Below are 121,896 nucleotides of genomic sequence, written 5' to 3' on the forward strand. Positions count from 1 at the left end.
TCCTCGTCGTCATCCTCTTCTTCCTCCCCCTGCCTTTGGGACCCAGCCTCTAGGTTATGAAAAAGTTCAGGCCTCGTTGGAGGACACACGTGGGCTCCAGCCAACCATGGAGTGAGGAGCCTCCCAGGACTCCATCCTCAGCCTCGGGCCTACCCCAGCTGTCAAGAGAAAATGGCAGATCATCCCCTTGAGTCCTTTGGAAACTTCATTTGACTGAGGCATGAGCTATCTGTGCCACATGACAAATACCCCATAAGTTAGTGGCTAAGACAAAGTGAGTTTTCTTACAGCCTTTGTAGGTGAGGGCCATGTGTAAGATAGCTGGAGTTGGTCTGGGTCAGGGCCTTTCGAGGCTGAGCATATTGACTTGGTATCTCGCCTTCTCAAGGCACATCGAAGGGCTGTCTTCCCAATCTCTCATTAATAGCTGCTGAGAGGCCCCTTTCCCTGCTGAGTTCTAGCCTCCAGCTCCTTGTCACTTGGGCGTCTTTCCCAGGACAGCCTGCAACAGGACGGTGAAGTAAGCAGTCCTGAGGCAGGGATATGGAAAGCTTAGCTTAGGGCCCCGTTAGGTTTGGGTTCGTCACGTACACCCTTTGTAATGATGTACGTGGCAGCCTAGCTTCTTCACCGGAATATACTACAAACATCCACGACTCTCCAGTGACCCTGGCCACTGCAGAGCTCCAAGTCCCAATCAGTCCCGAGCTAGACAGACTCTTATCTTTGAATGATGGTATGAGTTTCCCCATCTCTAGCAACAATCAAATTTCGACAATTTATATTCAGGTATGCTTCCCATGTGTCTCAACATGGGAAATAGAAGGGCCAGGCCAGCCTGAACCAGTTTTGGGTGCAGGCATAGTAGGGCAAACTGTATCTTCTAGGAACCTGTTAGGAGACACTGCTGCTTACTTACCATCATATGCTTCTGCATGAATAACTAATGCATTCAGTTAAAAATCAGGTGCATTGTAGGAAAGGAGAAATCTGTCAACCAAAGTAGGGAACAGGCTGCACCACACAGCTTGATAACCAATCCCTGCTCTTGAATCCCATAAAAGACAGTCCTACATGCTAGTGCGGAGGTGCTCTCCTGTGGCCTGCTATCAACAATGTCTCCCTCTGCACCCCGAACTCTTGTTTTGACCTAAATGAAGCTGTCTTGCCTCTTCAGCAAATCTGTGTGTGTCCTTATTTTCAATCACTTGGATAAGAGGCTAAGGACCTGGAAACATCCAGCCCAGACCCCAAGCACCAGCGACGGGAGTGACACCAAAAGCCCAATCTCTGATAAAGTCACTGAAAGATAATCCCCTGGCTGTCTTGCTTTCCATTCCTTGGAAGCAGGTGGTGAAGCGCAGCCCCACATGGGGGAGGGGAATCCGGGTGGTGAAGTGCAGCCCCACACGGAGGAGGGGAGCTCGGGAGATGAGAACAGTACTGGGCACAGCAGAAGCCCTGGTGCAGAATGACCGTCTGTCGTCTCCCTTCAGAGGTTTGGGGATGGCTTGTAAGGTGGTATCAGACAGACAGCGAGTTGGAGAAGAGCTAGGGAGGAAAACTGTCTCTGTAGCATATTTGCTATGTGCCAGGATCGTTTTACAGATAATAAAATGGAGGCTTAGAAAGAGGGGGTCGCCGCAGCTGAGACAAATGGGGGTCAACAGCCGTTTCAGGCTCTGTGACCCATGACCTTTGCACTTTTCCACTCTCCTTCCTGGGCTCTGCAAACACAAAGACTCTGTCAAGCCTCTGAACACCGAAGAGTATTTTAAGTGTAGGCGTGACTGCCTACATGTGAGCCTGTGTATCACATGTGTGCTGGTGCCTCGGGAAGCCAGAAGAGGGTCAGTGCCCTGGAACTGGAGTTACAGACAGCTGTGAGCCACTGTGTGGGTGCTGGGAACCGAACCCAGGTCCTCTGCAAAAGCAGCAAGTGCTTTAATCACAGAGCCGCCTCTCCAGTCCCTCAAATCGTGTTTTAGAGATGACTTCATCTCCCACCCCTAAATTTAAGCAGCCAGAGGCTATTTCAAGGCACTTTCCCTACACACAGCCCTCAGGTCTGAGCTGTGAAAGACCTTCCTCTTAATGCAGTTTTGTATTTTATGAAGCTGGCAGGACCAGTGGACCAGGTTTAGCTGGATTTTCCTCCATAAAAACAAGCTTTCGGGAAGACTATCGCTTGCCCATAGTGAGGACATAGATTCCAGGAGGCTGGTTTCAAATGCTAAAAAAAGCATATGAGGCAGCCATCTGCTGGAGTAGAGAGGGAAGCTGAGAGCCAACTGAGCCTGCTGCTGCTTCAAGATCCCTCCCCTCAGAGGAAACTGAGACTGGACATGGACACACACATACACACAAACACACACATACACACAAACACACACACATACACACACAAACACACACACATACACACACACAAACACACACACACACAGACACAGAAACACACCCATACACACACACATACATACAAACACACACATATACACAAACACATACACATACACACAAACACACACACATACACACACAAACACACACACATACACACACACAAACACACACATACATACACACAAACACACACACATACATACACACAAACACATGCATCCATACAAACACATATATACACACAAACACACACACACAAACACACACACACACACAGACACACACACACACAGACACACAAACACACTTATACACACAAATACATATACACACACAAACACACATATACACACACACACAAACACACACACACACACACACAAAGTCCTATGTCTGTTTTGTGTTTGTCAACTATTCCTGGGCCTGCCTTGCACTGTGGCTGATGTACCATGTACCCAGCAATGATTTCTCCATTGGACAAAACTGATTTTTCCTCTCCCAACAGGTATCCATTGCAAATAACTTCTTGGTTAGGGCTGGGGTTTTGTGCCCCCCTTCCCTTCTCTGTGCTGGGATCTTTGTCTGACTTGAACCTGTGTAATCCCTGTGCACGCTGCCACAGTCTCTGAGTTCACACGTATATCAGCTCTGTTGTGTCTGAAGATGATGTTCTGGAATCACCCACCATCTCTGGCTCTTACAGCCCCTCCTCCTCCTCCTCTTCCTCCTCTTCCTCCTTTTCCTCCTCCTTCTCTTCCTCCTCCTTTTCTACATAGACCCCTGAGCCTTGAAGGGGGGAATGTGATAATCTTAGACATCACATTTAGAACTGAGTGTTCCAAAGTCTCTCACTCTCCACACACTGTCCAGAAATAGCAACTTCTTAATTGGGCTGAATGATATATTCCTATTTAATTATTAATATGATTGGAAGTAGGTCTACCATTTCATCATTTGGCCTCCATCTGACAATTCCAACTTTGCTGTTGTTCTGGTTTGATCCAGTGTGGAGATGTCCTCCCCCCCCACCCCCATCTCATTTGTCTTCCCCCTTTGCACAGTTTGAGCACATTTTAGAATCCCATTTTAAGGCATCTGGTGCCTTTTCAACTTGAACTATCTGCATTATTTTTACAGGCTGACCCAGGGATCCCAGTAGACACTGGTTTCTCTGGGTGTTACTAGCACAGCCTTAGTATGTAACATAAACATTTACTCCCTTCTGCTTGCCACCGTGGCTGTGAGTACGGCATTCTTCTGGTTTTGATGGATACAAAACCCGCCTTAGCAAACACCCTCATGGAAGCCTCGCTTTTGGCCTCCGTGGTTTTGCAAAGCAGTGTTTTGACTCGATCCCGTGAGACCAATTTCATAAAAAAGAGTATTATGCTTTCGTTTGATGGATTTATTTCCCTATAGAGAGGATGATTACACTGAAAATATTTCATGCTCAACACTAGAGTTGAACAAATACGTTATAGAGGAGAGTCAAATTTCTTACAGCTGGAGACAGAAGTTACAAATAGACCTGGGTAAGGGAGAGTGAAAGGCAGTGCTGACTTGGGAGTTAGGAGAAAGGGCTGCTCTTCCAAAGGACCTAGATTCAGTTCCCAGCACCCACAAGACAGCTCACAGTCATCTGTAACTCCAGTTTCTGGAGATCTGTACTGCCTGGTTTTGTGTGTCAACTTAACACAAGCTGGAGTTATCACAGAGAAAGGAGCCTCCCTTGAGGAAATGCCTCCAGGAGATCCTGCTGTAAGGCATTTTCTCAATTAGTGATCAAGGGTAAGAGGGCCCAGTCCATTGTGGGTGGGGCTATCCCTGGGCTGGTTTGTCCTGGCTTCTATAAGGAAGCGAGCTGAGTAAGCCAGGGTAAGCAGTTTAGTAGGTTTAGTAGGCAGCATTCCTCCATGGCCTCTGATCAGCTCCTGACTCCAAGTTCCTGTCCTGTGTGAGTTCCTGCCCTGACTTTGGTGATGAACAGCAATGTGGAAGTGTAAGCTGAATAAACCCTTTCCTCCCCAACTTGCTTCTTGGTCATGATGTTTTGTGCAGGAATAGAAACCCTGACTAAGGCAGGATCTAATATCCTTTCTGGCTTTCTTGGATAACACATGATGTGGTGCAGAGACATACATGCAGGCAAATCATCAATACAAATAAAATAAAAATAAATAAGTCTTCAAAAACATTAAGCAAGCAGAAGGCTGGGACCACCCTCTGTTGGTTGGATTAGCACTACAGATATCAGGATAAACTCATTTTTATCATAATGGGGACAAGCCAAAGCAGCGATACGGGTTCACATGAATAAATACACATGCCTACATCTTTCCACCCTTAGTTCTGACTGCTGAGAGGATTTGGATCAGTGATGGCCCAGCATGTTCCACCAGTGGCTGGTTCTCAGTTTCTAAGTATCAGTCTCCAATAAAAAGAAACAAGGTCCCTTGGAGAAATGGCTGGATACAATTAGAAAATAAAGGAGCAAGCTCTCTCTCTCTCTCTCTCTCTCTCTCTCTCTCTCTCTCTGTGTGTGTGTGTGTGTGTGTGTATCAAAGGTTATGTACCACTCTGAAAGTGATCCTAGAAAAATTGTATTGAATTATAGCCCAAGGAATAAAATAAATGACTATTTGTCCTTTCTGATACAAATAAACAATTGATTAAATAAAATAAGGGTTAATAATAGAAATATTAGGAGAGAAATATCAGGGAATTATGTTGCATAATAATATTGTCTTAGTTAGGATTTTACTGCTGTGAACAGACATCATGACCAAGGCAACTTTTATAAGAACAGCATTTAATTCGGGCTGGCTTACAGATTCAGAGATTCAGTCCATTATCATCAAAATGGAAACATGGCAGCATCCAGGCAGGCATGGTGCAGGAGGAGCTGAGAGTCCTACATCTTCATCTGAAGGCTTCTAGCAGAAGACTGGCTTAGAGACAGCCTGACATGCACAATGACACACCTAATCCAACAGGGCCACACTTTCTGATAGTGCCACTTTCTGGGCTGAATATATACAAACCGTGACAAGTATCCTCTGAATTGAAATGTTTTCATCCTGGCAAGGGGCTCGTTAAAACTCCAGAATCTCCAACTTGAGGCATTCCATGCAAAAAAGAGGCCCCTTTAAGAATCAGGAGATAAACAATACACAAATCTCAGGGATCCCCTGAAACCTAAAAGAGTCACAAGACCCTTCACTCTCAAAGTTATACAAGCAGTAAAGGCTACTAAGAGACAGGACACTCTCCATCATTCCCAACTGTCTGCAAGTCATGCACATCTGTCTGTAAGTCATGTACATCTGTCTGTAAGTCATACACATCTGTCTGTAAGTCATGCAGACAGCCCCAGGGCTTCAACTTTCTTGAATCATTGCCCACGACAGAGCGGACTCTTGTAACACATCTGCCTTTGACTCATACATACTCTTTCACCCATAATCCTATAAGTAACCACGATTAGCTCATTGATTCACCAAGTTTGACTCTGATAGAATATGGATTTTCGGGAGGTCGGTTGGTAATGCCCTATCTAGGGTAACTAAATGTTTGTTTACATTTCCCCCCCCCCAGCAAAAGTCAACCAGCAGTGTGCATTGCTCCCAGTGTTCTCAGCAAAGCTGTATTGAATTATTGTGCCTCATTAGAGAGTCCCCAAAAAGACCACCAAAGAGCCAACTCTGATGCAATTACACTAGGGTCTCTTTACTTCAAGCTCAAGCTTGAACCACACCCGACAGTGTCTCTGACACAGCAGAATGGGAGTGTGAAGCCCAAGCTCTCAGTGGAACAAGGTTTTATAGGAAATAATAAGCAAACAAGGGAGTTTCTAGCCTGGTACACATCTGGTTGGGGGGCCGTTATGGAATTTTGTTGCCCTTTAACGTAATTGGCTGGGGCTGGGAGCTAAACCATAAACTTAACTTCTGCTTTCCTCCTGATTGGTGGTTGTTAGGCAGTGAAGTGCCAGGGGCAGGCTTGTAACCTGGAGGTGCAGATTTGTTGGGGGAATAACCTGGAAACTGGTGCTAGAGAGGTCAACCTTGGGTCAGGTTCTCTAAGATGGAGTCTGAACCAAAGATGTGGTCTTTTCATCCCAAAGAATAAAATAAACGTACAAGAGTCCACACTGATGTAGCCAAATGATTGAATAAATACCTGGGAAAGACAGAGCATTCTTCCTTTCTAAGTCCTTTATAAGAAATCCAACTAACCAAAGCAGAACAAATGAAGGAACTGAGTCACCTTTATGTCATCACAACTGCAAAATGCTTTGGTGGGACAGCAATAAATGCTAAAATTAGTGACAAAGGTTTAAGGAGAAACAGGCAGTAGTTTCAAAACATCTTCCTCAAAATATTTACTAATTTCCATGGCAAGTCACATTCACAGTCCCTGACACATCCCTTTCCAGGGGGTGTATGTCCACTCCCCTTCCTTTGAATGTGTGTTAGATTCAGAGAACCTCTTCTAACGATAGCATTCAAAGGTAAATATACTGATGGAGTACAGGAGAAACTTAACTGACACCATCTTCAGCAAGTGGTGGAAGATAAGATCACCAGGATTAAGATATAATGACGTCATGTGCCCTTTGATGAGAACAACACCTCAGTTCTCTACCCTCCTTCCCCAAAGCCTGTAATCTTGGTCTAATCGTGGGGAAGCATCAGAAAAACCCAAATTGTAGATCATCCTACAAAATAGCCAAACAAGATGTGATGGTTAATTGTGGCTGTCAGCATGGCTAGACTTATGAGACATTCCTCTGGGCATATCTGTGAGGTATTGCCAAAGCAATGAAGAGAAGACAGGGGGAGGCCAAGGAACATCACAGTTTGGAAGGGACCAAGGAAAACACAAAGATCCGTGCAGCATGGGGCCCTGGATTAGATCCTGGACACAAAGCAAATGTTGGCATGAGGTGGGCGGCCATCTAGGGGATCTGTTAACTTCGTTCATGAAACAGACCAGGGATTGGATGTCAGGGAGAGGCACTAAAGTAACAAAGGGAGACACTCTACGCGCTGCAAGCACAGCACACAAAAGGGCAGGAACAGGGAAAGTGCGTGTGACTGGATGAGGATGTAGGGGCTGAGAAGCAGGGAACAGAGAGGCATCTGTCAGAGAAAGAGAGAGGAGAAAGAAAAAGACACGTGATTATGGCAGATAAACAGCTCCCATCTGGATGGGAAGAACCTCAGGGCTGGGAACTTCCCCATGGCCGTTGCACTGGACATGTTATAGGATCCCAGAGCCTTCCTCTTCCAGACTCCCTTATTGGTCCCACCTAGGGTATCCTCCTTGGGCATACCATTTCCATCCAACTGAGAGCTTTTCTTCCAGCTAGCCATTAACAATTGGAACACTCAGGCAGGGCACAAGAAGTAGGCCCTCTTAAAGAGGACTTCCTTGCTTTTTGAATCTGTCTGAGGTCCCTTGACCCTCCTTTTAAGCTTACTAGTACAAAACCTGGAAAATCTAAATTAGGTCTTTGCCATTGTTAATCCATATTGGGTTTGGTTAGATTATTAGCTAGTATCTCTCCATAGCATGGTGCCATGATACAAGTTACTGGTCTTCAGAGAAGCCAGGTTAAGGATGTAAACAAACTCTCTGTACTCCATAGTAACTCCTCCATAGAGAGAAATTATTTCAGAGTAAAAAATTGTTCTCATCTCCCACGAAGAGTAGATAAGAATGTCTGTCTCTGTCTCCTCACCAACACTAGAGATTGTTAGCCTTTGAATCTCTACTAGTTTAATGGGTAACATATATCTGGCTCTTTGACACCTACTTCATCATTGTGGGAGAGCCTAAGCATTTTTCATGTGCACTGTATCCATTTGCCTTGTCTGTCTGTGTGTTCACATGCGCATGTGTGAGTGTATCCTATTCAATATATTATCCTTCGTTTCTTCAACATCTCTATTCAATAATTATTATCCTACTCATTTCACGGTTGTAAAAACTGAGGTTGAGTAGAGTAAGAAACTAACCCTCCAACACCCTAGCAGCACATAATTCAGGGAGCTTGAGTCAGGATCCACTCAACTCCAAGGCTCACGCCCCTCCAGTATCCTGGGTAACTTGGAACCGAGCTAGACATCATACTCCCCTGCTTCGCACTGCCTCCTGGGATGAAGCTCACCTAAATGCTAAAGGTCCCTGAGGCATTCTGGTGGGTCTGATGTGAAATGAGAAAGCAGGCCGAAGCTACAGTTAGTTAGCAGGCAAGGACTAGAATCCATATCTATTGGCTCCCAGCCGTGGAAGCGCTGGCAGTCAGGAGTCTAGGCCAGAGAGGTCACATGTCTGTCCTCACATGCTCAGTGATGGAAAGTCTTAGCTGTGATATTCCCAACCTCCCATTACCTCATCCAACAGCATTGGGACCATGTTCTTTATTTTGTTTCTCTACAATAAAAGTTTTCCATTTCAGGTCAAGTGTTGAATTGAAAGTTTTAACAAAGACCTTCATTAAACCCTAATTGTATGGAAAGAGATGGCACGGTGGCTGGAGAGGTGGCTCTGTGGATGCTCTTCCAAGTTCAATCCCCAGCACCCTTGTGGCAGCTCACAACTGGCTGTAACTCCAGTTCCAGGGGATCTGATGCCCCTCTTGGGTACCAGACACACACTGGTGCACAAGCAACACATCCATTCACATAGAATGAAATAAAAACAAATTTAAAAAATATTTTATGAAAGAGCATGGATGCCATAGATCCCTTCTGTTCGTGGTCATCTGATACCTCCCATCTTGGGATCCAAAGGTCACCTGATATGGGAGAGTTTCCATCTTCAATGTGCTGGCTCTTGCCAACACCTTCCACAGCCTCTGTTCTTGCATTGCCACACTAAGTGTGGTATCTGTCTTTGTACTGAAGGAGACTCTTCTTCTCACTAAGACCTGCAACTTTCTAATCAACAAAACAGTGACTTCACTCCAAATATTTAACAGGTTACTCTCAACATCACCTTACCGGTGTGTTCTGGCCACACTCACAAGAATCACAAGGGCCAGCATTTAGTGCACACTTAATGCATACCAGTCACTACCTGGCACTTTCTATACGCTTCGCCACTGAACATCATCAGCTCCATATTGCAGATGGTTTGCTGAGCACAGGCAGGTATGTTCGTTTGCCCAACATCACACAACTGGAAATTGGAAGAGCCAGGGAGTCTGCTTCAGAGCCCACATGCTCTATGATGCTTGATCTGTAGGGATCCTTATTGAATTACTGCTCTGAGATGCTAGGAAAACCCATTCTAAGAATACTGTGAATCATCGAAAACGAGAACCATAAACATCACAGGAAGCAATCTCGAGAAGAGAGTCTCTGCCACAGACCACTCTAGAGCCTTGGTTCCCAGACTTCTGTCATCCACCAGCCGCTCCTCAGCCTTGTTATATCGTCTCGGATAAAGCCTATTCTCTTAGCCACTTAAATATCCTTTAAATGGACTCAATTGTGTCTGCTTAAGCAAATTATTTAAAAAGGAAAGTGACCCTCATGTCACTATTGTAAATGGAAAGGCAGAATCATTTACTTTAAGTAAATGGTAACCTAAAAATAAATACTATGGAAATGAAACAATGCCAATAAATTATCGTCAGATGCCCTTGCCTGCCAAAGCACTGAGGTCTGCTAAATCCAAGTCTCTCTTTGCTAAAATGGGAGATGTAGCAAGCCTTTAGAGAGGTAGCTGTGACAGACTTAATAAAGATAATCAAACGTGCCAGAATGTGGGAGAAACGAGTTCCTGTGCATTTAAGCTTTGGGGACAGAAATGCCCACGCCCTTGGCCATCACTGAAGGAAGTCAGGGCGGGAACTCAAGGCAGAGCCTGGAGGCAGGAGCCAATGCAGAGGCCGTGAGGGGTGCTGCTTACTGGCTTGCTCCTTGTGGCTCCCTCTGCCTGCTTTCTTATTGAACCCAGAACCACCAGCCCAGGGGTGTCCTCACCCACAATAGGCTAGGTTCCCCCCACATCAATCATTAATCAAGGAAATGTCCCACAGACTTCTCTAGAGGCCAATCTGATGGAGGCAGCGCCTCTGTGAATATTCTCTCTTCCCGAATGACTCTATCTTGTGTCAAGTTGACATAAAACTACCCAACAAAACAAATAAAAGAAGAAAAAGTGTTGCCGGAATCACTAGAGACGAGGGAAATGGCTAGATGAAAGTGATCTGTGGTTTGAAGGTTTCCTTCACTACACCCCGGTGTTCCACAATTACCTTAGCTATTACATAGGCCTACCTGAGCCTGAGCCTGGGTCTTCAGTAGTTCCTAGCCCCTACCTCGAAGTCTGCTTAACCCCAGGGCTGGCCTGGACACCGTTCCTTTAGACCCGAGGAAAGTCTTTCTCTTTCCCATTACAGGTACATTTAATTCTCATGTTCCTGAAGGGCTGCCTGCTGGGTTCGATGGTTTACAAGCTCTCTAGCCAAGGGGGCTGTGGTGCAGCATGGTACCAGGATGGGAGAAAGCACTGCTTCTGGGCTCATTTTTCTGCCCTGCAGCAGGGGTTTAACAGTCCACTCTCAGTGCCTTTTCCTTGTGGAACCTGATGCTGCAACCCAAGTATCTCCAGCCACAAGCTGGACAAACCCACAGCCCAGATTCCGGATGACTGCGACTATGAGCATCCTGATGTTTCAGGAACTTAAGATCTCAACAGGAAGGTGTGCCACGTCCTTATGAAGGCATACAAAAGCCATTTCGGCAGCCAAGGAAGGCCCTGGCAAGGGTCAGCAAGTTGGAGACGGAATCTCCCAGGCCACGTGACCTTGCAGTACAGTCTGCAGCAAGAAGACCTGTGTATTTCTTCCTCCAATATTATGGCTCCTGCTTTTAATAATTCAAAGTAGTTTTAATTTGTTTTTTAATTTTTAAATGATTTATATTTATGTGCATTGTTATTTGGCCTGCCGAGGGGAGTCTGTGTGAAGGTGTCAGATCGGCTGTCAGTTACAGCCAGTCGTGAGCTGCCATGTGAGTGCTGGGAGTTGAACCTGTGTCCCTCTGGAAGAGCAGCCAGTGCGCTTAACCCGTGAGCCATCTCTCCAGCCCCTAGAGGCACAGGCTTGACAACTCAAAGATCAGTCACAGATGGTGGACCCCTTCTACCGAGGTCACAGTTTGATTGTGAAAACTTCCCCATAGCTTCTCCTACTTGGGTTTAAGTTGCCAGATAAGCTTTGGGGAAAAGACTGGATGCTGAGGGCTTGATCTGTATGTGAACAAATTCCTTGATAGGCATTATTAAGGTGGTGAGGAGTAGGAGGTTGAAGGATGCAGGTCACTGGGGCCACGTCGGTGGGGCTCTATGCCTCCATCCCTTCCTGTGTACCCCTAGCTCTGCTCCCAGCCCTTCGTATGTGAGCTGCTGTGCTTCAGCATGCTATTCCTAACCACGACGGACTAAGCGCCCCGAAACCACGAGTAGTTCTCATTGAGTTGTTCTCTGGGTGTTCTGGTCACAGCGATGCAAAAGTAGTTCCATCACTGACACGGGGAGCAGAGGGTGGGGGAGGCTTTGATGGGAGACCTGGCCAAGGAGATGTACTTTTTAAAATCAAAAACATCCTTTTAAAAGAGTTCCAAGGTGGGGGGGTGGGTGCTGGAGAGATAGCTCAGTGGTTAAGAGCACTAAATACTCTTCCAGCAGTCCTGAGTTCAATTCCCAGCAACCACATGGTGGCTCACAACCATCTGTAATGGGATCTGATGCCCTCCCTCTTCTGGTGTGACTGAGGACAGCTACAGTCTCTATAAACATAAAATAATTAAATAAATATTTTTTTTTAATTTCCAATTTTGAATACCTCCTTTTTAAAAGTTCTATATCCGTTAAATTATACAAGTTTGGGTTTTGGGGGGTTTGTTTTTTTTTTTTTAGAATCTACATACATTGCTTATGTTTCCTTTTAAGACACAGATCTGGACAAAGGTCTAATGAGCCTGATCTGAGGGCTGCCGGCATCCACAGCCTGCTCAGACACACGCAGAAGGAAACCCAGCACTGAAGTTAGGCTCTCATTTTTTTTTTGGGGGGGGGGTTAATTCATTTGTTTCTCAGCCTTGGATGTCAGAGGTCAACTTGCAGGACTTGGTTCTTTCCCTCTATCATGTGGTTCAAGGGATCAAACTTGGGTTGTTGGGCTGGAGAGTGAGTGCCTGTACCAACCTGAACTACCTTGCCAGACCTACTTGTGTTTTTTACAAACCCCGAAAGTGTGGATGAAGTCATGCGCTACCTTTGCCATCTTTTGCCATCTTGCTGACCTCTGATCTTCTTCTGGACTGCATCACAAGTTCCCAGAGGAAGGCATTCAGGACCACCCACACCCAAAGAAAGAAAGGGACTCCAGGGTCAGAAGGCCAAAACCGTGCCGTAAGTGCCAGAAGCTAAGCAGTCAAACATGCCCGACTTGTTCTAATTACCCAGAAGACGGCAGTCTGAAGGCTGCAGGCTGTGTGGTGGGGTCACCGCCTGAGTCCATCTCGCTACATGATCTCTGAGGAGTGATAAGTGGGTTGTTTCTCCCAAACACGATCTAGATAAAGTTTAGGGTTAAACCACCCAGAAGGTGCCTGTGTCTCCTCACACTTCCCAGGAATTTGGGAGGCTGAGGCAGGATAACTACAAATCCAAAGCCAGCCTGCTCTACATAGAGAAAGTCTGAAGGAAGGGATGGAGGGAAAGAGAGAATGGACAGGGAGAAGGAAAGAGAAGGAAAGAATGTCTTGGTTTCAATGTTGTTTTTTTTTAAGTTTATTTGTTTCATGTATATGAGTACACTTGTCTCTGTCTTCAGACACACAAGAGGGCATCGGATCCCATTACAGACGGCCGTGAGCCACCATGTGGGTGCTGGGAATTGAACTCAGGACCTCTGGAAGAGCAGTCAGTGCTCTTAAATGCTGAACTATCCCTCCAGCCCCCAGTTTCAATATTTGAATTTACCTCCTGCTGAAGGCTGACATAGCCCCTGACTGGCTGACCCTTCCCAAGCTGGCTTTACCTAGAGAAGCAAAGAGTGGAATCTAAACCAGCAGGCTGCTCCCAAACCCAAGGCTCGCCCCTAGGCCAACCTGAGCTGCACACCAGGGCTTCACACCAGGGCTTCACACCAGGGCTTCACACCAGGCTCCTATCATTGAGGCTGACATACCAAGTGGCATTTTTTTAAAAAGATATTTTCTTTTAAATCCTCATTTAATAGAAGAAGCGGGAGCCAGGGCAATGCAGTTAGCAGAGATTACTCAACCTTGAGAAAGGCAAGTGCATTACTCCCCATGGCTCCTGGGTCAGAGCTCCATGGAGGGGCTGGATCTGGGGCCACAGGAGTGTCCACTCGCCCGAGGGCTTACAGCACCACCCTCTCCTTGGTCCTCTCCATGCTTAAGGCACTGCTAGAGGACAGAATGGGCTCTCTTCTTCCTGCAGGCACACAGCACTCGCTCAGAGAGATGTGGGCGCACACCGGAGCACACCAGGGCTGCCAGGCCGCCCCTCATCAGTTGTGCTCAGGCCAAAACAGAATTTGGCTTTGACCAAGCCCAAGCCCTAAGCGGGAGAGCCAAGGCAAGCAAATAGCGGGGACCCCTGCCCCGCCCAGGCCCTCCCTACCTACCTGGTGACTCCCTGGAGAGCTCTCCTGCAGGAAATGGCCTCAGAGCACAAAGGAAAAGCTGTGTGTGGATGAGTCTCAGGAAGGCCCTGGTCTCCAGGAAGGAAAAACAGAGACTGGATTTAAATCACAACGTTTGACAACAGGGAGTCTCCACGGTGAGTGACATGCAGGAAGTATGTGGGGGAGGGGACCTGTGCTTGGCTGGATCCAGTCCACAGTTCCCTCACCATGCTGGGTGGGATGCTGTCTCAGGCCTGGTAGCAGGAACGAAGCCAGAATTGGACCCAAGAGTCTTGTCTTCTACAAAACACGAGCTTGTGCCTGATTTGCCCTTTCTGATGCCCTCTACCCCAGGCTCAGGACCACCAATCCCAATCCCACGGCCAGAGGCTAGCTTTTAAAAACTTTTTTATTTGTATGCTGAATTTTCATTATCTCCTCCCCACGCCCACTCCCCTCCAGCCCCTCCCATGTCCCTCCTCTTCCCCTCCTGGCCCCTTTCTTGTTAACTATTATTGTTACATATATAAATAAATATAACAAATGTAAATACAACCTGCTGAGTCCACTTAATATTGCTTAAATGCGGAAGGTTTTTTGGCGCTGATTGCTTGGATAATGAGGATATTGAATGAGGGGCTCACCTCTGGAGAGGACTGGCTGTCGCTCCCTCAGCAGCTGTTAAATTGCCTACTTTACTTAGGGGGTCTGACCACAAGGCTAGCATCTTTTTTTTTAAACTTTTTTACTGATTCTTTGTGAATTTCACATCATCCACCCCAATCGCACTCATCTTCCCCTCCCCCGAACCCACCCTCTGCTCTTGCAACCCCTCCCCCATAGGGGAAAAAATCTCATGGTGGAAGCTGTAGTGTGTCACTGGTGCGCCCCACACTTTTTGCTTGCAAGGAGTCATTGGTAGGTTCGCAGCCTCTGGCTCCTGCTGCATTATCAATCCTGGATCCTCACCGGGATTTCTCTCAGATCCCCTGTTGCCCTGTGCCGTGGAGAGCCAGCAGCTTGGATCTGCAGGGCAGGCTCCTAGACTTCATAGATGATGTAGATGAGGCCTGCTCAAAACCCTGGATCTGGACTTCGGAGGTATCTGAGCTGGTCGGCCTGCCGGCTCCTCTGCACCCACACCACCAGGGCGAGCTCTTCAGCATTGCCCTCCCGCCCCAACTCATCCAATACCACATCCTGGCAAGGAGCAGAGTCAGCTCTCCTGCTCTCATGCCCTCTGGGCTAGCTCACGCCTGCCCACCAGGGCCAACTCTACTGTGCTGTTCAGGCAAGGTGCAGGGCCCTCTCTCCCAAGTTAGGCTACCATCTTTTAAAATGTATAGTTTAGACTTCTTAAGAATAGGGGCCATCTTTGCAGGAAGCCACAGATACTGAGAAAACCTAATGAAACAATGTCGATTTTCAATTGCAAGGCCTGCACACCTGCCCCAAGTTCTCAAAACTCTTAACTAGAGCCACACAGCTCAGGCAATCTGGAAAGGATGCTAACCTAAGGGTGTCAGGTACCAGGGCTTCCAGCTGGTGAGGGGAGAGTCCAGGGCAGGATCTCTGTCCTTCCCACAGTGACCCTCACTCCAGGGCTGAGCACCAACCTTGCCAAGCACTGTGCTGGAGGAACACTAAGCTACAGAGGAAAGTCTCTGTCTCCAAGACCATGGTGACATGCTGTGTGAGAAAGACCATGGTGATGTGCTGTGTGAGAAAGACCATGGTGACAGTGCTGTGAGAAGAAGACCATGGTGACAGTGCTGTGAGAGGAAGACCATGGTGACATGCTGTGTGAGAAAGACCATGGTGATGTGCTGTGTCAGAAAGACCATGGTGGGCTGGAGGGATGGCTCAGCGGGTAAGAGCACTGACTGCTTTTCCTAAGGACCTGAGTTCAAATCCCAGTGCCCACATGGTGGCTCACAACCATCTGTAATGGGATCTGACACCCTCTTCTGGTGTGTCTGAAGACAGCTCCAGTGTACTTACATATAATAAATAAATATTTTAAAAAAAAAAGAAAGACCATGGTGACATGCTGTGAGAGGAAGACCATGGCGACATGCTGTGTGAGGAAGACCATGATGACATGCTGTGAGAGAAAGACCATGGTGACAGTACTGTGTGAAGAAGACCATGGTGACAGTGCTGTGTGAAGAAGACCAGGGTGACATGCTGTGAGAGGAAGACCATGGTGATGTTCTGTGTGAGGAAGACCATGGTGACATGCTGTGAGAGGAAGACCATGGTGACAGTGCTGTGTGAGGAAGACCATGGTGACAGTGCTGTGAGAGGAAGACCATGGTGACATGCTGTGTGAGGAAGACCATGGTGACGTGCTGTGTGAGGAAGACCATGGTGATGTGCTGTGTGAGGAAGACCATGGTGACATGCTATGAGAGGAAGACCATGGTGACATGCTATGAGAGGAAGACCATGGTGACATGCTGTGTGAGGAAGACCATGGTGACGTGCTATGAGAGGAAGACCATGGTGACATGCTGTGTGAGGAAGACCATGGTGACGTGCTATGAGAGGAAGACCATGGTGACATGCTATGAGAGGAAGACCATGGTGACGTGCTGTGTGAGGAAGACCATGGTGACAGTGCTGTGAGAGGAAGACCATGGTGACATGCTGTGAGAGAAAGACCATGGTGACATGCTGTGTGAGGAAGACCATGGTGACATGCTGTGTGAGGAAGACCATGGTGACGTGCTGTGTGAGGAAGACCATGGTGACATGCTGTGAGAGGAAGACCATGGTGACATGCTATGAGAGGAAGACCATGGTGACGTGCTGTGAGAGGAAGACCATGGTGACATGCTATGAGAGGAAGACCATGGTGACATGCTGTGTGAGAAAGACCATGGTGACAGTGCTGTATGAAGAAGACCAGGGTGACATGCTGTGAGAGGAAGACCATGGTGACATGCTGTGTGTGGAAGACGATGGTGACAGTGCTGTGAGAGGAAGACCATGGTGATGTGCTGTGTGAGGAAGACCATGGTGATGTGCTATGTGAGGAAGACCATGGTGACGTGCTGTGTGAGGAAGACCATGGTGATGTGCTGTGTGAGGAAGACCATGGTGATGTGCTGTGTGAGGAAGACCATGGTGACGTGCTATGTGAGGAAGACCATGGTGACGTGCTGTGAGAGGAAGACCATGGTGATGTGCTGTGTGAGGAAGACCATGGTGACGTGCTGTGTGAGGAAGACCATGGTGATATGCTGTGTGAGGAAGACCATGGTGACATGCTGTGTGAGGAAGACCATGGTGACAGTGCTGTGTGAGGAAGACCATGGTGATGTGCTGTGTGAGGAAGACCATGGTGACGTGCTGTGTGAGGAAGACCATGGTGACATGCTGTGAGAGGAAGACCATGGTGACAGTGCTGTGAGAGGAAGACCATGGTGACAGTGCTGTGAGAGGAAGACCATGGTGACATGCTGTGTGAGGAAGACCATGGTGACATGCTGTGTGAGGAAGCTTCTAGAGAGTGAGGAGGATGAGTGAAGGTTTAGAGAGAGTTCAGACCACGTGTGCAGGCCTGATAATTTTCCTGGGAGAAGCCCTATACAGGAGACCAAAGACAGAAGCTGACCTGAGCTCACTCAACAGAGCAGAGCGGACATAAGGAACAAGCAAGGCCCCAAGAGCCAACCCCTCCCTCCACACCCTCTGCCCTACCCCACTGGGAAACTTGCTTAGCCAAGGCCCCATCTCTCACCCATTTAGGACCCACCCTGCCTCCTTTCCCACCCCACCGAGACCAGCCTTGAGGGTTCTCTGCCCCCCTCCAGCCTCAGCCATCTCAAGGTCAGAATGCTCTTTAAACCCAACTCTGTCCTGACCCCTCCGTAACCCTGCACCCAGGCCAGTCCCACTGCAGAGGGAAGGCATTTCCCTCCGGTTCAGTGGAGCCAATGGAGGAGGGGACACAGGGCTGGCTCTCTTATTTTTCTACTCCATCAGCAGTGTGACCGTCTCCTTCCCACCCGCACAGAAGAAAAGGACCAGATTCACCCTAGCCCAGGACTTCCCCTCAGGACCCACCAAGGAGCTAACGGCAGGCACCAGGATGCAGAAGAACACAAGAAAGCCCAAAGCCAGGACCTTCCCCAGGAGCGCCTCCGTCCTATTTGGGGTTACCAGAGTTACACTGCGCACACAGCCCAGAACAGTGTCCGTTAGAGCTCCAAAGTCCTCTTTGATAGAAAGATATAGAATGTATGGGTGTAGGACTCCATATGTTGATATAAACTGTCTGGGAAGCCAGACCCCATTTCCCCCATTTTCACATGCATTATCACCGGGGTCTTTAGAGATAAAGAGAGGCTGGGATTGTCAGCCCCCTGCCTCAGGAGCTGACTGTGGGAGGGCTGAGAGGAGCCGGGGTGCACGGGCCTGCCCCAACGTACCATGTCAGATTGATTAACTTCATCATGGTCCTGAGCTCCCTAATGTTTTTCCTCTGAAATGTCTCAGCTCTAAACGATCGTGACCCAAGGCAATTTACGGTTACTTCCATTTTTTTTAATGAAGTCTGATTTAATAGTCGGAATGGTTAATGGCCTCGTCTGTCACACATAATAAAACAGAGCCTAATTGTGTTTTAAAAAGGCCCTTTTGGTATGAACAGAAGCAACTTGATTGAATTGTGAGAGGGCTTTGGCGTGCACTAAGATGGCTTCCCAAGGGTTCCAGGCGAGCTCTTGCTCAGCTGCCCTTCCATTCTCCCCTCACCCGCCATCATCCCTTCTTCAACAGGAATTTCAAAACTCCCCAAACCGGTTCCACGCCATGCTGTCTACTGCCTTCCTCAGGATGCCCCATCCAGGTGCTCACAGAGGTTAGCACAGCCTCCTGTAATTATAGCCCTCCAGACCCTCCCACAGCAGCAAATGGCCTTGCACCCATTTCATACCTGGGAAAAACAAGCCTGGCTTGTGACCAGGTCTCCAGGGTGCTGGTGAGTCAGGGCCTCAGCAGCTGGCCCTCCTGCCCAGCCAGATCCTGAAAAGCCTTCTTCCCCTGTGGCTGGAGGAGGTGCACAACCAGGCAAGTGCAGGCAAGTGTGCTGGTCTCTCAGAGCCACTGTGGTGAGCCATAGACTCTAAAACCCATGTGGAGACTGGCTTCTACAAAATGTACATGGTGCCTCCGGTAGGAGAGACTAGAGAGTCACAGAGGCAGGATACGACTGTTTCTCTACCCTGCTGCTACCCCTGATGTCCAGGAACCTTGGCCAGGCACAGTGGTTTGTAAAGGCCAGTGGCTCAAGAGAGGCTTGCTGAGATGCTCTCCCCGGGATAAGCACACTGTGCTCCCAGTGAAAAGCTCACGGGGCTCCAGATCCTAGGACAGGAATAGTCCCAGGTTGTTCCTTTCACCGACCCGCCTTGCGTCCTCTGGTGAGTACCCTTCTCAGAGGACCAGCCCTGCCTGTAAACATGCCCTGGTCCTTTCTGCATGACTTTGTAAGGGTCACTTACACATACCCCAGAAGACCACGGGAGCATGAAACAGCATTTGGAAATTAGGATAGCCCCTCCTCACCCAGTAGCTGTGGAGTTACCTCAGACCTACTACCTCCAACTTCAGCAAATCTGACTGAGGGTAAACAAGGGGCTGGGCATTCACAGTCCCAGCCTAGGGCTCTATTCTACAGTATCTGAAGGACAAAGGAACCTGTAGGCCTTTGACCAGAGGGGCTGGTGGCTGGGAGAGGAAACCAGGAATGACAGCACACTCCCTCTGCACCTGGCTGGGCCAGAGACAGTGTCCAGCTGGGCAAGGCCCCCTCGCTTCCCTAATGTGGTGATAAGGGTTGGGCAGAAGGGAGCCTTGTGGTGCCAGGCAGCTACAAGACATTGATGCAGTGTAAGAGTAGAGCTGCAGTCAATCAGAGCGGGCTGCAGTCAGTCAGAGTGGGGCTACAGTCAGTCAGAGTGGGGCTGCAGTCAGTCAGAGCAGGGCTGCAGTCAGTCAGAGTGGGGCTGCAGTCAGTCAGAGTGGGGCTACAGTCAGTCAGAGCAGGGCTGCAGTCAGTCAGAGTAGAGCTGTAGTCAGTCAGAGTGGGGCTGCAGTCAGTCAGAGTGAAGCTGCAGTCAGAGTGAAACTGTAGGCTGTCAGAGTGGGGCTGCAGTCAGTCAGAGTGGGGCCACAGTCAGTCAGAGTGAGGCTGCAGTCAGTCAGAGTGAGGCTATAGTCAGAGTGTGACTGCAGTCAGAGTGAGGCTCTAGTCAGTCAGAGTGAGGCTCTAGTCAGAGTGGGGCTACAGTCAGTCAAAGTAGAGCTATAGACAGAATGGGACTGTAGACAGAGTAGAGTTGTAGTCAGACATAGTGGAGCTGTAGACAAACAGTAGAACTGTAGACAGAGAAGGGGTTGTAGACAGAGGGGGCTATAGTCAGAAAGAGTGGGACCTGGACAACACAGCTTCCATGATGTGACTTGATCCCTGTTTCTTGTTGGAAGGTGAATGACCCTATAGGACTATCTTCCCCCAAGAATATGGGTACTGTGTAAAATCCATCAACACAGAGGGTGATTATTTTTCCCTCTTTCTCTCCCTCATCCAAGACACCTTGGACAACTGGAACAAAGGCTTTGCTGGAAGGATAACAGACCTAAGGTCTGACAGGGCTCCAGCCGTGGCTCAGTTGGGTAAGAGTGTGAGGTACTGAGTCTGAATCCCTAGCTGTACAGGGGCCCTTAGGGGAGTGAGTTCCTATTACCCCAGCACTTAGGAGGCAGAGAATCACTGGTGCTTGCTGCCAACCAGCCTAGCCCTAGGTTCACTGAGAGACTTTGGACGTCCCTTAAAGGAATAAAGTAGAGAAAGATAGATCAGATCACCCAGTAGCATCCTCCAGTCTCCACACATGCGTGCCTGTGCATCACGAGACACACATGCATGCACACATGCACACACACACATGCACACACACATATATATGCACATACATACATACATACATATACACACATGCACACACACATACACACACACATATCCCAAAGGGGAGAGCTATGTCCTAGTGTGTACCTGTAGTCTCAGCTATTCAGGAAGTTGAGGCAGGAGAACTATTTGAGTCTAGAAGTCCAAGACCAGCCAGAGACACCACTTCAAGGCTCCAACACAAAAATGAAACAAAATGTTTTTTTAAAAAAAAGAAAGCCTGAAGCTTTGTCTTTTGATGCCAAAAGTTCTGGCTGGACACAAGAACATGTTCTCCTTGGGGACCTGAGCAGGGAAATGTTTTGTTTCTGCTTGTCTCTGGCACCATCTTGTAAACATAAAGGAGTGTCTCTCAAGGTGAACCTGGCCTTCACTTGCTTTCTGTTCCCTTGCTTAGCCTCTGGTAAACATGCCCTGATGTCAGTGTCTTGTTTTCCCTGCTCCCAGAACCCCCCACTGTTGTTATTACAAGGGGTCCACCACCATCATACTGTATACAGACAGAGAAAGATGGCTGAAAGACTTCCGGACAGGCAGACAGGGGATCTTTGCAGTCAGCACTGAGCCAACAGCTTCAGAGCTCAGGGCTGCCCACTCTTGGGGATGGCTTGTCCCTCCCACCGTGCCCAGAATACTGGGCTGAGGCTCACACCGATTGTCTTCACTCCAGTACCCAGGCTGACGGAGAGGGGACACGGAAGTCTCAAGCACAGGCTCCTCTGGGGAGGGGACATGGCAACGTCATCGGCTCACACTCAGGGTTGTTGTCATCGGGCAGGTAGCACAGGTTTTCCAGAGAAGGACTGCAAAATATTTTCACCCAAGAGTTGGACTTTGGAGGGGCCAGCGATGGATGTTCTCCACTTGTCTAGTTCTCTCTCTCTCTCTCTCTCTCTCTCTCTCTCTCTCTCTCTCTCTCTCTCTCTCTCACACACACACACACACACACACACACCAGCCAGTTAGTGAGTCTTTTTACCCAGCCTCAGTAGAACTTTACTTACTATTTACTAACTATTGTCTGCCCTCAGTAGCAGTTCCCCCAAGCAGGCACACACAACTGTTCTGCCCACACTGGGACCTCATGCTCCACGATTCTCCCCTTGCCCTCACCCCTCAGAGCAGCCTCCTGTTACCTAGCATGGCAGGCACACCCACTGCTTTCCACGGTCTGCTGAGTCCTCTGAGAAACAGATGTGCTTCCTCAACGCCCATCTCCAGAAACCCTCACCATCCACCTAGTCACTCTGTACTTACTATTGGCAAATCTCCTTGGATGTTGTTTCTGTCTCAGTTAGGGGTCCTAGTGCTGGGATGAAACAACTTGCAGGGGAAGGGCCTTTAATCCACATTGCTCTTCATCGCTGAAGTAAGTCAGGACAGGAACTCAGGCAGGGCAGGAATCTGGAGGCAGGAGCTGATGCAGAGGCCATGGAGGGATGTCATTGGCTTGCTTCCCCTGGCTTGCTCAGCCTGCTTTCTTATAGAATTCAGGACCACCAGCCCAGGGATGGCACCATCCACAATGAGCAAATCCTCCCCAGTCAATCACTGATTAAGAAAATGCCCTACAGTCTTGCCTGTAGCCCAATCTCATGTGGACATTTTCTCAATCGAAGCTCCCTCCTCTCTGACACTAGTTAGCATGTGCAAAGTTGGCATAAAATTAACCAGCATAATGAATATCTTTTAAAAAACTTTGTATTGATTCTTTGGGAAATTCACATCATGCACCCCAACCCCACTCATCTCCACAAACACTCTCTGCCCTTACCATCCCCCCCTCGAACAAAACAAACAAGCAAGAACATCAAAATAATAATAAGATTTTTTTTAAAGTAAAAAATAAACCATCTCGCCCTGGAAGCTGCAGTGTGTCATGGTGTCTTTCACAAGGTACGCCCTTTTACCCAAACAGCTTTACTCGCAAATGCTCATTGCAATGAGTCATTCATCTGGTCCACGGCCTCTGACTTCTGCTCCGCAGTCAATATTAAATCCTCTTGGATATCCTGTTGTTGTCCAGTGTCATGGAAATCCTGCAGGTTTGATTTTGCAGGACCTGCCCCTTCACTAGCTCCAGCGGTTCATAGGTGGGGTAGATGTTGGACTGAGCCAACTCGAAACCCTGGATCTGGGCCTGGGTGGTAACTGAGTTGGTCAGCCCCCCAGTGCTCCCAGATCATGTTGCCAGGGCGAGAGCTCCAGCACTGCCCAGGGCAAACGCAGGGCTGCTCTCCCTGTGCTGTAGCTGGCTAGGGGTAGGTCCAGCTCTCTACCTCTCCTGATCTCAGGGCCAGCTCTCCAAAGCTGCCCAGGCAAGGGGTGGGGTCAGATCTCCCCGCCTACCGAAGGCTGTGAGGGAAGGGAGTAGAGGGGAGGGTCTGGGGATGGAGGAGTAATCTCTCCCCTGCCCATGCCCCCACAGCAGATGAGAGGGTAGGGCCAGCTGTCCCACGCTCGTGCCTAGGGGCAGGCTCACTGAATACTCCTGCCACCAGCCCGGAGTATGTACTGCCCTGGCCAGATGCAGGATCTACACTCCTAAGCGCTGCAAGGGTCAGGGCCAGCTCTGCGCAGTCCTGGGACATGAACATGGTCCTAAGCAACATCACAGACCTGGAACATCCCCATGGCCTCTGATGATAATATGGTCACAGACATCAGCTCAGATCCCCGCTCCTTCTGGGCCGTGGACCCAGACATGGCTGGCAGAAGCATGAGCCTGGCCTCACCATGGCGTCTGCACAAGCTAATCACATCAGGCTGCTCCTCACCACCTTCGTGTCTCCAGTTCTGCCTCTCTTCATCGTGCACACACTATTCCACGTTTCTTTCTCTCCCATCTCTCCAGCACTGACTTGCTCATTTCAGTGGGGCCGGAGCTCTGGGTGTCCTCCGCCCCACCTACATCCGGGCACAATATCTTTTTCTGTTTGTTTGTTTTTGTTTTGGGTTTTTTGAAACAGCGTTTCTCCATGTAGGCCTGGCTGTCCTAGAACTCTCTCTGTAGACCAGCCTGGCCTCAAACTCTCAGAGAGCCATCCGCCTCTGCCTCCTGAGCTCTGGGATTAAAGGCATGCACCGCTGCAGCCGCTGCAGCCTCTGCAGCCACTGCAGCCACTGCTGCTACCATCACTATAGCCACTGCCTCCACACCCAGCACAATAACTTCTCTGTGGACATTTTATTGCATACCCTACATCTTTCAATTCCAAATTTTGACTGAGGTCTTCTAGTCTCCACATGTCTTCATTAATCAGTTATTCCTGTGGGCGCCTCAAAACAGTGATCAAGCTGGGCATGATGGTTTACACCTTTAATCCCAGTACTCTGGAGTCAAAAGAAGGCTCCAGGAGTCAAACTCTGCAAGTGTGAAGACAGTCTGGTCTACATAGTGAGTTCTGGGACAGCTAGGGCTATGTAGAGAGATTCTGTTTCAAAAAGCAAGCAAGCACACAAAAAGAGTGATCAAAACTGCCTAATGTTCTTGTCTGTTAATTCTGCTATTTTAAGACTTTTGCTTGTCACCGTTTCCTTTCTCTCTGTATTTCTTGTGACTTTAGATTGGACGCTATGGGGGACTTATTGCAGAAATGCTGGATTCTGTTGTCTTCTTCCAAGGAGGGTTGTTTTAGTTAGCTATTAAACACCAACAGGTCATGTCGGTCCTCTGATAGCTGGACTTCGTATTCTATGATGATAAGTCGGTTTCAATTTGGACTTAGCTCATGGACAGGGGCATATCTTCGGCTCTTCAGATATGGGCTGTCTGTCATGTAGTAGAGTCTGGGGTCCTTCCTGAGAGTAGTTACAGTGGAAAGATGAAATCCTGCGCATTTTCCTTCAGCCTTTCTGGTGTCACTTTCCCCAGGAAACCTTGGGGTTTTGAGTCCTCAGCTTCAGATCACGCTAAGGAACCAGATGAAGGTATGGAGAGACCCATGCTATCAGAATCCTCCTTTCCTCATTCCTTCTCTAGAAGCTTCTACACAAGACTGCTACTTTCTGCGCGAGTTTTATTCATCCACTGTGCACTGCAAGAGCCAGAGGGTACTCTGGCTAGAGGAGTTAAAGGCTCTCTGTCTCCAAAGCTCTACCTAGTGTGGTCCCTTTCTCTCAAGGGTTGGCCTCCTTCAGTGTATCTGCTGGCAGTCACTCCACCACACCCCTGGAGATCACATAGTCAGTGTGAGCAGAAAGTTTAGTCCGCTGTGAGATGCTCTGTGATTACCAGAGCATGGGGCTTAATTATTTGCTTTTAGATACTACTTATAAGCTGACACCTCCCCAGTGTATATGCACAGTCCTAAATTCCCTGATATATAGACTTGAATATCCCAGGAGTTCCTGGAGTTTTGGGTAAGCATTACAAACTTGGGTACGGACAGATGTAACCTATTCTGTCATCGGTTCTACAAAATCATTCCACTTAAAGTCTCCCCCATCCAAAAGACCAGTATCTCTATCTTTCACAGTAAACTTTAAGGACATCCTCCACTTCTCCCTTGGAGCCTGTACTGGCTGGTTTTGTGTATCAACTTGACACAGGCTGGAGTTATCACAGACAAAGGAGCTTCAGTTGGGGAAGTGCTTCCATGAGATCCAGCTGTGGGGCATTTTCTCAATTAGTGATCAAGTGGTGAGGGCACCTTGTGGGTGGTTCCACCTTTGGGCTGGTGCTCTTGGGTTCTATAAGAGAGCAGGCTGAGCAAGCCAGGGGAAGCAAGCCAGTAAGAAACATCCCTCCATGGCCTCTGCATCAGCTCCTGCTCCCAATCCTGCTTGAGTTCCAGTCCTGACTTCCTTTAGTGATGAACTGCAACGTGGAAGTGTAAGCTCAATAAACACTTTCCTCCCCAACTTACTTCTTGGTCATGATGTTTGTGCAGGAATAGAAACCCTGACTAAGACAAATTGGTACCAGGAGTGGGGTATTCATGTGACAACCTAACCATATTTTGGGGAGGACTGTGGAAGGACTTTGAACTTTGAGCTAGAGAAACCATTAGAATATTAAGAGCTCGGTGGAAAGTTCTGTAGGAGCTTGGAAGAAAATGTTAAGAACAGTGCAAAAGATGGAGGCCTGGCTTGTGAAATTTCAGAGGGAAGATTAAAGACTCTTACAGTGGCCATGTTTTGATTGTGAAGATTCTGGGTTTTGGTTAGCTGGGGCTGAAGAATCAGCTGTGAGTAACAAGATACCAGAACCACTAAAGCAAACCTTTGTGTTACTAGGACTATTGATGCTAGTTAGCTGGAGCTAAGAAATTAGCGGTGATTAAGAAGAGACCAGCATCACTAAGATGAAATCTTCTCGGAAGTGTTTTCTAAGAGCACAGAGTGTGTTCCAGAGATAGCCACAGTTGTATTTTGTGCTGTGGATGGACTTGGTACTGTGTAAGAGTCACCCAGATGGTACTTGTTTTGAAGGCATGAAGGGGTCATGAAGAGCAGCTGAGGCTCTTGGCACAGTGAGAGGCCATGGAAGGCCATTGGTGAAGGTGCAGCCTCAGTTGCAATTGATGGCCCAGGACAAGGGGTCATGCATAGGAGCAGAGGCTTGTCACCCTGAAGAGAGCCTATGAGAGGCTATTGGTGAAGCCTAATTACAGTGGAAGATAGCAGCGTTTTGGAGATGCCAGTACCATGCGATGACCACCAAGAACAGCAGCAGCAGTGGAGTACAGCCAGCTGGAGCCTAGAAGACAAGCTGTGTGCTACAAAGGGCAGAGCTGGAGAAGTGACACACGCCCTTGGAGGAACCCGGAAGATTGTGAGTTGGATCCCAGACATTGAACCATTGGAGTTTGAGTTTTGCTTTTGGTTGTGACTGTGCCCTGATATGTTTCCCTTTTGAAGGAAGAAAGTATTTTAGTGGAGCCCACAGTTAAGAGACTTTGAATTTTTAAAAGACTGAATTTTAAAGATATTGGACATTTTAAGGTGATTGAACTTTAAATGTGTAAAGACTGTGGGACTTTTAAAGTAATTTAGATCTTGGGGATGAATAAGAAAGTAAGGGTTGAGGTTTAATAGTGATGTGTTTGTGTGTCAAGTTGACAAGGGGTCAATTGTACTAGCTAGATTTGTGTGTCAGCTTGACACAGGCTGGAGTTATCACAGACAAAGGAGCTTCAGTTGGGGAAGTGCCTCCATGAGATCCAGTTGTGGGGCATTTTCTCAATTAGTGATCAAGTGGTGAGGGCCCCTTGTGGGTGGTACCACCTTTGGGCTGGTATTCTTGGGTTCTATAAGAGAGCAGGCTGAGCAAGCCAGTAAGAAACATCCCTCCATGGCCTCTGCATCAACTTCTGCGTCCTGACCTGCTTGAGTTCCAGTCCTGACTTCCTTTAGTGATGAACTGCAACATGGAAGTGTAAGCTCAATAAACCCTTTCCTCCCCAACTTGCTTCTTGGTCATGATGTTGTGCAGGAATAGAAACCCTGACTAAGACAGAGCCTACATCCAACTCACCAGCATACTCTGAAAGCATCATTCAAAATGCAGATGTGCATGTGAGAGCTGCATGAACATTAAATGGTAGGAGAAAATGGATAGGAATATACACGGAATAGTATGTCTGGAGCTGGTCACCATTACAGCCACACAGTGACTCCATGGCTGTGTTAGTTCATCTTATCTTTATTCCTGAAATAAATTATATGTATCTCCTATTCGTGTGCTTTCATATGTATATCAGATCATTTCTTTCCACGCTGCTCCTAGTCAGGCATCTTGCCTGAATCATTTCAGTAGTCTCCCAACAGGGCACACGGCTTCTTCATTGTCTTTCTTATATAGGTTATTCTCCAACCAGCCACCAGGTCAAAGCAATCATTTTAAGATGAAGTCATATTATGTCACTCTCAGCTATGAACCAACTGGTGACTTTCTAGTTTATTTTATAGTATTTTCACCTTATATACGGGGAGTGGGAAGCTTGGTATGGTGGCTATAAAACCCTCATCCTAGCTGCCTGGAAGCCAGTATTCTGCTAGCAGCCTTCAGATGAAGATGTAGAATTCTCAGCTCCTTCTGCCCCATGCCTGCCTGGATGCTGCCATATTCCCGCCTTGAGGATAATGGACTGAACCTCTGAACCTGTAACAGAGCTCCAGTTAAATGTTGTCCTTTATATGAGTTGTTTTGGTCATGGTGTCTGTTCACAGCAGTTAAACCCCAAGACAGGCCTAGCACACCGTGGGTGGTACCATCCTAAGCAGGTGGTTTCTAGTTGTATAAGAAAGCAGGCTGAGTAAGCCATGAGGATTAAGTCATAAGGAGCACCCCCGGCCCCCATGGCCTCTACACTTGTTCTTGCCTCCAGGTTGCGGCCCTGCTTGAGTTCCTACCTTGGCTTCCCTCAGTGATGGACTGTGATCAGGACATGTAAGCCAAAATAATTTCTCCCCAAATTGCCTGTGGTCATAGTGTTTTATCACAGCAATAGAAACTTAACCAAGACACTGAGCAGAGTGACATAAGTATTTTTAAAAGCCAAAGAGACAAATAACAACAAAACACCCACAAGTTTTATAATAGTTTCTAAAGTTTATTGTTGCTATTTTGCTTATAATTATTTCATAGTCTTCCAGAATTTAAGATTTGTTTTAATGTTCTGCCATGATTATAATGGGGTTCTGTGTTTTGAAGCAGGGTACCTGAAGTGGTATCTCTTTCATATTTCATAGCAGAAAGGTCATACTGCTACATTGTGCATTGGATTGCCATATCCTTTTATGATGTCTATTTTCCTCCCCTTAATTCACAATTTATTTGTTCAGTTATCAAGATCCCCAACCATGTCTTCCCTACTGGTTTTGGTATTCACTGATGGTTCCAGTCTGAATCAATTATCACAATGGCAGTTAAGTCATGATGATTACCACAGATTTATCAGCAGGCATCCTTTGTGAGAACATGCTCTCTTTTCTCCTGGTGGAGACCATTCTGGGGTTTAGCATCAATGTCAACTTCTCTGCCACCTGAAGTTACAAAGTTTGGATAGAGATCAATACAATATGGGAGACACTAAGCTCAAATCTGATGATGGAGGACGCAGTAAATCCAAAACCTTGAAGATGGGACAAAGTTGGTGCATTCAAGGGCAAACAAGAAAGTCAGGGAAGCTGGTACACAGCAATGTATCCAAGGGGGACTATGAGGAGTGAGGCCAGAGAAGAGGGTTGTCTAGGTCATGGGGAGCTTGTGGGCCAGGCTGAGGGCCACTGGCTTCATCCTCAGAGCACCAGGAAAAGAAGGAAGGACATGAGATTATCTAATTTGCTTCTTTGAAAGATTACACTTCTCTTCCTAGGAGGAGAAAACTTGGTCGAAGTAGTTTTCTAATGCCCTGGGTTAAAGAGGGCATATGCCCTTAATCATAGCATACAGTGGCATAGCTTTATGGAAGGCAATTCTGTAGTAACTCAAAATTGCAAACAATTTGGTCCAGCAATTCTACCACGGAGAATTTCTTATTTGCATATGCAAAATGACACAAGTATATTGTTACTCAATGAAACGTAATTTATAATAGTAAAATACTGGCAACAATATGTGTTCGACAGCAGGGGACTAATTGAATATGTTATAATGCACCCATACAGTGGAGTATTATGCAGTTGGCAAAAGAAATGAGTGCATTCCTCACCCACTAACATGGAATGCTTTCTGACAAATGATAAATGACATGGGCCACAGAACAATCAGAGCACTGGGGGCGGGGGGGGCGGGGGATGAGTCACACAACGGCTTCTTTGGTCATAAGCTACATCTTGGGAGGAGATGACATAAACTAATCATAGTGATTGTCTTCCGGGAGACAATAAGAAAGACTTCAGTGGCTACTTTCTTACAGATTGTTCCCATTTTTTTTCCTGTAAGTTTATTCCTATTAAAAAGTAGGATGAGCATTAGAAGGTCTTCTGTCACACAGGTGGGAAGCAGTAAAAACTAGAGATGGTTCGAGGTCCATGTCACCTGGCACAGCTGATGGAGTCAGAGGGATAATGTCCTGCCCTCTATGGACATCGGGGCCCCAGAGAAGCCATCTCCATCAGATTGCCTTGTGATCCCGAAGGGCTTGTCAAGGTGGGCAGGCAGTGATGAGTGGGTGGGCAGGAAGTCTTCAGTCTCTGAGTGCTGACCCAGTTCTTGTTATCGTCGAGTCAAATCTACCCGCCCCAACTTCCCAGACTCTTTTCTGTACTCCAGGGTCTGCAGCCTAGAATCTTCTCCCTCCAGACCCCCTTCTTGCCTCCTGCCTAGCTTTGCTTTAGAACAAGTTAACCTACCCATCCATTCTCTGATCTCTCTCTCTCTCTCTCTCTCTCTCTCTCTCTCTCTCTCTCTCTCACACACACACACACACACACACACACACACACACAAATCCATGGGCAGGCATGCACAACTCAGTTTTCTCAAGGAGTACCACTATAGTGTTTGCTCCTACACTGACGCTTTGACCCTGGTGATATCCTTACAATTACGAAGACCTCTAGAAACCACAGACCCTCGAGGTGAAAGTTACTTCCCACATGCCCACAGAGGCATGGGCTCTCTCAGACGCTGCCTTCCCTTGTCTAGGGTTCTACAGAGGGGCCCACAAAGTCACATAAGAAAAACATACAATAAACGCCTTATTGAAAACTGAATGCATATGTTCAGTGCCATGTTACAATGTTTACTGTGTTATTCTCCATCAAACTGCAGCTCACTACTCTGTGCAAAGTCACATGCCACATATTACCCTAGCATATATTTCCACCTGATCCCGTGGGATGCCTTGCCTCAGATAACATACATCTTTGATATATACTAAATAGGCCTTCTCTACAGCAAATCCCAAAGATTTACACTCAGGGCTCAGTCTGTAAAAAAACAACAGGATTATCCACGCTTATTTTTTTTCTTTTTTTAAAGACAGAATCTGGCTGAACTACAGTATGCTATGTGGACAATGCTGGTCTAGATCCTCTTACCTCTGCCCCCACACCCCAAGAACTGGAGTTCAAGGCGTTGGCCACCACGCCCAGCTCATTATCCACAATTTAAACACTTTACTCCACTCACCAGCTTATGACGCCCCTTGGAATAATTGTGTGTTACTCCTGGTACTTCTTTCTGACCACCTGGAGTCCAGGAAGAAGCCAAAATGACTTCAGACAGTCTCCTGGAGACAGTAAGCAATCTTAAAAGGATAGAAGCCCTACTGCTGCTGCCTCTTGTTCCTTTGCACAGAATTATGGCCAGTCTCCATCATTTTATCACGTGATTTCTTGGTTCAGAGGAGTCACCTAATTTATAAAGGCCACAGGAACTTAGCTTGAGTGACTCCGTGTTGATTTGGTTTAGTGAGGTCTGAGGTCCAATTCAGTCTAAAGCAGTGGATTTTATCTGTCAGTTCTTAACATGGCATTCAGAACATGAGCTCCGCCCATATCCTGCCCGTATGTCTAGACTTCATTGTACAAACTGATATAAGGCTTTATTTATGAGCCGCAGAAAAGACGCCATCTCATTACTCTATTTCCACTTTTATTGCCAACACCAAATGACACCTTATATGGCAACCAGCTGAGAACTCTGTGGCTGTTGCGGCAGTCTGCCTGTTGGCCTAGTAAAGAACGTAAGTTGCTGGCCGACCTCGGCACTCTGCAGCAGCCTTACCACCATCGAGCCGGACCAGCTTGATGTCCTGCACCTGCACCATCTTGGTGAGGATGGAGGTCAGCTGTGCTGCTATGGAAACAGGCAATCGCCGAACTTTCTGGCAGTCCAGAGCATGGTATTTTCTCTAGTTTCCCCTTTTTATTCAGTTGCTTAAAGCTTATAGCAGATGTCAGTTGGTGATTGAAAAAAAGAAAAAGCTATCTGTTTTCCAGGCCAGAGGCAGGCACGGGGAGGTAGGAGGTGGCTGGCTTTCTCTATTCCTTCTGTGTAGAAGCTGAGCAAGGCGGAGGAAATTAAGAAAACCTGCAGGGAACTGCAGGGCTGCAGAGTAGAATTTCCCGACTCCATGTGCTACAAGAACTCAGAAAGTGGGTCTCCCTGCCTGCACCCCACCTCTCCCAGCACCCAAGAACCCAGAACCAGAAAGACTCTCTCTCTCTCTCTCTCTCTCTCTCTCTCTCTCTCTCTCTCTCTCTCTCTCTCTCTCTCTCTCTCTCTCTCCCACCCCTCCTGTGCCAGGTCTCTCAGGTTCTTTCCCTCCAGGTCAGAACCTCCGACAGGGCCAGTGGCTCATCTTTTAAGAGATTATTTGTTTGGGAGCCAACATTCGCATGTGTGTAATCCTCTTTAAATTGCCCCACTTTCCCTATTGCTGAGTTCCAGCCCCTCTCCTTGCCTGATGAGTAAGTTCATAGGGACCCGCCATGATTTCCTGTCATGTACCTGTCCCTAAAGTGGACAGTTCTTCTATAATCCCCAAGCCAAAGGGAACAAACTATCACTTCCTTTTGATTCACAGTCAGGCATACTTGGATATGGAATTGAGAGGGCTCGATGAGCAACCCTCTCAGAGATACCCGCTTGATCCCAAAAACTATGTTCTCACAAAAGCTAGTGATTACACAGTCAAAACACATTTCTTTTCAGACATGAAGTCAGAGGGCTGGCCGCACCATCTCAGCTGAGTGCCCGTCATGGAACACCGTAGCCCAGACAAACAGGCTTCCCTTTCTGGAAACCACCTTACCAGAAATGTCAAAAACAAAACAACAACAACAAAAACAAAACAACAACAAAAACAAAATAGTGAAATTTCAAATTGTATACACATGAGACTGAACTCCAACTAAGCCATTTCCTTGTTCCAGAACCTTCTGAGGTTTCTACATGCTCTAACCATCACTTTGTTTATTTATTTATTTATTTACTTATATGAGTACACTATAGCTGTCTTCAGATACACCAGAAGAGGGCATCAGCTCCCATTACAGATGGTTGTGAGGTACCATGTGGTTGCTGGGATTTGAACTCAGGACCTCTGGCAGAGCAGTCGGTGCCCTTAACCACTTAGCCATCTCTCCAGCCCCTAACCCTCACTTTTTTACCCCATTCTTATTGTCCCTACTCTCTAGGCCTAGAGCCTGTGCTTCTGTGTTAAGTGGAACTCTCGGTGAACCCTCCCACCTGGAAAACTCTGACTGCTCTTCTGATCTCTCTGCTTGCAGGTCCCCCTGCCCTGTCTTAGAATTTGTTCTCTTGGCACTGATGACAGCAACCAAGGTTCTCCCAATAGGGAGAGTGTTTCTCCCACAAGGGGTCTGAGACTTAGTGATACTGAAAATGGTTAGCTAGCTGATCAACTGATCAACTAAAACATTTGATTTAAACTGAAACTAAAATATACTCATGTATCAGCAGAAGCCATGACTAAGCCCTCACACTTTATTATACTTGAAAATGTTTGTGTGCACATGAAGTATGGGTGTAGAGTACTGTGTGCCACGGTGCATGTATGTGGGTCGAAGGAAAACTTGCAGGAGCAGGCTCTCTCCTAGGATCCTCATCCGGGAGATTGAACTCCAGGGTCAGGCTTTGCAAGCAGGTCCCCTGCTTTACCCACTGAGCCACCTCGCCACACCAGTCTCCACCCTGACCTGCAGACGCTTGCACCATTTTCTAAACCTGGCATCGTCTTCCTATAGCATGTGTTGAAAAGCATGGTTTCTCATAACAAAACAGAGTCTATCCTAGTCTTGATTTTCTAAAGATGGTGATGCTCAACTTCTATGTTTCTGTTGTAGCACACTCTTCCACACCCCAAGTTGTAGAGAAACATAAGGTGACATCAGGACTGTGGTACAGGCTGTGATGTTGCTCTGTGGGAGAGGGATTGTTTAGCATGCACAGGTCTTCATTTTGATCCCTAGCACTGGGAAAAAAAACAAAACAAAACACAACTGAACACACATGTAGGCAGAAAGAGGACCAAACTGCAGTAGCTGCACTTTTAGCTGAGACCCATGTGGCCTCTAGCAGCCGCTTCCAGATGTGCACTAAAGACAAGATGCTGTCCGCTGGCTTTCAGGACAGGTTGAGTACCTCCACACTTACGGTCCTTCCACTTGAGGCTAATGCTGCTATGAAATAAGCTACCCATGTCTCCCCACCCCACCTCTACTCCACACACACACAGGCATTTCCCAGCTCCATAGAACCTATAATCATAAAAGAGAAAAGGAGGGCCACTGATCGACATGGACCCCATGGAAAGAAATAAAGGGGGAGGGGGAGAACAGCCTAGCAAGCTCTGCGAGGAAAACGAGGACAAATGAGCTCTCTGGAAGAAAGACATCCTGAGATAACCAGCCTGGTCAGGTCTTCTGAGCACCCATCAGTCAATATATGGGCACCACCCTCACCTGCTCTACACAGAAGTGGATGGGGTTACAATTTAATGTACATGGTTCACTCTCTTTCTTCCCCTCTCCCTCTCTCCCTCCTCACACACAAATAAACTGAGGGAAGAAATGGATCTAGACTCTAACCCCAAGGGGTTTAGTGACTCAGGTATTGCTAATTAAATCTAAAGATCCCCTTCCTGAACCTCCTCTATTTAGGAACCTGATTTGTAATATATGACAACATTTACTCTGGTGTTTCCTTTAATATATCCATCACTGCCCCTCCCCCAAGGCCCACTTGGTATTTTTGTGAGTGCATGCATCCCAAGAACACCCAAGCGCTATTGTCAGCTATTGCTATAGAAGGGGGCATTGTTTTCAATAGAGGTGGTTATGGAAGACTTCATGTAGGAGCTGAATTTCAATTGGTCTTAAAGATGTGAGTGGATTTGAAATGCAAAGTACGGCCAAAAAGCTTCCCAAAGCAGAAAGCCACTGTCAAGTTAGCAAGGGGGAAAGAGGGTGCTGTTATTGTCAGTGTGTGACACGGCATGAAAAGCCAAAGCAGGGCTGAGAAGGGGTCATGGGATCTGGGGTCGATGGGAGGGGGCCATGATAGAGGTGGCATCTTAACTATTATGTGTTTGTTTTTTGAGACATGGTTTTTCTTTCTTTCTTTTTTATTCGATATATTTTTATTTACATTTCAAATGATTTCCCCTTTTCTGGCCCCCCACTCCCCGAAAGTCACATAAGCCCCCTTCCCTCCCCCTGTTCTCCCACCCACCCCTTCCTACTTCCCTGTTCTGGTTTTGCCTTATACTGCTACACTGAGTCTTTCCAGAACCAGGGGCCACTCCTCCATTCTTCTTGTACCTCATTTGATGTGTGGATTATGTTTTGGGTATTCCAGTTTTCCAGGCTAATATCCACTTATTAGTGAGTGCATACCATGATTGATCTTTTGAGACTGGGTTACCTCAGTATGATGTTCTCCAGCTCCATCCATTTGCCTAAGAATTTCATGAATTCATTGTTTCTAATGGCTGAATAGTACTCCATTGTGTAGATATACCACATTTTTTTTGCATCCATTCTTCTGTTGAGGAATACCTGGGTTCTTTCCAGCTTCTGGCTATTATAAATAGGGCTGCTATGAACATAGTGGAGCATATATCCTTATTACATGCTGGGGAATCCTCTGGGTATATGCCCAGGAGTGGTATAGCAGGATCTTCCGGAAGTGACATGCCCAGTTTTCTGAGGAACCACCAGATGATTTCCAGAGGGGTTGTACCAATTTGCAACCCCACCAGCAGTGGAAGAGTGTTCCTCTTTCTCCACATCCTCGCCAACACCTGCTGTCTCCTGAGTTTTTAATCTTAGCCATTCTGACTGGTGTAAGGTGAAGGTTTTGATTTGCATTTCCCTGATGACTAATGAAGTTGAGCATTTTTTAAGATGCGTCTCAGCCATCCAAAGTTCTTCGGGTGAAATTTGTTTAACTTTGTACCCCATTTTTTAATAGGGTTATTTGGTTTTCTGGGGTCTAACTTCTTGAGTTCTTGAGACATGGTTTTTCTAAGTAGCCTTGACTGTCTTAGAACTCACTCTGTAGACCAAGCTGGCCTTGAACTCAGAGAATTCACCAATCCCCGAGACTCAAGTGCTGGGACTAAAGGAGTGTGCCATGACTGGATGGCCAGCTATCTGAACCATCTTTGAAGAGAACAGAGTCATTTTTTGTGCATCAGGAAAAAGGCATTCAAGGTCCTTAAGATCCAAATAGGCAAACCACTAGAACCAGAAACAAACCTAGGACAGTGTCTGCTGGGCCAGCACCAACAACCTTCAACATCTTCTTTGCCTTTACCTACTCCTCACCATGCAGTCAGTAAAGGTAAGCCACAGAGCTTAGACCAGGGGAGGAGATGGTGGACCCTAAAGTGCTTATTACACCACAACAAAGTTGTGTCACTTCCAGAGCATTTGTTTTATTACTCTTCCTTCTTACCCTCTCATATACAGTGCACTGATCTGAGGCCCACCCCCCTCCTCTCTCCCTCCTCCACCACGTCACATTTACACATTCATATCTTCCTGCTTTATTTATAACTTGATTTTAACTCAGCTGTAAACACAGCTGAGGAACTAGCCATTGGAATCTGGTAGGCTCACTGTTGATCATGCAATGGAATACAACAGTCTCTTCTCTTTGGAGACAGTAGCCAATAGTTAGTGGGGAGCAGTCCATCCCCATGAACCCCGTTCCCAATCCACGACTAGCTGTAGACAGGCCCAGGATGGTAGAGACCAGATGTTGGCACCACAGCTGGTGTACAGTTTGCAGTGGCTGGGCCACACCTCAAGGATACCATTTTGCAGCTCTTCTTCCTCCCTCTTTTCCAGCTCTTTAGTGGCTCCCCTCTCTACTACGTTCCCAGAGTCTTAGGGTGGTGTGAATGTCCTATTGAGGTCTCACAGCCTTGAGCAAGAGCGAGTCTCTTCACTCACTGCTTTTTGGTGCCTCCACCCACACAGTTCAAAGGCAAGCTTTGTTAAGAAAAGGGAGTCCTACACTTTAAGAGTTGCATTCATACTGCAAGAACAACCTTGGAAGACTGAGCATGAGAAGAAACCTGGGTAAGATACAAGGAAGCCCTCTGGTTGGAGAAATGGAATCATTCTCAGTTAGAGAGAAAGGCTCAGAAGGGAAAAGCAGGATAAAGTAAGACCACCATGACTGTGTGTCCCTTCCCTCTCACAGTCAAGCACCCAAGGATAACTGGAAAATGAAGAGGTGACAGCCGGCAGGGTGTCTCAGAACATAAATACAACTGGCATGAACTGGTCTCCACAGCCTTGGCTGTGAATGGCAGAGATGGAACATAGCAACGTTGTCTGAACTTTTCACATATACAGTTATAGAACCTACATGAAACATAGGAACTGGAGGTGGAGAACTGGAAAAGGTGAAGTGATGGATGGAATCCTACAGAAACCATTCAGAACCAACGGTTCAGAGCATATCTTAGTAAACATGGGACTTGACCTTTGGCTCCAAGCTACAGAAAAGGGTCAGGGGCTTGAGGATGGGAGGCGGTGGGGGCAGTTATAGTGGGGGCAGTAAGAGTTACTTTTGGAACAGTGAAGGCACACCTCACCCATGGCCCCATGGGCCTAGATATCAGTCAGTTTCTGTTGAGAATGTTAGCACCCACTGAGGAAACAGGAAGGACAGTGAAATGCTGAGATGGAAGGGAAATCTTAACTGTACTTACTACTCTGAATAAAATTATGAAATTTAATGAATGTAACTAGCTTTAATTTTTTTTATGTCTGCATGAATACATTGTGCTTTGGTTACTGCTCTATTGCTGTGAAGAGTCAACATGACTGTCTTAGTCAGAGTTTCTATTCCTACACAAATATCAACACCAAGAAGCAATTTGGGGAGGAAAGGGTTTATTGAGCTTGCACTTCCAGGTTGCAGTTCATTACTAAAGGAAGTCAGGACTGGAACTCAAGCAGGTCAGGAAGCAGGAGCTGATGCAGAGGCCATGGAGGGATGTTACTTACTGGCTTGCGTGCCCTGGCTTGCTCAGCTTGCTTTTTTATAGAATCCAAAACTACCAGCCCAGAGATGGTACCACCCACAAGGGGCCTCCCCGCTTGATCATAAATTGGGAAAATGCCTTACAGCTGGATCCCATGGAGGCATTTCCTCAAGTGAAGCTACTTTCTCTGTGATAACTCCATCCTGTGTCAAGCTGACACACAAAACCAGCCAGTAATGACCAAGGAAACTCTTGTAAAAAGAAAGCATTTAACTGGGCTTGCTTACAATTTTGAAGGTATCTATGATCATCATGGTGGGAAGCACAGGGGCATGGCAATAGAGCAGTAGTTGAGAGCTTTACATCCTGATCCACAGGCAACAGGCAGGGAGACACTAGGACTAGTACAACTTATGAACCCTTTCAACCTGCATGAGACATCTCCTCCAAGGCCATGCCCCCTAATCCCTTTCAAACAGTTCCACTAAGGACCAAACATTCAAATGTATGAGCCCATGGAAGCTATTCTCACGCAAACCACCACAGTCTGTGTTATCACCTGCAAACAGAGCTTGTAGAGGTTCGAAAGAGGCATCAGATGCCCCGGGACTGGAGTTACAGAAGGTTGTGTACTGCCCTGTGGGTTTCATGCTAGGAACTGAACTCGGGCCCTCTGAAGATCAGCTGGTGCTCTTAATCATTAAGCCATCCTTTCAAGCCCTAATTGTGTACCTTTAGAAAACACCCATAAACTAATACCCTAAAAGTACTTTGGGGGTAATTGCCAACTTTAAAAAAAACCTACTGACCCAATATCTGAACTTATGAGAACCATAACTAGCAAGCCTTCTCACGTAATATTAAACTAGTTGAGCATTATGCATGTCCCTGATGGACTATGCTCAGGGGACCCGATGCCGCTGCTGCTGAACGAACTCTCCCTCACTGTACATTTTCATTTAGACACCTGCAATGGCCTAGTAGAACAGGCTATGTTAAAAAAAAATGAATGACACATTTCAGTTCTCATATTTATTAATTCCAAACACCAAATTTAAACAGGCCAACTATCTTTTGTAGATTTACCCCAAGCCAAAAAAAATTACATTTCTGCATATCTACTATGACTTGCTGTTTGGCTCACTACTTTTTTTTTTTTTTTTTAAATCTTGTGACTGTCTGATTTCTTTTCTTTCCTTTTTTTTTTTTTCTTTCTTTTGTTTTGTTTTGTTTTGTTTTGTTTTGTTTTCTGAGACAGGGTTTCTCTGTAGCCTGGCTGTCCTGGAACTCACTCTGTAGACCAGGCTGGCCTTGAACTCCGAAATCCACCTGCCTCTGCCTCCCAAGTGCTGGAATTAAAGGCATGTGCCACCACTACACAGCTGTCTGGTGATTTCTATGCTTGATGGTCTGTGAGGGAAGTGTCCACCACTTCCTGTTGTTCACACACAAACCATACCAAATAATAGTTCTCTCTGGCTGTTGGACTTCAGGCAATTTTTGTTTGTAGTGGTACGTTTGCATTTTATAAACCTAAGAGTTTATTAACAACAAAATATCTCAGCCACTAGATACCAGTTAAAGACCACAAAATATTTTGTATTCACAGAAATGTGACTGTCAAAATAAGTTATGGGGCTTGCAGGCAGAATGTGGGGCATGGGAGCCCATTTAATCCTACACAGAGCAATGTCCTCAGTCCTCTGAAAGCTATAGTAGGCAATGCTGGGTACAATATGAGTGATAACCATGGGAGCTCTGATTTCTTTGGCCTCAGAAGTTAGCTAGACTCTGGTAATATACCACAGGATACAGGTAGCTGACCTTAATAGAAGGAAAAGGGAAAGGAAAGAAGAAAGGAAAAAAATAAATAAAAAGGAAAGAAAATTCTGCACCAGGGTCAAACACACCTTAAGCAACTACATTATTGCTAACCTTATCAATAAAGTTTGCAGCTTCCTTAAGTGGGTAGCATCTCTGCATGAGGGAAATCCCACACATGCAGCTGTTGTTCACTGCACAGAAATAGTTTCTCTGTATCAGGGATCCCTTTTGTCTCTGGTATGAGGTGAGAACGCTTCTTGTTCTGAAGAGACCAACATGTGAACGTTCAGTCACATGACAACAGCCAGATACACTGGTAACTATGAACTCTGAGACAAACACCACATGGCTGTGGTTTTAACTCTCTGTATTGATTCTATGCTCTATGAATTCAAACACCTGGAGCCAAATGAACATTGTTAAGACTCTGCTTGGTCTCTCTGGCCTTCCATCTTCCTCTTGGCTATATTGGCCACCACACAGCAACAAAGCAAGGGCCTAAACAAAGCAGAGGGATTTCCAAGGCCCCCACTTCCCACATTCCTTGGGAGTGTCTCCATGCTTTCTTCAGCTCAGAAACGCAGCATTTCCCATCCTGGACCTGACCCCATGCTTGCTTCTGACAAGTCCTAGTTAGCACGGATCGTGCTGGCTTGAGACTGTGAGGCCTGGGCTTAGTCACTGCTGCCAGTCATGTCCAGGTGATGCCAGGCCTGGCCTAGAAGCAGGCTGCTGCTGCATACTTGGCACTTCCTACTGAGCTTCTGGGGTTGTCATACATTACTTCTGCGGTCACAGCAGCTCCAGGAGACCTTGAACGTCAAGTGTGGAGGAAGTTAAGAGGAAATCCAGGAAACAGACATTTAAGGCAGGCTGAAGAAATAATTTAACCACAGAAGTAAGCATAATTCATCTCTGATCCTAAGTCTAAATTAATTATTTCTCGTTACTTGGGAAATGATAAGCAAGGCTTACACTATTCTAATTCTCTGACAGCTGAAGCAAGCATCTAAGATTTTTTTCTTCCTGAGACTGGGTTTCTTCTCTGTGTAGCCCTGGCTGTCTTGGAACTCACTCTGTAGACCAGGCTGGCCTCTAACTCTGAAATCTGCCTGCCTCTGCCTCCCAAGTTCTGGGGTTAAAGGCGTGCGCCCACTACCCAGCGGCATCTGAGTCCCATCATTGAAGAGTGACCATTAATTACAGCCCAATGTTCTTCATGTTCTCCATCCTGTGCTTCGGTTAAACTACCCTTAGATGTGCTACTTCTGTTGAGAAATACTCAGAGCACTTGCAAATCATATAGACCCTCCCACCATGACCCATAATCTTTGACCATGTTGGTTGGTCAAAAAGGCACAGACTGTTTAGTCAGACATGAACTGAAAAGCTGGGGATACAAAACACTTACTTTTAATGATAACATCGCTCTCAACTCTGGACATTTCTGTACTTAACAAATACTACAATTATATATTCTGATAATGAATTTTTCTAAGGGTTTCTTTAATTACTGGGGGTAAGGAACAGACTGTAAAAGAGTGGAAGCAGGGTAGATGTTGACATTCTGGCAAATAAAATTGCACCCTGCAATTACATAAACTGTTAGAAATTCTGAGCACCAAAATTTTGTTCTCCAAAGTTTAACTTTATTTACCTATATTTGGTTTTATTTAAATAGAATAGGGTGTGTTGTGATAGAATGTTTTATTTAAAAATTAAAATTTGACACACTTTTAGGTGATTTCCATTTTTGGGAAAAGTACTTTTTTCTGTGCCTTTCCCTTCCCTTACACAGATAACCTATAGCCAGGTAGTGGTGGCACACACCTTTAAAACCAGCACTTGGGGAGGCAGAAGCAGGCGGATCTCTTTAAGTTCAAAGCCAGCCTGGCTAATTCTAGGACAGCCAAGGTTACACAGTAAAACCCTGTCTCAAAAACAATCCTCCCCCAAACAGCAAAACAACAAAAATCAACCAAACAAACAAAAAAAAATCAAACTGTCAGACTGTAATAACGTTCCTCCTGTAACTACTACAGAGCATTTCTAGAAACCAGTGCTCCGCAGGCCACTGATTCTGCTGCAGATGAAAACATGCACTTATGTCTATGAAGTTCAATTCCTGACAAAATGTGTTCATGATTGACCAAGAGTGTTCTAAAACTCGATTAAAGTGAGAATGAGGTTGGGCACAGTGACACATCTTTAATCCCAGCACTCAACAAACAGGCAGACAGCTCTCTTGTGAGCTCTAAGCCAGCCTGGTCTACAAAGAAAGTTCCAGGACAGCCTGAGCTGTTGCACAGAGAAATTCTCTCTCAAAAAAAAAAAAAAAAAGTTGGAATGAAGAATGTTGGGTTCTTGGGAAAAACACTTTTTTCCCTTTTTAACAGAAAGGGGCAAGCTAAACATCCTACTAAAGTACTTTATTCCAGGGGCAAAATGGGCTCATTTCAGTCTTTACCTTCTCACTGTAGCCCAAACACTTTTATAAAAAGTAACTACTTAAAAGTGAGTCATGTGCACAAACATGGTATTTACTTGATGTAGTATGATTAAATGCTGCTAATAACAAGCCAACAGAGACAAGATCTCCCGGGAAAACAACATACCATTTAACAGCAGAGGGCATAATCCTCCAGTTGCTGTCCAACAAGCGTGGCTTCATAGCGAAGTGCTGTTAGGCAACAGGCTGAAGACTGCCAATTTACTGCCATCAAACTCATAGGAACATCGGGGAGTTCTCTACCAGACCACCCATGTCAATGAACTAAAACCAGCATCTTCACATGCAGAGGCTGCTGGTGTAAACAAAGTAGACCACGCTGCCACAGACACCATCCTCATGCCTCATGGGTACATTCCAGAATGCTGGGGCATGTGCTGTCAGCTACCCAGCCTTTATGGTAGCTTGTGGTTATCAATCTGCTCTGCATTGATGGTGGCTGCTTAGTAAGCAATATCTGGACTTCTTCCATGTTTACAAGCCCAAGGTGCACTCTAAGACCTCAAGACCACTCTAAGTCACTCCCTAACGGAATGAAGCCTTGAACAATAACCTCACAATGTCCTTCCTAGATCAGGGGTTCAGAAGCACCGTTGCTTTCCTCTGGATCACACCTCTTTCCAATTTTTGAACTTTTAAAAGTAATTAATAGTACTATGAGGCAGAGGGACAAAACAAACAAACAAACAAACAAACAAAAAAACCACCCCTCAAATTCTATTTACATTGTTAATTCTTATGGTAACATCCAACTCCCAAACTTCCTGGGGAAGTAAGCTTGGTCTAACTGATTTACCCCTGAACATCTGCGTGAATTTGGACTCACTGATCTTGCCTTCTGCTAGTATGTTTAAGAATGCAAACCTTATAGTCCTAACATGTACAAAGTAGCATAAACCTTTTTTCACCAAAATGATCAGTTACAAGGATTTTTACAAATATTCACATGCCTCTTCACTGAAGACTTTCATATTCCTGATTGTTAACTTCTAAATTTAGACTGTCTAGATTTTGATGGGAACAAAGTCTGTCAAAAATGAAGCTGGAGCCCATGAACTGATAATACAGAAGATATATAACTTCTCACTATTTGTGTCTGGTGGTAAGTAGGCAAATATGAAGGTCAGAGAACAACTTTGCAGAGTCACTTCTCTTCCTATCTTCATGTGGGTTTTGGGGATCAAGTCCAGGTATAGAGGTCTGCACAAGGGCTTTTACCTACTGAATCCTCTTGCCCTACTCCCACAAATACGTACTGACTAGCTAATGCAGTCTTCACCCCACCTCTTGTACGTGTGTGCCACTAAAGAATGGTTGCAGGGGAAGACATGAGCCTGACATCCACACTTCTGCCTCCTGTATTAAAGGATTCAATTCACTTTGAGGGGAAGACTGATGTGCAAGCATGAAGAGCTTAATGCTTCTCTGTGTTCTGCCACTTTATACACACAGCAGCCACACGGTCTCCACTGCAGAGAGCCAGCACTATAGCAGCCTGGTCAACAGGCGTTCTTAAAGTTGGGAGACAGTCTAGTCAGGCTACCTCAAGGCCTGTTGCAGCAAGAATGTGAACTCTTGTGAGTATATCTTGTGAAAAGATATACTCTTAAGAATATACCTGCACATATACAAAATCCTTTTCTCTTTTCATATTCACATATTCACAAAGTGTTTTTTAGACTGTTTTTTTATTATAGTTAGATTCTATAGCAGTTTTAATAGTAAACCTGTTTTGCTTGCAATAAAAATGCTCAGCTCATTGTCTGGGCTGTTCCATGCCAAACAGGGCTGTGCACTTCAGCTTCTGAGGCTCTTTTTCTCAGACAGGAAGTATGGCCCAACAGGAAACTTCTCAATTATTTCATGTTGATCATGTAACTCTGAGATTAGGTCTCTAGTACTTTTCAAGGCCTTAAAAAACAAAACAACAAACACAGTTATGTGGTGTTGTTAAGTGTATTTACAGGATAAACTTGAATTTCATTATTTTTGTTTAAAACAATAAATGTTGCCTATTTATCACTAATTTGTCACAGGCAAACTGGAATTAAAGCATGTAACTAGTACTGTGCAGGGCCTATCTGAGAAAGGGATAGGAAAAGTCCCTGTGTATCCCATCAAATTAAAAAAAGATATACTCTTAAGAATATACCTGCACATATACAAAATCCTTTTCTCTTTTCATATTCACATAATTTAGACAGTAGATACCAAAATGTAATCATCTCAGAAAGACCACCTTATACCAAAATCAAAACAAACTGGATCCCATAATGACATGGTAAAGAACACAAATGATTTTTTAATGCTAGGAACAGTGTCCACCTTCCGAGGGCAGCAGGACTGTTAACAGAGAGCAAAGGCAGAGAGTGAATGCACAGAGACGCACACACATCTGTATAAAAATGCACCAGAAATCACACAACATTTAAGCAACATTTTCTTAAGCAGAACTATTTCTTTAATACATTAAATAGACTGAAATATTTGGTGTGGACAAGAAATAAGTATTTCACAATTTTAACTGGAAACCAGCTGTAAATAAGCCTCAGCTCATTGTTTAAAACACACACACACACACACACACACACACACACACAACCATTGTCTGACAATTATTGAGAGAAGGCTTACAAATAACGCACTTAGTATCTCCATCACAGTACACTGCATCAGCCGCTGAGGACTCCCAGAGAGCAGGAACCGGGTTTACGTCTGCCAAACAGCATTAGGAAGTCAGTCCATGGTGTCTTAGAAAAGCCCTTGGCTCCTGAGCTCAGTCTAGCTGGTAAGCACCTTTAGAGTAGGACAGAAGACTTGAGAGCAAATGGTTCCAACTCTATGGGACACTGATTCCTTTACGTGCTTCTGGATGACACATTAACTAATTTTAAGACAGCATCCACAAAAACAAAAACAAAAACACTCCACAGTATCACATTCTGCCTTGAGCAGGACGGATTGGGAAATAGAAACCAAAGCTTCAAAGACCATGTTTTTCCCCTTATAGGAGAAGACATCTATAATTTTACACTGTTTCTCTTACAAGAACTCCTAAGGACACTCCTAAGGACACGAAGTGTACTCACACCTACACAGATCATCCCTATCTCATTGCCTCTTTTCATTCCATACTCAACTCCATTGCTTCTTGTGTTTTTTATTGTAAATCTTAGCTTGCACCCATAGTAATGAATGATTACAGAACACATAGATAAGTCCTAAAAATGTTGACTGTCATGGGCCAACCCAACACAACAGAGTTATCAGCTATGATGACATTAGTATGAGAATAAGTCCTGAGGACACCCAAGGGGGACAACTCTTCCTAGGACCCCTAGGACTCACTTTGATTAGCACATCTGGGACACTTGTCCCAGGCATGACAGGGAACTGGTCACCTTCCCATAACATGTGAAGAGGAAAGACTTTCCGAGTACATAAGGCTCCTTAGGGACATTGGACTTTTAGCTCTCTTGCTAAAGGCTACTTCCTCCACACTGGCTAAACTGCTAGAAGCTCGGAAATACCTTAAGGTTAGTTAACTGAGACCAAGTACACTTAGTGGTGGTGTTTCAGACTTCACTCTTGAAATCCACTTTCAGACAAGACTTCCCCATGTCTCCTGTTTCCATCAGTTACATAGTATCTTACCATTCATTAAGATTTTTTGGAGCTAAATGAATATTCTAGTTTATCGTTTTATATCCCTTTAATGTAAAAACCTTCAACACCAACTACTCCCACATTCCTATTTCTTACATGAAGACAGCAAAGGTTGAAGGTATTTGCAAAGGTCCATAGCCACACTACTGTGTCCTGAGCCCCCAGGCAGGGCAGCCTTGAGGCAGGAGGCACTCTGATGCTTTTTGACTTGGCTTCCTAAGAAGCTGCTGCCTTAGCCAGTCACCTAGAAAGTGCTGTTACAGGTCACTGCCACCAACAAGGTGAGTCAATACTTACACCCTATATCAGGGTTAACAGAGTGCAAGTGAAGCGGAAGGGAAAGCTGGTCTAGTGCGCACCCATCCACATTTCACCAAGAAACAGGCTGGACTGGTGTGCGCACACACGGTGTGGGTAAGTTCCAAGGCCAGAGGTCAGTGAATTATTCTCAAGATTTAACCAATCTCTGTGAACTACCTCTAGAAGCCAAGAATCCACTATACTTCTGAGGCAAGGAGAGGTGTGCCCCAGTTAGGCACTGGCCCTTCAAGGCACGTTTCTTCTCACATTTCACCAATGTCAACACTGATGATGGCTGGCCACTTTCTTAGGGACTCTCCCCAGGAAGACAGACTTCCACCCCCAGAGACAAATGCTCCTCAAAGCCAACCCTATGACACACCACTGTGAAGGGCACAACTTAATACAGCCTTAGAAACATAAAGTTACTTAGTGTTCAACACTATAACCAGCCAGGAGCTTAAAGCCAAGAGAGGAGGGTAACAGCTGGTTTGGAAGTAGACTAATCAGAGTGTTTTCCAGTACTCTAAAGCTTTATATCTGTTCTTATAGTGTGTATTTGGTTGTTTAAAAATTACTTCAAGTCAGAAACAAGGAGTAAATTCTTACCAAAATAGCAAACCAGAAAACATCCCTTTTCCCAAGGGATCCTACATCTCTAGCATTTGTGAAATTTAGGGTCCACTCTAAGACTCAGAAGCTAGCCAATAAACACTTAGGTGATTAGTATAAAGAGACCCCAAAAATCATTTCTGTTATCACTGCCAAGACAGACCTGAACTTTCTTCATTTAGAGTTACATTAGGTGTGGGAGTGTGACTTCATGGAGTTACTTCCCAGGTCTCTGAAGTGGCAATTTCATGGGGAGACACAAATGAGGAACAGATTTTCAAAAGTTAACCCTCAGCACTGGGTATACATATAGTATAGGGACGAGGTATATGAAAAGCTTTATTGGTGGTAATTGATTTCCACCACAGTGCCTAAACATCAGCATACCAGCTGAACTGCCAAATTAGGACTGATAATTTCATTTTAAATACACTGATTGTGTCATGAGAGGAAAATGTCTACAAGCAAAGGAGGAGTGTTTACTGAGATCTGAGATTTAAACAATGTATCTTTCATCTCTGTTAAGATAATCCTACTGTTTGTTTTCTGAGGGTGCATGTGTGTATACATTTAAACACACACACACACATACACACACACACTGAAACGAAAATGTTTGAGGCAACTCTCATGTATATAAGCTAGCTATAATGTCCAAGGTAAAGGTCTATTCAAGAAATAACACAAACGTGAGGCCAGTTTTTATCACAAAAGCACTCAGCATCTTCTGGCTGCAAGTGTTTATACACATAAACTATAGTCCAAGAAAAAATGTGTCCCTCAATCTCCCTGGAGAAAAGGTAGTCTGAACAAGCAAAATAATCAAGAAAGCTGGAAAACAGAAGCGAAGCTAATGGCAGAGGTCTGTCTCTGCAGACCACGTACCACCATCACTGACTGTAGTAAATCTGACACTTTAAAAAATAGTGGTTTTTCAACCTGTAGGCTGCAACAGCTTGGGGGAGGGGTGGTCAAACACCCTTTTCACAGGGGTCACCAACAAACACAGAGGTCATCAAAAAACAAAGATATTTACATTACAATTCATAACAGTAGCAAAATTACAGTAATGAAGTAGCAACAAAATAATTTTATGGTTGGGGTCACCACAGCATGAGGACCTGTACTAAAGGGCTGCAGCACTGGTTGAGAACCACTGATCTAGACTGTCCCCAAACTGTGATAGAGATGCTGTTACCATCTAAATTATAATAAATAATGTTGACAGTTTGCTACTTGTCAGCCACAAGGACATTTTAACTGGGCAAAAATTCCAGAGCCATTTGTAAGACTCTAACAGCGGGCCAGGAAAAAAACAATATTAGCTTGCCTGTGGGGAAATGCACAGCACTAAGAAAGAATACAGAATGCATACAGAAAAAAACAGAGCTGACTGAGGAGGGTAAGGTGCAAGGAAGCCTGCAGTTTAGCAACGTGCTCAAGCAAAAGCACGGCAAGCAGTAAGTCTGATATGTCAGGGCACCAAAGCCTCAGCATGAGGAAAGGCCCTGGCTGCCCTGTGAGGTCACGCTTGCGAAAGATGCATAGAGGTGGAACACACAAGCAAGCTGGAAGGGCCAACTTAGATTGTCTTCTGTTACTTTATACCGCACCACCAGAGCAGCTACTCTCCAGCAAAGAGAATAACTGTTCCAAGTAGTTAACAATCTTTAAAAAGGGGGGAGGGCTTAAAATACATATGAGCAGCTCTTGGCAGAGGTAGAGAAGGCAAATGGGCATCTGCTTTGACTTTGACTAGCAAAAGCCTACTAACCTGACTGTTTCCACTTGGAGTCTGAGTCGGGATGAACTGACCACAAAGGCATGATGAAGGTGACATTAAAGAAACTAAGGAGAACTCTGATGGCTTAATACAGATGAGCTACATTAAACTGCATGTTGTTTAAGGTACAGAAACTAGATACTAAACAATCTGCACATATATGTGTGCATGTATGTGTATGTGTGTGTGTATGTATGTATGTATTATAAAATACAGACAAAAGTACACAATTAGAAGATTGAGCTGTCAAGAAAATACATGCGAATTCCTTCTGGCAAAAACAACAGGGACTCTTACAGGACTAAGCCCAACTCCAGGGCCAGGACGTGGTCCCAGAATCACAGTGGCTGGGTAAATAACAGGCAGAAACTATGCTGACTAAATGTATATAATGATGGATAGTATGTTTAACTGGTGTGGCTTAGACCCTAGCAGGATAAAGGGTCTTTAAATCAGAGCCCAGTTTAATGGCATTCCAAAGGGCTAGCTTAATCCAGCTGAATGTTTGAATCTGGTGAAAAGGCTTTCAAATTACTGTTAAGACATGATGCTAAGTAATGTGGAGAACTTAAATCAATACAAATCAACCAAGGAGGTAAAATCAACAAAATCTAGGCCACGGCAAAGACAAAGTGTAACGCATGTCCACAGCATTTCAGAGAAAAGTGAAGGTAACTACTGAATTCTCTTCACATGACTCTGACAGTCCATGTTCAGCGGTAGTGTTTCCCAAGGGAAAACACCATTTCATACTATACAGAAAGCCTACTCCAGAACCCCAATCATGGAGCTGTGTCTCACTGTTCCCATCACTTTAAACATATCTGATAACCTCCTTTCAAAGCTGTCCCAACAGGTCAAGTTTTCCGGTCTGTGGAAAGTCCCAGTGAGGGGCAGTTTATGTACAAGGATGATCTCCAGCAGGCTCAACAGCAATAATACACAGGACACTTGCTCTATCACAAGATGGGCAGAAGGGGAGCAGTGATAACCAGTATGTAACAAAAAGTTCAGAAGCAAGCAGGGGCTTTCCAGACTGGTGAGCATTTACATAATGGGAGCTGTTAAATTAAGTGGCACTGACCTGGTATAAGAAAGCTGTACAACGAGGTCTGAGGAACAGACTACAGTGAGATGACAGAAGCAGCCTGTCACAAAGCAGTCCCACCTTCAACACGTGTGAGTGTGTGCACAACTGATACCTGACAATGAGTCTCTATGAGCCTGAGCCTTTGGTGTGATGCTGTCCCAGCACTGTTAAACTGCCCTTGGCTTTTCACATGGCTTTCTCCTCCTAGGTCAGGTGTTAGCTTCCCAATGTCCTACCAAAAGCACCCTCTTCTGCCGTGCTCTAGACATACCCTGTTTACCTCCTATGCAGACACTTGAGTATTCGTTAAACCAACTGCTCTCTTAGCAAAGGCAGGAACTACAGCTGTCTTGTTCACCTTCACCCAGAGGTCAAGGAAGTTCATGGCACATTAACAGGTGAACAATAAATATTTGAATAAAAAATCACTATAACAAATTTACATGAACAAATAACATACACACACAAATATAGGAAAATAAGAAATATCAAATAGAAAATAACCAAATGTTGAAAAGCATCAAAAAATGATTACTATACATACATATGTATATGGTCTCAAAGAGTAAGTACCAAAGGTATTTGTCTGCAAAAATATGAAAGTTTACAAAAAGGAGACCAGGCATTTGTATGGAATTGCAAACAAGAAAGGCGTCAACACTGGACATGACTGTTGTGTACTGCAGAACGGAGGACCAACAGAGCAGCTGGGACCTCCTTTCCGCAGAGTGGAAAGGTCAGTAAAGCACACCCCAGGATTAGTCAGGAAGGGCTAAGTCCACAGCTAACCGCGGGCTAGAGACCTTGTTAAACGGCTTAGCTCACAGTATTTAAAATTTTGAAACTAGGTAAAATAACATTCTATTTATAAATTACATACAATACACTTTAAAAGCAGATGGCCCTATCTGCTGACAATACCTCAGAGTCACTCTAACACATTTACAAAAGGTCTGTTCTGTAATACAACCTGGTAGTAAAGTGAAACGAGGCCAAAGGTCAGCTGCCTTTACAAAAAGGTTCTTTATTATTAGACTGGCTTTGGAAGAAGGAAACATACCGAGATGATTCTAGAATAGCCCTGAAAATAATTATACTGCCACCTGTGCATGTTTGAGACAAAAGTTAACCAAGAGAACAACTGGTTATACATGTCAGTTATCATCTGCTGAAGTCTGGTTATTAGACAAAGGGACTTACTGCCCACATAAACCTTTACCGACCTCTAATTGACTACCCAGAAGTCATCAGTGCAACTATTACGCAATGACATTATGCTGTCCTGTCCTGTATCAGAACAGAAATGGGATGAGGAGCCGGCAAGTTCCCACCCAGTAAGGTTTCCTTCTAATGCAACCCAGCAGAAAATGATCACAAAGAGAATGACTGCCAAGATCCACTGGACACATTAAGGTCAAGGATTTCCAAGTTAATCCACTTGTCTTCCCCCAAGTTTGTTTATTTTTGGTAAAAGGCAGAAAAATTAGTTTCTACAAGGAAAATCTGCTTCTAAATGATAATTTGAAAATCTTGATATATATATATATATATATTATATATTAAAAAAGACACAAAAATAACAGAGAAGTGGGAATAACAGATTAGGTACTGTAATTTTATAAAGGCTTGCCTAGACCAAGAAGCAGCACACACACCTCATTTATGCAAACGAAGAATGTATACACACATCATAGTACTGCAATACTGGGTCTGGACACATTACCTGTACACAACTACTGCTGTTATTAATAACCTTTGGGACACTGTCTTATGCCCAACAAGACATCATTAAGTCTTTAAGTCTTCTTTTTCCCCTCTGGGGAGGGCATTTCTAGACACTAATTTTCCCATCTAATATTCAAATATAGGAAACAGATTCCACAAGGTGCTTTAACTGATGAGACCTCAAGTGCTGTTTTCGCTCCGGAGTTTTTGGATAGCAAACAGTCCACGGGATCATACACGAATACTACGACGGAAGAGTTGTTACATGAAGTCTCTTGGTGAGCTCGGCTGGTGATGGACGTTATGACATGCTCGAACATCGCACTGAAGGGGATCCCATCTGAGTTAATACTTTGTCCAACCACTGCAGAGGGCCATTCAGATGAAGTTCAATCCAGCAAGGAGTACTTGTTACTGTCTGCCTCCTGTTTGAAAGAACATTAAAACAATTAGAAAATTAAAAGGTTGTATATAACAATATCTATTCTTTTATAATAATTATTAGTTTTGTGTATATGGTTTTTATTTTTAAAATGGTTGATTTTATTGCTAAAATGAACTAGTGAGTTTTGTCCTTTTTCAAGAATTTTATTCCTATGTGGCACATATGTATGTTTACAGGTGCATGCAGAGCCCAGAAGGGAGTTGGGTGTCTTTCCTTGAGTCAGGGTCACTGAACCTCACTGAACCTGAAGCTCCCTAGTCTGGCTAGATTGGTGGCCAGCAGGCTCCTAGAATCTATCTGTCCCCAAGCCTCAGTTCCTCAGTCCCAGCATTCCCATCTCTACCCCATGCTGGTGTTACAGACATAGCCATGATGCCTAGTTCTTGTGGGTGCTAGAGCTTCACACCAAGTCCTTGTACTTGCCAAATTTTAAGCTCTACCAACTGAGCAATCTCCCCAGAATTCCATCTTTTTGAAAGATTTACAAAAACATCCTTTTCTTCTGAAGTTAAATTAGTCTACTGATACTATTATTTAACTATCACCTCAAATGGGATACCTATGAAGAAAATTTAGGTACTACTTAATAATGAGGCTGGGAGGAGAGATAAAAACCAGGAACAAGGTACAAATTTCAAGTATGTTGACCCAAGCTAAATCCTTACCCCACAATGTTAAGACTTGAAGCTAAAATTTCTCTAAGACACACAACAAGCAACATCCTTTGTCAGTAACATCTCTCAGGCTTCTAGTTTAAAAAGCAAAATTAAAACCTTCTAATGCTTTAACAAAGGGGCCACTGCCTACTCCCTCCCTGGATCACAGAACATTTTGTTACTCTATTCTCAGACACTGGACTTAACTTTCTTATTTGCTACACAGAGTTAGCCAATACATTTACTTTTGCTTCTTCAACATGATATTCTTCAATCATGATAAAAGGTCACTATCAGCTCTCCATCTCTAAACAATTCAGGCCCAACAGCATTTAGGACTAGACACCCAAGAGGCTCTGAAGGTCAGAGTAAGTGATGTTCTTTAGAGGACCAAGTTTAGTTACCAGGACCCACACATGGCAACTCATAAACACCTGTAACTCCAGCTCTAAGGGATCTACAACCCTCTTCTGGATTTCACAAGCACAGACCTATATATACATATATATATGTGTGTATACACACACACACACACACACACACACACACACACACGACACACATGTAATTAAAAGCATTGTAGGGGAAGTTCAGTGTCCAAGCATATATGCAGTGTTCTTTATTACACGGTATCAACCCAGTAGATGCCTAGGTTCTCATTATGCTCTAGCCAACAGGTGCCTGATTTTCTACACATGAGAATTTCTGCCATGCTTACATATGTAGCAGGCTGGGATACAGTACACTAACACCAGCAGACTAAGGGAATGCAGAGCGAGACCCCAGGTGAGGGGGGATGACCCTTAACTGTTCTCAATTGAAATGTTCAGTCTTATTTGTAATCAAAGGGTTACTGTGCTGCCAGACTGAGTCTCCACACTGCCCTTTCCTATCTCCTGAAGCCCTATATCCATCTTCTAGAACCTAGATCATATGCCACTCCAATCAGGAAACTTCCTTCCCTTGAGTACAAAGTAGACACCTCTGGTTTTATAAAATGTGTGTTTACATACAATGTAGTCTTCTCTTCTATAATAAAGTAATTTCAAGTTTCTTATCTACAGACTTCATGTAATTCATGCATGGCACATCACGACATCTCCTGTGCTTCCAAAGATTAAACCCAGCCCCTCACTCAGGACACATAAACATTCCACCAACTGTGTTAGCCCTCTTTCACTATTTTATATAAAGATCTGTTGAAAACAGACATAAATGAACTACAGAAAATGCGAAGAAGGGAATAAAAATAATCACAGTATAGAGACTAGAAACCTGAGCATGGGATTCATACCGGTATTCTGCTCCCCACCCCTTCACGAAACTCATTCTTATGGTGCACATTCGAGTTAGCTGATAAACGGCTTCAAAACCCTGGTTAACAGACTGAGCCAGAAGAGCAGCAAATTCTTGGTTATTGAAGATCTTCAGGTTACAGCCTAGAATTGAGAACAGTAAAACACACTACTGTCACTGTTAGAAATAACTTCAAAAGGATCTATGTTTTAGAATGAGCATGCAAATCAGCTTCTAATTCCTAAAGCCATTAGCAACTAGCAAAGTTAATGAAGCAAGTGAGATGAGAGGTTTATTTACAGGGTTGAAATCCATACCTGGTGGGATCTTACACACAGTTGCAGGGTGCCAGCCGTATCTCTGGTTACAGTTGGGGCTCTGCACAAAGATTGCACTATCACTTAGGCACTCGGCAAACACTTCCCCACCTATGTAATACAAGCGCACTCCCCTTCCTAAAACAAAGCACAGGTGGTTAGCTGCAGAAGGCCTGCTCTCTGCTGCCGTTGCGCCACATTCCTGCACATCATCTAGAACAAAGGCTATGGCATCGCCACGACTTTTGCTCACAGCCATGCTTTCCTGAACTGCAATTCCAAAGTATACCATGGCATCTTTCTCAAGGATTTTTAACAGTAATTTTGACTTTTCAAAGTAATGTTCATAATATTATTTCAACAATATAGAAGAGTATATAATAGTGAGATGGTTTCATAAAAATTACCTGTTGTTTTAAAATTCACCTAAAAAATTGAGTTAATTTTGAGTAAATTAACTAATGAGTGGGCAAATTTTCCTTAAGGAGCCCACTAAGTTAAGACTTAAAAAAAGATCATGTCCACTCTGCCGTGTAACTACTTTGCCTACTTTGTAGTGCAATCACACACTAGGTTAAGAGACTTTCCAGAGGGAGCTGAAGTAGCAGCACAGGTGCTTTTGTTATGAGGCAGAGGGACTAACCAGTCAAGCTAGCAGCAAGCCGCAGGCAGAGGCTAAATGGAGATGCTGCCATTCTACTGTCTTCAGACTACATGACACATCAATCACGCACTGAGCTTTCAGTAAACGTGAGGGTCGAGCCTGAGGATATACCCAGAGAGCAGTGTGCAGTCCTGGAAAGACCCCGGCATGGGGATGGGTAGGTAGGAGGGATAACAATTAAGTACAAAAGTAGACTTTTCAGACAATTCCCTGTCCAAATCACATGATAGACTAACAAAAGTTTTTTTTAAAAAAAAAAAAATAAATAATCTAATATTATAGTAATCTAAAATTTAGTTGGGTGACATGAAAAAGGGCAGAGGAAACCACTAATTTTCTTTAAAATACAAAGGTCTTATTAAAACACAAAAACATGAACAATAAAAACCTATGTAAGTCAAGTTGGGGAGGTTGCTCAGAGCCTGTGGATCCCAAGTAACAAGAGCTGAGAAGTTCACACGAAGCCGCCCATACATCCTCTAACTGTTACCGTTTACAGAATCAGCATCAAAGTACTCAACATCATTTTTGAGGTGAGGAAATGGGTTAATCCCACCCAGGCAGAAGTAAGCGGAGGTTGAAGAAGTGATCAGATGCTGCACGCTATTTGTAGCTCTATACTTTTTGCCTTGTTGGTTAAAAAAATACTGAGCTTCCCAGACAATTTATATATATGTAAATTATAATCATGGAAATTTACCACATTAGATGTGTAAACTGAGAAAAAACTTAAAACAACAAATCTATTAATGTAAACAAGGTTTATAAAAAAATAACCATTTCAAACTTAAATCAGGAGCGAGTGGGAGCATTTCAGGTGGACAAGTTTCTTTAATGTGTGGCACAACAGAAGACCTGCATTCCCACATCAAGTCTACACTCATCTCTTCTACATCCTATGAGTGTAGCCTCCAGGATGCTCCACTTTCTGCTGTGGAGAAGCAGCAGGCAGCGCCTCAGTATTACTAGATAAGTAATAAGATGCACTGCGGGGCTGTCAGAAACCCCTGCATTATCCTTGAAGTCTCTAGACTGCATTCTGAATCATATATAACATCGCTGGGTGAAGGGGATGGTGACAGATGACTGAACATGGCCTTTTTTGTTTTTTAACTAAGAGACTGAGCAAGTAGGTTATTTTTACACATATTTACCAAAGAGTGCCCAATACAGATAAAGTTGAAGAAAAAAGTTTGCAGATTAATAATCACCAAGGTCCTACCAAAGGGTTTCATGGGTGGAGATGAAGCTGGACTTTTCCATATAATCTTTTGCTCGAACACTATATACTACTGTCTGTATTATGAGTAAATTGTACTTTTTCACACAAAGAAAATAAAACATACCTATATGCCTTCTTGTCATCTCTACAGTGGCGTTGCGGTTAACATTGGAGAGCAAGCCTAAGCAGAACCTCTCTGAGTTTGATGGGTCTGTGAAGCCGTCCACAGTAAGCGAGGGCTGTGACGCATGGAAGGTCTCCCCAACCCTCTGGTTCAGCTCATAGTATGCGATTGAACACCAGAATGCAGGCTCCGAGTAAGTAACTGGCTGCAAGTCTGCAGTACAAGAAGAGATGCTACATGAACCAGAGACGCCGAGGCAGCATGGACACGGTGCACAGTGCATACAGGCGGAGGTAGGGGAGTCACCGGAACACCCGCACTAGTCTCCATAGGGCAGACCAGAGTTTCAATATTTTTCATATAAAACTTATTTCCATACATCATACTAGATACACAGTTTTAAAAAACTCATCTCATAAAGTTAATTTACTCTGGATTACATATCCATTTTAAATAATAACAGAGAAAATAGTTCACCCTAATGTACTTGGGTGCATATCTAAAATGCATTGTGAAGGTAATTTTGGACAGTACAAAATACAGAGTTGAATAAACAGGAAAGTCAAAAACCTTAGAAGAGATCCTACACTGGGAGAAGACTCAACACATTTCCCTGACATCTGACTATCTGGTTTTTTGTTTTGTTTTTTTGTTTTGTTTTGTTTTGTTTTTCAGGACAGGGTTTCTCTGTGTAGCCCTGGCTGTCCTGGAACTCACTCTGTAGACCAGGCTGGCCTCGAACTCAGAAATCCGCCTGCCTCTGCCTCCCAAGTGCTTAAAGGCATGCGCCACCACCACTTGCCCGACATCTGACTATCTGCATACATGTAAGAAACAGAGCGAACAAATGTGTGAGTGAAATCTTACTAACAGAAAATGAGGACTATGATAGTTTGTATATGCTCGGCCCGGGAAGTGGCACTATTAGAGGGTGTGGCCCTGTTGGAGGTGTGTCACCGTGGGTGTGGGCTTTAAGACCCTCATCCTAGCTGCCTAGAAGTCAGTATTCTGCTAGCATCCTTCAGATGAAAATGTAGAACTCTCAGCTTCTCCTGCATCTGGATGCTGCCATGTTCCCACCTTGATGATAACGGACTGAACCTCTGAACCTGTACTGTAAGCCAAGCCCAATTAAATGCTGTCCTTATAAGAGTTGCCTTGGTCATGGTATCTGTTCACAGCAGTAAAACTCTAAGACAGGGACTACATGCAATTAACTTTGTCAAATTTGACCAAGATATATCAGAAGGAAAATCACAAGAGAAAAAATATGACAATTTTGTAAAATAAATTCCAATATATAGAAGCCTTAGAATATGAAACAGCAGGGGAAACGTGGACCCAAAACAAGCAACACAAATGTGTGTGTGCATATATGTGACTTGTATATATCCACATCTTTCCTACTGACTGCCACTGTAAAACACATCCTAAATAAACACCTATCAAAACCTTAAATTATACAACTTGGTACTTAACAGTTCTAGTGACTCAAGACTGTTTTATAAAGAAGTCTTAACCACCAAGAAAAAGCCTTTCGAATCAATTATAGTATCTTAAAGACACTAGTATACACCATCTGAGTAATTTTCCTCACACATACAAAAAGCAATTTCCAGAGACAACTTTCCTTACTACAATGAAAACAAGGAGTCCCAGCTACTTACCCAAGCTGTGATTAACAGGAGAAAGAGTAGTAGGAGACAGTTCAGCCGGAGAGCCTGAAGTGGAAGAAGAAAGGAGACCTTGACATTTCTCCAGATCAAGTAACAATAAAATGGTGCTGACTGTTATAATAAACACACAAACGTTACTTTAGTTTAACTCAGGGAGCTGCAACAAGAGAAGTACAAAGGATTAAACTGAGCTTTGAATAACTTGTTTCTTTCTCATGACATAGACTGACTTGTCTTCTGACCATCCAGGTCCTCACCCAGAGCTCACTATTGACAGCTGTTTGTGTACCTTTGCAGAAGTATTCCATAAAATACATTAGCCAATATATTTCTATTTTGTGTTACTCCCTTTTCACGACCAACAGGAATAGTTGTAAACATCTGTATGAGTTATCTCACTAAAAACCTTTTGTGCAGATGTTTCTCTACTGCTTGTCTATATGTCTATCAGCTGCAGCCTATTAGTGGTCCCTAATGACAGGTTATTGTTTAAGAACCAAGTTGCAGCTGATTAGTGCCAGTTTTTACAAGGAAGTACCAGGTCTAGGGGCTGGTGCCTTTCCAGTTTTGACAGATACTGGCTAAATTATCATCCAAAAGACTGTATCAGTATACATTCCCATCAACATGATCAGGGCATAACTTGGATGGCCAAGGTTTAACTGACAAAAGATGCAAGCATGTCTGTCTGCACAGTGCAGTTTTGAGCTGGGATGGTGGTGTGTGCCTACAAGCCCATATTCTAGGAAGCAAAAGCACAAGATCAGGACTTTATAGCCAGCCTCAGCTGGAGAGCAAGGTAGACACCAGCATGGTAGGCTTTTTTGAGGCAGGGTCTCAATATGTAGCTCTGGCTGTCCTGAAGTTACTTCTGAACCAGGCTGGTCTTGAACTAAGAGATCCGCCTGCCTCTGTTTCCTAGGTGCTGGCTGGGATTCAAGGTGTGCACTACTAAGGAAGGCTAAGAGGTCCTATTACTTAAATGGACATTTCCATTTCTCTTGGTTTAATAATTATTTATGTTTTACGTCAGTATTATGTCTGCTCTTTTGCTGCCCCTCTTGTTGTGACCATTTACCCATCTTTAGGGGGCTCAGAATACACTACAAGTTAAAGTAATTAAGCCTCTTCACAGCCAGGGGTGCAGAACATGTGCTCAGTTGTCTAGTTTTAATTTTCATAATGCAGCATTTACTGGGGCTCATGTCAGTTAAGTAGAACAGCTTTGACAGCAGATACACTTGTCTGTATTGTGCTTAGGGTTGTCCCACTAAGCAGGATACCTGGCTTTGAGCTGAATCACTTATTCAGAACTTCTTCAGCTATCTCAAATAAGACTAATAAGAATTAGTAAACACAGGAGACAGATATAAGGTTCTGTGACCAGACTTGTGGCAATTTACATAGTTTATGTCATTTTCTACAATCTGTAACAATTTTAGGTGTATGTTCACAGCACATTTCTTTCTCTCTCTCTCTTTTTTTTTTTTTTTTTGGTTTTTCTTCTTTTTCTTCATTTTTTATTTTTTTGGTTTTTCGAGACAGGGTTTCTCTGTGTATCCCTGGCAGTCCTGGAAGTCACTCTGTAGACCAGGCTGGCCTCGAGCTCAGAAATCTGTCTGCCTCTCTCTCCCAAGTGCTGGGATTAAATATATGAGCAACCAATGCCCAGCTTTGCAGCATATTTCTTAAGAGTTTAGTAGATTTGGTGAAATTCCAGCAAACAAATCTGCAAGAATTCTCTGTGATGTTAACGTCAGTTCTTTATTAAAATTAACTTTACAAAATTTCGCTTTCCTAGAAAGATATCCATTTCTTGCCATTTTGTGTAAACATTCTCAATCTAATCCAGAAAATACAAGGCAAGAATACACAAAATGAGAGGGAAAAGCCATAGAATTAAAATTTAAGCTACATCTGCTGTAAATGTTCAACACTCAACAATAACAAACATCCCATGAGTAGCATCCTCTCCACGGTCAGCTCCCAGCTGTAACTACATGTGGCAGAACACAGAGCAGAGTGCACCATTCACCACTACAACAGCACATGTGCAGGACATAGGTAAAGTGGCAGTCACCACAGACATGGGTGGATCAGAGAGAAAACTGGCAATCACTATTTTTTAGAAAACAATTGTATTAACACAATTAAGTTTTGTTGTTGTTGTTTTGTCTTTCCATTTTGAAAAACCCCTGGCAAGTCACAACAGGTACAAACGAGAAATATGCTTGGCATGATGAACTGAAATTCACGGTGTTTCCTACATCAGAGATGAACAACTGTAGCTGGAGGAAATGCTTGTAATTATTTATACATCAATGAAATACTGATTAGAAGTAACCAGTAAACGTGCTGTTTGTTAATTCTTTAGATGTGAAGAAAGGCTTATTTTAAATTTTAAATCAAGCAAATAATTAACACAATCCTTTTTAAAAATACTGTTTTAAACAACTGACAATTGGTCAAGAAATTATTCATATTATAAATGCTGCTGAGGAGTCTGGTCTACCACAGTTTCCCATCCACTAAGACAAGAAGTGCCTGTCTTCACCTAAAGCATCCAGAGAAATACTTGTGTATATCCTTTGCTTACAAGCTCATGTATGTCTGTAGGGCCAGTTTCTCAGAAAGGGAGCATTGTGTGTTTCTTTACATGTCAAAGTTCACTCCCAAAATGTTTCGTTCTACCAAGCCTATATTTTTTCCAGTATCACTATGTGGTGACATTTGCCAAATTAACAGCCTTAAAAGAACAACTCTTTTATTATTGTTTTTATAAAAGTAGTACATTCTTATTTTTACTCATTTTAATATTAAATTTATTATTAATTTAATATTAATTAAATATTAATTTCTCCCACTTTTCACTTACACATTTTAAAATCTAAACAAGTTTTTAAAAATCAATTGTAAACATTTTCCCCCAATTTTGGGATCTTCTTTAGTGTATCTTTAAAGTTTCATTAAACTTAATTACAAAATACAAAACAAAAAAAAGTTCAATTTCCTTTTTAGAGTGTTTTTAGGGGCACAGCATAATTGAATATCAAATACAAAGAAGTCTCATATCCCTGACTCTCTGTCCATGATTCCCTACCCCAAGGGTAGATAGGCTACAATCACTGAACATACTTTCATGTATTATCAAGAGTCCGAAGTTTCTAACAAGTTTACTCTTGTGTTTATTTCTGTAGATTTTGACAAATACATAATACACTTCCTCCATTTTTACTCTCACATAGATCAGCCTCACTGCCCTATAAATATAAAAGGCTTTGCCTACACTCGATTCTTCTTTCTCCATAACCCCTCGTCTTTACTGTCCTCGGGTTTGCCTTTTCAGAATGTGAGACAGCTGGGGCTGTACAGTATGTGTATGGCCTTTACAGATCACTGCTATTCATTTAATATTTACCTAAAGTGTCACATCTTGTCATTTCTGGTTGGACTACACTTTTTCAACATCTTGGCTGTGTTCAAATGTTTTAAAATTATGAATCAAGCTGCTATAGGCACCCAAGCTAACATTTTTGTGTGGAGGATGTAAGCTCACCTAGTAAATACCAAGGAATCAGACTGTTTGCACGATGAGTGTGGAGGCTGTACTATAGAGCCAGAGTTATAAAACAGCAAAACTGATACACAAACAGAAAGAAACAAATAGCAGACCCAGAACCACACCTACCTTGCTACAGCTACAGTAGCCCACACACGCCTTACATCACCATCCACACACTGCGTGCATACACTTTTCCTACACATATAAGCACTCACCTAGCCCCCAAGCCTCACACTCATACACACTCTTCTCACAATTGACAGTATCATCAGAACCTCACACAATACAGGAGTTGTGCTGAGGGGTCAGAAGAATGGAAATGGCTTGCCAAGCGTGTATGAGACACAAGAATTTTCTATCATAATAAATTGATGAACAGAACTTTTTCAATCAGATAAAGAACATATAAGATATTCAGTTAACATTCTCCTTCGTAGGGATTTATGCATGTATTTACTTTGCAATTATAAATAAGTGATTATTATTTCATTAAAAGGACAAAACTAGTATGTGTGACATGTGTGTCACAGTACACATGGGGAGGTCAAAGGACAACTCTGCAGTTGCTTATCTCCTGCCCCTTCATGTGGGCTCCAGGTACAGAACTGGCTTACAGGAAAAAAATTCTAGGTTACTTTTACTTCTTTAACTTTATTCTTTAATTTCAGTTTTTCATGTATGATTTTAAAGTACAACATGGCCTGGCATCATAGTGTATGCCTATAAGCCAGCAACTGGGAAGGCTCATGCAGGATGGCACCTGAGAGTCTAGGACCTGTGCAGGGTTTCAGGCCATCCTGTGTGTGATGATGGCCCTTTGTGACTGTGGTCCAGTCTCAAAAAAAAAAAAAAAATTAAAAAGTAGAATACATTAAGTACCTATATAACTCAGACACTATTAAATTTATCAATATTAGTAATGCATTCTCGAAACCTTATTGGTTTTATATTAGCCAGCTGATACTTATAACAGTACCACACGTTGAATGGCTTTAAACTATCTTCTTTCACAGGTGTCAGCAGGGCCACACGCTCTCCCAGGTTTTAGGTCATACTTGTACTGTAGAACACGTGTTGCTAGCCATTCAAAATGTGGTAGATATCTGTGCTGTTTCCATTTGGAAATGATACAGATAATGTTTACAACACAAACAATCTTGCACAAGTTTTACATGAATTTTCTTGAGTATAGGTCTAGAAGTCAAACAGTGGGACTATGCAGTAATATCTGAAGAACAACAAACTTACCTAAAATGAATTTACATTCTTACTGGCAATTTATGAGCACTCCAGTTCTTCTCCAGCCTCACTAATAGTTGTTATAGTCATGCTCTTAATACGAAAGTGTGAATATTATTTCACTTGTGATGTTCAACAACATTATATGCTACCTACTTTCAAGACTATGGTAACAGCTATGACAGTGCAAAAATACTGTTTATTAACAAATACTGAGTGTCAAGGAGAGTTAACTGAAAAGTCAAGTATCATAACTCTTATAGCCAGACATAAATATTGGCTACAGCAAAGGCAATCTGGACATCTAACGTATGGAAGGAGTCAAACAATAAAACTGATATGAAGCCCGCCCCTCCCCCTTCAATGCCAATCCATTTAACAATAACTTAGATAGGCTAGAGGTGGTGGCTCATACTCATGGCAAGTGGATGTGAGTTAGAGGGCAGTCTGGGCCTCATACTGAGTTTCAGGCCAGTTTGGATTACTGTGGTGGTTTGAATAAGATGGGTCCCCCCAGCCCGGTGGTGGTGGTGCACATCTTTAATCCTAGCACTTGGGAGGCAGAGGCAAGTGGATTTCTGAGTTTGAGGCCAGCCTGGGCTACAGAGTGAGTTCCAGTACAGCCAGGGCTACACAGGGAAACCCTGTCTTGAAAAATCCATAAATTAATTAATTAATTAATTAAAAAGATGGGTTCCCCCCAATAGGCTCAAATATTTGAATGCTTAGTCAAGAGTGCATAGCACTATTTAAAAGGATTAGAAGAACTGGTAGGTGCAGTCTTGTAGGAGGAAGTGTGTCTGTCACCTTAGGTTTCATCTCCCTCTCCCTATGCAGGCTACTGCTTCAGCACCTGCCTGCAAACCACCATGCTCTCCACCATGAGACAAAAGACTAAACCTTGCTTACTACAAAAGCTATAATTAAGACATCAACCAAATGCTTTCTTTTATAAGAGTTGCCTTGATCATGATCTCTCTTCAGAGCAATAAAACAGTGACTAAGACACTAACTAATCCTTAAGGTGGACAGGTTGAACAAATCATACTAGACAATGACATCAAAGCACTCACATGAGTACCTACTTGGTTTCCTTGAGAATTTATCATTTAACAAATGGTGTAAAGCTCTGAGGTACATAAAATTATTATATGCTGACACTTTCCCAACATTGGATATAATAGCTAATTATCAGAAATTAATCAAAATTAGGCCAGGAACAAAGTATTTTATGTAAATAGATTACTATAATTCAGACTTCACTATTAAGTTAAAGACACACAGAAATGCCAGTCCCCCTATTCTGTTCTCAAATCCTTCTTCACAAACCTGTTACTAGGGTGACCGTGGTCTTTTATGAAAGCTATTCACTCATGGGGTAATTAAAACTTTAAACAGCAGCACAAAATACTTGAAACAAAAAAGGCATTGAGAACTTTCATGTTTTCACTTAACTCTAAAAGAGAAACATCTACCAACTGAATAAAGTAACACACATTCATTTTTATGACAACAACCTCATTTGATAGTTCAGACACTGTTGAGATGGGAAGTTTGTTTTTTGGGTACATTTCTCAACTTCCTCAAAGTTCAGGATGCCAACAAACATCACTCTTGACGCAACTGTGTTCTTTCTCACACTGTGACGGGTAGCTGTTGCATGGACATGTGCCTTCCACAGAGCATGTGTGGTGGTCAAGAGACTACTTACAGGAGCTGATCCTCTCCTTCTGCTTTGTAGGATCTGAGGACCAAGCTCAGGATGTCATAGCTGCAAACATCTTTAGCCACTGAGCCATGTGGCCCCATACTCATTATCCCCACATATTCTTGACGTGTGATTGGTTGAATCTAGTGATGTGCTATGAGACCACAGAAGTCCAAATCATCGGCTAATTACTGAGAAGTTCGTACTTACCTGTGTCCATACTTTGGTTCAACTGTTGGTCACTTGTTTCTCCATCTTCACTGATATATCCAGGTGGTGGTGTTTCTAGAAAAGTTTACAACAAGTCAAGTACAGTTGATTTAATTTCTGCTTTTTCCTCCCAGCTACCAAATACAAGCAATGAATCACTTGGAAACCCAAAAAAGTATGTATCATCATAAAAAGCAAAATTGAGTTTGCAATTGAAGCTCTAATCCATATCTTGTAGGTGAATCCATAACACAGCTTGTAACATAATCCAGCTTTCTTGGCATATTTTTTTAGACATTATCACCTGGTTCATGTGAATAAATTCTGGGACAACAGCCAAAAACCTAACTTCATAGATGCCTCTCATGATTCAAAGACATTGGTATTTTCATTTAAAACAAAACAAAACACCTAGTGGGCACCAGGCCTGGATGGACATGCAGCTCAGATTTCAAACTACACCAACTGTATTGAGAGGTTAGAGTATAACATGACTCAGGACTGACTTAGACTGGATTCTTCTTTTTTTTTTTTTAAGATCTATTTATTTTATTTATATGAGTACACTGTAGCTGTCTTCAGACACTCCAGAAGAGGGCATCAGATTCCATTACAGATAGTTGTGAGCCACCATGCAGTTGCTGGGAACTGAACTCAGGACCTTTGGACGAACAGTTAGTGCTCTTAACCTTTGAGCCATCTCTCCAGCTCTCAAGCCTGGATTCTAACTGAAAAAGTTCCCACCTCCCCTGCTCAGCTTCCTAACTGCCTAACAATTCTAAATGCTTAAAGTGGAAAATAGACAAATTACTAAAAAACTAGGATTCTAACATCATTTCTGAATAAAATGTTTATACTCAAGAGGCATCTGTATAGCTGAGTACTTTTCAAAGACAATAATAAAAGCATGCATACAATTTCATCATTTGTAATTTTAAGGGAAAAAATACAAAAGATTTTTAGCACAGTACAATTTTCAATTCTTAACAGTAACTCAAAATAATGCAGGCACATGACCTAAAAAAGATTGTGACATCAGTCAATGGGGAGAAGGGCCCCTTAAACCCCAGCATTTGGAAAGCAGAGGCAGGAAAGTCCCTGTAAGTGTGAGACTAGCCTGGTCTACATAGTAAGAACCTATCTGAAAAAAACAAACAAACAAAAAATAAAAACAAAACAACAAATGAATAAGAAAGCAGACTGCCCCTAAATTCTCATTAGAAGTCAGTATAGCTCAAACCCAGGCATTATTGTGGATATTGGGAAGTGCTTGCTGATGGAAGCCTGATACAGCTGTCTCCTGAGAGCTCTGCCAGAGCCTGACAAATACAGAGGCGGGAGCTCGCAGTCAACCATTGGACTGAGCTCAGGGTTCCCCAAAAGAGAAGTTGGAGAAGTGACCGAAGGAGCTGATGGGGTTTGCAGCCCCATGGAGGGAGCAACAGTGTCAACAGGCCAGACGCCCCAGAGCTCCCGGGGACTGGGCCTCCAACCAAAGAGTTCACATGGAGCGACCCATGGCACACTGGCCACACATGTAGTAGAGGATGGGCCTGTTGGTAATCAGTGGGAGGAGAGGCCCTTGGGCCTGAGGGTGTTCGATGTCCCAGGGTACGGGCATGCCAAGGCGGGAAGACAGGAGTGTGTGTGTGTGTGTGTGTGTGTGTGTGTGTGTGTGTGGAGGTGGGGGGGAAGCACCCTCATAGAGGCAGGAGGAGGGAGGATGGTATAGGGGGTTTCCGAAGGGGAGACCTGGAAAGGGGAAAACACTTGAAATGTAAATAAAGAAAATATCCAATCAAAAAAAAAAAAAAAAAAAAAAAAAAAAAAAAAAAGCTGAGCTCTGCCAGTCTGAACATGAGTGTTTCAAAGTTCGAAGATGGAGAAAGCTCAACTTTAAGACACTTTATCTCATTTTATTTCTTTACCATTCTCCATTATTATTTATCTATAAATTGATAATAAATGATTAGCACTTAAAAAAATGTTAACAGTTCTTTCATAGGGCTGAAGAGATATCAGCAGTTAAGAGCAGGTATTATTCTTACAAGGAACCAAAACTCAGTTCCTAGCACCCACATTGAGGGACTCAGCTCAGGGAATTCAACGCCCTCTTCTGAACTCTGTGAGCACCTGCACTCACATGCACATGGGCACAGAAATATATATATAAATGAACCAAAAGTAAATTCTTTGGTTTTGCTGTCACTGGCAGCTGACAGTGTCCAGAAAAACAATTGGCTGTCCTGGAACTTATTATTTAGACTAGACTGGCCTTGAACGCAGAGATTCACCTGCCTCTGCACGCTCCCATCCCCAACACTAGGATTAAAGGCTTGTGCCTTCACTGCCTGGTCAGGAATGCTTTTCTTAAACCACACACGATACCTATGCTCTGCAGTTGTCTCTACTTCAACAGCTATTAAACAGTTATTAAACCTACAAGGATCTTTTTTCTACTCCTTTGTTTAAAGCCACTGCAAAGTAAAAGGTAAATCTTTATAATAAAAATATTATATAGTTTAATTTTATAATACATTTTAATTTAATATAATAAACATATTTTCATGTAATTAAAAATAAAAACAAGCCATTAAATGTATTGAAGGCAAAATAACCACCCCACAAATCAGACTTTTCCATCCAAAGTCAAGAGCACCCTGAAAATGAAACCGCATTACTAACACTTGGGCATTTGTTACAAGATTGCTATTTACCTAAGTTTTAAGAGACTCTCAAGGCAAAAGTACCTGGGATATAATTACTCTGCGGCTCAATTCCTGCTGGGAAATTTGTGTTTTCTGGAATGGAGTGGGTGTAGTCATCCAGAGGCGGCAGTTCTGTTAGGATCTCTGTGTGCCGAGGCACTAAGACTGGAGGCAAAACTGTAAGAGGTAAAGAGATCTGATTAGCAGGAAAGGGGTGAGGTGAAGGGCCTTGGCTCGGCACTCTCACAAGGCAGAAGGCAGTAGCTCCCTTTTCAATCTGGACACACCCATCTGGTATTATAACACTAAAAAACTGACAAATCTAATCATGGAGTTGATTTATAGCTATCATCAATTAAGTCTCCAAATTAATGTTTATTTATTTTGGGGAACAATGTGACCCTATCAAATACTATATTACCATAAGAATGTATAACATTCCATTAGAAATGGTGAAGGGCCCAGGGCACACGCCTTGAATCCCAGAACTGGGAAGGCAGGAGGATCTCTGAGTTCAAGCCCAACTTAGTCTACAGGGAGAGTTCAAGACAGCCAAGCCTACACAGAGGAGTCCTGTCTGAAAAAAAGCTGGTGAGGGAAAATGGGAAAATGTCTTCACTAAAGTGGGATTTTTTTTTCTAATATGATTTTTCTTTTTTTAGGTTTTAAACTAAACCACTAAGCCAATAATCCTACTACAAAGTATAAAAAGTCCTACTACAAAGTATATAAATGTCATTCAAGTTCTTCTGAAAACACTTAAAGAACAGAACCTTGGAAGCAGGTGGTGTTAGAGACACATGGATAGTTCTCAGAACAGCAAATCTGAGGGGCTTCCTATATATACTTTGCTGTCTATACTCCCAAAGATCGGTCATGTGCCTTTTCCAAGATACTTTTTTTTATGATAGTTTAAAAATTAAGAAAACATTTAAAACTCCTACTAAATATGCTAAATTTAACATAGTCTATTAGAATTTTATTAAAACTTCCCTGAGACATAATGAATACTAGTCTTCAGTCATCCTTTTAATTTAAAACCAGAAAAACAAAACCAAAAATCATCTACAGTTAGTTTTCCTACCTGGTGTCTCAACTCTCTGGTAGTGGTAAGGATTTACACATACTTCATCTTTTTTCAGATTAAAAGCATATTCGCAGTTTTCAATTGCCTTGAGCTCATGGTGACTGTGAAGGTCCGGCCAGCGCCATAGCCGGCAATATATAACATGTGGCAACCCTTTCCGATGTGAAACCTGAAGACGGCCATCAAGAGACCTATTTGGAAGCAAGGGAAAAAAGGATGACACTTTTAAAAAGAGAGACTAGGTGTCATCAACAGGGCTAAGTTAACACACTAAGAGGACAGATATGAAGGGGAGCACAGCCATGGAGTCAGCTTTAGTGACACCCAGGAAGGACACAACCTGGTTCGGACTGAGCAAGCAGCAGCACCTGTCCTCTATCAGTGTGATAGAACAACTCACATACCAATGCAAGGGGAGCCTTGTATGGTAAGCGATCTACAAAGTGTTACATGGTTATACTTGAAAACTTCATCAACATCCATTTTTAAAAAGCTAAACTCTTTCAAAGGCATTAATTCTGAAGGCAACTGGTTATCAAAAAAAGGAAGTAGTATGAAAATGGCAAATATCAACAATGATGTGACAGTAACGTACTCAGACTAATGTAACTTGTTATCTAAGTGTGACTCTTGATATCTGGGGCTTATTTATGAGGCTCACACAGAAATGCAGATGGTGATGAAATGGAATGGACAAATACCAATATGCTTAAGAAAGAATGAAGTGATTTTAAAAAAAGGTGACAAAAACAAGTTAGCCTACTGTTAACTGTGATGTAAGAGGTTCATCAAATACATACTAGTGTAAAGATGAGCTTTAGATGATAACAAGAAATTTAGAAAAAACTAGTTATGTATCTACTTAAAAATTAGGCCAGTAACAAATTTATCTAATATTGGACTACAATGAGTATATAGTTATAAAAAGGTCTTATTCTTTATGGGACACAATAATTTAATGATTCAAAACTAAAATTGCATTGACCAAAACATTAGCTGAAACATTAATATATTTTTAATACTGGCACGCAGATACTTTACATGCTATGCCTTACTCACAGTACATTAACATCCTAGGCAGAAGTTACACTAAAACAACCCAGTCGAGATCTTCCACAGCACACCCTCCCACACGGTCTCTAGGGTCCCATGGAGGGCAGAATATTCACCTGGTTTGTTCAGAGAAGCTGTAAAGGCCTGTTGTGTCCCACTGATCTACCGTATTTGCTGTACTCAGTCCCCAAATTTCAGAGCAAGTGCTGTGCATAAATTGAAAAACAAAAAAGTTGATGTGAACATGGAAGCATGGTTATTCAAAATACCATGATGCAAAGCATGGAGAATGTACAGAACGCTTCCTTCACCCAGAAAATATACATAGCTTCACCCATAACGGATCAGTACTGGCCACTATATTTTCTATATGAAGGAAGCCAATAAATGGAACATGTGACTCCAGATAAGTTATGATTATGTTTTATATGTGAACATCAATGTTCGCTAACCTAATGAAACCATACCTATAAACGTCCTTGCCAATTTCTATTCAAAGAATTCATCCTATGCCATCAACCCCATTAACGGGGCTTCATTTCATTATTCAGTTTAAAAAGCAACAACAAAAGACCACTTAACAGCTGTCAACTGGTACTTTTAATATAAAAAAGGTCCAGCTAAAAGCAACACTTATCATTTGGCTGTGGTAACACATGCCTGTAATCCCAGCACATGGAGGGTGGAGACGGGAAGATCAGTTCATTGCTTGCCCAGGCTAACCCAGTAAATTCAAGGCCAGCCTGGTCTATAAGATCCTGTCTCAAAATAAGTAATTAAACAAACCAGACACATCCACAGTTAATATTTCTGGGTTTTCTGTTCGTAATACTCAAAGAAATTCCATTCACTGAAAGCTGTAATTGCTTTTGTGTCACTATTTATAAAGAACAAAATAACAAAGTTATTTTAATATAACACGTCTTAATTTTTTTTCACATCTTTCCAGAACATAGGCAGGTCAGAGGTAATTTACCCTATTTCCCCTGATCTACTATTTCATTTCAGAGTAACTGCTGGCCTGTGGGTGAAGGGAAGACTTTAAAAGGAACCTTCAGAATGGACCTTTTGGTTGCCTTGTCTCTTGGTTATGAAGCTGTATTTTTTAAATCAGTCTAACATAATTTATGAGACTCAATTTACTTCTCACATATTACCAAAGTCAATAAAATTGAGGAAAACCAGGTACATTTCTAATAACTTTTAAAAATTAACAGCTGGTTTAAGTCTCACATTTGCTTCCATCTGTAAGCTAGGTGGGCCAATAGAAGGCAACAGGAAAGCCAAGTCTCCAAGTTACAGATGGTCTGCTGCACTCAGCCTTCCCAGCGCTGCAGCCCTCACAGGTCCTCATGTTGAGATGACCCCCCAACCGTAAAATGATTTCATTACTTCATAACTGTAATTTTGCTACTGTTATAAATCATAATGTAAATATCAGTGTTTTCTGGTGGTCTCAGGTGACCCCTATGAAAGGGTAGTTTGAGGTTCCACTACTCAAAAGGGGTTGTAACCCACAGGTTGAGAGCAGCCGTCTAGACTGACCCTTAAAACTCCTGATTTTTATAGTACACAGTAACTGGGAAGGGGGGGGGACACAGAGGGGAAGGAGAGAGAGAGAGAGGGGGGGGGAGAGGGGGGAGAGAGGGGGGAGAGATGGGAGGGAGAGGGAGAGGGAGAGGGGATGAGAAGGGGAGGGAGAGGAAGAGGAATAAAGGGCTGGGAAAGGAGAAAGCACACTTGGATGTGTGCGGAGCTGCCCCAATGTGTTCTAGACAGTCTCACTTTTTAATAGAACATCACCATACCACGAAAAGCAGAAAAAGCCACAAAATGAGGGTAATCCAGACCTTCCTTTTGTGACTCTGAAGTAAAGTGAATATTATACGCTGATTCTTTCTTTGAAAACAATATAAGGAAAATAACCACAGTATAATTGGAGGCTACTCTGTTATGGTATTAGGAAGAACATTTCACTCAGGTTCCTCTGAGAACACGAGAGCCAGAATCTAGGGCACAAAGCACGAAAGCTGTATTCCCCTGGGCCTGAAATAAACCCAGGAATAAAGAACAGTGGGTGGAAAGTGAATGGCGCAGACACGATGATGATGCCAGCCTCAGCCAGACCAGTCTGACTACCATCATGCCACCAAGCAGCCAGCTCACAGCTGTCACGTGCTATGTTCCCTCAAACGGGAAAGACTGTTTAAAATATTCATTCTAGCTAGTGAAGCATTTGCTTGTTTGTTTTATATGTAGCTCAGGCTAGCTTGAAACACAAAGTCTTGCTTCAGCCTCCCCAGTGCTGGGTTATGGTCACCATTACCACACCCAGCCAGAACACTTCAAAATCAGGTCCACTTTGTAACAACACCTACAAAAACAACTAGTAAGTATGTGTAATTATTAAAGACACAACTTTAACAAAACTAAACAAAAAAGCACACGAAGAGAAACATGCCTCTAATTCATAGATTTTAATCCAGACAAGATTCTCTAAGTATTTAACACATAAGAGCCACAAGAAGGCCCAGGAGAGACTGGTCTCACCAGACTGAGAATTACATCACAAATCCTCCTGAGTTCAAAAGCACGCAGACACAAGAATATACTAACTCAAAGCAAACTGCTTCCAGTAAAGTCCAGGAGCTTCAATTAGGTCAGTGTCCCTTAAATCACAGCTCTGACCAACCAACTACTAAAGTATTTAAAGGTAAACAGGAAGAAGTGCACAATGTAAAAGGTGTCGACTCACAGATGAGTAGTGCCACACTGGATGAAAGCTACATTCTAATACTTTTTACTTGAGGGCAGTCCCCAGCCTCAGGGATTCAGGACAACTGGAATGAATACATAAAACTGTAGTTTAACTGTAAATAAAGAAGTCACAGGGGTGGGAAATCTTCAAACAACAATGACCTCTGCCAAATCCTTGACACTTGTGGACAGATCTCGGGCCGGTTGAAGAAACCAGCACTTGAAACAGTACAAAGATCTGAGAATGCAGCCTCTGCCTCAGCAGAAGTCAAGTCTAGATTGGGAAGCTACTAGACACCAAAGAATTTAAACTACCTAACAAGTTACAACAGACATTGTCTTCTCTTAGAACCCGGTACAAATCTTTCCCAACTCTCTTGAGCTCCTCTAAAGACCCTCAGGCAGACAATTCCTCTGAAGGCCCCGCCTCTCCTCCAGAAAAAGCCAGTCCCTACCCTGAGTAGGTACCAAGTTAGCACATGGAGGAGCCTACTTGTCCTGACACCAGTGGCTCTTTTATTACCCACCTCTGTCCTTGCCTGGGTCCCTCTTTTTCTTCCTTTAATGCTCTGTCATCTCAAGACAAAACTGAAACCACACCTTCCCAGTGAAAACTACAAAATAATACCCATTCTTACTGCCTTTACAATCTTGTCTGCTTTATTTTGGCAGCAGTCTAGGAAAAATAATCCATTACATACAGACACAGAAGCACAATATCTCTTATGGAAGACAATGGAACATCTTTTGCAAGAAAAGAAAAGAACTCTTAACTCACAAGCCCATAAACAAGCAAAGTAGCCTTTGCAAAGTCAAGACACAAATATGTTCTGAGGACCAAAAATTCAACCGACTTGTTTCTAGAAGACTTTGCAGAAAATAAAAACCAAAGGAAAATAAATACTTTAGGATAAAGAAAAATTATAACAGAAGAAAATCCAAAATAATGAAAAAATTAACAGCTGCAAATGTTAATAGGTAAATATAAAAGGTGATATTATTTTCTTATAATTTCTAAGAAAGAAGGGGTGTAGGAAAATTTGCAACCTAAAGAACCCATAACTGTAAGTTTTAGACAGCAGGAGACAGACAGAACTGTAAAAGCAACTGATTGCAAAGCTAAGGATGCTATTATAATCCAAGAGTAGCCAGATGTAAGACAACTAACACCAAAAGGAAGACATAAAATAAAATAAAATAAAATAAAATAAAATAAAATAAAAGTAAAGTAAAGTAAAGTAAAAAAAATACAAAGAACTCCAACGAGACACAACAGAAGAAACACATACACACACACACACAAAAAAAACCCGCATATAGTAATAGACAACAAAGCCCAAATGATATTTAAATCCAGCCTTAGCAACAGTAATTAACATCAATATTATTACTTCCAAGGAAAGGTAGAGAACTGCCATAGGAAAACAAAGACTCCATACAAAAATGATATATTTTAAATAAAGGACAGTTTTAATGAACTGTGATGACACGGGCAGTGTTTAATGAAGGAAATGGTAAGAGTACTATCAGAAACAATGGTTGGCAGAACATAGAAATGGTGCAGATGGTTTAGGAATGAGGACCAGAGTCTTGCCCTTGGCCGGGAAGCTAGAAATATCCTTGGTCTTGTTCTGGCTGGAAGCCAGAAACAGTACAAGTATTTGGGGATTTACACTGATCCCTGGTCTGGTTTCTAAATAATTTAGAGTCTCAATTCTTGAGGGAGAACATTACAAGGATTAACAACTTTGGGAGACATTGAGAGTGTGTGACATCCTTCCTCAGGTAAACGTTATAACACCTCTCCTCAACAGTCCCCTCCCCTGTGTAATATTTATCCCTGTGTAATAACATGGCATTCCAACCTACTTCAAAGACTTACTATTGTCTTTTCTCTTAAGAGGTAATCCAGTTGGGTTTGTCAATCACCTGGCTGATTTATCTGAGGACATGATAAACAGATGGAGGAAGGGGCTGGAGAGATAGCTCAATGATTAGTACTTGTTGCTATTACAGAATGCTTGGGGTCAGTCTCTAGCACCCATATAGTGGTTACAATTACCTCTAACTCAAGCTCCAGGGGGTCAGACACCATATTTTGAACTCTGTGGGCACACACTTATTAGTACACACACATACATGCAAGCAAACACTCATATACATAAAACATACATATATATAAAATTCACAAATATTTGGGGGTAGAAATCATTCCTTTAATGAGTAAAGTGTTTGCCATCCCAGGAAACCCTTCCGCACAAAGCCACTTACGATGCTTCCACCATGCAGCGCTCTGGGACTTGCACTCTTTCCTGTTACCCAGGGAAGTGTAACTTTTCCTTTTCCTTCTTTTCCATCTCCTGGTTCTTTCAGATATTGGCCAAAGCCTGAGCACAGTTTTCTGAGATCCTTAGGAGTTCTTCACTTTCTCTGAAGGCCTTCTCCTATTCTGCCTCCATGTGGTCTATATCTGTCTCTGTCTCTCCCTCTCTTGTAATTGCCAGGACAGATATCCAGTCCTGGTCTTCTCTGAACTCATAATAAAAGTGTCCTTGAGCTTCCTTCCAAGTATGTCTGTAAGTTCCTTACTGACAAGACTTAGAATTCAAAAGAGATAGCTCCAAATTCCAAAACAATAATATTTAAGACTAAAGATAAAATATTTAAGACAAAGATTAAAAAAAAAAAAAAAGACATAAGACACTAACAGTCCTGAAAGTTTCTAAAGTCAGACCCAAGATACATGTTGGCTGGGGATATAGCTGAGGGCAGGGTGCTCTCTCTCCTGCAGGAGGCTGCTGCTCTATTCCTACCAGGTCCCATAGGAAGAAAAGGTGTAACAAAACAGGAAGCAAAACCTGACAGATCAGTAAGAAATCAATACAGGAACAATCTCAGTAATTCTTTAAACAGACAGGACATACATACCCTACTCACCTGCAAGTCACAGAAAACCTGTACAATGTTAACAATTCAAATATACACAAAGTATTTACACACACACACACACACACACACACACACACACACACACACACACACACTGGTGTCATAAAAAGTCAATTAACTTTAGAATAACTGAGTGAATCTAACTGAAAGAAGAAATCACAAAATACATTTTAAAATATTTTAAATGATAATCATACCACAATATAAAAATGTTGGAGAGGTGGGTGGGCAGTACAGCTTAAACACTTCAAAACAAGCAACTCTGAACCAGGCTTCGTGTTGCAGGCCTGTAATACCAGTTACTGAGGAGGCTGAGGCAGGAGGATTCCAAGTTGAATACCTACCATGGCAATTTTGTGAGAATTAAAAAGAAGTTTGAGACACAGCTTAGTGGTAGAGGTACTGCTTGAATGAGGAGAGAGAGCTGGCCATGGGCTCAATCCCCAGTACTCAAAAAGGAAGGCCCTGGGTTCAATTTTCATTCATTAAAAAAAAAAAAAAAATCAAATTGGTGTTTTAAAATTTTGTGAAAATGATGTGAGACCAGCATCGGATGGCAGGTCCTACTTGGTACAACAAAGAAAAATTAAAAACAAAATCTGTAGAAAAAGGAAGAAATATTAACTGCTTTCTTGGGACAAATACCTAAATTTTATACAGAAATCCTAGGGTATCTATGAAGAGCCTGTACAATGGACTGGTGAACTGAGCAATGATGTAGGATATAAAAGCAAATAATAAAATCATTCCCAATACCCCAGTTATAAATTAAGTATAAAAGGGTAATACAGTTAGAAAAAGATTCAACAAAACATGTACAACTTTAGAAGCAGCCAAATAGAGACATTTTTTAAAGCTGTAAATATACACTGCATTCACAGATAAAAATGACTCCATATCATGATGCCTAGTTTTCTTTAACATGGTCCATGTTTTTCATGTTTTTCCAATGTATTACAGCCATTATCTTTGCAAAACATTTTGTGACACTGCAGTTGATGAAACTAGTCTGAAGTGTATGAAAGTGAAAGAATTCAAATGTGAGGGTGTGTGGTGAGTCTGAATCCAAGGTTTCCACACACTAACCACACTGTACTAGTGCACTAGAGGAAGCACTCTGCCACTCAGCTACCCCACCCCAGCTCTCCACAGTACGGAGAAAAGAAATAGAACATCTATTAAAATCTCAAGGACACAAACATGACAACCTTATTCATCAGCATACATCCATACTAATTATCATTGCGTGCACGGAATTATTCAGCAATAAACTCAAAAAGAAGTCTTTATCAAATTTCACTATTAGGAAGGAAGTACTATAATACATCTGAAATTTCCCTAGGCCTGCATAACAGTTCAGTAGCAGAAGTACCTGCCACAAAAGCCTGACAACCCGAGTTCAATCCCTGCATGTACAGGCGTCCAGTTATGTAATCCCAGTACTGCTAAGGTCAGATGGGAGATGGAGACTGAAAACTCTCCTGGAAAGCTCTAGACTGGCAGGTCAGGTAGCCTGGAACACGCAGCGAGACACAGTAGACTGCTTCAGCCATGTGGAAAGAAAGAACTAACTCCTGAAAGTTGTCATACATATACACTGTGGCATCTGTGTTCACAGCACACCCCCCACTACCCCCACCAACCCACCAAACAAAAAAAAATTACAAGTTTTTTATTCATCTAACACAATAAGCTTATATTTGAAGCTCAATTTAAAATTCAAATCTAACACAATTTATAAGATGTATCCTAGAAGACATATTTTATAAACTAACACTTTGTACTTCATTTCAAATATCCAAACATGTTTATATTCATATACTTTTTAAATGTATGCATATACATATTATTGAAAAATAAAAAGAAGCAGTTAGAACTGAGTTCAAGAAAGCACTCACTTGGTTCTGGACCTCCTAGTATTCAAACTTGCTATACTAGCACTGGAAGCCAACAGGAAAAGTTTCAGGTTTTAGGCCAGCCTGGGCTACATAGCAAATTCAAAGCAAGCCTGAGCTACAAACTGAGGTCTTCTTCCAGTTGTAGCATGTTTACCTAGCATGTGTAAGGATCTTGGGCTTAATTTCCAGTACCATATATAAACAGAAGGGGGGGGGGAAGAGAGGAGAGTGAAGGGGAGGGAAGGGGGAGGACAAGTCAGATCAGGTCAGGAGAGAAGTAGCCATTCCTTTTATCCAGAACTCAAAAAGCAGACACAAGTGGATCTGAATTTAAAGTTGGGGAGGAGTAGTCAGGGAGAGGGGGGAACAAAAAGAGAAAAAAAAAATGAGCACTAACTTTGGGCAAAAGAAGACACAATCCTTAGAACCTAATAAAGCTTTAAACTACTTTTACTATTCATGTTATCTGCATAGTATACAACAGAAAACAACTTGCTTGACTCATGTGTTTTTTTATAACCTTTGTCAAAAGAGAATGAATGCTTCTTCTGCATATCCAAGTGGGTAAGGATATAGGGTACCCCATGGAAAAATTAAAAGTAAGTTGAAAACTGAGCAAATTGAGGTTGGGGGGGGCAAGACTTTGAAGAAGTGTACATATACAGGCCTTGGGAGTTGTTTTCCCTGAGCTACATTGTGATACCTGCTGACACCAAAGGACAACCAAGCATTAGTCCTCGACACCTTTTTTCTTTCCCCAAAAGACCTCTCAGACACTAACAGGTCACTATCTTCTGGAGAGTCTCCTGCCTCCACCTCCCTCCTCAGCATTTCCCAGTGAGGATATGCTGAGGCAGCAGACTCTGCTGCTCCTGCATTTGGTTTTTACATGGCTTCTAGGAGTCTGATCTCAGGTTGTAGGCTTGAGCAGGCTGAGCCATCTCCCCAACCCGGTGGTCCACTTTCTGTTTATGACAGGGTTTCTCACTGGCCTGGAACTCACCTAGTTGTCTAGGCTGGCTGTCAGTTACTGAGTGCCAGGGTTTTAGCGTTCTCTGCCCCCTTTCCCCAAAAGTGCTGGGGTGGATCTCAAGTCCTCAAGCTTGCTTACGCCTTCTTCCCAGTCCCCTCCATAGACTCATGGTCCTTCTATGGCACCAACAAAACAGTTCTGAAATCCTTATCTTAACAGATTAGAAAAAGATACAGGTAAACAATGAGTAAAAACACTGACAAAAGCCAAATCTATTAAAATGTTATTATATGCCATTTTATAGCTGAAGAAGCTACAATGTAGGCCACACACAGCAGCATACCTTTAGCCCCAGCATGGGCAGGCAAAGGCAAAGGAATCTTTCACTATGTGCCTGAGTCTTGGGGAATGAGCTCAGGTGTTGAACCTTAGGCCTGGTGGCAAGTACTTTTACCCACTAAACCACTTCCTCAGCCCTCAAACATGTTTCAATCTATTTTACACCACTTATTTCTTTTTATGCCAGTACCACACTGAAGTATTAAAGTCCATTAACTAATACAACTAAATATTTCAACTAAGAAACATTGATTTATCTGTCAAGTTATCACCTGGCAGTTTCAATATCTAAGGTGTGGTCTTGGTTGGCCACACCACAAGGAACAAAGACAAGTTTTCTTTCCCTGTCGTTCAGTAATTGCGGGTTGTGAGTTGGACCCGGGAGTCTGTGAAGACTCTATGGTTAGTCACATTCTCCACCATCAATCTCTGTTTTGGTTGGCTGGAATCAAATGGACAGAAACACAGTGGCTGCTACACTGGAACTTTAGCTGCCCTGCATAAAAGCAAAACTACCAGACCATTCACTGTCTTCCTCCACCTGGGAGATGCTGCCTAATGTGTCTGCTCTCATTTCCCTCCCACCTCGTGCTGCTTCAGTGTCACAGGACCAGTCTGAAAGAAGACATACCCTGTCTATGCTAAAGAAAAACCGATTCTTCCTTGCGTTTTCCTTTGATTTCTCTTAGCAAAGCTTTATTAAAGAATGTCATATAAAGATCTTCTATCTTTTAAGAAAACTGTATTCCTAGGTGTTTTAGTTTGTCTGAACTGGTATTTATAAATCTATTACTGGCTTCAGACAGACGAGTCTGTAAGGGACAGGCTTGCTGGATTTACTCACTTGCTTATTCCTTGTCAATCATGTCACAGAAAGAAGAGTGAGCCGCTCCATCTTTCTTTCCATTAACTCACAGAACTAATCAGTTCCTCCACAAAAATAATGAACTGAGACACAATAGGTATTTCTGTCTAGTTATTAATCTTAGAGAAATTAAGGTCTTCTGTAATTAAATGTATGAATGCCATCACTTTTCTTCAGAGTCCTAAATCAGATAGACTCCAATCTGCTGGAAGTTTAAACAGACTATGAATTTTGTTAAGAAGCTTCTGGCCTTTGTTGTTGATAGCCCGGGGCTTGTGTTTTGATGCTAATTCCACTCCTGGGAGGGGCTGCTGATAAGGAGTAGCCTAGAGAACCTTCTCCCCTCAAATTTTCAAATAAAGGCTACAGCCAATGATTGGGCAGGAGAAAGGGGGAGGAGCTGACAGTTTGAGGGAGGAGAAAAGGATGGGGGGGGGAATTACAGAGGATCAAAGGAGAGGCTGGAGAGAAGCTTGTGGCAAGTTATATGAGAATAGAGTAGTGTAGTGGGATATCTGCCCAATCTAGGCTTATAACTTGTATTATTACTGATTGAGTTGAGATTTCTTTTATCAGATAATTGGGTTGGAAAAATATAGCAACAGGCCTTAATCTACAAATTTCTGTCATTAAACCAGTGAGTTGCAATGACTACATTTTGAAAGCTAAACACTAATTTTGCACTGTGAGTATAGTACAGATTATACTCAAACACCAGTTCCCTTCTTTGGTTTGGCACAGCCCTTCTTTGATGCTGAAAGACCCAAAAGGGCACCTGTCTATCCTCAGTATTTTTCATGTCTAACTTTAAGTGTTGTCATAGTGCTGTTGGAGATCCTCACAGGTGTTCCTTGACCTCAAAAACTAACAACAGGTCTCCCACAAACATACAACATCCTTGGCCAGGGAAAAGATCTAATATCAAGTCTAAAAATGGTTTGTGGGATTATTTAAACCCTTTGAAAATTAACTTTTCCTTAAAAAATATAGCTAATGTTGAAGAGAATACAAAGACTTTAACTTTACCAATACAGCAGGTGGTTTTCTAATTTTTTTACATACAGTTTAAACAATTCAAAAAACAGTGTCACAAATTGAAGAAAAATCCTAATAAAAAATGCATCATTTAACTTTCAAATTAGATGCAGAAGAATCTGAAATATACACCACACATAAGAAGGGACAACAATAAAGAATGGACTCTTGTAAAAGTCAAAGCACACAGTTCTGCAATGCTTTAATGGACCTGAGAGATGGCTCATTGGGGGAAACAGCATCAGGTCAAGCCAGATGACCTAATTTCAAATCTTGGGACCCCCATACAGTAAAATAACGAACTGCTGTAAATTGTCCTGACTTCTACATACCTACTCTCCTACATGTTTTATAATATAATAACAAGTGTTCTAAAATTAGCACACCACCGAATAGAAATAAGCTCTCGCTTAAATTACAAGGGTTTCACACAAAGAGAACAAAATATTTAGGTAGAGTACCTCTTATCTACATCTGCTAATACAAATACCATAAGCATTATTTATATATATATAAATTTATATATATTTATATATATTATACCATATACACAGGCAATGTATATGTATTTATTTCTATGTATTTGTTTATGTATATATGTACATATATATTTATTTATTTACTTATTTATTTGAGACAATGTCTCACTACATAGCTCTGGCTGGCCTGTACTCTCTATGGCCAGGTTGGTTTCCAACTCAGAGCTTGACCTGCCTCAGCCTCTGGAATGTCAGGATTAACGACATGAACCATCACGCCTGGATTGGGAAAACTCTTTTATGTTATGTTTTCATATAATATACTAAAAGTTTTAAAAGAAAAATGCCAAGATGAATGATTCAGTCAGTGCTTCCTAACATGTTTCAAGTCTTATTTCAGGATTTATTGATCAATTTTTCAAGAGCATCAAAACAACACCTCCCATAATATGTCCTGCAAAAACCCCAAAACGGAGTTTTGAATAAAGATTAAGGCAAGGTTGAGAGGTGCCTTAGTTGGTGAAGTGCTTCCCATTCAAACATGACAGACTTGTGTTTGGACCCCAGCACCCACAGGAACAAGACAGGCACAACAGCAGACACCTGGAAGGACAGACAGGCCATCCTGTGACTTACTGAAACAGTGAGTTCCAATTCAGTGAAATTTGTCTCAAAAATAAGGTAAACAGTGATTCAGGAAGACATCACTGTCCTTCTGTCTTCCCTATACCTGAAAACACAAGTGTTCACACACACGTGCACACACACTGTGACAGAGTGATGGTAATAGAGGAAAATTCCAAGTAAAGATGATTTATGATAAAGTAGCCTCTAAGAATAAAGTATCATTGGATAACTTAACAGACTTCTGTAGTCAAATAGTTTAAGTTGCTAAAATGACACAGTTGCCTACAGATGCTTGTGATGTCCCTCCAACCTGTATTTCCCTTTGTCCCCAGCTACCAACTTGGAACTCTCAGTTCCAAAGGAAGACAGCACATGGAACAAGCTGACCCTGGCTGGGAGCCCTCCTATTGCCCAGTACTATTTCCCAACAAGCTCTGGTCAAAACTATTTCCTAAAGTTATCATGAGGTTTCTAGGCATGTCCAGACACGTATATGGGACAAGTATCTTTAGAAACCAAATTTTCTGCCTGCTCTAAATAAAAAAATTGTCCCACATTTAACTGTATTCCTCAGGATAGTTCAGGTGTCACTTTTACAGCCTCCAAGTTCAGGACTAACAAACAGGAAGGGCTCTGAGTGACAGGGTGAGGTGAGATCTTGCAGAAAGCAAGCACCCCAATGCTGACTTAATAGCTCAGGGACTAACCTCTCAGGCTGCTGCTCTGCCTAGACTATGCAGACCTAAAGTTGTTCCTTTTGATGTAGCTTTCACTATCTTCCAGTTCCTGGAATGACTCTTACACCTTTGACCATCATACCCAAAAAGGCAGGCCACTTTCATCAGGACCTTTCCTTACAATACAAAGGACAGCTCTGGCCGGTCTCTCATTTTTTAGGTTTCTCCAAAAAGTCAGGCGCTAGTTTACACATCTCTCAAACCTCAGCACAGACACCTAACAACCTGAGAAGCCATTCTGAAGGCCTTCAATCTGAAGGGAAGGAGACGTATGATCACAGATCCTACTCTCTCCAAGCAAGTTCTCATGCTGGGACTCTTCTTCTGAACCCATTTTACACAGTCTACACATGAGTAAGAAGTTTAACTATAGGGAGCCTTAAGCCATCAAAATGGCTCTGTGGGATGGCGAGGGGATGGCTTGAAGCTTGACAGCCTGAGCGCAACACCCAGGTCCCCTCATGTCTAAAGGAAAAGACAACTCCTTCAAGATGTACTGGCAATGCCTCTAAGTATGCTACAAACAGGAAGAAAGAGTGAAACACTACTCTTAGATGATACCTTGAATGATAATCATCTTCCCAAAGTGCAGTTAGCCATACAGGAATGATGTGGACAAACTGAAATGGCTCCAGTTAAAACCGAAAACAGATTAAAGATATTAAGAAAACAAAAGGGTTGTCATTACTACTTTAGCTAGACTGAGTTTATCACTAAAGCCAACACAATATATTATGACACAAGAAGAATCATGCTTTTTGCCTCAGATGTTAAAAATTAGTATTATAGGGGCTATTAATTTTTATAAATGAACAAAAGTCCTAACGTAGGTGTGTTTTCTCTGATCAAGTAGTGATTAAAAAAAAGGTCCTGTGTGGGCTGGAACATTGACTTTGTAGGCAATAGCACTTATTGCAAAAAACATGGGCAAAGACAGGAAATTCCTAAACACTTGTGGACCCAGCTAGCCTGGCACACACAATGGAAAAAAATAAGTCTTGTCTCATACACAGTGAAGGCAAGGGTGCCACTTGAAGTTGTCCTCTAACCGCCACACAAATGCTGTGGCATGTGGCGGCACACACACACACACACACACACACAGAGTTCTATGCCTGAATGTGTGGTATTTACAAAAGGACTTTGAATGTATTATAACAAGAGACCCCCTTACAAAAAAACCTAAAAACCATAAATGCAGGGATCTGGAAACCATCGAGTCTCAAAAGTGCCCTTCAATGTACTTTACAGGATCCTTAACCACAACCCAAGCACTTTCACAATTTATAAACAGAACATATAAAAACTATAATTGCATGCTAAGGCTGATAAAAGGTATCATTACTTACAACCTCAAAGTTCTACTTTTGAATTTATAGTTTCATTGCTTTCATTGATTTTACAAATAAAGTACATATTTGAATTAAATTATATGTAACACAATGTTGCCTACCTAAATGATGGGTAGATATTAAATATGTTTAATACATATTTGCTTGAAAACCATAAAAGAAAAAGTGAAAAGATGGACTATGTATGGATGGAGCTTACCATGCTCACACTCCCTCGGGTGGGCCAGACACTGGCCTGTCAAAGTCACACTGCAACACCATTTTTCCCAAGCAAGGTAGCAATAAAACAGCAGCCACGCTCACTGCGCTGGGATCCACTTCTCAGGACTGAGTAAGCTAATTCAAAGCCAGGCAATCTAAAACCAATGCAGAACTCCCCAATCAATGCTTCACACAGAACCACACTTGTCCCACCATGCATAGATGGGAATGTCTCTTCTCAAGTGTTTAAGAAAAATAAAAGAATACCATAGTTTGAGTTCCAAATGACTTCTCTGTGACTATCCAGCTTACGAATAGGAAGCCAGAAAAGAAAGTTGACAGTCTAAACAAAGTTCTTTTGATTTTCTCTGATGTTTAAAGTTTAAAGGATGCAAAAATAAAAACAAACAAACATACAAAAACAAACAAACAAACCCACCAAGTATCAATGACCACACTAGAAAGTTACTATCCTGTAGGGACAGAAACACTGGGTGACAGAGAAGAGGGTGTGAAACTTTTCCCAACAGTATACTCCAGGCTGACTTTCAACCATGCACACATACTGCTTCCATGGTTCTAAGTAACACTCTCTTACATTCTTCTGGGGTCACAATGTATGTGTGTGTGTGTGCGCGCATTGCATGTAAAAGAATCCTAAGAAAACAGTCTCATCTTTTAAATTTTTTAATTAGATTTTGTTTTCTCTTTCTTGAAACAGGGTCTTGCTGTGTATATAACTCAGACTTTTGTGGCATTCATGAGCCTCTAAGAACTGAGACTACAGGCTACCAGGTCTAGTTCAAATTGCTCTTTAACAGAAAAAAATGACTTCAAAGAACACCAAAAGCAGTGCTAATAACTTCAGCAGCACCTGAACTACAAATTGTGATGATACAGAGAAAAATATAAAAAGTGAACAAGAGGTACACACACACACACACACACACACACACACACACACACACACACACACACATTTTGATTTATTTATTTTTATATAAGTACACTGTAGCCCTCCAAAGACACACCAGAAGAGGGGATAGGATTCTGTTACAGATGGTTGTGAGCCTCCATGCGGTTGCTGGGAATTGAACTCAGGATCTCTGGAGGAGCAGTCAGTGCTCTTAATGGCCGAGCCATCTCTCCAGCCCAAACAAGAAGTATTAAGAAGACAAGAATTAGATTGCCATAAATCCTATTCAAACATTCAATTGTATTAACTCTAAGAGTAAAGCACACTTTTACATATGACATTAGGAAAAGATTATAGAGCATTTTTTTTCTCTCCATCCATAAATAACCACCACTAAAAAATTTGGTATACCTCTCTTCTAAAAGTTTCATTATCATTTAAACCTAACATTTTAAATACACTCTTCAAACTATGAATATACTTATTTTTAGATTCCCCAGTATAAATAGTGAGTCTAATAGAAAGTTTTCTTGATTCATCAAGATGATGCCTACGTCCTTTTTAAACCTAAGTGTGTTGGGTAAGGAGACTTACTGCCATAGGGCACCCTTTACTGTGTGATAAACTTCACCTTGTCCTGCAGTAATTATCTGGGTTTTGTTTGAACAAACTAATGAACTGTAGTTAGTATCTGTAACTCTGCATTTGTATAAAAATGAGATCAGCAGTTGTAGGTTTTGCCATCCTTGTTCAATCATGGCATAAAACAGGTTGGGTAGTTTTCTTTATTATCAGAGTTCAAGAAACTGAGAATTTCAAACTTTCCTTGTCTAAAGTAAAAAAAATTGTAAGAACATGAGAAATCTTCCACTGTTCCCTTAAGGTGAAAGACTAAAGAAACAATTACATGATCTCCAAGGTAAGCTTGAAAAAGAGAATTCTGCATTCCTACACACGCAGCACAATGGCGATGTCCTCTATGATACTGCAATGTTAGGTATTACAGTAACTTGTTTTGAATTATTTTATAGCTCCAGCCCCATCAGAGGGTTTAATTTTGCTTTATTTTATTGTAGCTAAAATATACTAAAAGGTTTTGTGTTTTTTTGTTTGTTCCTGAGTCAATTCCCATTCTGATTTTATGACTAAGTTTTCTCCCTTTCCCAGATCATAAAAAAAATGGAGATACAAGTATTTCCTGCAACTGCATTGTTTGGCCTAGGCTCTGAGGTCCAGTTCTACATGAGTTGCTCTAAGCCATTTGTGGTACTGCATATCATAATGCAGATAGGCAACTAGTGCTGCTAATGGTCCAATTCCCGCCCCTCCGAGGCAGCCGGAGGTAGAGGAGCAGAAGGGCAGAGTCAAGGTGGTCCTGGGCAGTTTTAATGCCATTCTAATACTAGTGGGGCAAAGGGCACAAAGGGGAGAGTGCTTCAAGTCAATTCAACAGGTATCTCAGCTGTAAGCACTTGTTACATTTTAAGCCAGCAGGTTTTCCACCAATTGACCCTGTAGTTTTAGGCTTGTAAAATCTTAAGGAATTTACTTTATTAACAACGTACTTGCAATTTTAAGTAAATGTGGTTAAATACATTTATTATCACTTTTTAGATAACTGTTTAAATTGGGTGTAGATTACCTACAAAATCCTTTTTCAACTCTCACCTCTCATTTTCATATTTACACTACAGGAGGTGACTGAATTTCAATTAAAATTTATTGTTTAAAAATATATAATAGTTAAGAAATGACTAATAATTGACTTAATTTTTCTACTTCTACTTAAGTTTTAAATATGCAACATCAAACTACAATGCAAGAAACTATAGTATTTCCTTTCTTTTTTTTTGATCAACAACAATCCATGCAAACAAATCTACATTTTAAAACAGCACACTATGGTCACAGGGCATGATGAATTAGGCTGGAGTGACCAGGAAGCTTCTTTCCTGTTGGTTAGCTTTCATAGTACCAGAAGACACTATTGTGGGTTGCTAGGGGAACCACAATAATGACAGGGCAAGACATGCCCATGGGTGGGTGTAATAGTGGCATCAATGTGACTAGACAACCAGAGTTTCCTGGCCTGCTCCACAGAAGAAACACATACCTGCTTCTGTGACTCTGGCCAAGCCTATGGCTCATGTTCTAAGAAGCGGACACAGTATCAAACTGCCCTCTATATCTCTACAATGCCATGCCTCTCTCAGCCCGCATCAGAGACTTTCAGTGCGCAGCTGACATTGCTGATCTTACAACTAGCTGATCAGTGTGTAGAGTGACTTCAGCCATGAAAGAAGATCAGTGACATACCACCCTCAGGCTCAGGGACAGCTGGGGAAGAAGGAGTACAAATATTTTAAGAATCAGGAACTGGGCCAGGCAGTGGTGGCACAGGCCTGTAATCCCAGCACTCTGGGAGGCAGAGGCAGGTGGATTTCTGAGTTCGAGGCCAGCCTTGTCTACAGAGTGAGTTCCAGGACAGCCAGGGCTATACAGAGAAACTCTGTCTCGAAAAAACCAAATCCAAAAAACCAAAAAAAAAAAACCAAACCAAAACAAAACAAACAAACAAACAAAAAGACTCAGGAACTGGGAGGGACTGGATTAAAAGTGTCTTCTAAACATGACAGGACTACCATACTCATGAACTTATTCAGCTTAAAGACCCACACAGGCAGCTAACACTCTAGCAGAGTGGGGAGGGGCTCAGAAGTCCCCACCCCTAAAGAGCAGCTATTGACAGATAATGACTTCTGGAAGAGGGAGAGTCCATATTTTTAAGGTATGGTCCCTTGAGGGCCAATATGCTTAAGTGGATGGCCCACAACCATGTGTATATGAACAGCACAAACTGGAATCAGTGGGTTCTTTTAAGAGCACAAAGTTGAAAGCCAGTGAGAAGGATATGGGGGTAGGTCTGGAAGGATCTGGGGAGAAATGGAAGGTGAAACGATCAAAATAATTGCATAAAATTCTCAAAGAATAAAAATATATTTTTAAAAAAGCATGTAAATCAAATAAACTTCCAAACTTCAAGTAAATGTTAACAGTAAAGACAAGGTAATATTTAATCAGGTAAGAGCACATTTCAAGATACAAAAGAAGGGAGGCTATTGCTATGGTGACTGCCGTACAACACGCCAATAAGCACTGTTACCTGCTATTCACCAGTGACACTCTGGCCCATCTCACTCCAACAGCAGTGGAAACTTGGATCTTACTCCCATTCCAGACAATTTCATGACCCGCCTCCTCACAGAAATAGCAGACTTCAGGTACAGTAAGAGATTCTCTAAAAAACTACTATGGAAAAGTGATCGGAAAAGACATTTCCATGTCAGCTTCAGACCTCCATGTGTCCACAAGTGTCATAAGCTGGCATGCAACACTTGAACTGCCAAGCTGGATTCAACACACCTTCTACAATCCTAACAGCCTGGAGAGGCTGAAGCAGGAAGGTCTCAAGTTCAAGGCCATCCAGGGAGGGACAGAGAGAAAGAACTAGAGATGTACCTCAGTGGGAGAATACTTGGCAAACATGCACAGGCCCTATATTCGTTTAATCCTTAGCACCATAAAAAAAAAAAAAAGCAAAAACAAAAACAAACCAAAAAAAAAAACCTATAGAGATAAGCAAAATTAAGCTGCCTTCTAGGTCTTCTGATTTTAATACTTTTCAACAATCCCATCTTTCCAAGTCACACTCAAGTACAGTCTCAAGTCTTCACAGCATTTTGTGTGTCCTTGCTACTTCAGGGTCACATCTGCTTACAGGGAATGAACAATCCTTCACCAGTCCTTCCTTTCCCAACTTCTACCAGATCCATCCCAGTGGTTCCTCCTCACTAATTTCTACTCTCCAATCTTCTAGTCTCTACTAATTTCTAGTCTTCACCAAAGAGACTCCCCAGGGGCTTCCCCGGCTTCCTCTGGATAAAGTCTCTGAGAATGGTTCTTTCCCAAAAAGTACTATACCTGGAAAATTATTTAAGTCCCCTCCTCTCCTTAGTAGCAAGCAATTCCAGTGCTTATCAGCCAACAATCGGGCACTTAAATCTTTACAAACAAAAACACAACCAAATACACAAAGTAAAACCAACAATCAAATCTTGGCTTAATTTTAGCCCATCTACAGAGTCCAGTGATCTCCACTTCCAAACATGGGTCAAATGCAGTCACACTGAGAATCAGTCCATCAGTCCAATCTTGCTTGTCTTGAACTAGAATGTGATATCATTACAACTTATTTTCACATTTCTGTTCACCTAAATACACTCACTCACACAGTACCACTTCTTCCTGCTCCGCACTTGTCCACTGCCCAAGATACCTTAAGATAATCTTTTTTAAAATGCAGATTTTAAAAAACAATTCTCATTTGATCCTCTACTACTTAGTCAAACATTCAAACTTCTCCAGGTCCCTAAAATACTAAGTGAATTCTTAATTTATTCTCCCTCCATGTGAATCCTTCAATGCAGGAAGGCGCTCACTACCTTGGAATCTTGATGCTGGCCCTTTCCTCCAGCTATAAGACTCTGCCTCAGTGATTTGCTGCTCTCTAGAGATCAGCTCAAACCTTAGGAAGCCAAAGCAGCTTCTTTAACCTTTAACCTCGATTGCTCTCTATCCCATTACTGCACTTGTCTTCTTTTGAGGTCATTACTATTTCAAACTTCTTTAATGGCTAACTCTCTCTCAGGAACTTTCTATTTGCTCATCACTACACCCCCATTTGTCTAGAAAACAATATGGTACACATACCAAGCACATCATCAGCATATGTAAAAACAAACCAAGCCAGTAACTTAAGATACGTGTGAAACATAGTAAAAGAAATGGCTAATTAGTCTATCAAACAAGGCAGAAAACAAACTACTACATCTGCCAAGCAGAAAGTCTGGTACATTGGGACCCATTATCTACAGGCATCAGGTGATCAAAGCTCACTGGAAACAAACAGAGCCAGCCCTCACCTAAGACATTGCCATCACTCAGGAAATTCTGTCTTCTGGGCAGATACATACAGTGTCACATGCTATAATGTACAAAGAAAACATTGGAATATACTTTAAAAACAACCTGTCACAAGCCTCCGTTGTGCTGTACTACCTATAGAATGATTAATTACAATTACACTCAATTTCAACCTCTTAAGAACAGGTCCTTCCAGTGTAAGATGCCAGCCTCTGAGCCAACTTCCAACTGCAATGCAAGTTGAGACGCTGCCTCGTCTACTGTCTTTTCTTAAAAGTGTGTCTCAGCAGCCTCCCTAACTATTTACTGATGGACCAAGGCGGGAGGAAACTAGCACTTGTCAGTCGTAGTTTTGAGTATTTGTTTAACTTCTATTCAATGAGTATTTAGTCAGTTTTCAGGCACCAAGATGAGACTAGCATGTAACTTTAAGTAACAGAGATAAAACAATATATCTCACTCAGTATTGCTTAAAAGTCACTACTCAAGAAAATAATCCTTAAAATACTCAAGGCTTAACAGAACAAAATAGTTTACTTTAATAATTCCTCTATACAGATGAAGTGCTGCAGGCTCCCTCCCCCAGCACAGTGCCCACCCACTTACCTTGGTATGGTGACACACTTAGTATTGCAATTCTGAGTGGTGATGGCTTTCTCAAGCTCATCTAATCGTCCTGTTTTCTTTAGCTTTTTCACCAGACTTTTCACTGCTTTTTCACACCACTTTTCTTCCTGTCCATTCTGTTCTCCACCACCTGCTCCTCCAGACCCACCGGCTGATTTTTTCCATCCCAGAAGTCTCTTCACCACTGGCGGAGTGAATGGCAAGATGGACGACATTTTCTTACCAAAGGTAACAATCCACACTCAGAAACAGTCAGGTAAATCTACCCTAGAAAAGACATTGAAACAGTATTTTTAAGCTACAGCATACAACAGAAATTCAAACTCTTCTCTTATTTGAAGTTCTTTCTATACTGATGAAGATGCCATCTTCACTACTTTAAATGAATTATGGCACTTAATTCTTCTGAAAATCAAGAAGATTCAAATCTTTGGCAAATACAGTTTTGCAAATAAAATCTTTGTCAATGCTCTGGACAATTCATTTTACTAAGACCATTTCTCTTTATTAACCCTTTCAAATTAGCACTTGATGAAGATTTAAGATATTTTCACAAACACCAAGTTTTTCACATTTTTAGGACTTTAGTCTACTCTCAAAATATTTAAGAAAAACAGTCTTGGAGACGAAATAGTTAAGTGGTAGTATGCTTGCCTAACATAAAGAGGCTCTGAGTTTAATCACCCCACCCTCCAACAGTAAGGAGTGGAGGACACTTAAAAATATATACACACCCAATGTTCACAGAGTTTTGCACTTCATTAAGAATAAAGAAAGAAAAGTGATCAAACTTGTAGAGAAAAGGTTTTACTCAACTTCATCTGCTTTAAGAAATCCCTTTAATCCCATATATCTTAATACCCTCTTCATCTTTATTTAATGATGTACACAGTAAAATTATGCATATTTTTATTCCTATATCAAAGTGTCATTCTGTAATATCTTTTATTTTATGTATAGTAACGGGCTTATAAGAACTCTTCCAAGCATCAACCTCAGGTGTTTGCTATTGATTCCCTAAGGAAATGATGGGCTAACACCTTTATGTCGCTACTTATTTTCCTCACTATACAAACCATCTGTAAGACGGGCAGTGGTGGCGCACACCTTTAATCCCAGCACTTGGGAGGTAGAGGCAGGTGGATTTCTGAGTTCGAGGCCAGCCTGGTATTGTTGTTGCTGTTTAAGGAAAATTAAGGTAGTACCATATCTTAGTCGTTGCAACAAGTGGCAGTATTGCTGCTTATAAAAGTAAATAATAGTGTATAAAATTGTGTTCCAACCAAGTCTTCCATCTTTATCTCTGGTATTTCCTAATACCAGAGTGAGTTCCAGGACAGCCAGGGTTACACAGAGAAACCCTGTCTGGGAGATGGGGTGGAGACAAACATTTGTAGTTCTAAGAATTATCTGATGAGATCAGCAGCTTACTATGTAAGCACATTTTTAATACCTTGTTGTACTTATCAGAATTAATTTGTCTTTTCATTTGCTTATGTTTATATACTTAGCACCAAATTTTCCTATTCTATGCCAGTCTCTCAATTAAAAGGTCAATCAAGCTGTTTTTAATTCTGCATGCAGCCTGGCATCCTAGAGTGTAGTACCCTCCTTTGGCCTGAAGCATTACTACTGTCCTAGGAACCCCCTTCACCTCTCTGTGAGCTAAAGTTGTTATTTTCCTAATACCACGTCTCTATCATCCTGATTAACTGCATCTATTGTTTCATGGGGTATTTCCAAGAAAGAGATAAAGATGGAAGACTTGGTTGGAACACAATTTTATACACTATTATTTACTTTTATAAGCAGCAATACTGCCACTTGTTGCAACGACTAAGATATGGTACTACCTTAATTTTCCTTAAACAGCAACAACAACCACACACACACACACAGTCTCAAATAGTTATTTTAACCCTGTAACTTAGTACCCATAAGCAAAGGACAAAGATCCTCTTCTTGATCCTTTTGAGAGACTGGTATCATCTATTACCTACCATTTGCCTGGATAGTTCAAAAGAAATTTCATATTATGGTTGTTTTAAGTCCTGGTAAAAAACAGACAATGTAACTGATTTGGACAGCTTGCCTCCTGAGTTGTTTTAAATCTAGAACAATTCCTATCATCTGCTTTTCTTTTTCTTCATAAAACTGATTCAGGAAGTAACATCTAGTCTCTATGTGAGTTTACAAAGTGTGTTCTTTGTAGTGTCACTACTCTTCTATTTGAACAACAGGAGGCTAGCTATACACACTTTCGATTATATTTCAACCTACAACCAGACACTGTATGTCCTACCTGTTGTAACAGCTAGTGACAAACTGTACCTGTTTGTAGGCTAAGAACATCTTCCTTCATCCTTCATTCAATATGATCTCCCTTTAATGACAGATCTATTTATTAGGACTGCTTTCTAATTCTAGTCCACCTATTATTAGATTTAATTCTTTAAAAGGAACTTTTCCTCATGAACTAGAGCTGTGTATTTATCCTAAAACACATTTACTTTATTTAAGCTAAGCCAGGTTCAATGTTTAAGTATTTCACTTTAATGTCCATTATGTCTAGTTTCCTGGGGCTACTGTCATAAATCACCACAAACTCTTATAAGGGCATTTGCCACTTATCAACAAAATTCAGAACAATCTCATTTCAAGATCTGTAAGTGCATCTTTTAAAACCCTTTTATCCAAATAAATTCATATTCACAGATGTATATGGAAGGGGTGTGTGTGTCCACTAGTAAACTGTAACTCTGATTAACCCTTGTTTCCCTGTCTCTTAATACTAAAAATCTTGGTTTGAATAAATAGTCACTTGTATTACCTTTATATTATTTTACTATATATGAGAAAAAGTTCGAAATAATACCAAAGTTCTAGAACTAGGATTACTAGTTTACGATTTCTTTGCAGCTCTATCTACTGAGGACAATAAAAGGACTGCCCTGAAAGTCACCTAAAACAACCACTTCCTCCAGAGGTATTGGCAACCTGAGAGAGCTACGAGTCATTTCTGTTCCATGTTTTACACTCACGTCCCTGTACACATAACCAGTATCTGCCCACCCTATGAGCTTCTTCACAGAAACCATTCCTCTAGCTTTCTTTCTCCAGTCTATTGTTCACCGCAGACCCAGACACCTGCACCCACTCTCACCATGCTCACGTGACGCACAGCACTATCCTGTAACTAGGGATCTGCACCAACTTTACTTCCTGAAGTCATTCTGCATTCATTCATACAGTGAACTTGAACACAGGCCAAATTAAAGTATCCAAACTGAACCACAAAGGTGTGTGCAGGGTGGAGATGCCAGAACATTCAAGAAGAAATGTTAATTATGCTTATTTAATGTCTAGTCTCCCTGGTTTGCGATGTCTCAGCACGTGGAGCTACAGCCGAGTGCAGTGTAGTGGGCAGAGCCCGCAGAGCAAGACGGAAGCTTGGCCTTCATCTCCAGCAAGAAGGGAAAGGCAGACTCACATGAAAACAAAGATGGAGAATGGTCAAACCAACTTGGAGAATTCAAAGAGAAACTAAATGATCTACATCACCTCATTTCAAGACTTAAAAAAAAAAAAACCTAAAAAACTCAAAAAGCCTTAGTATTACAGAGTAGGCACAAAGGGAAAGCTTACAATTCTAGGCATAACAGTATGTCCAGGAAGAGCCTACAGTTTACAGCTTACTTTCCACTAAGGTACCAAGTCAGTCTTCTTGTCAACAACTTTTCAATATGTAAATGATAAACATCTACCACTTCCTCAGATCATTCTTCATGACTAGGCAGAACCTTAAGTTCTAGGAGGACAGTATTTCCATAACCTTAAAAACTTAAAAACCACAAATTCCTATAAAGTAAACCATCAAAGCTAAATAAAACTCATATGAAAGTTACACTGAAAGTAGACAAGCACAGACGGGGAAATTTTACAGCACATCTGGCAAATGGCTATAGTTTAAAATATATAAAACTGAAAAAACAAAACAAAACAAAGAAATATAGTTTGCTAAATAAGAGAAAAAATTACATTTAATTAAATTACATTTAATTAAAAGAGAGTAATAGAACTACTAGGAGGTGTTTAGTACTACCCACTATCAGAAAAATAAATTAAAACCAAAATGAAATACTGTTTCACATCACTTAGGACAGTATCAAGTGTTGGTAAGAACACAGGCTACCTTAGTAGCCTGCCACTGATGTACCAAATTCCCCCACAAATGGACTAAATCAAGGTTTCAGTCAGGCTGGGTCCTTCTGTGTGCCTTTCCTTCCTCATATGAGGGCAACACTCTGCCACCTCCTTTTTGTCATTAAACCTCTCACTCACTAAGGACATTATGACTACATTTAGGATTTATCGAGATCATCCAAACTAATAACCCCATCTCAAGATCTTAGAGTTTTTATATGTATAAAGTCGTTTTGCCATATATAGTAGCATTTACAGGTTCTGGTCACTGTGGCCTAAACATCTGTGGGGAACATTTGGCCTACCTTACAACAATGGCTTACCCCTGCATGTGAAACATTGCTGATAAAGGCATAAAATGACACAGTGCTTTCCTAAAGAGTCATGCATCTCCCCACAATACCATTATACTCCCAGAGACATATTCAAGAAAAAGGAAAGGGGGGGGGGCGGCTATGAGCTGAGTTCCATTCCCCAGAACCCACACAATGGAAGGAGAGAACCACTCCTAGCTATCCTCCTATAAGCACTCCATAGCATATACTCCCTGTTCCCCAAATAACAAATGGAGAACAAATTCTTCAAAGAAAAATGAAACCATGCCTCCCCACCAAAAAAAAGACTTGTATCAACTGAGAATATAGTGATACAGGTAGCTGAGAGTCAAGGCTAACTTCAGCAAAACTCACTGGTAGATAGGGACTGGAAGTATAATGGTATTGTGGGGAGCACTGACAGCTTTCACAATAGCAACAGCAAAAAAAAAAAAGCTAATGTTGCTAACAAGATTCTGGAACTTTCCTTAGCAATACAGCAGACCCAGTGGGCAAGTAGATTTTGCTCAGCTAGGGAGTTGTAAGGCAATAAAGAAAACAATCAGAACGCAACAGGAGCTGTTAAACTGTCAACAGGGGCTGACTAATAAAACATAAGCAAGCACCGCAACGCATCAAGTTTCATTTGACAAAAAGGCAGGCACCTGATAACTTCATGCCCCTAGCAGAAAGCAAAGGGTCCTTTTGGCCCTGCTGTGTTCCTACTGTTCCATTGAGTATGCTCCAGGGAAGCCAACTGTGTAATGCCATGTGACACAGCCTCTTCCTAGCACAGAGAACATGATCAATTCAACCTTTGGAAGGGAGAGGTACCACAGAAGTGACACCAGAGCAGACATCTCAAACAAATAGCTAAGAGTTCACCATGTCTTCTTAAGTCACCAGTTTTGGAGCTAATCACTAGTGTGGGCACTGGAAGCATGGTCAGAATATGAGAGCAGTTAAAGCCAAGTTGTCTTTGTGCTTATCAAAAAGACTGTTAAATTAGTAATTTCAGAAACAACTTACACGGCCTAATTAATGTCCAACTGGATGTGGGCATTTATGATTCCAAGGCTCTGGTATGGTTTGGCAGGCAGTATATACAGGTACATTCAAGTCCATCAGGAACACCAGGGGGGCAGCTTTCCAGAGCAGGCCCCAGGATCAGTTTATACACACTAATACACTAGGAGATGTGCCAGTCACACAGCTAGGGCCACATAAAATACAGGAGAACCAGAGAAGCCAGAAAGGGCACAGGGACAGGCAGACCAAGCTTAGCAGACACAACTGCAGGCCAGTCAACCCCAAGACTTGCCTTGTGGCCATTGACCTGTTGTGCTACTGAGAATTTAATCTTTCAGGAGAAATCATCTTTCTGTATTAGTGACTGATCTGTATGCCTGTGAAAAACTGTTAGAAAAAGAAAAGTTCTAAGACTTTTTACCTTAAAAGTTTCTATACTATGTGAAGTGGAAACTTCTAGTTTCTTTGGAAAGTTATGTCAAATGATGTTTTGCTGGGGCACACAGGTGAAAGAATGTTTTCCTGAAGTAGACACAGGTGAAAGAATGTTTTATGTTTTGATATATCAAACACATGAAAAGACCCAGGCTGAAGGAGTATGAATACAACCCACAGACAGTGGAGAAGAGCACTGAGCCTTGGGTTGGTTTGCTCCACCTTGCTAATCTTTGCTAACATCACACATGTATTGGTTCACTCAACTTGTAATAAGGCAGCCACTGAGAGAACTTGCCCAAGAACTGCTCCCAAGGTCCCTGCCGCAGCTCGCTGCTTCTGCTACCTCTCCTCAGGCTGGGTGGAGAGTCACTGGGCTTTTTCAGGATTGAACTACAGCTGCCAGTCTGTGCCAGTGCCCGCCTGCCCACCCGCCAGCCAGGTCGCCTGCCCGCCTGCCCGCCCGCCTACCTAGAGGACTGCCTGCAGCTGCTCGGTCATCGTATTTGGTGTTTGTTATTGAACTGAACTGCTGCCAAAGAAGATTGAGCTCACCCCTAAAGAACTAACCACTTCCCCCACATCCTAATAACTCTTTTCTTCCACTACCTCTGCTGTAGTGGGATAGCGAACAGGTTGAACACTTATTAAAAGTAGGTTGCAAAATATCTGTGCCTACAGCTTTGAGTTCAAACATTCCAGTCACAAAAATTTAGCCAAAAAACAAATAAAAATTAAACTTCTTGACCATCAGGGAAAAACTCTAAGAGATTCTCCTTAGTATCAGAAAAATCCCTGCAGATTTTTACTATTTGGGGTGAAGATATGAAATGAAAACAACTTAAGTTTAAACCTGTTTTTGGTTATCTGAATCACATGACCTGTGCAGTAATATATCAGTGTCCCTTATTGTACCAGATCAATTATGACCAATCTGGAACCAAGCAAACAATTACCAGCAGTAACTTTCCTTATCACAGTAAGCAGGCTGGCCAACACTCTCTGGATGATTTTTACATTATATCGTAACATTGTCAGCAATACTAATTACAATATTGGATGGTCGTTTATTGTACTTTAAATAAAAGTATTTAGCCATTGCTTGAAATGCAAATGCATTGAAAATAAAATGACAAGACATGGTGATTTGTTCCAAGTTAAATACAAATGGAACCAAAATAAAACTCAACTTCTAATCATACCACAAAAAATGTGAACATGTCATTTACAGAACAGAAAGGCTTTCTTCAATAGTGTGGCAGCAAGCTCGCGGACATGAGGGGTTTTTAATGTTGTTTGCTAGCATCTGCAAGAACTAAGTTCAAATGCTACCGGTTCTATTTCCTGAACTAAATGATACTTATATAATGCAGGTTTTTAAAGAACAGAAAGTCAGCCTTGATGCCAAAGACAGTTTAAAAACTATCTTAGTAAAACTAAGAGTCCAAGATTACTCACTGGAAAATTTTGATTAGGTACAGTCAGACTATACTGAGTTTCTAGCAAAGTCTTCTAATTATTAATAATCCCTCCTAACTTTAGCAAACAGCATTATCTACATACTTTATTGAACCACGATTCCTCTTTTTTTGCAGTATTCAACTGTTCTTCTTATAAACCACTTTTGATGTAGATGACACCCAAGAATGTACATTCTTTAAACAAAAAAATAATCAAAAAACTACAAAAAAAAAAAATCCTCCCCAAATGACTAGGGAGGTTTTTCATGCTCTGATGTTATCTTCTGGAATGTATGAGTTCCATATAAAAACCCTACAAAAGATCAGTCAGAAGTGCAGTGCCTTTGTGAAGAAGGAATCTGTGTATGAGAATGTGGTATCTGAAGTTATTTTGAACTGGATCTCCATCAACATGTCACTAAATTTTTTCCTCAAAGGTCTCATACATTTTACTAAATTTACTTATTCCTCTAAGCACCATTATTATTGAGATGGATGTTTTAAAAAAAAGAAAAACCCAAACCAGTAAGGTTCTGAGACTGTCAACTGGAGGTAGGGCAGGTTTAACATGTGCAAGCAGCCCTGAGTTCCATTCCCAGAACACACACTTTATATTAAATGCTATCCTTGACCCATTATGAAATGTTAGGTATGAGCAATAATCAAATATAAGGCATGCCAAATATAGTTAATAAACTCTAAACATCATTCTAATCCCATTCCTTCCAGGTACTTCTCAGGAAGAACTATCCTGTCTGCTTCTGATCACTTATGGGCTCTGTCACACTGTATATCCACAGTTTTGTATACTTTATAAGCTTATGTTGAACCTCAAACTCTGCGACTATCTGTGCTAACCTATACATACAGATCTATCCCCTTACTCACTCACTCCGTGCATAGCCCAAGCCCACTCGTGATTCTCCTCTTGGCAGCTGCCTGAGTTCCAGTTTCCCACTCTTAGAGAGTCTGGTACATATACTGTTCCTTACTATGTGAATGCTGTCCTGCAGCAAGCACTTTGAAACATTAACTGAAAGTCTTATGGCAAACACACTTCACACTGCAACCTAATGTGTAACTCTTCAGAGACATTCCCTATATACTGTACTCTAATGAACCACGACTGAGTAGGAGAATCAAGGTAGCAGATCCAAGACCTACCAATTTTAGAAAGTCAAAAGGAAAAAGACAGGTAACACATTTTGATTCTGTTTCTAAGATTTTAAAAACATAATAAAGCCATCACCTTGAAAGATACTATCTACAAGGAGAAATGGTACAAAGAACACACAGGTCCAATTTTACCAAGTACTACCAAAGTTCTTAAACCAATTGCCAATCCTCCCGAAATCATGAGCCTTTTCAATTATTACTAATACATGACATACTGGGCCTTCTAATTTTAGTTAGGTTTCATATACAGAGGTTGTGATAAGGACTTTGGGGACATCTGCCACTGCTGACTATTCAGGATCCTATTCCTAGCACCCTTGGTTCATATTCACTGTCTTTTCTCTTAGTTCACAACCACCAGGTATATATTCATAAGCTTTACATGTCTCCATTCAGCAAGTGATTTTTGAAGGTCTTTTGTATACTTTAATATTTCACACCAACGTGTTCAGATGTATCAACCAGCTAGTCTAAGTGTTATTTAGTGGTATACATCACTTCTACCTTTAAGATCATCCCATGTGGTTTAGCCTGTACTTGTCTAGCTAACACATTTAACATTTTACCTCTAGTAGCCTATTTGGAATGGATTTCTACATACAGTGTCCTCCTCAATACACTGGGTTTTTGGGCTCTTTGGTTTTCTTCTGGTAGCATATGCCTGAGGCAAATACCATTATACCTTAACCACTAAAGCTTCATGCTACACCCAGGTAGTTTCTTCTACTTGCCTCTCAAGATGCCCTCAGCTGCTGCTTCAGCCATCATGGCTGCCTGCGGCTGCTGACCCACACCATCCCATGATGGAGGCTTGCTCTTTCTGGATCCATTAAACATTCTGACTCATCAGAAGTCCTTCTTTCTGTAAGTTGCCTTGATCAGTGTTTTATCACAGCAAAAGAAAAGTAACTAATGCGATACAAGCTTATAGACACATTTAATTTACAAAATTTTATTTTATATTTTCTAATTTCTATATATTTATTCACGTTTTTCTCATCCCTGCCTACGAGCAATTTTTCTTCGTTTCTATCTACTTACCCCACTGAGTTATCAAACTACATATTCTATTTTAATTCTTCAAAGGGTGACATTTGTTTGAGTGGGGAATTGACCTCATAGGTAGATTACAGGTAAAGAGAGTAGCCCATTAAAAGGCATAATAAAAGTAACTTTGAATTATAATAATAAAGGATCCAGATATACTGCCTTACATAGCAGATCTCAGCTACAGGGATGCTACAAAGGATGATCTCTTAAGCCCACAGGTTCAAGACCAGTCTAGTACAACCCATACTTCCCTTTAAAAATACATGAATTTAAAAAAGTCTCATAAGACTAGGTAAGGAAAGTGGAATATAAGTAACAGGTAAGAAATAAACAAATACTAAGTGTAAATAACTTAGAAACTATTACCTCTAGGTTGGCTGTAGGGGAAGCTAACTCACAAGGTTTTACTACAGCTGAGAGTGGGGGTCAGGAGGGAGAAAATAAAACTGAAGGGCTGTGAGAACCGATCCTTACGGAAATCCATCATTAAAAGTAACTTCCGAGCTCTCTCTGGGTAACTGCCTCTCTGTCTCACTGTTCTATGGGGTAAAATAGAAGCCCTGACCAGGGAATGGCTAGGTACCACTCGAACAGAGTAAATGAGCACAAGAACACAATAAAGACACTTCCAGACCCTGTCCCTGTTGCCTTCTGCCTCTTAAATGTGAGTTGCCAGACTTTGATGGTCAGATTCTTAAGACTTTTCAAGAGTGTATCAACCAACCTCAGAGAATCCATACACATACGAACCCTGAGAGTGTACCAACAGCCCGCTCAACTCCCTCGTCTGTGAAACTTAAAGGGGACAAGCTTCCTCCACATCTGTTTCTGTCTAGATTTTTTTGTCCCTTCTTAGTGAAGTAATCAGACTATCTAAAGAAAAAATGGCAAATAAAAACAGAAAAGGGGAGCCTCAAGAAAACTGAGATTACATGGAGGGGAGAAAAGTCAATCATCAAGACAGAGCAGTTAAGACAGCAAGACTGAAGCAAGAACAGCATGTGCTCAGAGGGTGAGGAGAGAATAAGAAATCCAAGTGTAAACTGCATTTCTGCACTGAGGCAAAGAAAGGGAACAGAAAACACACACACGCAATAGATCAAGAAAAATATATGAAAACTCCCCCAAAAGTATTAGCAAAAAGAGCAGAAAAGTGAAGAAAACAGGAGGAGAAGAGGTCCGAGGTCCAAATAGGAGTTTCAGAAAAACAACAGAGGTGACGGAGAAGGGCCAAAGATGCCAAGGAAACTGCCTGAAACTAGACAGGTGCTTCCACATAGAAGGCCCATCAGCTGCAGCACAGCAAATGGTCACAACCCACTTGGCCCCACAGCTGATGACAACAAAAAGTCACAATACTGAGGACAAAGCATGAAGTTGGGGAAAACCATACTAAGGATTAGAATGGCTCTGGTTTTCTCTTAAGGTAACTGAAAGATTACAACCAACCTGAGTTTCTCTTCTCCTGGCAACAAAGTGGCTTTCACTGCAGTTTGCTTTAGTGGTGATCAATGCTGTTAAGTGAATTTTCAAACACCCCTGCCCATTTGTACATCTTCAGAGGATTGTCCATATGAATCCTTTACCCATCTTTTAGGGGGTTTTGGTCTAAAATTCCTTAAATACTCTAAATTAAAAAAAAAAAAACAACTTATAAGATATACTATTTCCAACTACAATCTCATTTTGAGAATTCTTACACTTTCTTTTCTTTGATGCACAAACCCTTTTAACTTTCATTAGGTCCAAGGTGCCTTTTCCATTGTGCACGTGCCTGAGGTGTCATTCACATAAGCAGGCCAAGTCTCCTGGTGTGAAGTGGGTGTGGCTCTGCTTTGGCCCCTCTTTCCCTTCACCACTTGTACTTCTGAAAGCATTTCTTTATAATTTCTGTTATGGTTTGGAGTATTAAAAATACTGAGATATTCTACATTTATGTTTTGTACCTATATCCTCGGAGTCCTTATAATCCATTGAAATTCAGACTAACCATTTTAAGAGTTGCCAAGCACACATGGCTAAAGGCTATTATAACAATCTCAAAAGCTCCAAAATATGGCAGAAACTAGTAATAATAGTGACATTTCTGGAAAGTAAAAACTGCAGGTAGGAGGTAAGAGGGAAATTACTTTGCACTTCAATTTCCTATATTGTTGATTTTAATTTTTGTACTATGTGTATAACTACTACCTATGCAAAAAGATAATTAAATTACTTTTCCTTAAGACAGATACTCTTGGCCTACTGGTCTAAAGCTAAAAGACATAGCTGTAGAGCTACTCAATGAGGTGCAAAGGTATCATCCACTGCAGCACTACTTCTAATATCCCAAGATTAAAAGTAACTTAAACATCCTCCAACAAGAGTCCTGGTGAAACATAAGAATATCACAAACTCTCAGGGTAAAGGGCACCAAGCCTGATGAGCGGAGTTAATCCCTAAAACTTATTTGAAGAAGCAACATTCAGAAGCATAAAACATGCATGTGCACATACAATCCCAATTGTGACATAACCAAAACAAAAGGCATTCACTATGAACTGACATAAAGCAACCTACAAGATGAACTTTCAAGTACGATGGCTGGCCATGTCTGCTAAAAGGTAGGACTTGTTCAAGTGTGCTTAGAGGTGAACACAGCCTGGTAGCACGGTCTGCCTTTGCAAAGGCATATGAGGGGCAAGGACTTATGTATCATCTGATTTTCAAGATAGACTAACATACTACTCACATGTATACCATGCCACAGGTAACTGTGGTTGTACTTTCTTTTTATATTTATTCTACTTCACCTTCTTGTGATATTAAAATCCAGCTGAAACTAGTGTTTCCTAATTCTTCTACAGGCAGGATATCTCCCAGAAGCAGACTGTTTCAGAACACCAGAAGAAGCTTTATTTTTGACCTACTTTTTCTATCTCTCAGCTAACACGAGAAACTACGTAGTCTATTTTATCTGACATGTCTGTGTTTGCAGTGAGAGAAATGGATCTAACCTGTGTCTGTTCTGGCAATTTATGTCACCAAAAGAAATCAAGATTAGGTATGGCTGAACATACCTTTAATCTGAGCACTAAAAAGCTGAGTTGGGAAGATCTCAAGTTCCCATCCTGGGCTACATGGGAAGACTATGTCTGGGCAAAGTAAACAAGCAAACAGCATTTGGATAAAGTAGCTCATTCAGGCCAACAGCCATGAAAACGGCACAGCCAGACGAGAAAATACCTCGAACCTTGACATTTCATCTTACGGAATAGGAAAAATCTGGCAAGAAAAATTTTTGGCAAAAGTTGAAATGGAGAAGAAAAGCAGGTGGTAAATACAGAGAGCAAATACAGGGCTGGAGAGATGTCTCAATGGTAGAGGGCTTGTCTAGCATGTGAGAAGCTCTAGGTATAGTCCCAGGTACAGAGAGACAGAGACAGAGAGAGAGAGAGAGAGAGAGAAACCAATTATAAATTGTTCTTTTTAAAGCTACAAAAGGAAGAGAAATTTCAAATATCTTTAAATGGCGGAGGAATATGAAGTATTCCCTAACATATACATGAGTTTTTATAGATCTGGAGCTGGGGAGTTGGCTCAGTGGGTAGGAGCCCTTGCAGCTCCAGATCCATGAGGCCCATGAGGACCTAAGTCTGAATCCCCAGCACCTATGTAAAAATGTATGAACCTGCCGTGAAGGGGTATGAAACAGGAAGTTCCAGGTTCAACACAGGAAAGAAGACAGAGATAGGTTGAGTTAGACACCTGATGTTCTCGGGCTCTGGGGCGGGAGCGCGCACACAAACACAAACACACACACACACACACACACACACATATACACACACCCCAAATAAAACCTACACTAAGGAGGGTTGCTTATGCAGGCTAAATAACCTTAATTCTTCCTAGAGGACCTACAAAAGGTGGACAAGAACCAATTCCAGAGCCAATCACTTGCTCTGATGGCCACATGAGCACCTTGCGCACTCACCCCTACACCATACACACAACAATAAATAAAATAACAATGCTTAAGAGAAACTCAAAAGTAAATATGTCAACCACAACTAAAAAAAGAAAAGAAAAGAAGAGAAGAGAAAAGAAAAGAAAAAAGACAAGACAATGAATGGCTTATAGAGCACCAAAAGCTGCAATGGAAATACTATAAAAAAAAAAAAATCACTATTTTAGACTGTTGGCAATTTATGTTCAAACACTGCACACTAAGCAGAGAAAAATTTCACCAATGATCTGAAATTTCCTGTGTTAGTCAAAGAAATCACTGGTAATGAAGGCAATAAAAAAGGATTTTAAAAATTAAAATGGAGGGCTGGAGAGATGGCTCAGTGGGTAAGAGCACTGACTGCTCTTCCGAAGGTCCTGAGTTCAAATCCCATCAACCACAAGGTGGCTCACAACCATCTGTAAAGAGATCTGACGCCTTCTTCTGGTGTCTGAAGACAGCTACAGTGTACTCATATAGAATAATAAATAAATCTTTTTAAAAAATTAAAGTGTAAAGCTCAGTGGGAGTGCTTGCTGGTATTCAATCACTACCATTACCCTCCCCCAGTAAAATATGTATTTTAAAAAACTGAGAACCAGATTTCTCAACCCTCTAAATATTAAGGTTCTTTCCAAAGTTTGAAGTTAGTAAAGGAAAATGCTAAATGAAAACCCAAGTCAGTCCCATAGAGGATGGTGGGTAATACACCTTTTAACCAAGCAGAAAATATTCACACGTGCACTTCCATGGACTGTTACAACTAAATGTGGGTCTGGTCGTTAGTTCAGTGACTATCTACTCACTTAAGGGGTGAGCTCTGTGTAAACAAGCTGTTCCATTTAATTTAGTGAACAGCCTCCTGACACAGGGAGCACTGCGTAGACAACTTGTTCCATACTGGCCAAATTTACACCTTTAATAGGCTGCACGGAAGCTGCATCTCTATCTTCAGCTCTTAAGAATCAACTTCCCCAGATCATAAACGTACACCAACACAAGACTGCACAGGCCCAAATGCAAGTCAGCGGAGTGCCATGCATTCTTAATGGCCTTCCCAGTTCCCAGGTTGGTCTTGTGGGCTGCAAATTCAACTAAACATATCTAAAGCAGATGGTACCAACAGAACTTCCTATAATGGTGAAAATGGTCTTTATTTGTGATATACAGCAGCCAATACTTGTAATATTGCCAACCAAAGTTAAAGTTAACTAAAATAATATAAAATTTTACTTCAGTTCCTCAGCCTCATCATCTATATTTCAAGTGCTAACCAGGCACCAGAGCCAGCTGCTACCAGACAGATACAGATACACAAGCTTTATTTTGTTTGAATCTTTTCACAGACTGTTCTTCCTTCCTGAGTACATTAAACCTACAACTACCCCACCCGAAAAAGGAAAAGAAGCTGGGCTTTGCTGATAACACAAAGAAATGCAGGCCTTCTTTCAGAGGCAGCTTTTTCTTACTACTGCTTTAAAGACTCGTAGCCAATGAAATACTAGGTTCTCAAGGGAAAAAAAAACCCAAAATACAAAAAACAAAACAAAAAAAGTCAATCTAAAAAAATCAGTAACGGTTTTTCATTAAGTTTCAAATTTTAACAACAAATTGAGAGTTTGTTCAGAATACTGTCATGGGTACAACCATGACAATAATGACAACAAAAAAAGACAGAATGTCTGCAGAGGCCAGGAAGCCAGAAAGAGGCCAGGAAGCATGGAAATGCAGGGGATAAGGAGGTGGTAGAGAGGATTAACAGAACTGATGATGTATAAACAAGTCATATGGAAACCTACTATTTTATAAGCCAACTTGCATTTCCATGAGTTGTTATCAGGGAGATTTCTAAGCCCCTGCAAAACAAACAAAAAACAAGCTATTGCCATTTGTCTTGGTTGACCACAGAATTAATGATTATTGCCAGACACATCACACAACTTATCTCAGCACATAAAGATATCAAGCTATAAACTGAGCTAGAGGCTTCCCTCTGCCAGATAGTTTGTATAGTATTGAAAGGAAAAGTCACCAACTGTTTGGCGTAGCTATAAATCTTAAAACCTATCAATCTGCCAGGCAAGATGTACTTACAGGTGCAACAGTGGCATAACCGTTTTGGGGACAACCAACTGATTCCTGGTACTGTAAACCTGGCCAAAAGCCCATAACTAGCATGGTCACAGGCTATAAGGAAGAACCTACTACTTGTGTTTTGCTAAATGGGCAGGGTATCAAATTGTCATCAAATTCTTATAACTAGCTTCTACAGTGAGCTGGGATGATGGTTAATTCAAGTGCTCAGAACAAGAGGTCTGCTGAGTATTCAGCCCTAAACAGGACATCTATTTCCTCCTCCAAGGCTCAGACATCATCAATGGAAGGAGGGAGAGGGAAAAAACACAATAGAGCCAGAAGATGGGAAGAAGCACTGTAGAGAAGGGATTTGGTGGAAGTGGAAGGGTGTAAGAAAGAATATCCAGGGGTATTTTCAAAGAACACTACACTTGTATAAAACTGTAAAAGAGTATTTCTTAAAACAAATATGAAAACACACCAAACCACCAGGCAACTGTTCTAAGAGAAGACTCAGTTACCAACTAAACAATACCAACTGAGCTACAGAAAGCCACTGGCACCACAGGATGTGAGGCAAGTATGTAGATCACAGAACCGCTCTAAGATATCTACCTATCTGGCCAAACTAGAGGCAATGTGTACAGAGCCATATTGGGGCAGTCTTGCACTTGGTCAGAGTTTGACTTTGGTCAAGGTTAACTTCTCCCAGTTAGCCAGGATTCTGCTCCACTTAGGGTGGAGCGCACGTAGTAAAGGTTAAGTTCATTGTTCTTCCTGGTATAGGGATTCCTGAATTAAACAGGTGACCCACCCAGCTGCCGGAGCAGTCAAGACGAAGACCTCCAAGAGAAGCTAGACAACTTCCACCGGAACTCAGCCTGGAGTCTGGGGGGAAGGGTTTGCCCGAACTGTTATAAGGTCTGGCGCCATTAAAGTTTACGGCTTTGATCAGTGAACATTGACTTAGCCGTACTTTCTTTTCGCCGCTCTTCCCTATGACCCCAAAATTCTCTCAACAGGTAACCCAGTTTACATGTAGCTGCTGGCGGCTACATAGTGGCGCCTGAACGTGGGAAGACCTGGCACGAGAGAATTTCTTGAGGTAGCCCTATCCAGCGAAGCTTCGCAGAAAAAGGTGAAAATTAATGGTGTCCGCACGGTAAGCAACATAGAGGGCAAAACTAGCGCTAGTGAATTCGTGTCTATGGTTGTGAGTGCAGGAATGGATACAGTTTTTCAAGCATACTGCGTGGACCCAGCGCAGGACTGCTTGGGTTGATAAGATAGGGAAATATGGGGAAGGAATTTGGTAGGCATTTGCCCAAAGCTCGTAAGAGCTGATTTCGGCGAAAAGAAAGGGGTTTTTAAAAATAGGCATATGTCCACAGCTTCTAAGAGCTGTTTAAAGAGGAAAATGGATGCAATTGCTTAACAAGCACGCTTAACTTTCTGTGTATCTTTCCGTGTTTGTCCCGGTGCACCGACTGTCTATGTGTATGTTTATGTCCTCTCTGTGTCTTTGTGTGAATGACTGTTTCATGTTAAAAAGAAAAAATTGGTAAAGATTACATCTGCTGGTAACCTCTTGAGCTAGCCACAGTTTGTGTGGGGATTGATTCAAAGCCACGCCGCGGCAGCGTAGCTCACTCACCCAAGACAGAAACATGGCTGGGGAAAAAGCCGCTCTTAAAAGCCCAGAAACCTCGAGATTTGGGAAGACCTTGGTTTGGCTTGTGAAATTCATGTAGTCGCTTTATACATGTTTCTAATTGGTTTTAATGATATAAGGCTTTACATTTCTTGACTAAAGAGTTATAAATTAATTGGTTATTATGTAAAAGGTATAGTGTTATTAAGAAAAGGTTAGTTTAAAACTGGTGATTCAGTGTTAGAGCTATCTTAACTAACTACACGTGGCCTAACGCCACTCATGCTTTGTTCTTGTTTATAATTGGATTTAAAGGTATATTTTGCATGTCTTGACTATAGAGTATTGGCTTAAGTCACTGCACATGATTTAAAAGGTATAATGTTATTAACAAAAGTTAGGTTAAGGCTGGTAGTTTAGGGTAGTCGCCATTTTGAACACGTGGCATGATGGTTAAGGCTGGTAGTTTAGGGTAGTCGCCATTTTGAACACCACGTGGCATGACGCAATCCAGGAAATACAGGCCTTTGGGACGCTCCTAAATTGGCATGGTGTTTCATGTGAATCTTGGCCTGGAGATTAGACTTAATGAAGATTAAGATTTAAAATATTGTCTCTTTAATAAGTTACACTGTTATACACTTGAACATAAGAACTGGCATACAAACCTTGTGCTGTAAATATGTGTTTGCCATTAATTTTAAAGAAAATAGATTGTTTAAAATTGAGATTTGCTTCCAAAATTACAATTGTGCTCTAATATTGCAAGAAAACATTGAGTTACAATAAAAATCAGTGTGTCATTGGCTACAGTTTTCAGTTTGCAGGCTCGTAATTGTTAACATTTTGTAATTAAGATAATTTTAAGAGTGATACTGCTGTCTCCAAAATTAAAAAGGAGATCTCAGTGAAAATGTATTTGATATCAAGCAGGTTCCTTTGACCGTGGAATTACAGGTTTCTTTTGTTTAATCCTCAAAATGTCCTTGCAGGACAGATAGTTTGGGTCTGGTCTTAGATAAAAGGCTCAGATTAGAAGATATTTACATTTGAGGAATCTCATACAATGTCCTTGCCAAGGACTCAAGGTGGATCCTAGGGCAGATAAAAAAAAAAAAAAAAAAAAAAAAAAAAAAAGGTTTTTGACTTATCCAGGTGTGGGTTAAAATGCAGTTCAAATCTATGAAAGGTCAAGGAGGCTATAAAAGCATTAACATTTGGCCTGTCTACTCCCTATAAAATTATTGTAAATTTAAAGGGTTGGTTTTTTGCTTTACATTCTGATAGTTATAAAAGCATTTGCTTCTAATTTTAAAGAAACAACAAAACAATGTCATTAGAAAGTTTTTGCCTCAAGGAATGGCTAACAGCCTTACGTCCTGTGAGGAAAAAATGTTTGTCTCTCTTTCAATACAGAAGTTAAGATCTTAAAAATTTCAGTGTATAATGTTCATAGAATGTTTGTTACAGGCCCTTGCTCCTATAGACTTTTAGAATTTTTAGGTAAATGGCTTTCAAAGGTTGTTAAGATATATTAATTGGCTTTATCTTATATTTACCTCATTTTAAGCTTGCCACAAAAGGTCTTAAACCTCTGTTTTCAAGGTAGGAAACATTTGTTCCTTGCTTCAAGCAACAATCAAATTTATTATTAATGGTTGGTCTATTACATGGCAAGCATTTTTAGGCAAAATTAATAATTGTTATCCAAAAGATAATTTGTACTATCAGATCACATGTTTATTCCTTTAAGTTTCTCCCTGCTTCAACACAGATACCTGAATTGGGTGCTATAGCAGCTATTTTTAAGATGTTAAAGGTCAAGCTTTTAATAATAGTAGATATACATAGCTCATGGTTTATAATTGCTTAAAATTGGTCCATTTTTAATACTGCTAATTTTTAATTTCTACAGTTTATACAAATGTGATTCAAATTTCTAAGAACAAAGGATATGTTCTCTAAATGACTGTCCTTTAGGTATTTGAAATAATTTTATATTTTGTGCACATCAAATTATAAAGATTTGTTCTTGATGTCCTCAATTTCTACCTCTACCACGTAATGGTGTTAATCCTAGAGGACTTAGTTATTACAGATAATGATATTCATATTTCTAATTTAAAAGATAAAAAAAAATATGTACATGTGACTAATGATTCATTTTTAGGCTGTCTAGTTGCAACTGCTCTAACAGAAAAAGCAACTATATTTTATATAATTACATAGTTATTGCCTATGTTATGGTTTATACTTTGTGTTCCAACTTAAATTAATAAAACAATATCTTCTTGGAAGAAAGAAGAGAGGGGAAATTGTGTCCCTGTGCATATAATTTAAATTATGCTTGCATGTTTTAAAAAAAAAAAAAAAAATTTTAAAATTTAGATGCCAAGAAACTCCTTGCTAAATGTATATGACATCTTGTAATTAGACATATTGATGTCTAGGTGAAATGAAGGAATTCACTTACTAACATATGCCATGATCCTGATTTAATATTGGGGGAGAAGGCATGTCCTCTGTTTTTTCCACAGAATGCTGCAGAAGATATGCTGACTGTGTGCTTGCTGAATGCCCAGACCATGGTAACATAAGAGCTATATTGGATATATGTTCTTGACTTACCTCAATTGTTAAATGTCCCAGGTTAGATAAATTGCCTAGCTTCAAGCTTTTAGACTTTGTGGGGCAGAACATGGAGACTGTTATGCTAGCTTAGGAAAAATTAATTAGAAGAGTTAAAATGACCCTTCTCCTTATTGTGCTCAGCTGACTCAACCATAGACTGGTCTAGAAATAATTCCAATTTTGAAGATTCCAATTTTGAAGATGGCTAACAATCTTCAGCCAGCTGTGTTAATTTAACATATAGTCTCCACTTTTCCTGAGAAGTAACAGCATATTTCTTGATTCACAAGGCTACCTCTCCCACCTCAGAGGCCAAGCTTTGGATCCTTAAAGTTGTTAATTTACAACTGAATTGGATACTTCTGGGACAAGTTAATCCTATTCCACCTTTAACTCTTGACCTTGTCTGTTAAGCAGACTGGCTGTCTCCACCCAGGCTCACCTGGATGGAGAGATTACATGTCTGTTAAAGACACTTGCAGACCCCCCTGGCTTCAAAACTTACACAAGTGGATCTCCAAAGAGGGAGCCACATAGAACTCAGATCTATGTGTGTTTGTTTTTGAACAAACATGGGTACCAGCGAGACGTGCGAGGCAAAGCACTGCATGGGGAGGTGAATTTCTGCTTCTGAGTCCCCAGGAAGTACACCTAATTGCATAGGGGTTAACGTCGAGAGGCTGTCCTTAAAATAATAAGGGAGCCTATTACCCCTCCTCTGAAAAAGACGTTATACAATATTTAAGAGGAATTACGGTCAATGCTTCCCCTCCTGGTTAAGGCCCGCCTTCTTATGAAGGATATTTATCCACTTGTTTTCTACCTCCTCGTGTTCAAATTAATAAAAAAAGGGAGGACATGTACAGAGCCATATTGGGGCAGTCTTGCACTTGGTCAGAGTTTGACTTTGGTCAAGGTTAACTTCTCCCAGTTAGCCAGGATTCTGCTCCACTTAGGGTGGAGCGCACGTAGTAAAGGTTAAGTTCATTGTTCTTCCTGGTATAGGGATTCCTGAATTAAACAGGTGACCCACCCAGCTGCCGGAGCAGTCAAGACGAAGACCTCCAAGAGAAGCTAGACAACTTCCACCGGAACTCAGCCTGGAGTCTGGGGGGAGGGTTTGCCCAAACTGTTAAAAGGTCCGGCGCCATTAAAGTTTACGGCTTTGATCAGTGAACATTGACTTAGCCGTACTTTCTTTTCGCCGCTCTTCCCTATGACCCCAAAATTCTCTCAACAGGTAACCCAGTTTACATGTAGCTGCTGGCGGCTACAGCAATGTCTAAATCCAACTGACTTAGTAAAATTATGTTTTTTATATCAAATTACTGAAGTGACTTAGAACTATGTTTAATGACATAAATCTAGAATCATAACTGAAGGCATCACCACAACATGTAGAGAAATAACTGAAATTGATCAGTGGCAGTAAAACTAGTTTCTTTAATACTGCTAAATCAGGCAAGGCTGACTTTCTTATAAGAAGGCCACCAACAATTTTCTGATAGAGACTTTGAAAATAACCCTGAGGTAGAAAGGAGGACCCAAATAAATAATCAAAGTCATCGGACATTGTGGCTTACACTTGCAATCTTAGCATTTGGTAGTCTAAATCACTGGGCTCAAGACCATGCTGATCTACACAGAAAGTTTGATCTACAGAGAGAGACCTTGTCTCAGTAATTTGTTTTTTCAAAATCAAAGCTAGTAATATGAAGAAACAAGAAACCCTGACCAGAGTTTAGCAAATTGTTCATATTGCTCTATCCAGGAAATTTCTAGCATACTGTCTCTTAAAGTCTGAGTGAAATCTTTCACCTGCTACCAGCAGGCTAACAAAATGGATGGCCTTCTGTCAAGTGTGATCCAACACTATATCTCTAAGGTCACCTTGAGTGCTGGCTAGCAGAAAGACTTTTCAGTCTGAAATCAGAGCTCTCCTAGACAAGATACTGTGGGTCTTTCATGAAATCCTTGGCTACAGCACAATGCTCTATCTATAACCCATTTGTTAACCATCCTGAATAATCATCTAAGTCTATTAAGTAGATAATAAGGTCTTAGAAAGGCTTTCCCAAACCAAATTTAAGCTAACTGATGAACTTCGACTGTTAGGCTTTCAGGTCTGGTCCTGCTCTAAATGGCCACAGACATGCTAGTCAAGCTCAGGTACTTGTTCTGTGTCTAGAAGATTATCTCTATTATCCTCTCCAGGCTGTTATCTGCTTTCTCTTAACAAAGGACAGAGAGCTTAAAGTTCTCCCACCATCCTAACTACCCTTCACCACACCCTGTTAAGCCTCCTACACTACCCATAATCTACTCGTTTCAATCTACTATAGATGCCAGGTAACTCTGTTAAAAACATTTTAAATAAATACCATTGGGTTTTCTACTAAAACCTGAAAGGATTCCCCTATGCTTTAAGGTACAGACTTGGACAATTAGGCTGAAGGCCTGGTTGCCCAATATCCATTTCTCATTGCCATTTATAAGAGGTCAGGGACAATAGTGCTGGCAAATCGTCTGCTTTAACTTTAACTTGAGAATCTGTCTCAAAGAATGTTCTCAATCTTCTAACTTATCTTTTAACAACCTTAAGAGGTAAAAGCTACTGTTCCCACTTTTAGTAAACAAAATCTAAGACATGGAAGTTTAATTTACCCAATACCATAACCAAGAAACCAAATATCAGCCTAGGGCTTTGATTCCAAACCCCATCACATGACTTGCTGCCCAGTCTGTAATCTTAACTATTTGCATACAATACTCCTTTCACTGGAACCCAAATGACTCAAGTTCCTTTTCTTTCCTTAACCACTTTCTTTAAATACAGAGCAATGGTTAATCAGATTGAGACCAAATTAAGCTCAGCAATTGTGCATGTGCTCAACAAACATGCTTCTGAAAGATTAGCTGTATCTTCAGTTTGAATGAACTGCAAAAAGTGGCAGACAGTACCCCTACCCCAACAAAGAGATCGTTCTCAGTGACATAGGAGCTAACACAGCCCTAGTGCCATGATATTGCTTGATAGGAAGCAATGCAAGCATACTGCAGGAAGTAACTCTGGATGAATTTATTAAATGCTCAAGATCAACTTAAGCTCTAACATCATAATTAACTTTCTTACTTTGGCTACAGACATGGAGTTCTTATTTTCCTAATTCCACTGAGGGGTAGCGGGGTGACTAGCCACAGAAGATTTGTTGTGTACGTATTACTTGTGCAATAAAGTGACTCTGAATTCTTTATAGTCAGTTTCTGATATACCTTTGCAATACTTAGTGCTTCTTTTGCACTTACAGAAACCAAAGGCCTAAAAATGTCTCTTCTGCTTTTACCCAGACAAAGCATCTAAAAAGATATGCCTCTCTCCACCCTCTAAAAAGGATTCTTGTCCCAAGAATATGAATAACCCTCCTCCATCTGCCAGACTACACTATATACAGCTCCTGCATGCATTACAAAAGCACCTGTATAAAAAGGCTGCTGCGAACATGGTTTCAGGAGTCCAAAGAACTAAACCAAAAGCATCCAAACCAAGCATGAGGGGAAACGGTGAGGCCCAAAAGTCAAATCTAAACACTCAAAAGGTCCCTAACCACCAGTTCATGCAGCTAAACTAGTTAAGTTTGCTTGTCTGTTCACTCAGCCTCCCTAATGCAAAGTACTGACTACAGCAACATTATCTATATGTGTCAAAATGAAGAGACCTCTTGCTCTACTTAATTAGTAATCCCTTTGTCCACATGAAGAAAAGGGCTATGTAGAAAACCATCCCCAATATTCCTAATGAGAGTTAAATCACTCAACCAAGCTTAACAGGAAATTATTCTGCAGTTTCTCCCAACACTTACTTTATGAGCCATACAGATTGCATAGCTATTTAGTGACAAGTATCTCAGAACCCTAAAGACCAAACTTTGCTCAACATCTACAACATGAAATCACTTTATGTGTAGCTATAAAATAGAAAACAACAGTATTTAAGAGCAGTGTCTTGCTAAGGAACACAAGAGATGTTTGTAATCCCAGTACGGTCATTAAACCTGGCCGGTGAGGACCCTTAAACTTTATTAAGTCAACTGGATTTTAACATTAAGCATGTACCTGGGCACTCAGTTTAAAAACGTCCAAAGACCAGAACAAATTTTCTTAATCACCACAGGTAAGTTTATGCAAAAACAAAGATAACATCAATGTTACTTTATGAATTTAACATAAACATTTGCCAACGGACCTAATAGAGGGGGGAAAACCTTCTTTATGGAGCTGTTTCACAGCTAAATGGGAGAGGGAAAAAAAACCTTAAAACTATAATGCATTTTGCTTCTCCCATGTCTGGATTCCATCTGCTTCATAACTCACGGATTGAAACTATTCCAACTCCGTTTTAACTACTTAACACTTCTCTGTAAAGGGGAAAATAGCTTTTTACAGGAACCAAAGTAAACTAATAGGAAAGATATTTCCAGCATGGCTGCAAATGTATTCTTGTGTTAGACTCAAGAGAAAAATCCTTTCTATCAGTATTATGGGGTTAAGCCATGAAATCAGAAACAAGAGATTTTGGAAACTGACATTCCAGGGTGCCAGTTTTGTAAAGATAATCTTCAAGTAAATTTGCCTAATGATACATTTATTTACATATGTCGTTTCATTAGTTAAAAAAAATCTCCATTTAGAATATCCCAACAAGTCATGACAATAAGGCGGAATGCTGATGATGATTTATTTTCACCTGGGCATTTTTTTTGATTGGTGTGACAACAAACAGGTAGCGTTTGCCTTTAAGTGTAAAAGGAATGAATAACAAAACCAACCTCGATATTTGTTTTTCTTTTGTTTAGATTCACAAGGAAACCATAACCCGCAAGGGTAAGAGGACAAAAGTACCTGGCCCAAGGACAGTATCCCTAGAAGAAAATAATCCAAGCACCAATTGTGAAAACCAATCTGAAATAAGTGCACTCAATTAGCATGCTTCCTAAAGGCGTGTGATTAGAAACTAATAGGCTGTACCCACGGAGCAACTTTCCCAAGTGCATGGAGGATGAGCCCGGCAGTCTCAGCCACGAGCGTGTTTCTGAGTACACACTGATTCGGAACCCGCGACTGTTACGGTTAACAAAGGCCACAGGAAAGAAAAAAAAAAAAAGGAAAAGTAGAAGCAAAGTACCACACGCCCCTAACTCGGCTCCGGGGCCATTCTGCAACGCAAAGAGCAAGAGCGGCCGCGCGCCGGGACAGAAGCGGGCCGCAGCCAGGCTGGGCGGGGCGGGGGCTCGCGGCCCTGCCCACGGCGCCGACCCCGGCCCGCGCGCCACGGCCCGCCGCCACACCCCACACGGGCGGCCACGTGACCCGGCCCCGCACACCCCTACCCGGTCTCCCGGGCGCCCCGACTCTACCTGCACCCAGCGCCTGGTCCCGGCCCGTCCGAGCCGGGCCCCGGACCTTTTGTTCCTTCCTCTTCCGACGGGCTCCGCGCTGCCGGAGGAGTGGGCGCGCGCAGGCGGAACTGCGCCGTGGGTCCCCGCCCCGCCCCCAGGCCCGCGCTCCCCGCGGCCGGCTTGGGAGGGCGCCGTCTGCTCCACTCGGCGCGGCCCCACGCCCCGGCACTGCCTGCACCCGGCGCCGTCGCCCTCCGCCCCGGCCGCAGCGCACCTACCTTCGGGCGGCTCGCTCAGCGCTCGCGAGCTGCAGGCTGGCGAGCTGCTCCTCCACCACCGCGCGCGGTAGCCCCGCCTCCCTCCCGAGCCGCGGGCCCCGCCGATTCGCCGGCGCAGCCCCGGGCTGGCACCCTGCCGCCCGCTGATTGGCGCCCGCGGCCGCCCGTTAGGCGTGAGGCACGCCGGCCGAGCGGGCGCGCACGGAAGACGGAGGGAGCACGGCAGAGACGGAAGGAGGCCGGGCGCCGCGGGCAGGGCCGGGGGGCCGAGCGGGGCGCGGGCAGGCGCGGGGCACCGCCTCCCGCCTCCGGCCGGACCGGCGGCACGCGCAGCCAATCAGCAAACGGGGAGCCCGGGGTGTGAACACCGCGTCGGGGGCCTGGAATCGGAAGGGAAACGTCGCTCGCTGATTGGTTCCGCCTCCCCCCCCCCCCCCCCCCGAGCGTGAGGCGAGGCGAGGCCGGGTGGGGTGGCACGCCCGCGGTTGCGCTTGAGTTCGTGTCCAGCACGCTCCCACCGGGCTCGTGAAGAATCGCGGAAGGCCGCGCGGCGTGCCACGCCCGCAGACCCCCGCCCTGGCGACTCTGGGCGGAGCGCCGCGGCTAAGCCCTCGCCCACCTCCGTCGTGAGGCCGGAATGGACACGTGCTCGGGTCCGGGCCCGCCCCTAGCCGGGTCTGAGCCGCTGGGCTGGCAGAGCCTGGGTGCTGGTCGCTGAGGGGCGCGCCCTACGCAAATAAGTGGGCGGGGCCTCGCGGCGGGGGCGGGGGCGGGTGGCGAAAACCGCGGAGCTGGGGTTCTTGTCTGTGCGGTTGGTGTTAGGGCTGGGCAGCTCCTGGGTGTGTTTCTCCAACCCGAGCCGTGGGTTCTTCTGAAGTAGAAGTATTAGGGATACATATTTCGAATGCTTATTGTGATATGTGAGCACCAATGAGTGTGCTCCTTGATTTGCTGACTACTCCCTGGCACATTTTTCTACACTGTGCCCCTGTTCCTAGACCCGTACTTCTCACCAAATTCCCAAATTCAGGACTACTCGCTGTGGTGTGACCAGGTTGATTTTAACTCAACCAACCCGGTCAGATGAAAGACTGTGTTAAGATAATAAACCTAAATTTGAAATGTCTCTTTTCAGGTTGCTAGTGGTAAAATACCAGAACACAGTTTTGTTGTCTGTTGGTCTTGCCCACCTATACCTAACTACCTCCTCGTAGGATTCCTGGGAGAGGCAAGTTAATCCAGCAAGCCTCACTAGTACTACAGAGCAGTGCAGGAGTACCAACACAATCTAATCTGCTTGAAGCAGTTACAGGGGCCTTTATGTGGACCTTGAGTTATTTGCTCTTCCCTCCAGACATACAGGTTTTTTAGGCTTTCAAAGTCTCCACCACTGTTCTCATGGTGGCTCAGCACAGATGTAAGCCAGTCATAGTTTTGAATGCAGCTCTATTCCAAATCAAAGGCCTTTGACAGAATGGTACTCACTTGTGATCATAATACCAACTTACATATTTATTACAAATGAAAACTTAAATGGTATAGATTTCCATAGTTAAAAAGAAGTCATGAATGTAAACATGAACAGGACTTTGAAATTAAAGGAAAGATAAAGATCATTAACTTCCCCTTGCGTATGAACAAGTATTTATGCTAACAAGAACTTAACAGAAAGTCACCTTCAAAGGTTTTTTCTGTTAACAGTTTTGGAGGAAGGCCTCATAATTCCCATGCAAATGGGCAGAGGATGCGCATCACAGGTAGAGCTCTATCTGGCCCACCCTAGGCCCTGATTTTAACCCCAACACCACTAAAATAAAAGTTAAGTTTGAGGGACCTCAGCTAAGGAGCTTTCTTGTCTCACCGCCCCCCCAAAGCCACCTGGGAATGTGGTTAAAGCAAATGATGCTCAGATTGGAAGAAGGAAAACTGGTTCTGACTTGCAACCCTTCTTTATATTGATATAAATCAGCAGCTTTAATACAGAATGTCCTGTTAAAAGTGGAAAAAAATTGTGTGAAAAAAATGGGTGTCCACATGAGGAGTTGGCATGGGGACATGGGGAGGGGAAATCAAGGCAGGATATATTCTAAAAAAAAAAAAAAAAAAAAAAAGGTCCTTCTTCAGCTAAACCATCTCTCCAAAGTGTCAGACTTTGGGACCATAACTCCTCCATTTACACAGCCTTCCAAGACCTGGACTCTAGAGCAGTGGTTTCTCAACCTTCCTAATGCCGGGACCCTTTAATATAGCTTGTGTTGCGGCAACTCCCAACCACAAAATTATTTGCATCGCTACCTCATTACTGTAGTTTCACTATTGTTATAAATTGTGACATAAATATACTTTTGGAGTTAGAAGGATGGTGAAGGGGTTATGACCCTACTGTGCTATAGGTTCTAAAAGACTGAAGAAGGGAATAAGGGGCAGTCTGGCTACTAATGCAGTCTTCAGGGGCATTGAAATGGGAGCATGCCTGCTATCCCCTCAGTTACAAATGCATCTAAACCAAAGTGGGTCAAGATGAGCTGAAGGCACATGGAGCAAGGGTTTCCATGGCAACGATCAGCTTGGAAATCCACTAGGGTACCTGAAGATCTATAAGTAGGTCCCTATTGTATAAGTTATATTGAATGGGTGTGATTTCTTTATATGAATGGACAGCAAGTTTAACCCTTCATTACCTATGCTACTCCAAAATCAATTAAACCTAAATCAACTCAGAGTGCATTTAAAAGACATAAAAAAAAAAAAATGACAGCTATTTCTGGAAAAAGCCTGAGAGTCAATGAGAAAAAAAATCTTTAATTTCATTTTCAATCTTTCTATACTTTGATTTTTTAAAAAAAAATAATTTATGCTTTAGTTTTTCCGTAGACCCAGCTCGTGTTCATCTCCTGTCTGTCAGTCTATAAATCCCTTCTGGCCTACTCACACAAAGTTACATCAGTACCCATGTACTTTCTTTGTTCATGCTGATTCCCACACATATCATGACTTTACCTGATTAATGTTTTGACCAATGGTTTGCTTGTACAGTAGGAGGAGGAGTTTCTTCTCACATATGCTTTCTTTGTCTGCATATCCATACTGTAAACTCCTGAATATCAAAGCAGCCCCTTGCCAGTTTCCTCCTCACACCCTTACCAACATGCTAATACATGATACAAGGTCAAATATAGTGTTTCTGTGGCAGGAGCATGCCTGTGAGCCTTAGGGCTATACCCTACTGAGGGTACTTCACTCTTTGTAGTTTTCTGTGTAACTGTTGGGCTCCTCTCAAGATTTATGTTCACTTAACAATGAGACTAAGTAGCAGTGAACATTGTCATATAAGAAAGGATCGTTTTTGAAATAATATTGACTGAGATAACCTGAGTAAAAGTTATGAAGAACAATTGTATGTGGTTGCTTTTATTAAAAATTATGAGGATGTTCAACATCAGCTAGATTTGTGTATCAATACAAGGAATCTTCATGCTTTAAATGAATTTGTATTGGTGTTTACACGTACCTAAACACACCAGAAAGAGATTAAATTCAACCAACAGGTCTTCATCATAAAAAGTATTGGTTGAATCTTCTCATCCTTTTGATAAACTCCCTCTTTTAGAGGGAGGAGACAGAGGTAGAGTTTTTGAAACTTAGAGGTTATAAGACATATTGACTTTTGTTGAAATGAGAAAGCTAGTGCCTCCCCCTACCTAGAGTCCTCACCTCTACAGGCTAGCATTCTTGGTTCTGAAAGGTACTCTGCATTCCACCAAAGGAGAAATGTAGACACCAGCCCAGCTGCAAACCCTTTGAAGTACAATGCCTGCAAGATATGCTAGTGCAATGGTGGCCCAAAACTTGTGGGACTCACCAACCAATGTCTGGCTTACTAAAGACCCGCTCCACAAGATGGGACCTCTACCTAGTGATGACCCTGGGTGACCAAGAATCTGAGACTAGATAGCCCAGCGACCTAGAACACAAATACCACTGTTCTGCTAAAGGATGTAGTGATAACGTGACTCCTAGTAACATCTGCTACACTCAGATCAGTGCCTTGCTCGGCCGTCATCAGAGAGGCTTCCTCCAAGCTTCCTCCTGCAGCCAATGGGAGCAAATAGAGAGCCACAGCCAGGAAATATGCAGAGAGAAAGACCTTGGAACACTCAGCCCTAAACAAGATGTCGCCATCAAACCCCTCCCATTGGGGCTCAACTCTGAGGAAGGGGAGGCAGAGAGAGTGTAAGAGCCAGAGGAGATGGACAGTATCAAGGAACCAAGAGCTTCTAAGTACAGGAGGATTGACCTGGAAAGGAACTCACAGATGCCAAGGCAGCGTGCACAGGTCTGCACCAGATGTGCTCCCTCAGCTGACACATGGGCTCATAGATGCCAAGGCTGCGTGCACCGGCCCTGCACGGGTCTGCACAGATACAGTCCAAGAGCTAAAAGGAGAAGTGGTCACGTGCCCCACTTACAAATGAAATAGTTTTCTCCAAGGGAGTCTCACTGGGAAAACAAACGACTCATAAGGGTAGACTGCATAGCCAGCAGTGGATGGCCCACAGAAAGCAAACTCAGTGGTAGCTTTGGAGGTCTTTGTCTCCTGTCATGTCAGGGATAGGGTTTTGGTTTTGGTTTGTTTGTTTTTTTTAATCTTTTTCTTTTAAATTTCATCTCTCTTCTTCCCACTCCCCTCTCTCTCTCTTTTCCTTCCCTACCACTGACCTTCCCTCCCTCCTTCCCTTCCTACAGGTCCCTTATGTATATATTATGGCTTCTCGTTCTGTGATTTTATGGGATTCTAAGTGTGTGGACTTGTGTTTCCCTTTGTATCTGATTTGTGCCTTTCCTTGGGCTTTTCTCTGTTCATTTGTTTTGTCCTATTCCGTTTGGTTTTTGTTTGATCTGTTTTATTATTATCCCTTAGAAGCCTGTTTACTTTCTTCTAATGAGAGACAGAAAGGGGGTGGATCCAGAAGGGCGGGGAGGTGGGGAAGAACTGGGAGGAGCAGAGGGAGGGGAGAATATATTTATATTATATAAATATAATCTGGGTATATTTATGTGAGAAAAAATCTGTTTTCAATAAAAGGGAAAAAGTGAGATATAGAGGTGGGGTTTTTGAGAATTCGAGATTATAAGACTAATCGACTTTGCTTGAGAGAAAGATGGTATGAGAAAACAAGCTGTAGTTTTTGTTCTTATTTACATATTTAAATCCACAAATGATTATTAGTCATTAGCTATTGGTCATTAGCTAACTTATAATGGTTGTTGAAATGTTACTTGGAAAATTGCAGTAGAGTGAGGACATTGGACATTTCCTGTCAAGGCATTTGAACATTATCAAATATCTACATGTTTGGAAAAAGCTAAACAAAAGCCAGTTTCTAAATCCTTGGAGAACAATATACAAATTGTTTAAAGTTCTTTGTGAAGGAAAATAATATGCTAGTCAGATGCCAACAATAGGGCCTTATGCCTCAGTTATAATAGTCTGGGTGACCATATTGGCTGAGCTAGGCCGCTCTTAGGCAGGATAAGTGTATGAAGGTATAATACTCTTGGTCTAATTGTTCTGATGAAGACAGTTGACTCTAGCTGACAATACATACATAATCAGTGTCCTGATGACTGAATAAATGAGCTTTAATTGCCCTTATAATAAACAGTCCTTAGCTATGACAAAGACACTTTGCTGGAGGATCTGATGATTACATTAGCTGATGGAGGACCTAAATGATAATCTTTTTATCCTAACTACATGTGTCTTAGATCAGTTCCCTAAAAAACAGAACACAAGATAAGCGTAAGTCCTGGTGCTTTGTTGAGGAGGTATGAATCCAAGACATCAGTAGTAAGATGAGACGTCAAGGAAGCCCGAAGTTCAGTGCATTGTGATATCGTTTCGTACTAACAAAGAACCAGGACCAGCCTTGAAGAAAATACAGCCTTCCTCTCCAAAGGTGGGACAATACAGGAGATGTCCAAGTGCTCGGGACATCAAAGAAAGAAGGAACTTCTTA

The 121,896-nt window shown here is 42.4% G+C and overlaps 1 protein-coding gene across 7 annotated transcripts; it reads right to left on the bottom strand.

The window, feature by feature from the left end:
* Positions 1 to 41,489: 41,489 nt before the first annotated feature.
* Smad2 (SMAD family member 2) lies at positions 41,490 to 115,962 on the bottom strand. Of its 7 annotated transcripts, none has more exons than XM_052156016.1 (12): positions 115,877 to 115,957; positions 105,644 to 105,700; positions 90,169 to 90,456; positions 69,568 to 69,657; positions 68,396 to 68,589; positions 67,354 to 67,488; positions 64,604 to 64,678; positions 57,876 to 57,929; positions 56,209 to 56,421; positions 54,199 to 54,336; positions 53,880 to 54,024; positions 41,490 to 51,909 (listed from the first exon to the last, which is right to left on the bottom strand). In XM_052156016.1, exons 3-12 carry the CDS (start codon positions 90,402 to 90,404, stop codon positions 51,786 to 51,788), a joined length of 1,404 nt encoding a protein of 467 aa, XP_052011976.1. In that variant the 5' UTR covers positions 90,405 to 90,456; positions 105,644 to 105,700; positions 115,877 to 115,957; the 3' UTR covers positions 41,490 to 51,785. The 7 variants fall into 7 exon arrangements, with proteins under 7 accessions (XP_052011976.1, XP_052011977.1, XP_052011974.1 ...); XM_052156017.1 differs by lacking the exon at positions 115,877 to 115,957 and adding an exon at positions 115,617 to 115,711; XM_052156014.1 differs by lacking the exon at positions 105,644 to 105,700 and having other exon boundaries at positions 115,877 to 115,962.
* Between the last annotated feature and the right edge of the window lie 5,934 nt (positions 115,963 to 121,896).

This window comes from Apodemus sylvaticus, chromosome 13, assembly GCF_947179515.1.
Source record: "Apodemus sylvaticus chromosome 13, mApoSyl1.1, whole genome shotgun sequence".
Taxonomy (NCBI): Eukaryota; Metazoa; Chordata; class Mammalia; order Rodentia; family Muridae; genus Apodemus; species Apodemus sylvaticus.

Bases quoted from the DNA above. Each gene is read 5' to 3' on its own strand.
- Smad2 (XM_052156014.1), bottom strand. From the start codon at position 90,404: ATGTCGTCCATCTTGCCATTCACTCCGCCAGTGGTGAAGAGACTTCTG. The intron at 69,658-90,168 runs GTAAGTGGGTGG...ATTTATGCACAG, and splicing joins AAGTGTGTCACCATACCAAG to CACTTGCTCTGAAATTTGGG. The intron at 54,025-54,198 runs GTATGGATTTCA...TCTCAATTCTAG, and splicing joins TGTGTGTAAGATCCCACCAG to GCTGTAACCTGAAGATCTTC.